The sequence below is a fragment of the Zootoca vivipara genome, chromosome 1 (assembly GCF_963506605.1).
Source record: "Zootoca vivipara chromosome 1, rZooViv1.1, whole genome shotgun sequence".
In the NCBI taxonomy this organism is placed as follows: Eukaryota; Metazoa; Chordata; class Lepidosauria; order Squamata; family Lacertidae; genus Zootoca; species Zootoca vivipara.
This window is the reverse complement of record NC_083276.1, coordinates 41,652,810-41,789,365: the sequence shown is the minus strand read 5'-3', so window position 1 is coordinate 41,789,365 and position 136,556 is coordinate 41,652,810. Positions and strand designations below refer to the sequence as shown.

Genomic DNA, 136,556 nt, shown 5'->3' with positions numbered 1-136,556 from the left:
GGGGTTTTTGTGGGGCATAGGAATTCATTCATATTCTTTTTCAAAATATAGTCCGGCCCCCCACAAGGTCTGAGGGACAGTGGACCGGCCCCCTGCTGAAAAAGTTTGCTGACCCCTGCCTTGTGTATTCTACTTGCTTGGGCTTGGGCTGTGGTTCAGTAGCGGAGCACATGGTTGGCATGCAGAATGCCCTAGGTTCAATCCCTGGCACCTCCTGCCAGCCAGTGTAGATAATAGTGAGGTAGATGGACCAGTGGTTTGGCTCCGTATAAGTCAGCTTCCTAGGTTCCGTCTCAGCCCTGAACAAAAATGTGCACACATATCAATAGGGCTGTAAAATCAATCAGAGTGCAAAGGAGCAGCCAATATAATCCTTCTCCCATATGTCTTCTTAGAAATAAGCCATTATTTGCATTTTACAAAAAGGGAACTGAGCCTGGGAGAGAGACCTCTGCTAGTGAATCTATGGCTGAGTGGACATTGGTCTCCAAGTTGCCTAAACACAAATCCACTGGGCAAACCATTGAGCCACCCTGATGCATACCAATATTTGCAGAACCCTTCCATAGAATTGCAGAGTTGGAAGGGACCCTGAGGGTCATCCAGTCCAGTCCCCTACAATTACAGAACAGATAGGTTCACTAAAATAATGATGAGTTGCGTGTCCTTTTGTGCCAAAATTATACACAGGGAGGGCATAAGAAAGGACACAAACCCAAAGCAAGAGGTTAATGTACATTGGACTGGTCTCTAAGCAGCAAAGGGAGGTTGAACTTCTAGTTATCAGGGGCTGTCGGTGGCGTGCCACTTAGAGATCACCTTGATAGAGCTGTGCAGCCTCAGAGTGTCAGAGAATGTGCTTAATGGGGTAGCTGTGAGTAATCATAGCTGTTGGCAGAGCATGTTGAAGAGGGAGCATCCGCAGGTCATGTTTTAGTGGAGCAGAGAAGCTGCCGCTCCGGAGAGCCTGATTGGAGCCAAACTTTTTGCAAACTTTCTGTTGTAAAATAAGATTAAGCTTTATTGTTGCTGTCTGAGATGATGCGATATCATTTTAAGTCCTTTGCGACTTCAAACGTTTTCCGGTGTATCCCCCTAACATTCCTGGGGAGGAAGGAAATACTGTCGCATTATAAATTGACAGCTTGCGCTATCAACATGTCACTCACAGCCAAATTGAGCCCGTCTGTTGCTCAAGGGTCTCTGCTTAGGGACGTTTCCAATACAGAATAATTGTGACCACATGAAGTATTTGCGTGGATTTCTGAAGAGTATGCGTTTTGGTTGTTTTTTAGACCAGCTTATAGCCAAAAGGGGAAGATGGTAGCAAACTGGAGATGGGATAACTCATTTCACTAGACTTTCTGGGAGTGCAATTTTTAAAATTTGAAGCGTTTCTTTTAGCAAGCTTGTTTTCTCCTGCTCTGGAGGCTAGGACCCGAGCCAGTGGCTTCAAGTTACAAGAAAGGAGATTCTGACTAAGTATCAGGAAAAACCTTCTGATGGAAAGAGCTATTCAACAGTGGAACAGACTCCCTCAGAAGGTGGTGGGCTTGGAGGTTTTTAAGCAGAGGTTGGGGGCCATCAGTCATGGATGCTTTAGTTAAGATTTCTGCATTGCAGAACTAGGTGACCCTTGGGGTCATTTCCAACTCCACGGTTCCATGGTTCAATGATTCTAAATAAGCTGGCATGAAATTCCAGAAAAACACATTTCAGAAATGTATGAGACGAATGTTAACAAGATTCTACTGAGGACCTTCTCAGAAACTGGTTTTTTTACTACACAGGTGAAAGAGACACTGTGCTAAACATGTGTACTACTATGTAATTGCGTCAAGGCCGGCTCTAGGGGTAGGCTGGGTGGCGCCGGGCCGGCAGGGGGGCGCTGCGCCCGCCCACCCACCAGGGCGGGGGCGCCAGAGCGATCTCCGCACCACAGCGCCAGGGCGCCCGTCATGCTTGAGACGGCCCTGAATTGCGTGTGCCCGGAAGGCGCTGTGTAGCTTACTAATTAGTTGCATTTGAGACTGAAACAATTGCCTAATGCCCCCCCCCAACAGCTTTGAGCAGTAGCACAAAAGTGGTAGTAGCCTATAGGGCAAGTCTCCGCTTCCTCCCTTGAAACGGCAACATGATTTCAGCAGATGATTGTTGTAGCTGATGAATAATTCCTGGCTGTTCCCATGCAGTGGTGTGGACTGTCCAGAACAGCGGGCAACCTGTGCAGGATCAAGTTTGGAAAAGTATCAAAGACACCTGCAAGTTTTAAAGCCTCCATTCATATTAGTGCAGTCTCCTCTGACCAAGGAAAACAGAACCCTGGTTAAGAGCTGGAACTTCTGGAGTCTCTTACTACTTGGAGACTAGGACGTGCACAACAATATAGTTGCAGAACTTCAGGAAAACATTTTAAGCATTAATCTGACCATGTCTGCATGAATGAGAAACAATAGCTGCTGGATTAAAATGTGTGTTTTGTTCTATGAATTCAAAGTCAGCTTTCTTTTTAATGAAAGTTGTTCAGCAATGGTTTTTGGTATTTGTTTTAATTAAAGCCATTCAATCTGCCAACATTTGAAAACTGCCTTTTGCACGTATGCTGTAATTTTCAAGGGAAATCATTTAAGTGTCCGTGTTTACCTTACCACATTGTAGATGATTCAGTACCAAACAATGTGGTAACAGAAGCTATTTTACTTACTAGGGCAGCGGTTCCCAACAGGTGGTCCGGGGACCCCCAGGGGTCTGCGAGCTATGCCAGAGGGGGCCGCAAGATGCTATTAGAATAAAAAAATATATTAAATATATTTCGTATGATAACAGATTTTTTGTTTTGGCCGCTTCCTGCATGAGCAGAGTCTAGCGCAAAACTAGAATTAGATAGAGGCAGTAGTTCTGCTGTATGCCGTTAGGTGGCGCTTTACAAACACTACTGTTTTGCAAAGAGGCAGCGCGCGCATTCTACTAATGCTCACCTCCCCAAGATGCTTTGCGCGCGTTGGCTTCATTTGTGCGCTACTGTGCAGGTACCCTGTCTTCTCCATTCTCCTCCCTCCTCCCTGGACTCTTATAAAAATACTCTTAATTTGGCTCTCACTTTTTAATTTTAGGATTAGTTAATGGGGGTCCTTGTCACAATAGCGGCTCGATGAGGGGTCCTCGAGAAAATTTTGTTGGGAACACCTGTACTAGGGAACCGTTTTCATACCTTGCACTGATGGATGGGACTTGGTGGTTGAATCCTGCCCCGAATTGCCTACTGTCAAAAGATACTATCCTGCTCTTCAGCATGAGTCTGTCTTCTGATCTAGAAGGAAGGAGGCCCAGAAGAGTAGCTTGCATTTTACATCCCCATCCCACCTAATAATGGGAAGAGGTATAAACACACTGAAAGAAACAAGGGTGAACGCAGGGTAAGTGTTCCATGACACACACACCACCACACGCAAATGCTCATTAAATATTAGCTATAATCTAACCTCTGCGCAAGCTTTGTGCAAGCAAATCTGGATGATTGCTCAACAGACTGGTTCCTTGGAGGGGCTCAAGTTAGGATGGCTGAGCTTGGCTTGCGCCCCTAAGCTGTGAGTAGCTGCTCTCTTTTCTTTCTCAAGCCTCCTTGCTTTCAGCGACTGGAGGACAGTAGTGTTAGGTTTGTTTATGCAAAGGCTTCTTGAGAACAAGTTGATGATTGAGGGAACTTATTAAAAGACTGCTCACTTGGCAACAGAGGGAAGCAACAGACTTGGCAACAGACTGAAGGACTTTGGAGCCTTGAGCCGGACAGCTTGCTTATATGCTATCTTTATCCCTCTCCATCCTTCACTTTCACTCTTCTGGACTCAGACAGTGCACCACAAGTGATCCAGCAGGAATGTCCTCCACTCCTGCGTTGATTCAGGGCTTTGGGTCGGCTCAGCATGAATTCGGTCTTGTAGCTGCTCTTAGAGCAGCAGTTTCCATTTGAGTTGCCAACTGAGGGTTGCCACCCGTTGTTCATCTTTGTGTTGGAGGACCAAACTGGATGAGTGGGGCACTGGGGAGGAGAGCAAAACCCTTGAAAACCAGCCATTTAGTGAAGTCCTCAAGGACCAAGAGAAACCTATTTTGCTGCTTGCTTGGAGCTACAAAAGCAGCAGGGTGCGTTGGTATGTAATCCAGCTGCCAGCAGGTAACAGTACATGGTTGATGGACTGAATCTAGTATCAGAAGTTGCACAGGTCCTTATTCACAGAGCATTCATTAATTTACTCCCCCCTCCAAGCTGTTTGCTGAATATTTGTCCTGCTTTGTTTGCAGGAAAGCTGAACTCTAATAAGGCAAGCAAGCATTATCTCACACTTTCCAGTGCCTTTTCCTGTCACTTCCTTTATTGCAGAAAGTGTGATTTGGGGTGCAGGGGTAGGGTAAGCGGGTTTGTTGTGCAAAACCTCCAGATCATCTTCAATGGCGCAACCTGAATTTGCTAGTATGCAATTGAATCCCACTTGAAAATAGCAAGAATCTGAAAGCCACCCCAGCAGCATTACTCCCACTTTTCAAGAGTAGCCTTTAAATCCTCGAACATGGGGAGGATTAAAGGATCAGAACAGCTGATGGGCCAGTGGAACTTGGGTTAAGTGGACTGTCTTGATGAAGAGAGGAATCAAGGACTGAGTGAGAAAGGGATGGAACTTTTATTGTAGATTGCCAGCTTATAAATTGCACTGGTTTGAAAATATCCAATGCTTTGTGTTCATATGTATAAGAGTTGCTGGGTTTCTAATTTGGACCCTTTACTTGATAAGCAGCCAGTAGCAGTGGCAGGCTAGAAAGTGCCCTCCTCCCTGCTCTCATAACTAGCGACAAGCAACATTTCTACAGAATCCTAGCCAGCAACACTATTATGGAATTAAATATAAGGTGTGGAACAATCTTGCTGTACTTAACGGCAATTGCACAAATGCACAATGAGATGAGTTGGAAATTTAGGGTAGGAGACAGGAAGGGTTGATGAAGCTGAGACCACCAGAATGAGTGGCATGCTTTGGTATGCAGACCCAAAACTAAGGAGTGGGGAAGAGTTTCTGAGGGTTTTGCACCAAGAGAGAGCAACCCTGGAAGTAGAGAGAGCTGCATTTGAGACTTTACATTCTTGTTGGAGAAGTTAATGTAGCTGCTTTCCTGAAGTGAAATTTCACTTAATCACGACTGGAATACTGTGTTCCCTTCTGCCTGCCACACCTCAAAAAGGATGTTGTGGAGCTGGAACACAGTCAGAAAAGGGCAACAGAAAGGTTAGAACATTGGGGGCTCTTTCCTTTTTAAAGAAAAAAGACGAGCAAGGGGAAACATGATAGAAATGTACAAAATTATGCGAGAAATTTTGTTTTTCTCCCCTGTTGTGATACGATAACCCAGGATAACCCAATTAAGCTGAATGTTGGGGGATTCGGGGCCACACAGAAGAAAATACTTCTTCAAACATTGCATAGCCAAAAGATGAAATCCACTATAGCTAGCTGTAGTAATGGGCATGGGCACCAACTTGGATGACTTAAAAAAAAAATGGGTTAGGCAAATTTATGAAGGATCAGGCTATCAGTGTCTTCTAGCCAAAACAGCTGTGTACTTACCACCTTCAGGGTTGGAAGCAGTATGGCTTGGAATACCCATAGCTGGGGAGCAGAAATGGGGAGACTACTGTTGTGGCTTCATATTCTGTGTGTAGATTCCCCACAGGGATGTGGTTGACCGCTGGAAGAACAAAATGCTGAAGCAGATGGACCTTTGGTTTGCCCCAGGAGGGCTGCTCTCATGTTCTTATATTCACTTTGTAAAACAATGGCAGTGGGTTTTGTTTCATTTTTAAATGCAATGTAGTGAAATGAATTCAAGGGGGGAAACTGTGAATAGCGCTTAACTTGTTCTTAATTAAGCAAATGCTTTTTATAAATTGTAAGGATGAAAAATGCATTTAAAAGTATCCACCCAGTGCAAAATTCTCAGAGAATTTCAGCCCAGAGATCTTAGGGTCTTCACAAGGGCTTTTTCCCCCAGCCGGGGCTCACTGGATCTCTGTCCCGGCAAGGGAGAAGTTCATGGTGAGCTCTGACACCTATTTATTTTTTTAGAAAAATAGCACTGGTCCACCCCACCAGATATCCATTCAATTGTGCATTCATGATCATTTGTGTGGCTATACATGAACCCAGCCCAGAACCCATGTTCAACACTGTTTAACCCTGCTAAAGTTTTGTGGGTGGACAGACTGCTTTGCTTCCAATTAGTGCATGTCTCATAATTTCTGGCTGAAATGTCAGTGGGGGTAGGGGATCCAACCTTTGTTGCACTACAACACAAGAGTGCCCCTCCAGACAGCAGTAATGTAGTAGCACTGGGGAAATATTGCAGAACAGTTATTAAAGTGAAATGGCATTTGGTCAGCCTTGTATAAATCCACTATGAATGCACTATTATTATGTCAACGACATGTTGCAGAATATACCTGCAAAAAAAAAAAACAAGTGTGGAGGAGGTAGATCTCCTCACGTTCCAAGATGAGGCAGACACCTTAATTTCCATTCAAGATAATTCAGTTCTTCCTCTGAAAATCACAGAGAGTAGGTCTTGGGTTTTGTATTAGAAGCCTCTCAAGCGGTAGCAGGTTTCTTTGAATAAACGAACAGCTATTAACTTGGAACAGCCCATTATAAAAGGTCCCCAGAGGACATTTTCAAGACAGCTGTTTAATTTAAACCTGACTGGTTCAATATGTGTTCTTTCATCTCACTGGCTGTATGTAAAAATAAAATAAGGGAGGACAACAAAGATGGAAACCAACTGTCTTGCAATTCCTCAGTGGTTCACATGGCTGTGTGATGACAAAAGTAGGATAAATGCTTATGCAGCCTGTGTGTGTCTGTGTGTCTGTGTGTGTGGTAAAAATGTTCTTAATGTTGCATTTTAAATTGTTGTAACCCACCCTAGGACCTTAAGGTGAAGAAGAAGAAGAAGAAGAAGAAGAAGAAGAAGAAGAAGAAGAAGAAGAAGAAGAAGAAGAAGAAGAAGAAGAAGAAGAAGAAGAAGAAGAAGAAGAAGAAATAGCAGCAGCAGCAGCCTGGTTTAGCAGCTGATAAATCCCTATGGAGTAGCAAAACATTGCTAAAACAATAAATATGGCAATTGTATCCCCCCTCCCCTTTGAAAGTTAGTGGTTTGAGCGGGCCATGCTCTTCTGAGAACTGAAGGCAAAGCTTGGAGTCCTCCAATGAGATACAGTTCTAGAAAGCTGAGGCTAGAGGAGCTTAAAAGATTTCATGGTGGGAATGCAATAAGGTTTCCAAATACTGGGTTCTAATTTACTGGGAGATCTCAAAGAAGCACCCACCCCCAAAATAAACAAACTTCATTGAAGCCCTCAGAAATGACATTGAGCTGGGAGAGCTACCATAATCAGATATGGCCTCCCTATTAAAGTTAGTGAAGGGGGTGTCTAATGAACTGGCGTTCACCGTGTTTGGATGCCATTAAGCACTGGCCAATTATCAGTTATTTAACATATTTTATTGTAAAGGGAGGCAAAATATTCTGACCATAAGGGCAATCCTGCACTCCCTCCAATTCAAGGCAACAGTGTCTTGAGTCGCAATCCACTGAGCGAAATTAGAGAAATGGGAGACGCCAGCCAACACATCTCTTTCCCAAGCCCTGCTACCTTCAGGCCTGTGAGTATTGGCAGAACTAGGAAGACAAGGAGACAAACAGGATCTCACCCGCTGATTTTCAGCCCAGAGGCTGAAGCCTCTTCTTTTAAGGGCAAGGACTACAGTTTGTCTTGGCTGGCAAGGTGCACTCAGATGGGAGAGCTCAGCAAACCCTTCCCTAGCAGCCTTACTGACTTTAAGTCTTGTCAGAACCGGGAAGAAGAAGAAGAAGAGAAAGATACTAGCTGTGGCTTATTGACTTTCAGCCGAGAGCTTTTGCTCTGTTGCTGTGGCGAAAGACGGCGAGAGGTTTCTGCTGTAGATGCTTGTGGGCAACAATTTATGCCACTCAGGGCGAGAGCCTGCGTGGTTTGAGGTGGAGGGATGGAAGCTGCTGAGGGAGGAATTGTTGGAACAGAGCAGGGCTCTCTTTGTGAGAGGTGGGTGTGGGGGGAGAGTGAGCAGCCCTGAGGGAGAGATGGGAGGGAACTATTAATGAAGCCATTTGGCAGTTTCATCTGGTTGGATATAGTATCTTCTTTACCCATATATTTGGTTAAACCGGAAAGTCTAAAGGTTGTCATTATTGGAATTTAGTTTTGTTTGTCTTATGATAGAGCTCTTGTTACGTATTCTTTAATTTTTTTATAAATTATCTCTCCCTCCTGTGTCTTTTTATTTTATGTTATTGTTCCCCAGTCTGGTGCTTAAATTAAGGTTACCAGATTTTTTTCAATGAATCCAGGGTCACTTTTCAACTTCAATGGATTTTGTATGGGGACTGATTTGCAAATCTGGGGACTGTCCCTGGGAAATGGGAACGTCTGGTAACCTTAGCTTAAATGCTCGATGAAGAGCAGTTATAAATGCACAGAGATAAAATTAAATTGGGTAGCTTTTGCTTAAATAAAGGCCCTAGTGCAAAGATCAACACTAGCACAAGGGGAGTCCCCCGCTGTAATCCCAACGGCATATATGCCCCATATCCCCAAATCTCCTCTGGGCAACCTGCATTGCATGGGGGGTGGGGGGGCGTGGGAGAGGAGAACATCCTATTGCATGCCATGGAATATTCTCCTTAGCACTATGCTGAACACAACCTATTGAATTCATTAGTTTGGAACCAGACATGCCATTTTGTGAAGGGAAAAGGCCGAAGATCCAGAAGAAGCCCCCACTTTAGTGGGGGGGGGGTTAAAGAGACAATTACCACCAATTTCCCCACCCCCTAGCAATCCCCAGTGCCATTTTGAATCCTGTTCTGGGGAGGGTCCCTGCTTGCAAAAGTACTGAAAACGAGTCATTATTTTTTTTTAAAACTGCAGCCTCTGAAAACATTATATATTTATTCAAGACACATTAGGAATATTTTCCTGGACAAATAGCCCTGCTGTCAGGCTAAAAGAGGCAAAGGCAGTTTTCTTGGCATAAACAAAAAAATTCCTTTCGGGCCAAGCTACTTCATTCATTCCCATGTCAGCTGTGTGTGCACTGCAAAATCCCTTAATAAGTGCTATTGAGTTCTTCAGGCTCATGCCAGGTCAGAATGCCAGACCCTTGAGACCAAATGTTGGAGCAGATCTCAGGTTCGTGCTCGATTAAATTGGATCCTGGCTCCACCCTGCTGTTCTCACAGCATGTCCCTACTGGCCATTCCACAAAACTACTTCCAATGTCTGAATAAGTTGACAATGCTTCAAGGTTTTGCAAATAGACTTCCAGTACTTTTTAGAAAGCCACAAACAATTTTTTGGAATAATAAAACTCTTCAAATTAAAAAGAACTCAATGGTCTTATCCCTATATGTTTTTTTATCAGTTTTCATAACTTTATGTATTCTTTTAACTGATAACAACCACATTTTGGAACCAGTCAGCAATCCTGTTGCATGGTGATCATGTGATGCATTGCACTGATTCAGAGCTTTTTTTTAGTAGCAAACAACTCGGCTTCAGAGGGTGCAAGGCTCTCTACCACTACCACCCTGCCTCCCTTTTCAGGGACCTGGCTGTAACTGGGAGGAGCTTTTCGACCCTTGTATGGTGCTTGAAGTGGCTGGGCTTAAAGCAGTCACAAAACTACCTAATGACTAGTAGTGGGAAAGCACCAATACTAGTTTTGCAACTACTCCAAGGTATTTGGAGTGCTTGTATTCAGCTGCCTGTGTACAGCTGTGGGGACGAGCGCCCCAGAGCAAGTTGCTGAGAATAAGGAAAGGGTCATAGCTCTGTCAGAAAGCATGTGCATATACATACAGAAGGTCCCAGATTCAATGCTCAGCAAGTGGCGTAGCATGGGTTGCCAGCAGCTAGGGCTGCATGGAGGGAGGGAAATGGATGTAGTACACAGGTGCGTTCATCTGCCTAATGGTGCCCACGTCACCCAGGAGATTGCAGCCACAGAGATAAGAAAAGAGTCATTCCATTATCTGGAGAGGACACTTCTTGGTTCGCATGGAGAAGCTGTTTTCAATGGAGCCCAGCAATGGAAGCACACAGCTGTATTGAGGCAATGCTGAGGTTAGATGGACCAGCGGCCCTGCTTGGTTTTAGTAAGGCCACATCCCGTGAGAAGTTCTGTCCTTAAAAGCCATCAGCTTGAGGAAAGTGCATATGTGTATTCCCATTTATTATTATTATTTATTAAATTTGTATACCACCCTCCCTCCGTACATCTCAGGGTGGTTTCTGAGGGGAAGTAGAGTGTTTTGGGACAAAGCTAGGAGGTTTCTACAACTGTAAAGATCCTATCCATGCAGCCTAACTTGTGCCATCTTCGATATCCACACACAGACTTGGGAGGTGAGAGATACACAAGTTTTTCTATCATATTTTCCATCTTCTGCCTTTGGAATGTCAATCTGTTCTTTGATTAAGACTCATTTAAATTAAAAGAAAGTGAATGTCTTTGTATTGCTGTGTCAGGCACCCTAGGAATCATTATAGGGCTTTTTTAATATGAAGATTTTATCACTGCTCTTCTAGATTTGAGATGAGAATGAGCAGCAAGCTTAGGCATGTTGGTGCATGTTGGTGCCTAGACATAGCTTCAAAATAGTGACTGGAGTCATGCCATTATTGACATGCACTGTCTGCGGACCACTCCACATATGAATAAGTTCCTACATGAAAGGGACTGCAAGCATTTCACATTTAATTGACCCAACTGTATGCCTGTGTGCGTGTGCATGCACATGCGTGTACGAGGTGCAATCACATCTATGCATGCCATCATGTGTGACAATTGAATGCATGTATGTCTTATTGTGTGTACAAACATTGGGAAGCCGTAACTGAAGAAGAAGAGTTTGGATTTGATATCCCACTTTATCCCGCTTTATCCTTTGAGACTCCTAAGGAGTCTCAAAGCAGCTAACATTCTCCTTTCCCTTCCTCCCCCACAACAAACACTCTGTGGTGAGTGTGACTAGCCCAAGGTCACCCAGCAGCTGCATGTGGAGGAGCGGGGACGCGAACCTGGTTCACCAGATTATGAGCCCATTGTTAAGTACAGTGTGGTGTACTTAACCACTACACCACACTGGCTTCCATTGGAATTCTCAAGCTGTATGGACCCAGTGAAATAGATGCTATGCCAGATCTCCCATATGTTTTACACAGATTTCAGCCTCCCACCCCCACCCACTTCATTTGTAACTCCTTGTGCTGGCTGAAAACTTTTTAAAAGAAGAAAAAAGGGAAGTTGGATTTGTCTGGGAAGCATCCACATGGGAGTCAGCATCCCAGTTTTGCAATAAGAGTTCCGTTTGCAAACCGCCTGTCAGTCTGCATGTCATGTAATTCAATCCAATCCAGGCTACAAAGCATTGTTAGTTATAATCATTGCCAGCTCAGCTGGTGAGCAAAGGAAGGGAGGGCTAAGAAAAAGAGTGTCCTTGTGTGTGTGTGTGTGTGTGTGTGTGTGTGTGTGTGTGTGTGCACGTGTGTTGGAGTTCAGCTTCCTGCCTCCCTGCACCTATTCAGAGGGTGTAGGCCTTTGCAGGAGCTCTTCCTCCCTCCAAGCATTAGATGCAGCGGCATAGCTAGCCACTTGGGTGCCTGATGCGACGCACGCATCCTGCAGCCGGGGGCAGGGTGAGCTGCCCATGGGGGCGGAGCGAGCCTCCGTAGCCTCCCTCTCAGCTGTAGGACAGCTGAGGCGGTGGGCAGACGCAAGCCCTGCATCGCTTGAAAAAGCAGTGCGGAGCTTGCAGGCAGTCCGCCCGCCGCCTCCCCCTCAGGAGAGACGTGTGGCTCAGGCACGCTGCAGGCACCGCCCAGTGCCCCCCACCTCACCTAGCTACCAGTGGTGTAGGAAGGGGGTGCAGGAGTTTGTTTGTTTTTCAAAAAAAGTGTTGCGAGCCCATTTTTATTTATTTATTTTAAAAACACATATTTTTGCCATTTTGTCACCCCCCTCCATGATGTCAACCGGTGCAGCCCGCACCCACCACACTCCCCTTCCTACGCCACTGGTTAGATGTAGGTTTTGTTGCATGTCACCCCAATCTCCAAGAGGTGCTAGATTCCAGGGGTTCCAGGCACTTACCGAGGCTTCATGTTTCCATTGGGAAATGAGACACAGCAGAGACTGTGGTGTCTTTGCGAGACAGTATATGATTTACACATATATGCCTGTGATGGAGGGCTTCACAGCATCAACGCCCCAAAAGGGTCTTGTTTCTCCTGTAGCCACAGCCTTGGATTCAAACAGAACTCAAACATCTCTCTAGCTTGCTGCTTTTCTCTCCAGCTTGCTGCATGTTTTCCTGTTGCATTCTTCTTATGCTTGGGAAAGAGCATCATAGGTTGGGTGGGGAAATCAGGGACCTTATGAAGGGAGAGGGGCAGGGCTTGTCAGTTCATCCCCTGCACAGTCTCATCAAGGATGGCCTTAAGCCAATTGGAGCAATTGGGCCAAATTGGGCCCTGCAGGCCACTCCTAAGGGGGCCCCCGCACCAGGGCAATCTAGATGGATTTTATTCATATCTCTGAGATTCTGCAGACTTTGGCTGTGAACTGGGGCCCCACAAAAAAAGTTCAAGTTGGGCCCCAGTCTTTCAAATTGGGCCCCACTGGCTGGCTCTGAGTCTCATAGTTGTTGGGACTGAGTTGTCCTGCCCTTGCTTGAAGTCTTGGGTTTGCAATTTTGGGAGAGGGTTTTTATCTGTAGCCAAGCTGCAAGACCCTCCTGATTTGGAGTGGGGAGAATGCTCTTGGTGGTGGTGGGGCTTACACTGGAACTACATGCCATCTTGGTAAACAGGCATTTGCTGAGCAACACTTATGTAGAGGGGGGGGGGAGTTGGCAGAGGACAAAATCCACTGTTTTCCCTCTGCTTTCGCTCTCCAGAGCATTCTCCCCACTCCAAATCAGGAGGGTCTTGCAGCTTGGCTACAGATAAAAACCTTTTGAAAGTGGAATGCTAGGGAAGGGGCTGTGTGTGCTGTGGGGGGAGCAATGGGTAGGAAAAGGGCATTCCTCAGCTACTCCTGCAAATGCCTCTCTCCGCCCCCCCCCCCTATACCCACATTAGCGTTACCAGTTTATGGCAACCTCGTGGTTGTTTTCTTCACATAGTCCCAGTCTTAGAGACAAAATACTTCATTTGCTCTCATCTTCAGTTTTGTTCTGGCGCTTTTGTAATAAAAGGCAGCAAAGAATTCAGAATGGGATTCAGGTACAATTCACTTGCCTCCAGAGTCAGTGCTAGAAGCAGGACCGAGGCTTGTGTGGCTGTTTATCCTGCAAACACCTGAGAATAGATATCTCCAGGGTTGTAAACCTGACTGCTTCTCCAATGCTGAGCTTTAAAGCACAGTAATAATTATTCTCAACTAAATCAAAGCTAAATTTCTAAGCACTGGGTCATGACCAGGGCCTGGAAGGAGGTATTCAAGATGCACTCTTTTCCAGCACAGATGGCTTTAATTTACTCGTGTAAGGCCTGCATTGTCTCACAAAAACCCCAGACAAGAGCCAGTTTCAAGAGAGCTAAAATGTTTTATAATGGCAGCAAAATTCTGGCCTGCGTTTAACTTCCCCCAAAGAAAGTCTCACAGCTATTTCCTCAGAGACCTGCACAAATTCGGTTGCTTAGTGCATGTAAAAGGAAAAAGTCAGTTTGAGGTAATGCGTGACTGTGAGGGCAAGTGAGGGACTTGAAGTTCATGCTTCAAGAGACACCTGGCTCCTTACGGGGTCCTGGCCGCGGGATCACATTCATCCAGTGCTTTACCAGCTGCACTGGCTCCCGGTGGAGTACAGGATCAGGTTTAAGGTGCTGGTTTTGACCTTTAAAGCCCTATGCGGCTTGGAACCCTCGTACCTATGGGACCGCCTCTCCTGGTATGCCCCGCGGAGGACCTTAAGGTCCACAAATAATAATATTCTGGAGATCCCGAGCCATAAGGTGGCTAGATTGGCTTCTACTAGGGCCAGGGCCTTTTCAGTATTGGCCCCAACTTGGTGGAACGCTCTTTCACAGGAGACCAGGGCCCTGCGGGATTTGTCATCTTTCCGCAGGGCCTGCAAGACAGAGCTGTTCCGCCTGGCCTTTGGGTTGGACTTACTCTGACCCCTGTGTTTTCCTCCCTCATGGCTTGGATTTATGGACTACTTAAAATCAGGCTGCATTTTAAATTTTAATACTGTATTTTAATTAATTGCTTTTTATGTTTTATTGTAATTTTATTGGTGTGAGCTGCCCTGAGCCCGGTTTTTTCCCCAGCAAAGTTCTGCTCACAAAGGACTTGTGGAAAGTAATGGGCCTAAGTTAGTCATGCTGATTAATTTTAGTGGGTCTATTCTGTGTATGTTTAACACTGAATACAATTAACCCATATTATTTATTCTAAATGGGAACCTGCGTAATCGTGAACAATGTTACCACAGCAGCATTAAACTCATTTGCCTCAGATCTGCAAGGATTCAGAAGTAGAAAATTCATATGAACACAGCTAGCATGATGAATGGAAAAGAAACACAGATTTGCTATAAGCAATAAGACACATAAACAGACACATTCTTCTTCAAGGTGGTGGTGGGGAATACTTTTAGACATGTTCCCGTGTGTGCAAGTAATAAAACAATGTGGTTATAACTGGCTATGAATCTACATGTTGAATCAGCCAGGAACAAGCATATGGTGAATAAACTGAAAGTATGCCGGACAGCTTTTTCTCAGTTCTGAACGTATGGCTCCTATAATGCTCAATTATTAGAAGTCTTTTACAATAGCTCATGCCATGTGTAATATTAAATACGCAACATGTGAGTTCAACACAGAAAGAACATACCATCCAGTACAAGTTATTGTGGCCAAATGGCGTCAGGTTGACATTCTCCACCGTCCTGGTAAACTAAAGTTTGGGACTGAGTAATTTGGGACAATAAGGAATTTTCTGCTGTGGTTCAAATATGGGTTGTTTCATTACATGTGTATAACTTAATCCAGTAAGCGGAATGCTGGTGGGGGCTGTATCGAGAGCCCCAGCTTCCAAAATCCTGTTCAGGGATAAGCAACATGTTGCACAGCAACTGTTAACCCAAGAACTCTTTCTCCATTGTGAAGTGTGCACATGAAGGGTGTGTGGCATCAGAAAAGGGCTTCCTGTCAACCCCACATATGGTTGCACCTCATCGACCCATGTTTGTGAGGTAAACATTGGTCCGTAACACTTGAGGGTTGAGGAGAAGCCCCTGGGTGATGGTAGGAGCAGTGTTTTGGGGGAAGGACTTTCCACCACACACACACACACAGCAGAATGAGGAGGGGGCTCCCAAATGCAGCAAGGGCCAGCTCACCACATTTTGAAATGAGTGAAGTAAAACACAAAGACGGTTCTCTCTCTTCCCCTCCCCTCCATAATACCATTAAGTCCAGAGTCTAAGCTTGGCTAACTGCACCATCCAGTGGGAGGGAGCTTGGGGGGGGGGCAGAAGAAGGGTTAAGCACTCCATCCTCTTTTCTGCCTCAGTTTCACCATGAAGGCCCATTTTACATGTAAATGTGTGTAGTCCAAGGGATGCTTTTATGTTTTAAAGTAGGTCTGAGGGAGGAACTGTTTGACCCTTTTGCTGTCTAACTGTCCTCCCTCCTCGAAGCTGCTATTTGTCAAACTGAGGGTGAGGGAATATATAGATGCACTATGCCAGGGGACTCCAACTCCCATCAGCCTCAGCCAGCATTGTCAATGGTCAGGGACGATGCGTATTGTAGTCTGACAATATCTGGAGGATATTCCACCTTGGCTACCTCTGGACTACGAAGTGCCTGTGCTTTTCCTCAGCAAGAACTAGTAGCATTAACAGCTTTAAGGAGGACTGGTTTAGAGCACAGAAACAAATCCTTCTGTGCAACTACTTCCATCAAAATCAGAGGCCCTGCAGCACATCTGTTTTAAAGGTTTTTGTTTATAGAGGGTTGGGTAATCCAGCCATAGAACTCCCACATCACATCTATTTTGTTACATATAAATCACTCCAGAGTTAGGAGGATTGTCGCCTTTCTTCCATACACTGTGTAGAAGACACACAGAAATACTTCATCCTTTTGCAAGTGCTGAGTGATTTGGGAATCTGTGACTGAATCAGGACAGATGAAAACAAAACCATTTCAACAAGACTAGAAGGAAAAAACAAAGTTAGCTGACAGTGTAAATATGTATTTGTGTCTGTTATATAAACTTAAGAGGCAATATTCAGTGCTTCCAGCACACAGGGGGAAATGGAAGCTATATTTCACGCTTTCCAAATTTTCTTTAGACCTTGCCCAAACTGCAAGCAAGAACCCATTAAAACTTTGGTGAAATTAATGTCATATGAGCCCTGCAGCAGAAACGAAAGCAGACAGAGGGTGTGATCCAGATCCAAGTTTGCTGTGAAATGCCTCTCAATACCAGTTGCTGGGAATCGCAGGTGGACAGAGCGCTCTCGTGCTCATGCCCAACTTGCAGGCTTCCCACAGGCATGTGGCCGGCCACTGTGAAAAACAGGATGCTGGACTAGATGGGCCATTGGCCTGATCCAGCAGCCTCTTCTTATGTCCTTATGTAAACGTGACTCTTTAAAGAGGAGCTAATTTGATGTGGTAAAATTCAGAAACTGGAAATGCAAAGAAAGCAGACATAGAAACGGCCTTATATTGAGAGTCGGGCCTTTTGTCAATTGAGCCCAAGACTGGCTAATCCCACCAGCAGCAGCTCTTTAGAGCACCAGGGAGAAGTATTTTCCTCTTCAGCCGGCTGTGATTCTTTTAAGTGGAAATAGCACTCCAGTGGGCAAAGCACAGAGGATCACATTGTATAACTTTCATCCCATGGTCCTTTTTACACCTACAGCCAGTTCAGCTGAGAGTGACTATAAACAGAGAAGGAACAGTGTGTGTGTGTGCATGCGCACAGCACGCACACACTTAACCCTTTCCCACCTGCTATTCGCTGCATCCAATCCCCTCCCCAAGCTATTTCCTGCAACTCAGAAGTTTGTCTAATTAACAAACATCCCAAATGTTCTTTGTTCCATATTGCTTCCAACCAGGCCATCTTTCATGTTTCTATGGAGCCGGACCACTGACAGAGGTGCTCACCCAAATTTTGGCCAAAGTGCTCTTTGACATGATGTCACTGCATCTAAAAAGAGTTCTCTTCCTCTGCCCTCTTGACACAGGGCCCCTGGAAGCCACGGCACCAGCTTTGAGCTGCAGGTTGTTGAGCACTGAAAACAGCTGGATTTCCCTCTACAAAACTGAAGCCAAGAAGCTTCAGGAATCAGGACTTTGATGTTGGCCACCCTGTAGAGTATGTTTCCTGGGGTTTTAGAGAGAAGGACAGGAAGAGGGAATACGGCTGGGAGGGTTTCCTTGTTGAGAACAGGCAGTTTTAAATGAATTCCTTTAAATAGGCCATTGTAGGGGACCCACTGAGAATTCTTATTTATGCTCCTTTGCTGCCATAGCTTAGCACACACACAGTGGGATCCTTTGGTAGTTAGGGACAGGATAATACGGTAAATAAATACTCAAGCAGCCTTACTTCTGCAGTGATCCTAAGAAGACTTAAGATGTTTTGTTAAGTATGCTTGACTCAAACTGTTATAAAAACTCTCTCTGTGTGTATGTGCATATGTATATTTACTTACATTTACTAACTACTATTTATGCTAAAGCGTCAAGCTCCTTTTCAGCAGGAATAGCTGAGTGTGTGTTTCACTCTCAGCTTCTTGTTCTCTGTCCCAAACATGTCCCCTGTTGCACGCAGTTCTGTCATACAGCCAGGAACATAAATGAACTGTGTAATTGGATGGATACAATTTCATGATTATTTCATCCCCATCATGTACAGATTTTCCACTCCATCAACAACCCAAAGAGCAGCTGACATTTAACAACTAAAGAACACTCTAGGTTCAGGTAACATTTGGAGGAATTTCTTGACCTTTTTTACTGTCAATGCAGCAGGGTGAATGAGGCCGCAGTTCTCCTGGGTAAACTCCAGCTAGTGAGGAGATATTCCTCTCTGCAGATGCTTCCAGTTATAATTTTTCCATTCTTGGTAGTTATATAGTGTCTTCCATGCCTTATGGGAGTATCTAGGTTTTAGCCATAACTTACGTCAACTTTACTTTTCGTATTTTCAAAATAAACTGAGCCAAAGTAATCTCTTATTGCTAAAACTTTTCATATTGTTTAAAGTCCAGGTGACCTCAGTGGCTAGGAGTGCCTTCTACCTGCTTCTCTGGTAAAATTGCCACAACAGTTTCTGGACTGGAACAGCTTGAACACTGTTGTTCATCCTCTGGTGACTTCCAGGCTGGACTACTGCAATGTACTCTATGTAGGACTGCCCTCGAGGTTGACCTGGGAGCTGCAGCTAATGCAAAATGCAATGGTTTGACTGCTCAGTAGGGCAGAAAATTGCTACCATGTTATACCACTGCTGAAATAATTGCACTGGCTGCTAATTTACTGTTGGGTGAAGTTCAAGGTCTTGGTTCTAGTATACAAAGCTTTATACCAGGGGTTCCCAAACTAAGGCCCGGGGGCCGGATGCAGCCCAATTGCCTTCTAAATCTGGCCCACGGACGGTCCGGCAATCAGCATGTTTTTACATGAGAAGAATGTGTCCTTTTATTTAAAATGCATCTCTGGGTTATTTGTGGGGCATAGGAATTTGTTCATTTTTTTTAAAAAAAAAATATAGCCCGGCCCCCCACAAGGTTTGAGGGCAATGTACCAGGCCCCTGCTGAAAAAGTTTGCTGACCCCTGTTTATACAGCCAAGGACCACAATGCTTAAAATATAATTTTGTGTTTTGTATACTGAATTGAAAGTCTTTTCTATTTAATGTTTAAGTATGGCAGCACCTATGTTTTGGAACTCCCTTACATTACATATCTGAATTAAGTCCTGTTAATTTGTTATTGTCCTGTCTGGCACTTCAGCCAGGCATTTAGTGCAAAATAAAGTCCCACTGAGTTCAGTGAAACTTAATTCCACACAAAATTGCCATGATTCGGTGACAATGGTTTCATTGTCTCCTGGTGTTTTCAGCAGAGTGAAAGGAGCAATTGGTGAGTAGGTGTGAGTAGAATGGGTTGCATAGCAAGTTATGGTATGATTTGTGCAGGTGTAACTGCAGATGGTGACAGCAGTCATGAAATTAAAAGATGGCTGCTTCTTGGGAGAAAAGCAATGACAAACCTAGACAGCATCTTAAAAAGCAGAGACATCACCTTGCCGACAAAGGTCCGTATAGTTAAAGCTATGGTTTTCCCATTCAGTTGGCACCAACAAACACCTTAACCTGTTTTGAAGTCACTCTGCTGGTGATCTGGGAAGGTAGGTTTTCATTGCAATGTAGCCGAAGCAAAATTCCAAGTATGTTGGAACTTGGCCAATATATTATTATTCTATTATTATTATTAAGTGGGAGATGGACCATCGCCACTTAATAATATCATCGCTGATCGCCAAAGAATTGATGCTTTTGAGTTATGGTGCTGGAGGAGACTCTTGAGAGTCCCATGGACTGCAAGAAGATCAAACCTATCCATTCTGAAGGAAATCAGCCAGGAGTGCTCACTGGAAGGACAGATTGTGAAGCTGAGGTTCCAATACTTTGGCCACCTCATGAGAAGAAAATACTTCCTGGAAAAGACCCTTATGTTGGGAAAGATGGAGGGCACAAGGAGAAGGGGACGACAGAGGACGAGATGGTTGGACTGTGTTCTCGAAGCTACGAACATGAGTCTGACCAAACTGCGGGAGGCAGAGGAAGACAGGAGTGCCTGGTGTGCTCTGGTCCATGGGGTCATGAATAATAATAATAATAATAATAATAATAATAATAATAATAATAAATTATTATTTATACCCCGCCCATCTGGCTGGGTTTCTCCATCTGAAGGCGGCTTCCAACAGAAGAATAAAATAATCGATTAAAGACTAAAAGCCTACCTAAACAGGGCTGCCTTCAGATGTCTTCTAAAAATCTGGTAGCTGCTTTTCTCTTTGACATCTGATGGGAGGGCATTCCACAGGGCGGGCGCCACTACCGAGAAGGCCCTCTGCCTGGTTCCCTGCAACTTGGCTTCTTGTAACAAGGGAACTGCCAGAAGGCCCTCGGCACTGGACCTCAGTGTCCAGGCAGAACGATGGGGGGTGGAGACGCTCCTTTAGGTATAGTGGACCGAGGCCATTTAGGGCTTTAAAGGTCAGACTTAGAATTGTGGTCAACTTTAAAGGTCAACACTTTGAATTGTGCTCAGAAACGTACTGGGAGCCAATGTAGATCTTTCAAGGCCGGTGTTATGTGGTCTCGGTGGCCACTCCCAGTCACCTATCTAGCTGCCGCATTCTGGATAAATTGTAGTTTCTGGGTCACCTTCAAAGGTAGCCCCACGTAGAGCGCATTGCAGTAGTCCAAGTGGGAGATAACTAGAGCATGCACCGCTCTGGCGAGACAGTCAGCAGGCAGGTAGGGTCTCAGCCTGCGTATCAGATGGAGCTGATAGACAGCTGCCCTGGACATCGAAATTGACCTGCGCCTTCATGGACAGCTGTGAGTCCAAAATGACTCCCAGGCTGTGCACCTCGTCCTTCAGGGGCACAGTTACCCCATTCAGGACCAGGGAGTCCTCCACACCTGCCCGCCTCCTGTCCCCCACAAACAGTACTTCTGTCTTGTCAGGATTCAACCTCAATCTGTTAGCCGCCATCCATCCTCTAACTGCCTCCAGACACTCACACAGGACCTTCACCACCTTCACTGGTTCTGATTTGAAAGAGAGGTAGAGCTGGGTATCATCCGCATACTGATGAACACCCAGCCCAAACCCCCTGATGATCTCTCCCAGCGGCTGCATGTAGACGTTAAAAAGCATGGGGGAGAGGACAGAACCCTGAGGCACCCCACAAGTGGGAGCCTAGGGGTCTGAACACTCATCCCCCACCACCACTTTCTGAACACGACCCAGGAGGAAGGAGCGGAACCACTGCATGACAGTGCCCCCAGCTCCCAAGCCCTCTAGACGGTCCAGAAGGATGTTATGGTCAATGGTGTCAAAAGCCGCTGAGAGATCCAGCAGAACTAGGAAACAGCTCTCACCTTTGTCCCTAGCCCGCCGGAGATCATCAACCAGTGCGACCAAGACAGTTTCAGTCCCATGATGAGGCCTGAATCCTGACTGGAAGGGATTCAAATGGTCCGCTTCTTCCAATTCTTATAAATTTAGTAAAGGACCACAGGGAGGGAAACCTGAGGGGGTCCCTATAGACAATGTAAAGGGATTAAGGAACAAGCAACTTGATTTTGTGTTTTTATCCTTTTTTGAAGTGTTATTATTGTTGTGTTTTCTCTTTTTTTTCTTTGTGTGTGCTTTTTTCCTTTTGTATTCTGGAAAACCTTAATAAAAAATATTTTTTAAAAAAAGAGTTGTTCAGCAACCACTCGCTCAATCACCTTGCCCAAGAATGGAAGATTTGAGACTGGGCGATATTTGGCCATATTGGCCGCATCTAAAAATGTTTTTTTAAGAAGCAGTTTAATAACCGCCTCTTTCAGCGGGTCTGGGAAGGCTCCCTCACAGAGAGAAGCATTCACCAACCCATGAAGCCCATCACCTAGCCCTTCCCGGCTAGCTTTTATAAGCCAGGATGGGCAAGAGTCAAGGAGACAGGTGGTTGGTTTCACATGTCCAAGCAGCCTGTCCACATCCTCGGAGGTAACAGATTGAAATTGATCCCATGCAACTTGACTAGACAGACCTCTAGCATGACTAAACGACAACAACAAAAGACAGATTTTGGGTGTGAGAAGTATGTATTGGGATGTGCGTGTTGCATATTGTGAGTCAGGATGTGCCTTGACTAGATTTGTTGTGGGGATTAAATGAGGAGGAACTTGGCTACCATGAGTGCCATGGAAGAAAAGGGGAGGTATAAATGTAAAATGCAAGCAGCTACCATTTTACAAGTCAGAAGGGAATTGAATGAATAACGGTACTCTGTGTTACCTTGCATTTTCCTGTAGCTGATTCAGTGCCTTTTCCCTTCTCTAGTTTTTCCTCTGGTGAACTGCTTCTGCTCTACTAACTAAACCTGAACTCCTTACCTGTCCTCCCCTACTCCCCATCCTCACCACTGAACTTTTTCTTACCCATGACCTCAGCAGCTCGTAAAAGATCCATTAGCATGATGTGTATGGCTTTCTTGTTGCTTGGCACAGTGTGGGGCTCATCTCAAATTATGAAAGAGAAAACATAGATTTTTGCCCATCACAAACCTCTTCGTGCTCAAGGTTGTAGCGAGTGCAATAATAAAGGATTAGGAATGCACCATGTGAGAAGCTGGCAAGAAGAGAATTTCTTTTGGGGGGGGGAATCAAAACAATCCAACTTTTTGAAATGTAAGATATCGTCATTATCAACAAAAATCTGAATGGTTACCTGCCCCTCACCCGTGTCCCAGGGTGGGTCACAAAAATTGAAAGCATAACATTAATAACAGTTTAAAACAAATCAGTCACAAAGGGAGTCCTGAAAATACACATCTCAGGTCAAATGGAAGGGTAAAGAGGTGTATCTTTAGTATTGACCAAAAACTGTACAGTGCAAGTGTTTGAGATACTTCTGTGGGGAGGGAGTTCCACAACTTACTGGCCACCACAGAGTGCCCTCACCTGGGACCTCCCCCCCCCAAAAAAAACTTATGAGGGGGTCAGAAGTATCAAGAGGACCCAACTGCTGAGAGGATCTGTAGGGAAGGAGGCAGGTTTTTGGAGCCTAAGTCATTTAGGGTTTTAAACACTAATATGAGCCCAGAATGTGGGCCCGGAAATAAACTTGGCAACCAATGCAGCTGTTTTAAATCAGAGCTTACATGAGATCTAAATGGAACCCCAGCCAGTGATCTGGACACTGCATTTTGGACCGATTTAAGTTTCCAAGTCGTCCTCCAGGGCAGCCCCACATAGTACGTGCTGGAATAATCCAATCTGGAAGTACAAGTCATTTCTGTCCAAAAGAGACTGTGGTTGGCGAAGTAGACAGAGCTGGGAAAAGGGACTCCTAGCCACCGAGCCTCTAGTGACAATGTTGAATGCAGGAATACTGCCAAGTTGTGGATCTGCTGCTTCAAGGGGAGTGCAGCCCCATCCAAGGCAGACTGTCTCCCCGCCTCCCAGACTTGAGAACTCAGGACACATAATGCCTCGGTTATTTCAGAGTTCAGTTTATTGTCCCACATCCAGCCCTTCACTGCCTCTGAGCACCGGTCTAATTAAATTTAACCTCAATTTAAATGTAAAATATCAAATACCAATGCTATCAGCAGTAACTTACTGTTGGTTTTCTGCCAATAGTTGTCCAATAGCAAATACCACCATACAGCATAATTCTTACAACATAAGCAATATGAAACCTCAAATATTGTTAGATGCCAAATATTAATGTAATATGATTTTGAAAATGACATTCATGCCTGCAAGGGAATAAGCAACCAGGGCAATCCTTCTTAAAGTGAATGTCGTCTTTGCACCGGGGTTCCCTTGTAGTGTTTGCAGAGCCATACTCCAAGGAGATTTTCCAAATCCACATCCAGTGTGGGAGACCTAGTAACATTTTGCAGCAAACCTACTTCAGCCAAGATTCAAGAAGAGTTCCTTCTGCCCTGTTACTTTCTGTCAAATATTACAGAAGCACATAAGTGCCTCTGTATACATTCCAGGTTAAACCAACAGGCAAAGGTCATCCAAGTGCTTTGCTCAAACACTGTTCTCCCCCCATTCCAGCTTACATTTAAAGTCCAAAGAATGGCAGTGAGTAGTTTTTTTGGGTGTGTGTGTTTCTGTCTGACCCTGAGCACCTGCACCTAAGTCTGATGGAAGACGGCGACTGCCTGGAATATAATAATGGGCCTTCCATTCCTCTAATGAATTCCCTTCGGTATGTTTGTGTGCTTAGTGGAGTGAGGGGGGGCGGTGAGAGGGAGGGAGGGCTAGCTGTCAGGATATCTTGCCAATGAAAAGGAGGAACTGAAATGAAAAAGTTCCTTCTGGCGTGCAAAATCGAGACATAATCACCGTTCTCTCTAACTAGCTGTTATTTCAGGACGGGTGCGAGCCAGAGGAGTGGAGGCTTCTTGGCCGAAGAACAGACTCTCTCTCAACTCGGCCCCCCTCCCCGTCTCACCCTTGGGAGGGAAGTGTGTGTGAGGGGAAGATTAATCCACTGTCGGGGTGGATTAATGCTGACAGGAGGGCCTGGACCGTGACAAGATAGATGACAGGGTTACACGGCAATGCGTGAGAACCCTGCCCCCTTTGAGAAAGCGCTGTTTTCATTGCGTGACTGCCTCCCTTCTCTCTTCCAGCCGCTTTCACCTTGTGACAGGCTCCCCTTAACTCTTCATTTCCCATCCACAAGATTGTGGAGGGAGGGCGGAGGGCTGAAGGGAAAAGCTGCCTGCCACCAGCCCCAGAAAGCCCAACAGGCCTCCCCTGATCATGTGCATGGAGCGACTCTCCTAGGAGGAAAGGTTGCAGCGTTTGGGATTTTTCAGTTTAGAGGAAAGGCAAGTAAGACATGATGGGAGTTTGTAAAATGAGGCACGGCATAGGGAAAGCGGATCGAGAAAAGTGCTTCTCTCTCATAGACATCCAATTAAGCTGAACGTTGGGAGATTCAGGGCAGATAAAAGCAAAAGTACTTCTTCACCTGAAGGTCCAGTTGTGACCGACTCTGGGGTTGTGGCGCTCATCTCGTGTTATTGGCCAAGGGAACCAGCATACAGCTTCCAGGTCATGTGGCCAGCATAACAAAGCCACTTCTGGCGAACCAGAGCAGCATATGGAAACACCATTTACCTTCCCACCGGAGCGGTACCTATTTATCTACTTGCACTTTGACATGCTTTCGAACTGTTGGGTTGGCAAGAGCTGGGACCGAGCAACGGGAGCTCACCCCGTCGCAGGGATTCGAACTGCCGACCTTCTGATCAGCAGGCCCTAGGCTCTGTGGTTTAACCCACAACACCACCCACGTCCCTTCTTCACCTAGCATATAGTTAAACTCGCTCCCACAAGAGGCAGAGACAGCCATCAACCTGGATGGCTTTAAAAGAGGTTTAGACAAATTCATGGATGATGAGGCTACCAAAGGCCACAATAGCCATGTTCCACTTCCATCGCCAGAGGCCACATACCTCTGAATGCATTTCTGGGAATGGCAGGTGGGCAGAGGGCCATTGCAATCAGGTCCTGCTTGTCTGCTTCCCACAAGCAGCTGGCTGGCCACTGTGAGAATAGGATGCTGGATAAAATGGGCCATTGGCCTAATCCAGCATACTCTCTGTATGTTCTTATATCATATGGAACCTCCAAGGACCACAAACTCTTGAGAGAATGGGTGATAGTCAACTGAGTTGTACTCAGAGTAGATCCACTGAAATGGGTCATGTTTGTTGAATTCAACAAGTTTAATCTGAGTAAAACTTAGCTGAATACTGCTCTAAGTATTTGCACTGTAGAGCTCTCTCAGAGCATAACTCTCACCCTATGCTAGGAGCAGATCATAAGCTGTGCAAATAAAATGTGCATGCATGGATTCCTTCGTACAGGTATGATATCTATATGCACATTTATAGATACTGACTATATTGGAAGACTACAGTTAACTTTACAATGTGAAACCAACTCACTTTTCCTGAGACACAAGATAGGTGCTACATAACACTTGTTCAGCATTTGTAAGATGTCAACTCCCTACCTAATAACATCCGGCAGGCACCTTCACTACTCATTTTGGTACCTGCCAAAAACATTTTTGTTTAGGCAAACCTAACCAGACATGTAGAATGTTAACATGTGTTTCAATCTGGTTTTTAGCTTATTGCTGATTTTTAACTTGTTTTTATTGATAATTTTGTAGTTTTATTCTTTTTAGAAACCACTTTGAAGTTTTCTTACAATCATAGAATCATAGAGTTGGAAGAGGCCACAAGGGCCATCCAGTCCAACCCCCTGCCAAGCAGGAAACACCATCAAAGCATTCTTGACATATGCCTGTCAAGCCTCTGCTTAAAGACCTCCAAAGAAGGAGACTCCACCACACTCCTCCTTGGCAGCAAATTCCACTGTCGAACAGCTCTTACTGTCAGGAAGTTCTTCCTAATGTTTAGGTGGAATCTTCTTTCTTGAAGTTTGAATCCATTGCTCCGTGTCCGCTTCTCTGGAGCAGCAGAAAACAATCTTTCTCCCTCCTCTATATGACATCCTTTTATATATTTGAACATGGCTATCATATCACCCCATAACCTTCTCTTCTCCAGGCTAAACATACCCAGCTCCCTAAGCCGTTCCTCATAAGGCATCGTTTCCAGGCCTTTGACCATTTTGGTTGCCCTCCTCTGGACACGTTCCAGCTTGTTAGTATCCTTCTTGAACTGTGGTGCCCAGAACTGGACACAGTACTCCAGGTGAGGTCTGTGGTATATAAATCAAGTGGTGTATAAATCTTGTGAAATAAAGAAAGACACATTTCCATTAAAAAGTGAATGAAATCTATAGTTCTTGGACAATAATCCTTCCAGAGCAACTGTTGTATTTTATTTAGTACTACAAAGCAGGTGCGGGGGCATGGGGTGTTAGGGGAGGGGTAGTACCTTTGCTGGGGGACACGTCATGCTCCTTCTGGGTAGTTTGTCCACCTCCCCACCCCCCGTACTCAGCTCTCACCTGTGGCCCCCAGAAGCTGTCAGCATCCAACGGCAGCGACACCCCTGGAAACAGCTTCGGCTGGCCAGCTAAACCAGGTGAGGGCAGCCGATGGGTCTCAATCCTCAGTGAGTTAAGGACTTCTCCTGCATGTGAATACAGGCAGATTGAGTGGATAAGACCAATAGTGAGTCCAATGGTCAAGGAGGCAACTTCTGCATGTGCTGTAGAAGGAAGTGAGGGGCAGGTGGGGCTTGTCAAGCTGAGATGGTAGCCCATCTAGGATAAGGAAAACTGATCCTAAACCTCTGCTGCCTTGTGGGATATCTTTGGGAGAAGAAAAGGCTAAGGAGTAAACTCTACACAAATCCGGAGTGGAGTCCATAAGATGGTTGGATGGCGCCTTCTAAGCCTCCTTCCAGCAACTCCTGCAGCCAAGCTAGTGCCAAATGTATTGATTTGCTTCCCTTTGGACCACATCAGTGAGGCTGAGAGTGGGAGTCTTGTCGACTGGGTAGCCCAGGACCTCCATAAACACTGCCCAGGCTTGCGTCCTGGGAGGTCACTTTGGAGCTGCACTCCATTGTCTCTCGAGACAGACGGATGCCAACAACAACAAAGCAGGCGCAGTTATGACAAGGAAGACAATAGAGAAAGGATTGTCCTGTTAGTGACAGCTGAACCCAACAGCACAATATTAAAGTTCTCAGTTTGTCCACACAGGAAAGAAAAGTTTCGTGAACTATCATAATATAGACTACTGCACAAAGCTATTTCATTTAGCAGGACACCTGCCAACATCAAGTTGTATAAACTCTTACCAACCTTCTCCGTGTTATAACATGCCAGAGGCTGTTCACCTTGGAGACCTGCTGTGGCTATGGGTATGAGATTTGGACCCTCTCCCTCAGATTTTCAAGGGCCACTGAGATCTGGCCGGACACTGCTGCAACCATAATGCTTTCCAAGGCTCAGGCCTCTCTCTCAGGGCGAACCCATTCCAGACACCCCTGACCTTCACAAAGAAAACTCTCTCAGGGGCTCCTGCTGGCTTCTCTGGGATTGTCGTGTTACTGAAATGGAACCTCTTAGCACCCATCTCCATCACTTCAGACACTGAGATCTGAACCCAACTCCCAGTCAATCAAGGGTCATGGAAAGTGTTGCTTCAGGTAAGCACCAATTGTACTTTCACTGGGAGAAACATGTGCACAGAGTATGGAAGGAAAGGATGCAGGATCATCCCCTTCAGGTGACATTGTTTAACACAACAGCCTGCATTTCCCCCCCAGGTAGATTAACAGAAGGTGCCACCACTTCCCTTGTGTTATTTAACTGGATACCTCTATCACCCACACTACATTTCAAAGATACATCTGTGCCCTGGAAATCAATTTTCATAGTGGGTGTAGCATGCAACTACTGTATAATGCATGGGTGATATCTCACATGGTAAGTCACACTCAAGACTAGACCAATTGGAAAAAACTTCCGGTTTGCCGCCATTGTCGCTCGGCGGGGTTCGTCTCGAGCGCCGAGACACCCACCGCCACCAAGGGAGGGGTGAGTCACGCGAGCGCCGCGACCACCCGTAGAACCCCAGATTGTGCGTTCTGGGGGCTTGGATTTCCCAGCTGTGCCCCATTAAGTCGCGATTCGCTGCCCGGAAAGCCTCTATTCGGGGGCACCGTGAGCAGAGAAAACGCGACGGAGCCTTGGGTCCAGTGCTACTTGGATGGCGGAAAGCTCCGATCCGACGACAGGAGAGCGGCAGATACCTCCAAAAATAGAATTTGACCGTGAGTAAAAAGAAAGAAGAATTGGCTTTGAGAGACTTGAATTTGGACACGGGAGGGGAGTTTAAATTACAAGGGAACGGAGGTCGCTCCCCCCCTTACCGATATTCCAACCAGCAGCTAACTAGCCTGCAGCCGTGTTTATGAAAGGATACGAACTCTTCTAAGAAAGTTAACTTGAACCCTTCCCTTAGGGCAGAGCCGAGGGAAGAGAGTATTTTATTTTAGATCTCTGCAAAGGACGTTGTGAGATTAAACGATTCCCCCCCGGGACCCTGGGAGCAGGACTCTGGAAGCCATTACCAGAGAAACTAGTGAGGAGACGAGGGGAAAGAATGTATCAGCAATGGAGAACTTTGGAAGTATAGTTACAATATAGCGTGATTTTGTGTTACTTTGAGACTCTGAGACTTAAGAAATCTTGGCCGTGGGGTGTAAAAGAGACTTTTTTTATTGCAAACATAACAAACAAAGGACAATAGCACCACCCTGGGAACCACACTATATGCTTCCTGCTGTAACACGAGAAGACAAAGGACTCAGCCAGACAAAACAACCGACATGCAGGGGGAAGAGATCACCGTACAACAGATTTTGGATTTTATCCAAGAAATGACTGAAGAACTGTGCTATCCAAAAAGGACTTTACAACCCCAAGTGGAAGCTTTCCTACCACAAGAACAGGAAGAACAGCAAGAAGAAGATGATCACGGAGAAAATTTACAAGAAGAAGAAGAAAAAAAGGAGCAGTCGGATGAAGAGCAGCCAGTGAGAGTGGCCGAGAAAGAACTCTATTGGATGCAAGACTCTCCAGACTGGGACAAAGTCTGGGGTTCTGGTCTGCCAGTGAGAGAGGGAGACCAGGCCCCAGTCAGAGACAATCAAGATGTGGTAGAAAAGGACGATTGGGACTGGTTCTGTGTCTTCCTAGTGAGAGAAGGGGGACACAATCCAGTCAGAAGTTTGATGATATTGGGGGACAAAGGAAAAGAAGATGTGGGAGGGAAACAGATTGAGTATAAGAAACAACAAAAAGGGAAAAGGGGAGAGCGGTTTGGGAAGGAGAGGTCCAGGGAGGGTGTGGGGTAAAAATGTATTATTATTTTTTATGAAGTATTAATCAAAGGACGGTCAATGAGGTTTAAGAAATGGAAAGGTTTAAGGATCAAGGTTTAAGGAATACGGATCTGGGGATGGCTTTGAGGGAATTGCTACCCAGGAGAGGTAGGGGAAAAAATCAAGAAGAATGACAAATATTTAAAAAGAGGGAAGATTGGGAATACGATATATTTCCTAGAGAGTAATTAGAGGCTAAAGGATATAATTAGAAGAAGTCAGGAGGGTGTTTAAAGTTGGAAAGGAAACAGTAATGATGGAAGAATAAGAATTGTAAATGTTTAATTATGTATAAGTATTACGAAAGCTGCATAAAAGATTTGGAAAACAAGAATCGGGAAGGGAGGGGCGGGGAGGTCAATGATAAGATGTTAACAAGAATGTGTTATTATCAATTTTTTTTTACTTCCTTTTTGCTATTTTTTTATTTCTATTTTTATATCTTTTTTATTTTTATATTGTCTTTTTAATTCTTTTCTTTTATGAATTCTTTATAAAATCAATAAAAATATTATTAAAAAAAAAGACTAGACCAATTGAAGTCAATGGGCTTAAGTAACTAAGCCCATTGATTTCATTGGGTCTTCTCTGAGTATGCCTAATACTGGGTACTGCTTATATAAAAATATTCGCAAAAATTAAGAGATTTCTAATTCATGCCATCAATCTCCCTATTTTTGGGCCAATTAAGCCAACATATGGAAAAAATTATCATATGCTTCTGAAAAGCTGGGCAAAGAACTAGACTTCTCTGACCACACACAGTGTCAAATTCAGCCAGCTCTCTGCCCGCAAACTTGTTACAAGATGTGGATTTTCTTTCCAGAAATTATAGAACAGATTTCTCAACGCTAACTCCCTATTTCTTCATCCAACTGAGATGCTGGCTCAGTTCCTCTAGCTCTGTGGTTCCTCCACATCTCACATGTATTAGGCAGCAGTTTAATTTGTGTACAACATGCTAATTGTATACCCCATGGTGTTGCCAGTTTTCTTGGATATGTAGAGCAGATGTGTTAGACCTCCAAAGAGTGGCAGCAGGATGTTCGTGACTGGTAAATAAACCAGTGTACTCAAACAGTTTGGGTCAGTTTAGGCAGCAGGATGCCTAGCCTCTCCTCCAGCTGTCAAACCATCCTCGGGAGAAAAACACAAAAACAGAAACTCATGTTCAACACATGGAGTTTTGATTAGTCAAATTTCTTTAAAACCCGTGCAGTCCTTAAGAACTGGTACAATACATTTAGGATCTCAGACTATTTGTATAACGGCTAATTTCTGATTTTTAAAGTAAGTTACATCTAAACATCCGTTTAGGTTTTAGTGAAATATTTGAGTTGCCATTAAAAAGCACTACCTGCACATTGTGTAGCCTTTGCCCATAATCAGGCAGCTGCGCATGGGGCAGAAAAATAGTGAGCAATTCAACTGCTGATCACCTTGCCATGTGATAGGAGACTCAGCACTAAACTGGAAGCATAGGAAATAAGTTTTCCAAAAGACAAAAACAATGTGGTACAGAGAAACATAATGTAAGAAGAGGATAAGACCAAAAATCCCTCTAGTCTAGCTTCCGGTTCTCATTGAATAACGAACCGGATGCCTCTAGGAGGCACACAAGAGAAGCTTCTGTTGTCTCTGTGATTGCCTTCAACTACAGTGCAGGCACTTGGCTGTACAACCCTGTGATAAGCAGAGATAAAATGCACATTATGTAGTATTTAGTTAGTTGGTATCAGATGAACTGCAAACATATTTGACCCCTGAAAACATGCCCCACTGAAATATATGAAACTTGAATGTAACTTACAACTTAAATATTCAAAACAGGCCCACTGGCATACAACAAAGAATTTGCTTAACACCATTTTAGGAAATAAAAAATATGTCATTCCCTTTCCATTCTACATGCTTTCTGTACCTGAAAATTCCAGCAAAGCTTTAATTTACTGCTGCATTTATCATTTGTTTACCATTTGTTTGCCACAGTACTTCAGCTAGACCTTATAATTAACTCAAATGAAAGACTGCAGATAGTGTTGTATGAATTGGGTAAACCTTTGAATTTAAAAGAAAGCCAGTTGTTTCAACAAACTCTTTACTGCTGCAATTAGTTATAATAGGGTTGGTGTTCACTAAGTGTAGTAATGGATAGGTAGCCGTGTTGGTCTGAGTCGAAGCAAAATAAAAAAATTCCTTCAGTAGCACCTTAAAGACCAACTAAGTTTATATTTTGGTATGAGCTTTCGTGTGCATGCACACTTCTTCAGATACACTAGACACTTCTGTTTCTAGTGTATCTGAAGAAGTGTGCATGCACACGAAAGCTCATACCAAAATATAAACTTAGTTGGTCTTTAAGGTGCTACTGAAGGAATTTTTTTATTTTGTAGTAATGGAGTTCACATGAGATTCTAAAAGTAAGTGTTATTAATAAGTCATAGTCTCTCTTTTACACTACTCTGTGAATGCCTGCATCCTTAAAACAGGTGTAGGGTATTGGCTGGAACAATTACCGGTAGATGTGTAGTTGTTATTGCACAGATAGTAGAGAAGCTCAGGAAGAACTTTGTGTGCTGTTTTACTAAGGCTCTCATTAAGACCTGTGGTTGTTTTCCTGTGTTTTTAAGATGAAAGTAAGGGGGGGGGGAAACCAATGTGAGAAGCAAGCACAAAAATGCAAGTCTTATGTGCATATGTATGCACATATGAGAGGAAATCCCAGCAGACTTTAGAGATGCAAAAATTATCAATCTCTTAAAAAAAGGTGACAGAACTGATTGTGGAAACTATTGAGGCATCTCTCTATTAGCTGCGGCTGGCAAAATTCTTGCAAGGATCTTAGCAAACCGTCTGGTAACAATATCCGAGGTGACTCTTCCTGAATCCCAAAATGGTTTTCGGCCTTCTAGGGAGATAGTCGACCTGATTTTCACCGCTCGACAGCTTCAAGAAAAATGCGGAGCGCAAAACCAACCCCTGTATATGGTGTTTATTGACCTGACTAAGGCTTTCGACACTGTGAATCGTAATGCTCTGTGGACTGTCCTTCTGAAGGTTGTCTGCCCAGATAAATTTGTAAACATCATTCGGCTCCTCCATGATAATATGACAGCAACAATCGCAGATAACAATGGCTCTCAAAGTGAACCATTCACAGTGGGATCAAGTGTTAAACAGGGTTGTGTTATTGTCCCAACTCTATTCATTATTTTCATTACCATGATCCTACACTTTGTCGACAGGAAACTCCCCACCGGAGTAGAAATCATATATTGAACAGATGGAAAGCTCTTCAATCTGAACAGGCTGAAAGCAAAAAGTAAAGTTACCGTAACTTCCGTCATAGAGCTTCAGTATGCTGATGACAATGTAGTGTGTGTACGCTCAGAGGACGGCCTCCAAACCATCCTAAATATCTTTGCAGAAGCTTACAAAAAGCTTGGCCTATCACTCAACATCCAAAAAACCAAAGTGCTGCACCAACAAGTACAAAATAACCCCTCTGCAGCGCCACAAATCCAACTCAGTGGTGTAACATTGGAAAATGTTGATCACATCTCCTACCTACCATAGGCAGTACCTTTCCATAAGGGCCACCATTGATGCCGAAATCCAGCATCGCCTGAGCTCTGCGAGCGTGGCTTTCTCCCGATTGAAATGCAGAGTGTTTGAGGACCGGGACATTCGCAGGGAAACCAAAGTGCTTGTTTACAAAGCTATTGTACTACCAACCTTACTATATGCTTGTGAAACATGGACCACTTATAAACGCCATCTCCAACTCCTCGAAAGATTCCATCAACGGTGTCTCTGAAAATTTTTACACATCACTTGGGAAGACAGGTGAACTAATATCAGTGTACTGGAAGAAGCAAAGATCACCAGTGTTGAAGCAATGATTCTTCAACATCAACTTTGTTGGACTGGTCATGTTGTGCGGATGCCTGATGATCATCTTCCAAAGCAACTACTCTATTCCGAACTTAAAATGGAAAGTGTAATGCTGGTGGTCAACAAAAGAGGTTTAAAGACTGTCTCAAGGCAAATCTTTAAAAATGTAGTATAAACAGTGACAACTGGGAAAACACTGGCCAGCGAGCGCTCCAGTTGGAGAACGGGCTTTGAAGAAACTCTCAGGATGCAAGGGAGAAACGTGCTAAGAGGAAGGCATGCTTGGCAAATCCACACTGTGATAAACTCCCGCCTGGAAACCAATGTCCCCACTGTGGAAGGACGTGTGGATGCAGAATTGGCCTCCAGTCACTTACGGACCCATTGTTAAAATCGTGTTTATGGAAGGCAATCTTACTCGGCTACGAGTGATCGCCAAAGATGTGCTATGCATATTGCAGTATTGACATTTTGCTTACCCATTATGTAACAAGCATTTTTACTGATACAAACACCTCAGCAAAAGTGTCATTCTTGCAGGGAGGAGGTCTGAATCTTAAGTGCTTGTTTAAAGCTCCGGCAAGTAATGCTAAATGGGCTTTTGTTTGTCCTTTGGGAAGCTCATGTCTTCCCTTTCTACCTTGCTTGCTTTTCACCCACTAGACCAGGGGTCAGCAAACTTTTTCAGCAGGGGGCCGGTCCACTGTCCCTCAGACCTTGTGGGGGGCCGGACTATATTTTGGGGAAAAAATATGTACGAATTCCTATGCCCCACAAATAACCCAGAGATGCATTTTAAATAAAAGGACACATTCTACTCATGTAAAAACACCAGGCAGGCCCCACAAATAACCTAGAGATGCATTTCAAATAAAAGGACACATTCTACTCATGTAAAAACATGCTGATTCCCGGACCGTCCGTGGGCCAGATTGAGAAGGCGATTGGGTCACATCCGGCCCCCGGGCCTTAGTTTGGGGACCCCTGCACTAGACCTTTGCAAAAATCCACTGAATTTGTAGAAGTTAAAACAATGCAACTCAGTGCTCCAGGGAAAGATGAGAGCTCTGGAGCAGAGCATTTGCTTTGCATGCAGACGCGCCCGGGTTCAACCCCTGGCATCTAAGAGAGACTCTTATGTCCAAAGCTTTAGCTCAGTATTGTGTAGACAATACTGAGCTAGAGGGACCAATGGTTTGACTCAGTATAAAGTAGCTTCCAACATTTCTAATCCAAAGCATACAAATGAAATGTCTGCATTAGAATCATTCGGATTTTTCTGTTGGAAAGCATAACAAACTCTGCCTATCTGAAGTGTATCTGAAGAAGTGTGCATGCACACGAAAGCTCATACCAAAATATAAACTTAGTTGGTCTTTAAGGTGCTACTGAAGGAATTTTTTTATTTTGCTTTGACTCAGACCAACACGGCTACCTACCTGTAACTAAAACTCTGCCTACATTATTCTTTCATTGGGATCCACATGTAATCTATGTCAGAGGTTGCCAACATGGTGCTTTCCAGATACTGTTTAACTACACTTCCCATCTTTCCTGATTGTTAGGCTATGTTAGCCGGGGCTTACAGGAGTTTAAATATGCTTTCCTGTATGTTTGTGTTTGCCACAGAGCTATGAATAAGAGTAAAAACACAACAGGCACCCATTGCCAAAGCCCAACTGCTAGATGTGTATGATTAACTTTAATTAAATCAAATTGTCTAGAAAGTATTTACAGGCAGAAGATAAAGATGCAGAGCACATCTCAGCAACACTGTTACACAGAAAGATGCCAAGCTTTTCTGGGTTGATGCAAATAACAACTCAATTTAAAGCAGTGCAAACAAAGTAATAAAAATTAATTTCAGTTCCTGTTCTAAAGATGTAGAGCTATCAGTTCAAACAAGTTCTCTGCTAATGCCTTTTTTAAAAAGCCTCTAATCTGAACTGGCAGCTGCCTGAATTTTAGGATAAGCAAATCTCCTTTACTGAACGTACTTGCTCCATTCTGCTTTGGCTTCAGTCACTAAAACCAGGAAATGTTCAGTGTTTCATACTTTCTGTATCCTTAAGCTTTGCACACATTTTGTAAATGTTTAAGTTGTTTCTCACCACATTACTGTATTAAACAAGGGAGGGATCCATCACGCCGACAAACATCAGATCTGGGTCAGCAGGACAAACAGTGCTTGAGGTTTGTTTTGGAACTAGTTGCAGCAACACCAACAGGAGAAGTCAGTCCAAGTATAGTGTATGGAAGCTTTCTCTGGCAGTCTGAAGCCTAAAGCTATGGTGGAAGAATCATCTTGAAGGATCATATGGAAAGGAGAGCCTTTTTGACCACTTTCTTCTTGCAAATTGAAATATGGTGTTCTTCAGTCTTTAGCATCTCCTATTCCATCAGGATTAATAGCAAACATGGCTTCTGCTTCAGGAAGGCAAGGCGAATCATAGATTTTGCATATTCTAGTTTCACCCCGACCTTTTCTCAAGTACAGCCTGACAGGAAGAAATTAATGCATTTATTCAATTGCGACTGTTATCTATTTAAAAAATACTTAGCAGCCATGCGACTCCAGATCAATTATCTACAAGTTAATTCTCCCCACCTGTGATAAACTATTGTGAATTAAGGGGGTGAGAATGGCTAAATGAAGCAAAGAGCTTATTCTCATAGCAGGTTGAAAATGGTTGCAGCATTCCTTTCTGAGTGGGAAGGCAAGCAGGCAGGCAAACAAACAGGTCCAACTATTAATATAACAACTCGCCTGCTGAGCTGTGAGGATTCCCTTTTCTCTACTTCCTTCCTCTTCTCCCTTCCCCCGCACCCCCCCAACTGAGGAGTACTCTCTCACACAGAGGAACAACAGGACTTGAGGTCTATAGACTCAGGTCTATTTCTTTCCCCTTTGAGGGGGAGAAGCAACCTGATGTACAGTCTTCTAGAACTTAAAGGCTAGAAAAGAGAATGGGGGACAATTCTTTCTTTCCACAGGCAGTTAGGTGAGGGGCAATTTGCAGGCATGTACAAACGCTGAGTTACATTCAACATGCAAATTTTATCTTTCAAGTACAGATTCATATATGATGCAAATCCAACTGTGCAGGTTTATTATATTCAATAATCTACAGCGGTTTGTGTCTCACTGCTCCCTGGTCAGCTCCCTGGGGATTCACAGTAGAATGTTACAGTGCATCTCCACCCACTTACAGGAGAACTCCTTCAGCCTGGAACAGGAACCTCATAGCGCTTTAGGGTGGCGGGTTGGGGACTTTCATGATGTGTAAAAGGGAAAAGGACACTTTTTTTCTCCTCTACTTTTCTGAAACCTTCTCTTGTTGCGCTAATGTGCTGAAGAACTCTGGTTCAAGGCTAGCAGCCAGCATGAAAGCAGATTTTATTGCTGAGGGGTTCTGGGGAATGAGATTGGTGTGGTGTGGTGTAGATGTTCTTTTGCCTTGCTTCCCTTTTTAGTGCAAGAATGACATGGCATATATTCTCCTCCTGCAGTCCTAAGGGTTGAAGCAGACCAATTCCCCCCCCCCTCAGTTTTTCTTTTACTTATATCTATTTCAATGGTCACTTTCAGAATTCAATTGCTCTCAACATTCTATAGGCCCTGAAAACTGTTCATTGGTTTATGTTTACAAATATTTCTTTTAATTGGCAAACTAATATACTTCTGCATAACTAGGGAGTTGCCCCAAGGATGCAAAAACCACTACCTTCATTTTGGGTGGCCCTGTTTGCTTCCAAATCATAGGACCACCCTAGCTTGCGTCAGATGGCATGGTGGAGCAACTTCCTAGTGATAATTGCATTTATGTTTATATTAATTTCTCATAAATGCCTTCACCAACACCACCTGCCAAGTCAACTGTGAGGTCTTTCTATCACATTCACCCTCTGCAACTGCTTTTCTGTCTTCATAACCTTGAGGCTATATCTGAAAGCTGTTTTAGAGACATAGTGAGAAAAGACTAACACAGGCCACCTACTGATGAGAAAGGGTTACTGGAAGCACATGACTGCCAGTGCTTCTAGTTTGCACTGCATCTGTCTACTACTGTTCACAATCCCTACCATCACGTTTCACCATAAATCAATTTAACAGACCCAACACTGTTTGAAGAGTGAGCCCCTCCCTTTCCTATCATAATTGTCCACCAACCAGTTCTCAGCTGATGTCCTCTATAAACCTATTGAGATGGCTGGCTGGCACAAAGCCACTCAATTCTGGCTATCCTTGAAGTCGGGAACTTGTTTTTTGTTGTTGTTTTAAGGTACACTTGATACAAATCTGGCCATTTTTAGGAATTAGTTTGTGGCCATCATGTTTCAAGGTATCTTACATTCTGTTAAAGGTGTCAGCTGCTTTGAGCTAGGGAACAAAAGGAAAAGCTCCACATATAGACCTCCAACCATATAAAGATTTCACACTTGGTCAAAGGATGACCTGAAAAAGTAATGCAGACAAGAGACTAAGAATTTGACATTTTACCTAGTTGTTGAAGCATGTGCAATGATATTTCCTCCAATAGGTTTCTTGGGATCTGCAGCAAACATTGCAGCTCCATCTACTTGTGCTACCACCTGGTTCGTGATTACTACCGCCACACCAAACTGTCATAGAAAAAAAAAGGTGATCATTTTTAATTTATTTGATGTAAAAATATTTTCAGTTGTCTGTTCCTATTCACCAGTACAAGCGTGTCCAGAAACACTCGCCCTGAACTTTGCAACCAGAACAAAAATGACAGGTAGGTCAGATTATTAATTTACCTCATCTGCAATTCGAAGCAACATACGTAGAAATCTGGCCAAATGCATCTGTCTGGCTGACAGTTCACCACGGCCAGAGTAATCTGTCCGGTAAAGGGCTGTAGCACTGTCCACTATCAGTAAAGCATACCTGAAAGAATGCAACAGGTGGGCATTACTATGCATAGATTTCCACTCCTGGAGTGAAGAGATTAATCTTACTTTTGTGTGCAGTTTGGCCTGTCCTAAGCAAATTCAACGGAACAACAAATTATCTGTCAGAGGAAAAAATGTATCTGTAACTGCACAATCTTTACCTAAAATCATATTTGGTTGAAACAAACTCAAGCTCAAATGCCATCTCCTTTTCTCTCTTTGTATTCACTAAATTCTAAAACCTTACTGTTTGGCAGAAATTCTTCCTGATGACAATCCATCATCTTCCCTCACGATAATACTACTTTAAAACTATAAAAGATGGAACAAGTTATTGTATTTGGCTAAGCAATATCAGGATCAATACCTGTAGTTTTCTTTCTGTTCCATGGGAAAGGGAGAAGGAAACGGCCAACTTGGAATTCATCTTGTCAGTGGTAGTAAGGGGTGTTATCTATTTTGCTGGTTAGAATGTGGCTTACTGACAAATCAGCTGGCAATGTTCTAAAGAACTATTTTAACTAAATACTGCACGTTCTGTGAGATCCAGTGCCATACTAATGGATGTGTTAGGACTTCCTCTTCCTCCCCCAGCAATTTGCTCGAGTTCCCCAACCCTCTGGAAAATGTGAGGTGGTGATGCGGGGTGGGGGGAGAGGAAGGGGAATCGCATTTGCATGAGAAGAGGCTTTTTGCACAAGTGAGCCACTTAGTTAAAATAGTTATTTAGAAAGCAAATATAAGTGTTATTAAGTATTCCCACCAATAAAAACAGCTTTCTAACTTTATATTTACCCTTACTTAATGCAGACTCTATTTACCCTGTATTTACCCTTATTTAATGCAGACTAAAGCATCTTACAACAAAAATACAATAGAACCAGAGTAAAAACCATTTAATTAAAAATGGAAACAATAATAAATCAGACCAATAAAAAATAGAACAAATAACTAGTTTTAAGAAGAACTGCAGATCAGATCTTAGAAGCCAGCTTAAAAAATAGATGCAGTTACATATGTCAAAGGAAAATGGGGCAGAGGAGGAGAACACTGGTGAAATTCCATTTTAGGGAGAGGGAGTTCAATAACCGTGTGTCTCCACCAAGGTATGCCTTCAATAATCTTATTTACTAGAAACTGCTTTGGTTCTTAGTTATTCTAAAAGTTTTGTTTGCCAGTTAACCTTGTTATTGGATAATACACAACTTCTTTCATTTGTGAAGAAAATTGGTTCTCCAACTGGATCTTGCCAATTCTCCCCCTTTCCTCATGCAGCCCTCAGTACTACTTCCTATGCTGTTCCAGAGGGTCCTCAACTGATTACTTACTGTTTTCTGTTTACTTACTGATTACTTACTGATTACTGTTTTCAACCAGTGTGCCATTGCACCTTGGGGTGCCTTGAAAGATGAGCAGGGGTGCCATGGGTAACAATGGCCCCAGTCCCTCTTTCCTTCCCTCTGATGCTCTATCACGTCTCTGCCTCCCAAAGGCTTGCACAGCTGTTTGTTGCAGCAGCCCTGGCTACAAGCTCCCTAGGTGAGTGATGCCTCTGGGGCTGGTCAGGGTGCTGGTTGCCAGGAGCTGAGGTGGCCTCGGAATAAGCAAGCAAGCAGACAAGGGAGCCCAGCCAGCCCTTGCTGTTGGGAATCGACAGACAAGTCTCAGGTCTCTGTGGGGCAATGTGAGGAAACACCTCTCTTTGGGGTGGGGGGGGGGGGAGGCTGAGGCAACACTCCACAAGAGAGGGTGTTTGAAAAGCGGTGAGGGTCTGCTAGCTCTGCAGGCAAGGGTTGATATAAGTGGGCTCCTGAGCCCTACAGGGGCACCACAGAACAAATGTAATTGTTTTAAAATAGAAACACAACCTTGAGTCCCTCTGGTACAAGACTATGGTCTGCCTCTGGTTGGTGAGAGTGCAATTCTATTAGTTCTACTCAACACTATTAGTTCAACCCCGATCAGCAGCTTCTGATACTTCAGGCAATGGTGAATTTGCACGGGGGTTACATTCCTGAGCCCTGTGTGTGTTGGCAGAGGACACATAAGCCCACCCTACCCCCTTTTCTGGCCACATCCAGAAAATCGTTGCTGCGATGTGTGCAGTTTCAAGTAATTGGTCATTGCCTTTACCATGGTATTCTTCTGCTCTGTCAGTTGGGAGTTGGGCTTAGCAGATACACTTTCTTAAAGAATAAACCCCCCTCTACGGAGGTTACCTCGATTCAGTCATCATAGCAGATGCTTGGTAAAGAAGCTGGGTCTGATGGTCTGTGTTAAATCCTCGTGCATATGCCACATTATCAAGCACATCACTGCCAGATAAGCCATATCTAGGAAATAAACCGAACAAAAGAGAATGTGATTCTGTCTAACAAAGTGGCAGACATTATAAGACACCTTTTAAATAAATCTAATCAAAGCTTGCTTGACAAAGAGTATCTACTGCTACTTCTCCCCCCCCCCCAGTTTTCACCATATTGTACTTTGGATAAAAGGAACTCTTAATAATTTGCTTTAAAAAATTAGGACGCACCTGACCATAGGACGCACCTAGGTTTTTTTAGAGGAGGAAAACAAGAAAGAAAAAATAGCTTTCTTTAATTGTCTTAGGCGCGGCTCTGGCTCTACACGGGCTTTGGCTCTCGCATTCGCTCCATAGGATGCACAGACTTCCCCCCTTCCTTTTTGGGAGGGGAAAAGTGTTTCTTATGGAACGAAAAACACGGTACTTCCATTGTTATATGTTCCATGTACCATTTATATTGAATAGCTTTTCTTTACTACCCTTCTTGCTGCTCTCTGCAAGTGATGTACCAGAGATAACTCTGTCAGATTTCTCTGCTTTGTTGCATTCAAGCTTACAATGTGCACTTTCATTCAATTCCCTTTAAAGAAAACTCAAGCTTTTCAAGTTTGCCCAGAGAGCAATGTAACTACCATGTTAATTAATGTAACTATCACTTCTCCAAGTCCAGTTTTGTAGAAGCATGTAGCTAAATCTGATGCCCTGCGTGACTTTTCAAATACTTTTCTTTTCAAATAGCATATTCTCACATTTAATCTAATTAATTCTGTTTATATGACTGTGCTGGGTAGCCTGTGGCTTTAATGTGGCTATTTGTAATGTTCTGAGGTGTTTTGAAAGTTTTAAATTGTGCTTTTATATTGTTAGTGTTATGCTTGTCCCTTTGTGAGGAGATTCTTCTGAAAAATGGAATAAAAATCTATTAAACAGGTTTGATCCGAGCAAATGATATGTCACTTTCAGTGGGAAATGTTTAACAATAAATCAAGTTCACTATGGACTTGTTACCAAGTACCATGCATTTCTTTCATCAACTGTCAGTAGATGGCAGTACTGTTATACAATCTTCTACAGAACTCTGGATGCAACACTAATTATTCCAATTACAGACCTCTCAGCCACAGCAAGCAATCGCTCTGGACGAAATGTGCCCTCTGTGTCAATGTACATGGCCTTCCCTTCAGCACCACCTCGATCAACAGGGAGCTAACAAGAAAAGGGTGGGGATCCAGTTAGTCCCAACGTTTTGATCTCTGGGAATCTTAAACCTAAGAGCATTTTTCTATAATGTGCATACAGCTTAATATGTTTAATTAAAGTATTATCTCAGGATTATGCAGGAACATAGAAAAAACATGTCTGCAATTCTAGAACATCTGGGAGACGATAGTAAAGATTGGTGATTTTGCCAGCAATGCTTAGATGATTTTTTATTTTTTACAAGGACAGTGAGAAAGATACTGAGGAAAAAGGTATGTTAGAATACGAACGCATGAGAGGCAAGTCTAAGGGAAACATTAGAGGACAACGACAAAGCTGCAAATAAAAAAAAACCCAATATATGAACAGTCAATTTTCAACCTTAAGTAAGTTATTTAACAAATCTTATGGGACTTAGAAAGGTTAACTCACACCTTGATTAAAATTGGTTAAGAAGCCCTGCTCCACAACCCTTATTTGAGAGGTATCATCTCCAGGGGATAAGGATAGTGTTAGTGTTAGTGTGTGCTTATCCTGGAAGTTGAAAGCTGAACAATCCATTTGAAGAAAGATCAAGACCTGGAAGTTTCTGTGATTAGGAAACTCTGCAAGGAAGTGAGGGAAGGGTGTGATTTGCACCCTGGAAATGGAAAGAGGGAGACACTGCTTAATCCTTTCCACAGTTGTCATTCCCCCCCCCCAAAAAAATCCTCATTTCTATCAGCTGCTTTATCTAAAAGTGTGCTGGATGCATTTGCCACATCACAGTGAACAGAAGTTTTAAGACGACTTAATCAAGCATTCTCTTTCTGCAGACTGCACTTCCCTCCCATCTCTGGGCAGTTGTTCAGGGGTGCCTAAAGTTTCAAATCTAGGTCTGCTAAATGTCTAGCTCAGCCTTCAGTATCACAAGATCTCAAGCATTGTCTTTCTAATCATGCAAATTATACCTCAATTCATTTAAAATGCATGAAACAGAGGAAAAAAGTTTAATTTTTTTGTCCAGTATACTTATGTAAGCTACTTACCTGGCAGGTTACTGCCAGTGTGAGACACAACTGAGTCTTTCCCGTGCGGAATTCCCCAAACATCTCCGTAATAGACCCAGTTTCTATTCCTCCTTTACAAGAAAGAAATGCAACATACTTCAGATTCTTATCAATAATCATATAAACAGCAGATATCAGAGTATCTTCAGAAATCCTGAGGACAAAATTTAGATTAAAGATATTAAATGACAAGTGAATTATATAACAGCCACTTTTTAAGGCAGTCTTACCTCTAGTTACGTATGCTTCAGGTTGCATATGACACAGGATATGTACGTGCCGAACCTGGAAGTAACTGAACGGGTTACTTCCGGGTTTGGCGATTAGCACGTGCGCAGAAGCACCGAATGACATCATGACCGTGTGCAGAAGTGCCGAATTGCATGGGGAGCATGCGCAGATTCGGCGCTTCAGGGTAAGTACTGCTCTGGATGCGTACGGGGCTCCGGAATGGATCCCATTCGTATCCAGAGGTACCATTGTAATAAAATGGGAAGAAAAAGTATTTAGTACTATTCAACAACTAGATGAACAATTCTTTGTGAAGTTACTGTTGAAATTATTTTTGAACTGGTTTCCCAGCTATGGAATGTGATGTATGATGAACAAATTATAAATGTTTTGTGAAGCAGGGATACAGATCGCCCTAGTCTTTAAGGAGGCATGTTTACTCAGAAGCTCAATTGATTTCAACAGGACGTACTCTCAGGTGAAGTGTCTATAAGGATCCAGCCTACATAGCACTTTGAAGCTATATAAGTGAGCTATGTGCATATCTTTATAAGCTGCTGCCTGAGTGTTTGTTATGATCTTTATAATGTATCTTTATATATACTATTAGCTAGCTCTCTACACCAACTTATGAAGGCTATGCCCTGAAAGGCAACCCATAAACACTTAAATATGCATTTTATATGTATGCCTATATCAACTATTCCATATTTGGTTTTGTATTTATAATGTGATAAAATTACGTTAAAAATAACAGGGTTACACCAAGATATATACCTTGAAGCAGCTTATCAAGTTCTTTGGACCCAGTTGTGATTTGAATGATCTCTGACCTCTGCTGATGAAACTCTGTTGCTGTGGTGAATCCCATTGGTACCAATTTTGCTGCTTCTGCCTGAGAAACATGGTAAGATCAAAAGACTGAATAATAAACTAACACCTGCATCCCTATATTAAAACTCCCACTCTTTTTATTGCTAGGATTGTTTATTCCAAACTATACTATAAGAAGACTTAGAAAAAGTATGCATTCATCTCTTACTTGAGCATTGTATTTCCATAGCCTCTTGAAAATAATATATATATTATAACAGTGTTAAGTATAATTACCAGGATTTTATCTGCTTTAGCTTCACTTATGCCTTTAATATTGAGCAATTCCTTCTTTGGTGCATAGGCAACAGCTTCAACTGTGTGAAATCCAGCTTCTTCTAACTTCTTCACATCATTTGCATTAATACCACATTGCTATACAAGACAATATATATTATTCAGTAAGAAACATTAGATTCTTGAATAAATCACTTCAGTTGCAGCTTATCACATTTTAACATAATTTTGTACTTCTCTGGCAGTAAGTAGCATTGAACTCAACAGGTGCAGTAGACACACATGCTTTAAATGTTAACTACCTCATTTCATGCAAAATATTTTTTCTAAAAACATTACATTTTAGAGTTGGATACAATTGATTTTAAAATTGATATATTTTCATTCCTTCATAGACTGATCAGATAAACAACTTTTAGTAAAGTTTTAATAAAGCTGTCATTGGCAAAAAGCAGGTCTCTGATGTGTATATCTGTGCCTGTGTATATTTTATTTAAAATATTATGAGCAATTGCAATGAATTTTGTACTTTAACATTTTAAAGATTCAGTTACAGAAAGTTTGGGCCACTTTAGACATTTAATCACAAGTGTGCATTTTATAACGTTAAGTTCCCCATTGGTCACATACCTCTAACCGTGAAATGGGCTGAGGACCAAAGCGTCCCTCCTCTGTTGATGTTTCCAGACTTTCATCTTCCTCACGTTGCAACTGCATGGCCATGGCGCACATCAGTCAACGCTCCTATCAAAACAGGAAGTACCTAATGCATGAATGCAGGTGTTATGCAATTTCAGTGATGTAATTTCATCTTACTGCTACAACCTTATGGTCACACAGAACGCTACCACCACTACTGTGACAACAGAGGTTCGCTCACTCGCTTTGGAGTAGGCTTGCGCTTAACCCACTTCCACACATTTTGTTTTAACCTTTTATTGGCGAACTGCCACGTAACAGTTTTTCAACTGTAACTGCTTCCACGTGTTTGTTTGTTTTTAACCTTGCCTCTGTTTTTAGAGTGCCTAAATCGTTTCAGGCTGTTTTTGCTTTGTTAACTGCGCCTTTCCCTGGGCTCCTCGGGGAAGAAAGGCGGTGTATAAACCGCAATAAGCAAACAAGGTAGCGCAGCAGAGGCAAAAGCATACGGAGGCCGCAAGAACAGAAGGCCTCGCGAGCAGCTCCTTATTCCTTAGTCTCTCCCTCTCTCTCAGGTAGGCCGGGATGCCCGAGCCAAACTCTCGACTCGCTCCCTGGGCCTTTCAGTAACCCAACAACGGCGGACGCCATTCGGAGGGGGGTGGGGGTGGCGGAGAAAGGCCGCTTCTACGTCCCGCGAGGGCGAAGGGGAGGAGGACGAGAGGAGCGGCCCATGGACTCACCTCCGCTCACACACTCCGATCCCTCCGTCCCCGTTCCGGATTCAGAGGAGCCCGCCACTGTGTGACGTAACTGACGCGCACGCGCGTAGCGACCTCTCGTAAGGGCGGAGGTATCCAGCGCGCATGCGCCCCTTCTCGGGTTTGGCGCTCGACCGTCGGCTGGGGCTGGTACGCGGAGGGAGGCGGGGCGGGGGCTACGCGTTCCCTCCTTATAAGCCCCGTTCCCTTCAGAAGTTCCGAGGCGTTGGTAGATTTCGAGGGAGGGGGCGGTCAGTGTAGTAGTCTCTAGACCAGGCATAGGCAAAGCCCGGCCCTCCATTTTGGGACTACACTTCCCACCATCCTTTCCCACTGGTCCTGTTAGCTACGGTCCCTAGCTAACAGGACCAGTGGTAAAGGATGATGGGAATTGTAGTCCCAAACATATGGAGGGCCGGGCTCCGCCTATGGCTGCTCTAAGCTTTATATTCACAGCAGTCTGAAGAGGTCTGGACTCGGTAGCCGCGTCTGCGGAACTCATATTGGGAAGAGAGGAACTTGAAACCCAAACGTTTCCCCACGTGTTTATTCTCACACATTTCACTCTTGGCATGTTGACACACAGGTGCACACACGTGGCTTTAAAATATATGGGGTGTTAGGTAGTACGATGGGGGACACATCGTGCTCCTTCTGGGGTAGTTTGTCCAGGAGTGCCAACTTGAACAAAATGGGATGGTGTGGTGTATGTAGGTAAGCCCTGCCCTGCATAATCAATCCCACGATGCTGTACATGCACACCATTTGAATGGCAATGCCCGTCAACGTTGGGAGGCCCAGCTCCCTCAGATATTTCATTTGGGGGGGAGACCCCTCGGCCTCTAGGAGTTGGCTCCTATGAGTTGTCCACCTTTGGTCCCCACCCTGCATTCATGATGCAGATGTGTGGCCTGGATGCTGTCATTTGGGATAGATAGCACCCACACCTCAGAATGGCTTCGACTGGCCAGCTAAACCAGGTGAGAGTAGCCAATGGGTATCAAAGCCTCAGTTAGACTTCCCTGCATGTGATGACAGGCTGAGAATGGGGGTCGTGTATGAGCAGCTCAGGACCTCCATACACACTGCCCAGGCTAAGTCATTTTGGTGCTAATACAGCAGCTTGGCTTCACCCCCAGAGGCACATTCCATTGTCTTTCCAGACAGATGGATGCCAACATTCATCCTGATTGTTTCTTGCAAGGTGACAATGGTGGTGCAATTGCTGTGAGATCCAAATTTTGCTGTGAGGGTATATAGAGAGATATTAATGGGAAACTTGATTTACATTCCTTCAGTAGCACCTTAAAGACCAACTAAGTTTTTATTTTGGTATGAGCTTTTGTGTGCATGCACATCTTCAGATACACTGAAACAGAAGTAACCAGACCCTTATGTATATTCAGAGGGTGGGGTGATGGGAATGGGTGATGAATGTTAACGACGGTAATTGGTCTTGCGGGGGGGGGGGCGGAGAGCAAGGGCTGAGGTGCTAAGGAAAGCTTGATCATGTATAATGAGATAAGAATCCTACGTCTCTGTTCATACCAGGTGGCTCCATGGTTTTAAGCTTGCTAATGAGTTGCAATTCAGCAACTTCTGTTTCCAGTCTGTTTCTGAAAATTTTCTGTAATAAAACAGCTGTTTTGAGCTTGTATAGAATGTCCTGGGAGATTGAAGTGTTCTCCTACTGGTTTCTCTGTCTTGTGATTTCTGATGTCAGATTTATGTCCATTTATCCTTTGGCGTAGGGTTTGGCCTGTTTGTCCAATATAGAGAGTTGAAGGGCACTGTTGGCATTTGATGGCATACACAATGTTAGAAGATGAGCAATTAAATAGTCCTGAGATGGTATGTTGGATGTTGTTGGGGCCAGTAATGGTGTTGTCCGGGTGTATGTGGCAGCAAAGTTGGCATCTGGGTTTATTGCAGGCTCTGGTACCAGTGTCCATGTTAAGTCTGGTGGTTGTATTATTGTGGGTGATGTAATGGTGTTGTCCGGGTGTATGTGGCAGCAAAGTTGGCATCTGGGTTTATTGCAGGCTCTGGTACCAGTGTCCATGTTAAGTCTGGTGGTTGTATTATTGTGGGTGAGGAGTTGTTTAAGGTTGGGTGGCTGTCTGTAGGCAATGAAAGGTCTTCCTCCCAGAGCTTGAGAAAGAGAGCTGTCATTGTCCAGGAGAGGTTGTATATCTCTGATGATGCGTTGTACTGTTTTAACTTGGGAGCTGTATGTGATAACTAGTGGTGTTCTGTTATTTTCTTTTTGGGGTCTGTCTTGCAGCAGGTTCTCTCTAGGTATCAGTCTGGCTCTGTTGATCTGTTGTTTAACTTCATCAGGTGGATATTTTAGTTCTAAAAAGGTTTGCTGTAGATCTCTTAGGTGAGATTCTCTGTCTGTAGAGTTGGAACAGTTGCGGTTGTAACACGGCTACCTACCTGTAACTTGATTTACATTGGATTTTTTTTAACTGCCAATTTAAAACCAATCCATCCTGCTATCAACTGGAACAGATAGCCAAGCAGATGCAATGGGCTACTCTAATAAACAAATATACACTACAGTTCCAACCAGCAACTTTCCATTTTTTAAATTAGCCAGTAAAACACATGGGAATTTGAAAGCTGTCAAAAACTTGCAGCAGGAGTGCCCTCTGACGGTGAAGCACAGCCATAACATCTCTACCTTCTGAGTAGAGGGATGATCCATGGGAGTGACACAAGAAGGAACCAGAGGAGGTGGTACCAAGAGCACTCACTCAGAAATCCCAGTGAGCCCAAGGGCCTAAGAAGGTTGGTGTTTGCTTTATTTGATTCTACATGGCTCTACTACCAATAGTAATTGTTTCGTCAGAAAATGCTATCTATGTAGAACAGCCACTACAGCACTGATTGTCAGCTGGAATAATGCCTTTGTGCTAGTAGAGGTGTACAGAGCAACAACAGGGCGACTTTCAGTTGCTGAGGACCAAATATGTGGACAACGTGCTTGGCAAACACCAGCTGACCACCTGTCAAAAACCAGTCCTTTGAAGCTTATTTCATCTAATAAGAAGGGGGTGTCTGGGCAAGTAAGAGTTGTAAGCATCTCCTTCAGAGAAGTGGTGTTAACCTCCTTAAACAAAATGATAATTAAGCACTCCTAAAAAACCTAAGCTGGACCCAGAAAATATAAATGATAGCTGGTTGCTAACATCTTTCTGAGTGAGGAACTTGAGTAAGTGGTTGCTAGCCTGGTTTATGGTGCTCAGATACGGTACCTAATTGTTAATGGGCACTATAAAATGGTGTATGCTGTTCTTTTAAGCATACACTTTGGCTCATCTTGTCTGTGAAATAACATTTATTTATCTTCTTACTTTGTGAGGTTATTAAATTGAAAGGAAGAGTAGAAAGAATCCTTTCATCCAATATATTCAGAATTTTTCTCAAACAGTTACAGAAATTTAAACAAGGAATAGGTTGTCAAAACAAGTTATTTTACCACAACCACCGCATTATAGAAAGGAAAAGCTGGGAGAAATGAGCACAATACCATGATTAATATAACTTACAATCTTCTTAGAACTGAATGTGTAATATTTTGCATTTATTCCATTTATGTTTTCTAATGAGTAATTTGTTTTTTCAGTCTTTTGATATGAAACCATTTTTGGAGGAGAGGAAAGAAACCCTAGACAAACAGCAAAAACAAAATCATCCAAACAGTTTAAAGGATTAAAAAACAAACACACACAGAAAAGAGCATTAAAAACAAAGTAAACATTGGATTTAGAGGAAGTGTTGGCAGCATTACTTAAACTTAAAAGTCACCACTAAGACAATTTTTTTAGTGTAAGTTGGTTTATTATACTTCCCTCATTAACCAAAAGTAACAAAATTTTTAAAAAACTAAACAATTCAAAAAGCATTAAAAATGCTATACTTTACACATATACATACATCATCCAGCAAATAGAGATCACAGTGGAGAAAATATGGGTGCCTTATTATAATAATATAAGCTTTGTAGATATGAGGTGCAACCACATCTATCTGAATAATTTAAAAATCTTAACAATCAGACTGGACTAGTGACAATGGCAGACACTCTAAAGCCAAATAACTCAGTCAACAGAAGCATGGATGCACCAATACTCACCTCATTACAAGTCTGAAACATTGGATGACACACCTACTTTTCTACATGCAATGTTTTAATTTTTGTAGTTGTAATTAATTAACCTTGGGGCAACTTTCTAACAACAGAACTTCTTTATTTTTGTAGGGGTCAAAAACTACTGCTAGCTATTAATACACATGTAGGCCTTGGAAGATACACATCATTGCAGTACTTGACCTGTGAAATTGCACTAACTACTGCAGTAGAATTGCAACATCAGTTTTGCAGTAAAATTAATTTATCAGAAATTAAGAGTAGCCTTAAAAAGTGCTAGAAAACAACAACAGAACTATGCAACATCCCTTAGCTATACACTTTTCAGTAGGCAAAAAGCACTAAGTGGTGATCCTTAGTAAGAAAATAAGCAAAGGTTTGACTACTGAATAATTGCTCATTCCACACACCCACACCCTGCTCTGCTATCTTTGGATTGAAGGACCCTGGAGCAGATTATGATGAATCTGATTGACCATTCTCTTTAAGTAGTTGGGTCCCACTGGAACACTGGATAAAACAACAGAAATTTCCTCTTGACTGTGAAGAGAAAATGCATACATATGAGAATCAAATAAATGAAAACCTTCCCACAAAACTATAGTAAAACTTATTGCTCTCACACCTTCTGTTTTATTTTACTCACTTAAGATTGCCGATGCATTTTCGAATGGTGAAAGCTATTGGGGACGCAGGATAGCTGGCAGATAAAGACAGTTCAACTTCAAACTTTGCAAATGCTACAGAACTGGAGAACAAGAGCTTCACTCTACGTATAAAACAAAATAGATAGTCATACGTTATGTTGCATCCGCTTCAGGTTACATGTTTTCATGTTGCGTCCTGCAGCAACCCGGAAGTACTGGAATGGGTTACTTCCAGGTTTCACCGCTCATGCATGCACAGAAGCGCTAAATCACGCTGCGCATGTGCGCAGAGGCGGCACTTCAGCTTGCATCAGTTCCGTGTTACGGACAGGCCTCCAGAACGGATCCCGTCTGTAACACGAGGTTCCACTGTACAAAGAATTATTTGTGTTGTGCCTCAGTAACTGTTGAATGTTAAAATAAATAAATAAATTGTCCAGTAGCACCTTAGAGACCAACTAAGTTTGTTCTGGGTATAAGCTTTTGTGTGCATGCACACTTAAGTATTCTATGTGAAAACAGTTGGGAGAGGTAATCAGTTTGCCGATATTCATGTTCTATTTCTCCATTTCATCAAATCTAGGTGATGCACTGATATTTTAACAGTTATCTAAAGGGCACAGTGAGAGCTAATGAACTGATGCCAAACGCAAACAGGGTTGAAGTACTGTGGGTAGATGGAATGGATCATGGTGGAGGCATTCAGTTTGTACTGGATGAATTCAATCCCCCTTAAAGATCAGGATGGTAACTCAGGGATATATTTGAATCCAGCTTTGCTGTTGGGATCCCAATGTGATAGTTTTGCCTTTGACTTCCTTTTTCCAATTCCAGGTTTTGCCTGTGCCTCCTCCTGTAATAAAACGACCTTACTATCTACCTATGCTTCAATAAAAATTCAGGCTTGATTAGTAACAATTCAGGCTGACTTTGAAAAGTCTTCAGAACTTTAAGTGGTCCAGAATACAGCGGCTAGATTGTTAACAGGGACCTTCCATTTCAAACATTACATCAGCTCTTAAAGACCTTCATAGAGCCCCTGCTTGCTGCCAAGGCCAATTGACGCAGCTGGGTTTTGACTTATAAAGGCCTAAAACACCTAGTCCAAGCCACCTGGAGGACTGTTTGCTCCCTCAGTGAATCTACATTCATTAAAGGCCATTTTCTGGGTACCCCTGCCCTCTGAGATTAGGTGGCTAGCTACTAGAGAGGACCCTTTTTATGATTGCACCCAGCCGACAGGATCCTGTCAGGGAGATCCACACAATGCTCTTTCTTGTTATCTTTTAGGTACCAGGCAGCCCATCTTGTTTTGACAAGGCTCTTTTTTGTTTAGAAGTCGCTTTAACTTGGTTTTGTTTCATCTTTCGCTCTGGAAGTACAATGTTTTAATTTGGTTCTGCTCTTTTATCCATCATGCTTTAGCTTAGCTGCTGTTCATGCAATGCATTTTTAATACTGTATACTGTATTTTAAGATACTTCATTCCTTGTTTGCTAGCTTGGGTACTATATAGGGGGAACTGGCTTTTTAAAATCCTGCTGAGGTGAAACACACCAGAATTTTGTGCTATAAAGATTAAATTCTTGCCAGAAAGATTTTGGAAGGATTGTAACACACCCTCTACCAATCCTAAATTTTACACCAATCCTAACTTGTACACCAAAGAAAAACATTTAGAGGATTAGAATAGACTTTGTTAAGCATTTACTTTGTATCGTTCACATCTGTCTTCAGCAGATTGAATTTTCCACCCCATCTCTTTAGATACTCGATCTCTTCTCCTAGAAGTTCACAACGACTCACCACAAGAGAAATGTCATGCAGCACCTGATTGGACAATCAGAGCAAGTAATGATGACAACTTAGGCCCCAGATTTCCTGAGATAGGATGGGAAGAAAGGTACACCACTCCTCTTCTACATTTTCTTCACAGCAAGGAGGAGGATGTGTGCAAACCTTCTCCGGACACAAAACAACATTAACTAGACCATTGAATTTTACCTATTCTATAATTTTGTCATTTATATGCATTCCTATATTTTAAAAGTCACACTCAATGTAATCACTTTATAAATTGCTTTTCTACCTTAGAAAAGTGCCACCAAATACAGAAAAACAATAAAGCAAAATCACAACACAAATTCTTTGGGCAGGATTCACCTAATCAGCCTTATCAGTGGAAACTCTGTGCAAGGACTTCTGCTTACACAACAAGGCTCCCTCCTTCTTCCTCCGCAATTGGCTTGTGGGGAGGGGTTGGGAGAACTCCCAGAACTGTGCACAGGGGGAGGAGGGGGGAATTGTTCCATCTGGCAAGCTGCAATGATTGGATGAGTGTGATGCTGAATTCCATTCATTAGTCATAGCCTCCATTAAGTGTCACTACAGTGTCACTAAAGCAGGTGAAAAAGTTCTGCTGGGAAGTTACTCCCACCTAGAATTGCTCCAAAATGTATACTTTCCTGTACTTCTGGATTTTCTTTGTTGACTCTTCAAAGCTCCAATAAAAGCAGCATAGAACAAATTATATCGACATTAAAAAAAACACGTTTTGCTTTTCATTGTTAAGTTACCTGAGAAAGATGATGCACTGTTGAGCATTTTTCCTGCAATGAACTCTGACTGTTTATAAACTGGAAGATGAGCCTATGTACTAGTTTTGAAGATGGCAAAGCCTTTGCTTCTGTATGGGACAACAAAGAAACAACAAACACTGTTTTAGGTTTAAGTTATATTCAAGTCATTTCATTCTATTCAACTCATGGATGATTTTGAATGAGTCTTGAAGGCATTTGATATTTAGTTTGATTTAATTGCTTTGCTTTTTGCTTCACACTGAGAATTTCATTGCTAGCTGAAAATTTTATCTGAGAAAAAAGGAAGGTTCTTCACATAAAGACTGCTTTTCATGTTTTATTGATGTTTAGCAATACTTTTCACAAGAGAAGCTGGAAAATGCAGATCTCCTTCCAGAAAAAAATATCACAGAAGCAAAATGCTTCAAAGCCTTACCATTCAACAGTGATTCAAGGTTCACACCAACAATATTTATGCAGGACCTGTTGCTGAAAACAGCACCATCTGTGAGAAAGGAGACATACTATAAGTTCTATGATTCTATTTCAGAATGAGGTCTAGTTTTCACTGAGATGGTCAACCTGTGTCTGGGTTGTCCCTCTTCAGACAGGTCAGAATTCAAATAAATAAATCATTCTACACAAAAAGCCTTCATGTCAGGGTCCAGCCTTTGCTGTGATGTGCAGGATTCACAGTGTAGAAATATTTTTTTTATTTTTTATTTTGTATAGTGGAATATTCAACCATGCAAGCCCCTCCCTGCTGCTTACAATACCACTGTACCAAAGACGCAATTCTGCAGACTTTCGTGCAAAGATCCACGCTCCATTTCTCACTGATCTGCTTGATAATCTGATTTTGCAGAGACCAAGAGTGGAAACTGCTAGGATGAGACCTAGCTATCTCCCTGGTCATCTGTATGAGGTCCTACTCCCAGCTCTACCCCTGCAAACTCCTGAAGCATTGAGGAAAGTTTCCTGCACAGTGACATGGCAAAGAGTTACTGACCCAATTTTGGAGCAGTGAATGGTATCACAATTTTGGAAGGTGATTAGAGCCATATACTACCAACAGCTCTGGATGGAGGATTTCAGACAAGGGACAGAAGCTAGCAAAGAGATCACTGTCTGTTCCTTCTACAGTGTGCTTCACATGGTCATCTACCACCAACTGTGGGAAGGAATCAGATTTATTTTAATATTTTAATTTTGTTATGTTACTTGTAAACTGGCTTGGAAGAATTTGGATCCTGAATAGTTGTAGGAATAATTGTAATAAATATTAAATACCTGTAATCTAGATAGCCCAAACACTGGTTTACCACTTTAGAGAGAGCTAAATTTATGTCCCTCAATAAAATTGAAGACCAAATGCCTTTTCAGTCTGCATCAGTTGCATGCATTTTTTTACAGCTCAGTTTTTATCAAACTAATCAGTTTTGCCTGATTTGCTTTAGTGTTTTTCTAGCTTTTTTTTTTTTTAAAAAAAAATCATGTTGTGATGTTTGTGAGCAGACCTGAGAGTTCTCTTGGGACCTTTTGGCAGGAGTAAAATATCAAAAAACACATCTAGAGTAGATAGTGGTGCTTTTATACTGCTGCATATAGCAGATAGAGTTTTTGTATTTTTGCAACTCACCTACAGGGCACCCAAAGCTGAGAGTGAGCTTCACAGAATCATAAAGGAAGGTGAGAACAGCCTGGTGATCATTCCACTCTTTTATTGCCCACTCAGAGAAGCTACAAACAGAAAAAGTTATCAAAAATGAATTCACCAAAAGACAATGGGAAGGATAGTGCATGTTCAGATATTGGGCACTTGGTAAGAATACTACCTTACTTTTTTAAAAAAAATTGGGGTTCATTAGTCATGAACTTCTTTATCTAAAACCTCTGTCCCCTTTGCAATATTTCTCCCTCACACACTAAGTTGACTTGAGCAGTTACCTTCAACCTTTTCAGACCTAGGACCCACGTTTAAACATAACATGTATTTAGGGACCCATTTCTTAATCTTTTTGAGCCACATGGAACATACGCAACAAAGCATTAAATAAGGAAAGATAAAAACTATGCTTGTGTGTGCCCACTTGTTCTTTTTAATTAGTAGATGTTAAATGTCATTACTTGTAAATGTTTTCCCCAAGCAGTAAATGCCATTCCTATAAGGACCATGCCATCCTCTGTTTGAAGGTGAAGAGGAATGTTGAAACAATTTGGTTATACTCTAGACAGGGGTCAGCAAACTTTTTCAGCAGGGGGCTGGTCCACTGTCCCTCAGACCTTGTGGGGGGCCGGACTATATTTTGAAAAAATATACAAACAAATTCCTATGCCCCACAAATAACCCAGAGACGCATTTTAAACAAAAGGACACATTCTACTCATGTAAGAACATGCTGATTCCCGGACCATCCGCGGGCCGGATTGAGAAGGCAATTGGGCCGCATCCGGCCCCCGGGCCTTAGTTTGGGGACCCTGCTCTAGACCAGGGATAGGAAACCTGTGGCCTTCCAGATTTTCTGGGACTACAACTCTCATCAGCCCCAACCGACATGGCCAGCATCTGGAAACCATGGTTTTCCCACCTCTACTCTGATTGCCAGCTCATGGGGACAAAATTAGAAGATACCACTGATGTCACGTAAACATAGACAATATATTACTTGAATTGGATTCCCTTCACAGCAATATATTAATTGACTGAATTTACTTACTTGTATTTCTTCGTAAGTTCCTGACATCTGTTTGCCTGCTCCTTCAGATGGCTTATTTCAGAAGCTCTCTGTTTCTTTTTATCTCTGATATTTGATTGCTCTCTGAAGGAGTACAACAAAAGCACAACACATTTGCCAAATACCCTGAATAGTTTTAAAACCAAGCATTTTTCACAACACATAAATACATGTCAAAAACTAATAATTCTACCTTTGAAGCGCCTCCTCCTTGGCTTTGTAGTTTTCCAGTTCTAAGAAATGAAAAAATACACACTAAGAGTCAAAATGTTGATAAAAAGCATTAACTGTTTATTCTGTCTGATTAAGCAGGTCTAGTCCTCAACACACTATTAGGTTTATTCTCCAAGGCCAAATGGTGTTCAATTCCTACATGGATGTAATTTGTGTAGGATTGAGTGAATCCTACATACAGGATATTGTATATGAAGAACCTATAGGTGTTCCGTTCACAGCATGTACAGTATGTGTACTGAAAAGATGCAGCCAATCAAAGCTTTCAAGAGCTCATACTCAAATATTACATATGTAGTAACCTCCATGTAGATCAGTCAAAGCAGCCCAAGTACAGGAAAATATCTGTCAGCAATGGCAGAACAGAAAGACGCATTCTACAACTCAGGTTAGTAAGAAGATCTGGAGACTATATAATAAACACAGCCACAACAATTTCAGTGTCCTAACAGCCTTCTGTATCATACAGCTCAAAACAGCTCCAGTACCTCTCTCAGTGTCTCTTATCTTAGACTTGTATTCTGCCATGGCATCATTGACATCTGGCTCAGACTCTTCCAATGCAGAAGTTTCTAAAATTAAGCAGTGTTTTATAAGAACATTCACTTCAAAAATGTTATACATCTACTCCGGTCAACTTAGCAGGAAATACAACCTTTGAAATTATGCTCCCAACGTTTTACTTCCTGTGAGGCTCCATTTTCTAAAAAAGCAGTTCATCCATTTACATATAGACTAATAATATGCAGACTGTATCCACAAAAGCGTCAGAAGCCAAATGATTTTCATTGTCTAAGAGGACTTATTCTACGTAGCCTGTTTCTCTGCATGGCTCTTAGCTTATTAGTCCTGTGATCTTAATGTGTATAAGAATGTTGATTTATTTTTGAGACAAAAGTATGCCCAGTTTGGCTTAATTCTAAACCAAACAAACAAATTATGTCATAGGGCTACAGGGTTTGTTTGTTTGTTTTTTGCTTTCTTTAGTCTGCAAAGGTATTAAGTAATTTAAATTGGCTTTACTGGAAAGTAATTTTTGAGACTGTACCTGTTTCCAGAGCAAGAATACAGCTGTCCATTTCCTTTATAAGTTCTTCTACTTTAGCCAGTCTTGACTGTAGTTTTTCCCACTGAAGCTTAAATGTAAAAATTTGATTTATTATTATTAATAATAATATAATTTGTAAAATATGGCTAGATTCTATCTTTAGCAAGCAAATTTTATTAAAGGGCATTTCTGGCTACTAAATAAAACCAGTTTTTTAAAAAACATTTATCTATTACATATATGTCCTAATGGTCTTCCCACCAAAGGATGGGCTCTGGCCCACACAGAAGCTGTTTCAGCAACATGACAACAGTAGGTATCCCAGACTTTTTATTGGTCCCCAAATGAAATCAGTTTACAGTATCAGATTAAAACATGCAGGAGAGAACACCAGAATGACTATGCCTTTTTACTGATTGTAGGGAAGAAGGACTAGAATAGAGACAGTTTAGTACACTAGCTGAACTGCTATATTTTGATGCAGGGTCTTGTTCAAGTAAGGAATCCGCTCACTATGTACCCTTTATCTCAAAGTCTAAACCTACATCACATGTTAGTAAACAAAAATAAGAATTATAAAGAATACTACAAACAAGCAGAGCCACAGAACAGGATTATATGTTTTAGCCATAGAGCTAAACGTTACATTGAAACTATCTTTTCCCACTGCCCCACTTTCCAAACTGAGATACACAACTCCTCTAGCACCCATGCTATTTCCCCATTTTATTCCATAATATAAATGTGAAGCTAAATCCAGGAACCAAACTGTGTTTAAGGACATGAGGAAATAAGACAACCTCTCTCATATGCAACAGTTACAGTGTTGGACTTTTAACCAGAGACACTTTGGTTCAAATCCTTGTTTAGGCATGAAGCTCACATTGGGCGAGCCCTCATCTCTCAGCCTAACATATCTCATAGTTCAGGCACATCCAACAGGTAGATCGTGATCTACCACTAGATCACTGGACGTCTGTGGTAGATCACTGGCTCCCCACAACAAAGCTCAACATTTTTGCCCCCCAAAAACGGGGCCTCCTTCCTCTTCCCTAAAAAAACAACTTTGACCTGAACCCCCCAAAAGGGGGTCAGTCTTTAACTCTGTGAGTAGATGTCAGTTTCTTGGGAGTTGGCCACCCCTGTCATAGCTGTTGTGAGGAAAAAAATCAGGACAGTCCTTTGTAGAATGCCCAGAACTCATTGGAAGGAGGGCAGGATGCAAAAAGGAAGACACCTCTATACATGGAAAGGCAGCCAAGTATTACCTCACTGGTTACCTCAAAAATTTACCTGTCCATTTTGCACCAGCTTTCCATATAATGTTGCTTTTCCTTTGTGAGCAAGAACTTTACTCTTCTTGAGGAAAACAGATTTCATTTTTCTTAGCCCTTCTCTAAAGCGTTCCAGCTGCAGTGAAATGGAATACATTAGCAGAATAAGGGAACTGGAAGTGAATACGAAAGTTTTATTTTATTTTTTAATGACAGAACCTCTCAAGTGCACCTTGACTGGCAATGGGAAGCACCTCAAAGGCAAGCTGTCCCAGAAAACACTTTCTTTCCCCACCCCATGTGTTACTGGTCTGCTCACCGGCTGCAAATTTAAGTTCTTTATGGAGGTGTCCCTAGAAGTTGCTTCATGCTTCATTTGCAATGTGTAGTTTGGCCCTTGATGCATGTCTGCAACAGATCCCTCTCTGTGTGTACTCATTATTTGTATAAGAATATACCACAAAACTAGTTTATGCAGGCTACACCCCATTTGAATAAAACTACTCTTCAATGCTACAGATCTAGATTTTATTGCATTATTCCTCCCTCCACCAACTAAACAGCTATTATTGCAGTGTTTTATTATGCTGATTTAGAAACATCACTGAGAAACCATCTCCTCTTACATTAGCCTGACCACTTTGTACAATATATTGCAGAGGCCTATACTAACTGTGTCCCACTTGTGACCACGGTATCGTTGATGAGACAAAAGAGGAACTTCCAATGCCCAAATTGTGGTATACCCTTGCTGTGAGATCCAATTGGCTCCTTCTCTACTAACTGACTGAAAGTTTACTTTTCTGGCAACCATTGGTCTTTCATTTTGTAATGTTTTGATCTGCCAAGCCTGCTTCTGCCTTTCTATTACAGTGGTACCTCGGTTTTCGAGCGTCTCAGAAGCTGAACATTTCAGTTTTCGAACACCAAAAACCCGGAAGTAATTGCTTCTTTTTTCGAATGCACCTTGGATGTTGAACGGCCTCCGCTGCGTGTTTTCCAATTTTTCCAACTGAACTTGCAGCCAGCCCTTTGTGCCTCAGTTTTTGAACATTTCGGAAGTTGAATGGACTTCCGGAACATATTATGTTTGAGAACCGAGGTACCACTGTATGGGATTGTTGTTTTTAATTGTTGCAAACTGCCATGAGAGATGCATTAGAAGCCTGTTGTTTTCTAAACAAACAAACAAACAAAGTTACTCAGAATGAGTCAGGTGCCCATACCTCCTCATCCGAACAGGTTCTCATTACTCCCCATAGACTTTTGTTCACATTCACCAGAGGTTTATGCTGGTATTCTTCATATTTTAATCTGAAATATTAATTATAAATAATGATTGTGATAATTATATTGTGGAATTTGTCTAGAAAAAGAGATGCCGGAACTCACCATGAATGTCTCCCTTGTTCTCTTAGAATGGCAATGGTGCCCACCTAAGAGGTGCCAGAACTGAGTTCCAGTGAGCTCCGGCTTGAAAAAAAGCCCTGGTTATATTTAACATTTTAATATATTATAATATTAGCTTTCTGATGTGCTTCTATCTTAAAGAGAATAAGCAGCGCCTTCAAATGACCTGTGATTCTGGCCTGGAATATATTCTGCTCTTCATATACCAGTATTTTAATGTCGAAACTATTCTAAGCTAGCATTTCTGAGAACATAATTTCATTGGGCAAGCACTTGTGACCAACCCCTAGGCACCGTAGGAACAGAATGCTGGACTAGATAGCCCTTTGGTCTCATCCAGCAGGATTTGTCCTATTTAGAGATTATGTGTACTGGACTACAGTATGCTGTTGACAGCATCCAATCCAATCCAGAACTTTAAACTATGCAGGGATACATTGGCTAGGATCCAAAATGCCCCATCTGCGTCACTTAGATATCCTGTTTCTTCTTCTGACTCCAGCTAATTCTGCTGTGTCAGAGGTCACTGCAGCGTTTTCAGGTCTCTCTGAAAAAGGGGCCTGAGGTGCCCTAATGCAGATGTAGCAGCACCTTTCGTTCTCACTGCTTAAGGGTTTTTGAGCTATCTGTATGAAGCCTCCCAAGCTTTTACAGGAAAATATACCTCAATGAGGTTTAGCTGCTGTAGAACATGATGATCTACTACCTAGCCACATATTTCACCTACAGGTAATTCAGCTCACTTTGACCTCCAATCATATTTAACTGCTGGGCTCCCTTCAACATGATCAAAGGCACCTTATATCTAGAGACGGAAGTAATGTACTTTATCACAACTGTTTCTGTTCTGCACATGTTCACCATTAAGTCCAATTTCTGTGTGAATTTAAAACAACCTAATTTTTTTTCATAACTAAAAACATTTTAGTAAATAAATAAATGTTAAGTTTTTAATAAGGTGAACTGAGGGATGCCTCTTAGTTCTTTTTTTATTCAGTTTTATTCTAATTAGAACAGCTACCGTGTTTCTCATATTATAAGACACATCTTATATTTGTTTTTTCCTCAAAAAAAACACACTATGGCTTATTTTCAAGGGATGTCTTCTACACAGGTTGAAAATATTTGTGAAAATGCTCCAGGAAGCAGCCATATATTATTATGTGTATTTCTTTTCCTAGATAACTGTAGTGGGGTGTGTGTGTGTGTGTGTGTGTGTGTGTAAAACAGTGGTGGCAATGTTGTCAGCCTCCTTTTTTCTGTACAATTACCCTGGAAGAGGCAACATAATGAATGGCATTCAGTTGCTTCTTACGGTAGAACATTTCTTGAAGTATAGTGAATCAGCCAAGTTTGTTCTAAAAGGTAGAGTAAATTAAATCCTCCAGCATCTAGATCACCTAGATCACATCTCTCTTCATTCATTTCTCATACGTAAACAATAAAACAATTGTGGAAGTGTTTCTACTGGGGGGTGGGGTGGGGAGATAACCATTTATAGTTGCCTGATCAATTTCAATCTCTTCTAGTTAATAAGAGGGTTCAGATAACGGATATGGTCACTGTATTCCAGAAAATTGGGAGCAAAGGGCGGGACAGAGGAAAAGCTAAATGTGGAAGAGATCAGAAGTGCCTGCATTCTCCAGCATACTTGTAAGGCGCACAGAAAACTTCAATAACTTGCGAAATTCCCAGCAAGTATGTCATGCAAACCCTATTAAAGAGATCAACTTATATCAATGATAACACACATCTGACAGAAGTTGCAGTAATCAAAAATATACTCTATGAACAAAATTTCCATGCATCTTACTCTTCTATTATCTTGTAGAGAGCTTGGCAATCTTCTTTGTAAATTTGGAACTTGGGACAGTAAACGTACTCGTTCAAAAACTCATCTTCAGGGGTAAGAGCTGTGTTAACTGGATGCTATAGAGAGGAAAATAAAAGTCAACAGGGTTTCATATAGTTAAGAGTCCAAAAGACATGATGTATGTGCAAATAGAAGAATTACAGCCGGATGTTAAGTGTGTCTTTATTGCTGCAGCAGTAAGAGACCAGAGGCTTTTAAAATTGCCCAAGAGCAAGAAAGACAAAAGCAAACTTTGGCCAAGCTCATGGTTAACGAAGCTGTAGCCGACTGTAATGGCTGCATGAAGAGTTACAAACACACATACAAGTACTAATGGATCTCAGTTAACATATGGTACAAGTCATAACCAAGCTCATTCTGAAACTGAAGCCGAAAGCCAAAAAGAGTTGATTAGTATATGTAGTGTGGGGTCTTGTAACAATTTCCAAACACATATTTTACATATGTTATTATATGTAGATCTGTATGTTTGTATGCTTACTTTGGGTGAGAGCAAACTCTGGTAATGATGTATCGCATCAACGTGGAGGAGTGTGAAAAATTCACCGACTGTGATAGTACCATCCTGCAGTTTCTGAAAATGAAGTTTTCACACATAGCTACTTCAAAAACAAACGCAAATCATAATACCAATATTAAAATGATAAATTAATAAAAAGCAGCCTCAGCAGAAACAACACAAACACAACAAATCAACGCAGCAGTAACATTCAGATGCCTTTGGTAAAGGAGAGGACTATCTGAACAGGTCTTAAATTACCTACACATCTAAAATGGAAGCCTGCTGGATCTCACTACAAGTGTTATTCTATAACTGCAACAATAAATAGACTGTTCATAGAAAAGAGAATTAAAGGGCTTTAAGCTTCTTACACACCTCCTTCAAATTTTGTTCACAAATAATGTTCGTGAGAAGTGGAATCTCCATTTCATTATTTTGTTGAACTAGGGGAAAAACAGACGTGTTAAACAAGAAATTGTTTCCCAATTTCTAATACAGAATACCCAGTAATACAGAATACCCACAACATATTAATGTTAAGTAAAGGCCACTTCAGTCTAGACTAGTGGTCTGAAGTGATTTTTATTATATTTGATTTAGGATTGTGATCTTTGTTAGATCAAGTCCTGGTGATCTTTGAGATCTTAACAATGAAGTGTCTGTAAGCGAGTAGATCTGCACCCCCAATTCATAATACGGAGGTGATTATACACACACACACACACACACACCCCCCACACCCCTATACAAATAGTGTAGTTAATAACAAAATGCTACTCTCAAAATACTAGAAGCATAAAAAATGTTATGTTAAATCTTTATACGATTCAAATGCTATTCAAGGCAGATTACACACAGCAGCTCCTGATGCTCTGACCAATGCAGAGAACAGGGTGCCTTTTCCTTTGCTTCCAAATCTCAGGGCAATTGGCAGTTGGAAGTTTTCTTCGGGGGAGGGGAGAGAAGAGCAGCTCTCTGCAGTTGCTCATTTCTAACCAATGTCTGGGACCAGGCTAGTTTTTCCCTTGCCTTTATGTTCATCCTGGCAGAGAGGAGGTACCATCCAATAGCCTTTGGTAGAGTTTAATACAAGCAAAATGACTTATTATTTCTTACATGGGTATCTTCTAGAATTTACCACAATATGCAACAGCATCGGATAAGTTTGGGGTGGATCAACCATCAATAGCTATTAAGGATCAATCTATCAATAGTGATTAACCCTAACAGCTAAGAACATAAGCTTCTTATTAGTGTCAATATACTTCCATAAATACTGGGGCAAATAGCCTGTCTATATTCATCATACCCTGTGTGTGAGCTTGCTGGCTCTTTTTGAAAACAGAACATTGAAGGAGATGGACTTCTAGTCTTAGCCAGCAAGGCAACTGCGTTCTTAGCAGTGCCAAAGGAAGAAAGGGTGAATTGTTGTAAGAGCATGACTGAAAACTGTATGAGAGCAGAGGACCTAGCACTTTTTTCAATTATAGCTTCCCACCTTGAAGAAGCATCTCAGAGGAGACTCTAATCAGAGGTGATGGTTAGGATTCAAAGTAGGTTAAGTAAGTTTACAAAAGGTTATTTTTTTACTGGCTTAACTCACCACTACAGTGGTACCTCGGGGTTGCAGACCTGATCCGTTCCGGAGTGCCATTCGCACCCCAAAAAGTCCGCAACCCAAGTGGCACTTTTGCGCAAGCGTGAAAGCACAATAGAGCGTTTTGCGCATGCGCGGCAAAACCCAAAAGTAAACACTTCCGGGTCCGCCGCGTTTGTAACCTGGAAAAACGCAACCCACAACGGACGCAACATGATGTTTGACTGTATAGCTATCTGCACCTACTCAAAAGTTTCACCAGAGGGTTGGAGTGGGTGGTGCAGGGATACAGGGCTGCTGAGAAAGGAAAATTGCCCCAAACTAAGTAGACCTCAATTCGCTGTCCTCTCCTCCAGCAGCTTCTTGCTCTAAGATATTGTTGAAATGCAAAGGGCGGGGGGAGTCTACTTGGACTTGCAAAAGTAGAACGGTAACCTGAAGAAGCAAGACTATGCATATGGGCACAGATCAGGTATAATCTTTTGACAAGTTATTTTGAGAAATTCCATTGGAACCCTTAGATCAGGCATCCCCAAACTGCGGACCTCCAGATGTTTTGGCCTACAACTCCCATGATCCCTAGCTAACAGGACCAGTGGTCGGGGAAGATGGGAACTGTAATCCAAAACATCTGGAGGGCCAAAGTTTGGGGATGCCTGCCTTAGATGATACTAAATACAAAAGAGAGTGTCTCATTTAGAAGTTTGTCTATCCTATTTGCATAGGTGTGGTTGTGAAGCCATTCATTCCTGAATACCTCTATCACATACAAGATACTGTAGTGTTCTTTACTGATTGAATTAGTTGAAATCAATATAACCAGGTAAGAAGGAATTCTTACTAGAGAAGTCTGTATCAGCCTTAATCGAATCCAAAGAGCTGCTGTTGCTGCTTTGCTTCATTTCCATATCTGTAGCCAATAGGTCGGTAACATTTTTACCTTCCTGTGTTTCATGAGCCAACATTGTGCCAGAGAGGGGCTAAAATAAAAATTATTATTATTCAATAAAAGTTAAATCAGCAAGATTATTTTGTAGATACGGCAACTCAACTATTTCTTAGTTTGTTGTGGATCACCAAATATTGGAAAGACCATCTGATTTTAAATGTTTTTTCTTACCCACCCTTCAGAAGCACAGCACTACAACTGAAAGAATAATCAGTTGCCCCAAACCACCTAATGAATTTATAGCTACTATACCATTTCAGCTTCCTTTAGGATAAAACCCACTGTTAAATATGTACTTTGTTCATTAATTCATAGGTGATTTTACAGACTCAAGAAAATGTGACCAAGTGCCAAACAATTATCTTAAACCCACCTGCTCTAACTCTACTGCATCATTCCAGCCCTCATCTGTCTTGAGCTTCTTTTCCTGCTGAAGTTTCTCATCATCTTGATTCCAAGCTCTTTTCTTCATGTTACTTGTTTTAAACACTTCATGCAGACAGCCTTCCGTATCAGCAAGCTCCTTTTCCTTCATAAGCTTTTCTGGCACTTCACAACCAAGAGACTCATCAAAATCCATTTCACCTACACATGCAGGAAGCAGTTCTTCATCTATATAATGAGATGGACTCAAGTTGGAGGTAACTTTGTCCAGGGACCTCCTAAGAAACTGAGTGATTTTTGAACCTTGAGTTTCTACCTTCTCCTCTGATCTGGCACCAATATATTCAACATTAGGAATAGTAGGCTTCCTTTTATTTGGCAGTTTAGGTGGGAAGATACCCAGGGCTGATTTTTTCATCTTGCAGCTATCATTCCACAAGGCATTTAAGGGCACAGAGAGAGGAGCAACATCTGTAAAATCATTGTTTGTCCACTCATTAGAAGCAATAGGAATATTAGATACATTTTTTACATCTTCTCTCAACTCCAAATGATCAGCTGGCTTCACTGCCATTTGTGGCAATTCTTTCTCAATGTCTTGAGAGGGTAGGAAAAGTTCAGACTTCTTCCCATTATCGTTAAGCTTTGAACAATCACTGACAACATCAGATAGTTTAGACAAAAGGATCGGTTTCTCCTCTGAAGTAACGTTATTGATGGGAGGAGGGTCCAAGTTATTATCTTTTGCAGTGCTACTCCAATCACACAGCACAGTATCAAATTTCTTAGATATTTTATCAATTGGAAAAGCCTCTGTTTCTCCAGCAAAGCTACCAACCTGTCTTGGATCATCTTTCAGGCTCTTGCATTCAGCAGTTGATATGCACATTCTCTCTGTGTTTGATTCAACTGCAGTTTCCTCATGTAACTTTGTATATGGCGCACACATTTTAACTGGAAACATCAAATCATTTTTTTCACAATATCCATCATTCAGTGTAGATTCTTTTGCAAAATTAGCTTTAAATGTGCAGGATTCCAGCCGTTTCTCTTGGATTTTCAAAAAGTTCTGTTGTTCTGGGACAATTTCCAGAGCTATAGGTAGCGTCACACTGGCAGGTGAATTGCATTTTTGAGAGATATCATTGTCAATTTGGGCATCGTGTTTCCCCCCAAAACTGACATTGGGAAATTCAGAGCTAGATTTTGTCTGGGAATGAAAACGTTGAATTTTAACACCATTCACTTCCATGTTCTCACCGCCTAAAAATCCAAAAGCCTTTTCTTCTGACCTTGTGGAGGACTTTGGTCTTTGTTTCTCAGCATCACATGGACAGTTAGGGTCGTAAGTGATAACTGCTTGATATCTAGTAGCTTCTATATTTTCCAATGTCCCCCTACATGTAGGGAAAGGTACACCACCTAAATTCTGTTTTAAGTTTTTAGTTAGCATTTCTTGTTTCTCAGGTGCCTGCAGGCTCCCATTAACAACAGCACTAGGTGGCAGGATTGTGACTTCTCTGCCATCCTGGCTAGCTGGCTGGGAATACAGAGATGTTCTGCTGTCAAATGGCATTGTCTGCCTTTTAACCATTTCTGTGCCAGCTGTAGATAATGTTGCAATTTGATCTGACGAGGGTTCCCATCCAGCATCCATTTCCAGCTTCATCACATTCCAAGGCAAGTTTCCCTTAGGGTTTTTAGTTCCTGCAATGTTCATATTATCCTGATGAAATTGTATATGGGGCGAGTTTTCTGACTGGGAGATGTTATCAACATTAACAGTTACTGTATGGCACTTTGTCATCTCCATTTCATTATCATGTGGGGCAAGAACAGTATTATCTGTAACTGAGCCTAGTATTCTGGTATTGCTCATCTCTTGCTGCGGCAAAGACTTGAAACATCTGTTTAAAAATGTACTTGATATGGGATTTGTTATTTCTATTGAGTTATTACACATTATCGTTTTATTTGCAGGAACAAAAGTAGTGGATTTAGTTATTGTTGCATCACTGCTGTGTGTGAATATACTGTTTTTATCTACTGGAGCTGAGGAGAGTACTTGAGTAGCTACCTTGGCCCATGGGATAATAACATCACTGTTGACTGACAGTGTATGGCTCCTCGTAAACATCATCTCATTGTCTTCATCCAAGCAACACATAGTTTCTGCCTTGGCTGAACTTGATTGAATCACATTGTCCATCTCTTTTTTCTTCAGTTGCAAAGGCTTGAAACCAGTATCTTCTTGAGATGTATTCATTATGTGACTTATAGGCTTAGTTACTTCCATGTCGTCATTGTGCATATACACAATCATTTTACCTTCTGGAAAAGCTGTGGACTTGCTTATTGCCATGTTACTGCTAAATGCAGACATGTTGGTACTCCCTGCAGGTATCTGTGATTCTGCTAGAGAAGCTCCCTCTACTACCATTGTAAGGCTCTTGGTGAACTCCATTTCATTGTCTTTACTCTGGGGAAATACAAGAGTTTTGTCACAAGCTGGTTCGGTTACATTAGTTGATCCCAACTCACTTTGTTTTTGCATAGCTTGGACACCAGCAGCTTTTACAGGTTGATCTATTATGGTTGTTATGGCTTTAGTCTCGTCCATTTTGGTATGATAAACAGTTTTATCCAAAGGTTGTAAAGAGAGCACTTGAGATGTTCTTTCACACTGCTGTATAGCATACTTCGCTGCTACTGTACAGCTCTTGGTAAACTCCATTTCATTGTCTTCACCCAGGGAAAAGAAAACTGTCTTATCTAATAGAGTTCTATCTTTCTTACCAATTCCCATTTCTTGAGATGGCATACCTTGGAATCCAGCAGCATTTATAGGATTAGCTATTAAGTGTGTGGGTTTAGTTATTTCCATGTCCTCACCGAATCCAAATATAGAAGTTTTATCTGCAGAATTTAAGCATGCTGCATTGTTTAAAACCCCACTTTTTCTATTAGTGTTACCATGCAGAACAGGCATAGAAGTAACAGATCCAAAGGGCATAGAAAATGGATTAGTTCCCTGATAACAAGACACTGAGGCATCACTACTAGCAATTTTTATATTAACACCTCCTTCATTAATGTTTGCATAGTTTTGCCTGTTAGCGGGTCTTCCAATATCTGTGTTCTTGCCATTTCCCCCTTCTAAGTAGGTATATACATTCTCTTTTGAAGGACACACAGTTTTTTCTGAAGCAATGGGTGAAGGAAATAGTTTAGTGGACTTCAAGCTTTTCAAGAAGTCATCAAATTTTATTTTCGTTGTGTTTTCAGTGTTTGTCTTCTGTTGAGACAAACAGGACTCATTCGCCTTTGTAGGGCAGCTAATAAAACTGAGATCATTCATTTGTGTAACTTCTTGTTTCAATTCCAATGCAGATGAAGATGCTTTAAGAGCTATTCTCTTGGGCCTCTCAGTGTCTTGACAGATTTCAGTGGCATGGTTAATTATTATAGTGTGACCAGACGTCATATCCATTTCATTTTCATCTGAGAAGAGGAGTGTCCTATCCATTTTGCTCCTCTCTTGCCTAGTGTTTACATTATCCTATTAAAAAAAGAAAAAGAAAAATGTTTACTGAGACTTATGTACAGGCTGCGACCACTTTAGGCACGTCCAACTGACACGCGACTGCCAACACGCGGGTCCTTTTGGAGGGGAGGAATGGGGGTGGAACGGGCTTATGCACGTTCCACTGACGCGTGTAGGGGCCAGGAATGGAGCCCCTGCGCAAAATGGCTGGCGCCTATACTTCATTGCTAAGCACATTTAACCTAACTTTCACAGATACCAAAATGGTAAGGCCAGCTTACACCACTGACTAGTTAAACAAACAATGCAGAGATTGGGGGCAGGGAGGAACCAGGTCTTCTAAAGTAAATTAGGAAAGTATTCTTAAGTATGTTGCTCTTTATTTTGTTGACAGCAGTCTTTGCCAATCTGGTGTCCTCCAGATGTTAGACCAGAAGACCCATCAACCTCAGCCACCATGACATCATTGAAGTTGTAGTTGAACAACTTGGGGGATGGGCAGGCCCAAGAGAACAGAATTTTACACTGTAAGCACAACCTTACCAGTTAAATCTTCAGTGCAAGTCATTACAATGTTAGGAACTACACCAGGACCCCCAACCACCTTAAACTGGTCTTGATTAGAATGGAAGATACATGGATTAGAAACTCCTTACTGTGTACATAGCACATTTAAATAGGATCCTGTGACATTACTACTAAGCCAATGAGCAACCCAGGTGGCAACCTGCCTTCAAGCTGACAGGTGTGTGTGTGTGTGTGTGTGTGTGTGTGTGTGTGTGTGTGTGTGTATGGGGGAGATGTAATAACTTCCAATTTAGAGCTTGTTCTGATAGTTGTATCTTTTAACTATTAGATTATATTGTACACAAATAGACACCCTAGATTTAAAGCATTATGTTAGAGAAACAAATGCATATTTTTTTTACCTCCAATTGTTGCAAAGGTATCCTGATGGGAGCATGAAGTAAGGTGTTCATCCCTTTTGAGAAGGAAAAAAAATCAAAAAAATATTTATTTACACAACAGACAAAGTATTGGCTGGTTAGTTCAAATTAATGCATGAATTTCAGACCTACCATGCTTCCTGGCTTTTCTTGCCACCTGGGGGTTGCTAGGTCATAGGAGCCATAACTGCCACAATTATTCTATCAGACTCCAAACTGGGGTGGCCGACCAAGAGATCTTGTGTGTGCCTCCATCAAGGTTTGTCCATTTTCAAAAAGAACAATTTTTTCCCATGCTGCAAATCCAAACTTTTTTTGGCCTAACTCTCAGAGCCCCCTAAATCCTTTTTTTAAAAAAGTAATTTATTTTACTGATGAAAAAGATCACAGAAACTTAGGGCAATGTAAAAATTGGCCCTTTTCACTCTGGCCCTTGGAGGATTGACCATGGTCTGGAAAAGGTTAGCCCTAGTAGCCCTAAGCCTCCCCCTCCAGCTACTTCATGTCTGCCTAGGCCTGGGAGATGTAGCGATTCATCAAGCAGGACAGGTATGAGGGGCAGACTGCGATGGCGGCTTTACCCAACAGTATATTGCAGGTGACACCGACACCACTCCTGAGTCCCTCTGCTACCAGCGCCGCTTTCAACATTCGGCTACAGGAAGCAGAGGGACTCAGAAGCAGTGGCAGTTTCACCTGCGATACACTGCTGGGTGAAGCTGCCATTGCTCTGCCCCTCATACCACAGAGAGAGGAGTATTACTGGGCCAATACCGCTTGTTCCTCTCTTGGGTTCTTTGGGCTGCTATGCCCCCCCCCCCCGCTGAGTGAACACCAGTGCTTCATGCATGAGCTGGAGAGGCATGGGGCTCACTCAGCTGGAGGGCCCTGCTGCCCCCCAGCTGAGCTTCGCAAAGAAGCCCTGAGGTCCCTCCTGCTCACAAGCAGCAGGGACATTGGGACTTGCTCAGCTATGGGGCGGGAGCAGAACAGGGGAACCCCCACTTATGTGTTTAGGTGATGTGCACGGTGATCCGGAATGGAACCCCCACATAAATGAGGACTCCCTTGTATCACACAGGAGAGCTGCAGAAAGAAGGTGGTCAAGGGAGCTGTAGACTCTTAAAAGGTTGAAAACCACTGCTTTAGGGTATAATCTAACTTCCCACTGGTGTGGTTTTACAGAGAAGTAGAGGCACTGTTGCATCCACACCCACCCAGTCTGCCCTCAGTGGCCATGGTGGAAGGTAGGGCAGGTTCAGGTCTGATCCCTGTGTCAGCTCCAGGCTTGTGCATCAATCAGGTCTGATCAGGCCCAATGCCATCACATGATGGCAGCAAAACCAGCTCAGGACTCACTGGAACCTGGGCCAGCTGAGCCCTGCCTTCTCTCTCAGAATACCCGGTTTTGAGACTTTCTGCTGGCCTCCACCAACAGGGATACTGCCAGTAGCAAAGGTACACTTCCACCCAATCCAAATCTTTCTGTGTCTAGTGTAAGGAGCACTGGCATTGGATTGCTGTTCTAATAAAAAATCGACAATTTCTTCATCCTTCACAGCAGCTGGACTGTTTAGTTCTCCAAGCAATCAAACTTTCTATGTCACCACATGGGATATGAGGCTTTATTGCCACAAATTAAGTACAATCTTCCTAGTAGCAAATATATTTACAAAACCATATCATACAAAATTTTAACACATTATCAAAAAGCAATGGGTATTTAAAGGTAATTGCTGCTTTCATACATACCAGTGATATCACACAGGTCAGCCTCTAGTTCTGCATTCCTTAAAAAGGCAGTAACAATAAATCATAACTTGATTTAATTTATATCAAAGATGATCTCAACAGGAAAACTAGCAATCTCAACAGGAAAACTAGCAATTATAACTGCTGGAATTATACCACTACTTCTATTATACTATGACCCTGTTACATGCACTTTAATTTAAATCCAACCCACCATTAAGATCAATTACAAATGTATTTATCAGTGAAATCACTCTTCTAGCTCTAAAGGCATGTAATAAAGTTTCATATGCAGTAGATCCCTTCATCAAGTCAATCATTCCCACATTGTCTATTGGAATATACCAGCATGCCATAAGAAAGCAATAGACTGAATAGCCCAATCACTCCAGAGGTAGAATTTATGCCCTCAGAGGAGGCTGACTATTGCCATCTTGCACACTCTAGGAACAAACCCTATCGGGTGGAATTTCAGTTCATGAAAAATGATTTCCCATTTACCAGAAGTTTAGGAAACACTGCATTAAGCAGTCAACACTGGTAGGTATTATATGACTGGAAATCAGGTCTCCGATGACAGTGGTACCTTGGTTTACGAACTTAATCCGTTCTGGAAGTCCGTTCTTAAACCAAAGTGTTCTTAAACCAAGGCGTGCTTTCCCATGCCAGCAGGGGACTCAATTTACAAATGGAACACACTTAACAGGAAGCGAAACATGTTCTTATTCCAAGGCAAAGTTCACAAACCAAAACACCTACTTCTAGGTCTGCAGCGTTCTTAATACAAGTTGTTCATAAAGTAAGCTGTTCTTAAACCAAGGTACCACTATACTTTAAAACTGAGAAATGTGTTCAATTAGGCAATTCATTTCAAGCTTACTGATTTAATGTGTCTTGGTCCTTCGCTGTTGCTGTTCCTAAAATTAAACAAAAAACATCAGGAAAGAAACATCAGCATTGATGTTGGTGAATGCAATAAGGCTCTCTTTATCATCCCAAAACATAAAAATGAAAAAGAGTTCTCACCAGTATGGTCTGATACCTCGGTGGTTGGAGGATCTGATGGGAAGATGCTAAAACACACACAAAAGGAATTACAATTTTACTAACTTATAAATATTTGCTGTAAAGAAAATAAACATCCATATTATTTATTTATTTTATTTCTATACCGCCCTATACCCGAAGGTCTCAGGGCGGTTCACATAAAGGATCACAGACATAAAATCAAAATACAACAATAACCCAATTTAAAAAAACCCTAAATAAAACCCTATATGTGCACTGACTTGATTTTGTCACAGCTCAGGATACAAGGAGTCCCTTGCATTCATGCAAAGGATGCTATTGGGAGAGTGCACAAGTTAATTGTGGATAGGGCAGTTAGCCTTTATAACATAAAAGTTTTAAAACTTGATTTAACTTTTTATAATTGACAGGCTGAGTTTTTGGCCCTTTCTTAAAACTTATCCATTCATTTGCTTTTAATTCCTAGCTTGGTTGTACTGTATTGTTGGATACAGTTATTTGTATCTTGGTGTGTTTTCTTACACTACAATCTACTTATTAAAATGCATTATATTCATATGCTCCCTGGAAGGACAGATCGTGAAGCTGAGGCTCCAATACTTTGGCCACCTCATGAGAAGAGAAGAATCCTTGGGAAAGACCCTGATGTTGGGAAAGATTGAGGGCACTAGGAGAAGGGGACGACAGAGGACAAGATGGTTGGACAGTGTTCTCGAAGCTACAAACATGAGTTTGACCAAACTGCGGGAGGCAGTGCAAGACAGGAGTGCCTGGTGTGCTATGGTCCATGGGGTCACGAAGAGTCGGACACGACTAAACGACTAAACAACAACAACAACAACATATTCATATATTGTGAACTGGTCTGTTATGATTTAGATGAAGAGCAGTACATAAATGTTTTAAATAATTAAAAATAGTTCTCTCCCCTTGCTTCTCACAACCCTGGGAGATGGGTCATGCTAAAAACGAGAATGAATGGCACAAGGTCAATTGGGGGATATGAACCCGGGTCTCCTAGTCTTAGGCTGACCCTAATCAGTAAGCCATGCTAGCATAAAGTAATAAAAATATGTTTCTATTGTTTGTGCTTAGAAACTGTCTCCATTCCACAAATGGCACTATTTAGAATATTCTGAAACAAGCAAAAAAATCTGCAATGCAATGAAACCAAATGGGATGTCAGTACACACCACAAGCAATGATCCATCTTCCAAACTGTTTCCAAATGTGTTAAAATGGTAATGCCAGTCTGTAGCATAACAGTGCATACTGTTTAGGACCGTCAGAACAGTATGCTGGGATTGTTAAATACCCCATACCCCATTTTCATTAAGTAAAGAGCAGCTAAATTGATATTTTTAAATCTTGCCTTAACAAGCATTTCACTCATCAATCTAAGAGAGAATGTAGACAGCTGATAACGATTTATGGCTTTTTAAAGTGGAGTATGGGGCTGCTTGCATTCAAAACCAATTTTATAGATTTGCTACCTTAAGAATAAGCTTACCTGATAGTAGCTGCAAAACTGACACGCCTGGAGTTTCTCTGACGTTTTTCAACATTGCAGTCCTGAATATGCAACACAGAAATTAAATGCATAGGCAGCAACTTTTATATCATAGAATCATTGAGTTGGAAGAGACCACAATGGCCATCCAGTCCAACCCCTGCCAAGCAGGAAACACCATCAAAGCTTTCAACCAGGATACCTGATATTAAGTGTTATTATTGAAAATGAACCTTTAGGAACAGACTTACGTATCTATGGTACCTGTACACATTTAAATTGCAAACATGCTAAATATCCAATGTATTTCATAGCCAACTCATGGAGCTGGTTTTTCAGGTCACCCAGTGGCAGAAGCAGCTCCGCAAGTATTTGTTCAACCCAGTCCAGCAGCATAGACAGTTTGGATTGCACCCATACATGCAAATTAACCCCTGTTGGGTGAAATCCAATGCTTTTGATCCAACAGAGCAATCTGCTAATGTAAAATGAAGGGAGGCAATTTTCTGATTCCTTGGTCCCATTGCAACACACCCACACATTTTTCATGCTGCTTTGAAAGGTTCCCCCAAGCAGATTTAAGGAGCTGTAGCAGGAATGGGGAAGTGGAAGAAACCTCCTCCAACCCGAGAGGCATTTTGATTCAATCACATGCCACTTTCTTTTGCCCACTGGAAATGAAATCAAACTGTATGGGCAAAAAAACAGGGCTTCTTAATTGAAGCCAATCAACTGATAGACAGCTCTTGCACAGGCGTAATAATAATAATAATTTTTATTGGCTGGAAATCTGGCTGGATTTCTCCAGCCACTCTGGGCGGATTCCAACAAAGATTAAAAATACATTAAAATGTCACACATTAAAAACTTCCCTGAACAGGGCTGCCTTCAGATGTCTTCTAAATGTCAGGTAGTTGTTTATCTTTTTGACATCAGATGGGAGGGTATTCCACAGGGCGGGCGCCACTACCGAGAAGGTAGTATATGATGTCAGATGTAGCACCGGCAGGCTGGGCTTGGAGAAAACAGCCTTACGGGACAAATTAGAACCCCTACCAGGCTTAATTAGGCATGCAGACCAGAGGTTCTCCAACATTACATTACCGGGCTACTCCACTGTATTGAAAGCTGCTCTGCAAGTGGGATGGCAGCAGTGAATTTCACCCACTAACTTGAGACAAGGCTACTTCAAAACAAATATGTCAAGAAGTTATACACTTTTAAAAATATAGACATCTTTAAAAAAAATTAACCAGTGGTAGGTTACAGACACTGACTCACATTTGAAGATGGTCTCACTTGTATGTAATGTAATGCCTACCTGAGTTAATTCATTTCCACTCCCTAAGTCACGGACAGGGGACTGGGGAGCTTTTAAAATCTACAAAGGAAATAGGCATCATTGAGAAAACAATTTCTGAAGCAGCTACAAAACTATTTCTTAAAGCAACATTGCATATTACACAGTAAACAGATTTCTGGATTGAACTTCTGCTGTTCAAAATAGTAGAATCACAGAATCATAGAGTTGGAAGAGACCACAAGGGCCATCCAACCCAACCCCCTGCCAAGCAGGAAACAGCATCAAAGCATTCTTGACATATGTCTGTCAAGCCTTTGCTTAAAGACCTACAAAGGAGACTCCACCACACTTCTTGGCAGCAAATTCCACTGCCGAACAGCTCTTACTGTCAGGAAGTTCTTCCTAATGTTTAGGTGGAATCTTCTTTCTTGTAGTTTGAATCCATTGCTCCGTGTCCGCTTCTTTGGAGCAGCAGAAAACAACCTTTCTCCCTCCTCTATATGACATCCTTTTATATATTTGAACATGGCTATCATATAACCCCTTAACCTTCTCTTCTCCAGGCTAAACATACCCAGCTCCCTAAGCCGTTCCTCATAAGGCATTGTTTCCAGGCCTTTGACCATTTTGGTTGCCCTCTTCTGGACACGTTCCAGCTTGTCAGTATCCTTCTTGAACTGTGGTGCCCAGAACTGGACACAGTATTCCAGGTGAGGTCTGACCAGAGCAGAATACAGTGGTACTATTACTTCCCTTGATCTAGATGCTATACAGTGGTACCTCGGTTTATGAACCCAATTGGTTCCGGAAGTCTGTTCATAAACTGAAGCGAACTTTCCCATTGAAAGTAATGGAAAGTGGATTAATCTGTTCCAGACGGTCCGCGGAGTACTTAAACTGAAGCGTTCATAAACTGAAGCGAACTTTCCCATTGAAAGTAATGTAAAGTGGATTAATCCGTTCCAGATGGGTCCGCGGCGTTCGTAAACCGAAAATTCGTAAACCGAGGTTCCACTGTACTCCTATTGATGCAGCCCAGAACTGCATTGGCTTTTTTTTTATAACATCTTTATGTTGGATGTTATTATTTATGCAGAAATTGTTTCAATTTGGTTGTATACCTTTTGATGTTTTATTATGACTACTTTTGTTATATTTGTAATTATATATTTTTCATGTTGTAAGCCACCTTGAGCATGGTTTTAACTGCGGAAAGGTGGCATACAAAATTATGTAGCTGCAGGTCAGGAATAAAGTTATCCCTAGGACAGGAATAAAGTGGATAATATAGATAAATGCAAAGGTTTTGCATTGCATTTATTTTCATTTTATTTATTTTATGCATTTATTTTCCACTGTTCATCAGGTGGGTTACACAATAAAATGACAAAATGTAGGACGTAATCAGGCCAAGGATAATTATTAGCACAACAAATACAAAATCACTAATAGGAGGATAAGACCAATGAACTAATTTCTCTCTGTACAAGCGAGTGAAGTCAGGATTACTACGATCTACTTCTAAAAGAAAATCTATATATATAGGTCTTATTCAAAGTTACACTTACTGAGGAAATCCTTCTTTTCTTTCTGCCCTCTGTGAAGTCACTAAAAAAGAAAAAGGAAAACTCTGTGAAAGCCAAAACCTCAATCCTCCTCAACACACCTTATGCAAAATTGTTTACAGTGAAAAGCAAGAAACTTTTGGAAAAGTAAAATATAAAGGTTTAAAATTTCAGAACTTTTATGAAAGTAAACAGTCATTTAGCACATGCACATGCATTCAGTAATCTCACAGGCCACCAGCTGATAGAGACGTAACAATCAGCAAATAAAAAACAACAAATTGTCATCATAGAAAAGGCATGCACTGAAAGCACAACTTACTTTTCATCACTCATTTCGGAATAAATCTTGTCCATTTTGGAAGACTGGTTTCCTACAACAAGTGCAAAATTAGTCTTAAAACTGTGTGAAAGCACAGTACAACAAGCTGCCACAAGTGTTCTTTGAGACAAAATTAAATGAAAAATGATGGACAATACAGTATTTGGCTACCATCAATAAAACTCTCTAGACAGCTTATGAAGCAAAACCATACATTATAAAATATTAAACCTAAAAAATACAGTAAATTAAAAAAAGAACCCAATAAAAACAATAAGATGTTCCTTCTACGAAAGAATAACACAATTTGCATGCCAGAATAAATATCATAATGAAAGAGCAAAAGTGTATTGTTTAGTTAAAATCACATTTAAATACTTTAAGACATTTGAAAGCAGCTGTTTAGGGAAGTTTTTAATATTTGATGCTTTATTGTATTTTTAATAGTTTGTTGGAAGCCGCCCAGAGTGGCTGGGGAAAGCCAGCCAGATGGGTGGGGTATAAATAATAAAGTAATAATAATAATAATAATAATAATAATAATAATTATTATTATTATTATTATTATTATTATTATTACTACATACTGCCTATACCCGGTAGTACTATACCATGGTTCACAACACAAAATCTTAAGCCAGCAGTCACCTCTCTGGTAAACTTCCGCAGTTTCTGCTGTCATTTAGTTTTTCCTCACCCCCCACCAACCCAGAGATGGAAAGAAGACACAGTCCCCTTCCAGAGAGGAGAGTGGCAGATTAAATTGATGGATTATGCAGAAATAGCAAAAATGACTGGAAGAATTAGAAACCAGGAAGACCAAACATTTTAATAAGGAATAGGGAAAATATGTAATCTTCCTTTAAAATAATTGCTAACAATTAAAAGTATTAGTAGGATTGAAATGAGACTTGTAGTTTAACGGTTGTCATGGAGATTTAATAGATTTGGATTAATAGAGAAGATGCAGGAGGAAAACAAGTTAACATACACAAAGGGGAGGAGAGAAAGTCCAGGGGAATCCATGGAATTCTCTTTTTATTTTGGTTGTTTGTAAATTTCAAAATATGAAAATTAAATAATTTTTAAAAAGAAAAAGAAACCAGGGTTAAAGCAACTCGGCGGTGGTGGAGAGGGAGGGAGCAGTGCTCCCGGCTGGAGCCAGTTTACCACCGCGAGGAAGGAGATTTGGGGAGGCCACGAAGCGCCCACCGTACCACTTGCCGGACTAGGCCTCGCTCCCTTCCCCTCACGCCGAAGCTTCTGGCGCGACGCCCTCGCTCCCTGCTCACCTTCCCGGGTCCGGTCTCCGGTCTTCAGCCACACACCTGCCTCCTCTGTGGCCTTCCCGGCGACTGAAGGAAGCGCCTGAGCGGCCCGACTTCTACTGCTGCCGCCGCCTCCCTGTTAGGCTCCGCGGGATTCAAAAGAACCGCCAGACTGCGCGCATGCGCCTCCACCGCCAACCCCGCTTCAAGGCCTAAATGGCGGTTTAGGATAGGCGTCGCGGCAGCGCCCTCGTTCCGTACAACATGGCGGCCTCCGTGCGATGAGGCCTACGGAGTCACCGCCGAGAAAGTGATGGCAGGAACCCACGGAACGTTCTGTGGCTTCTCGGGAGTGGTGTTGTCATTCTTCAGGATATGCGTTGTACCGCACACGGCTTGGCGATTGCTCAGGGGCGACGGTATATTCATCTAAGCTAGCGGGTAGAGGGAGAAAGGTTTGCGGTTGGAACAGTTCCTTATAGGCTTGGAGAGAGTGGAGGCTTCTGTGACGAGGTGGCCGAGTGGTTAAGGCGATGGACTGCTAATCCATTGTGCTCTGCACGCGTGGGTTCGAATCCCATCCTCGTCGGAAGTTTTTTGTTTCGCGTAAAACAATTCGGCGTGGCTGCTTCCGATCTTTATTTACTAAGCGGGCAAATTCTTTAATATGTGCTGAACACGTAGAAATGCAAAGCCAGGTGTGTCGGGGCTGAGAATCTGAATTCCGACTTATTCATCCACTAGTGAGGTTTACTTGATGAAACTTCATTTTGGGGAAAACTTTTCCCGATAAACTTCAGTTCAGAAGCAAAATAGCAACAATAAGTAATACAATTATTATCATTATCATTGTCCTGTGCATGGGAGGATGGCCACTGCTTTCCCCGGAACTTCTGAATGCGAATGAAGGCAATTTTCTCTCTTCTTAGGAAGCTTTACCCCGAAATCGTAAAGGTCACGATGACAACTGTCCTGACCGTAAGAGCTGTTCGGCAGTGGAATTTGCTACCAAGGTGTGGGGTGGAGTCTCCTTCTTTGGAGGTCTTTAAGCAGAGGCTTGACAGGCATATGTCAAGAATGCTTTGATGGCGTTTCCTGCTTGGCAGGGGGTTGGACTGGATGACCCTTGTGGTCTCTTCCAACTCTATCATTCTATGATTCTATGAATGAGCTTCATTCTAGCCCCCCCCCGAGCTCTCGCCCCCCCTCCAAAGGAGACAAGGTGACATCCAATGTTAGTCCCATATTGAACTCAAGTGATTTCAATAGATTGGTGCTGCATATGACCAGCGTTGGATAAGTCACCCTTAAGTATTTAGGTGGCACAAATCTCTTAGCTCTAGTTACAGGTAGGTAGCCGTGTTGGTCTGCAAAAATTCCTTCCAGTAGCACCTTAGAGACCAACTAAGTTTGTCATTGGTATGAGCTTTCGTGTGCATGCACACTTCTCTTAGCTGTTTATGTTGCAACAGGCTAACTACCCTTGCAGGGAAAGGATAGCAACTGCTGCTTTTTATTTTAATATTTTCATTTATTTACTGTATTTTTTAAATTTTCTATACCGCTTTATGTTTTTAAGATAAATCTCAAAGCGATTTACAGCATATTAAATCAATAAAACAATCTGAAGAAAGTCAAATATAGAGTATATAGCCAAAGCAACGTAACACAAAACTAAAATATTATCTTAAAGATTATATTTAAAGATTATCTTAAGGATTTAATATTTTATCAAGTAGCTAAGGGGCACTTTGGATGCCTTATTTAAGTCTGATGCCTCATTGTGAGTCTGCAGCTCTCCTCATGGGAGCTCTAATCCCACCATAGGAACCAACCAGGGGCTGAGGTTCCCTTCGGCCCCACAATAAAATACTGTATTTGAGGGGGCCAGACCCCGCCCCCAAGTTGAGGGAAATTCCCATTCAAATGGTGGGCGGAGCTTACCCCCCCCAACATTTTATTCAAGTTGGCACCCTTGAATCCCAGCAAACCTGGACAACACTGTGTTGGATGTCCCAGATTTAATCACCCAGCAGTGTTCCCTAATATACAGTGCCTGTCCCTGCTGTGCCCATAAACTTTTTCTCAAGCCTTGTAAAGGGGTGATGGTGGGTTTTCTCCAATAGGTAGGTAGTCCAGTCTACTCTAACTTCCTCCTCACCATGCACCGATGACCACACTGTGCACTTTGATGGATGTGTGTGTCTTGCACAGAATTCAGGAAAATACAGAAGGTAGGGTTAGGGGCAGTGGAAATTGTAGAAGCACATCCAAGCAGAACGCTTCTGTAGTCCTATAATCGGAATTCAGGGGCAGAGCACATGCTTTATTTGCAAAAGGTCTCAAGGTTCAGCCCCTGGCATTTCAATTAGGGCTGGGAAAGACTTCTCTGGAAGTGCAGTGTCACCCACAGTCAGAGAGTTATAAATCTAAAAAATCAAGATAGTTCCTTTACCTTTTACCTACCTAGTTCTAAAATACATGGGCCAATGTTTGCCTCGAATAAAGGCAGATTCCTAGGTTCCTGCTGTAGAATGCTTAAACATGTCATGCAATCACCTTGGGCCAAATCCTCCTGAGGAAAGATTCCCGTTGTAGAAATGTGTGCTCATTTTTCTTCAGCCACGTTTGTCCTCGTGTTCACATCATTGTGTTTGCTTTCACTCTTAAACTAGGGTTTTGGGACTGTGTCTAGACCCTTGAACTCCCTCCTAAGGAAGGCATAATTCAACCTCTCTTGTTAATGGTCTTCCATAAATTAAACTTTCCTGCTTTTAATATTTCTACATTGTAGTCTGTAGTTTTACTGCATTTATTTTGATTTGCCATATTGCTGGTGTGGGTGAACTAGTGCTTTTTAAAAAGTGTTGGAATATTTCTGCAACAATTGTTGTTTAGTCGTTTCCGACTCTTCGTGACCCCATGGACCGTAGCACGCCTAATAATAGGTCTATTAAATTGCTAAATTCTGTTACCCGTTGAGCCTTTTCTATTTTTAAGGTGGGGCAAAATAAAGGTTTTAAATAAATAAAACACAGCTCCCTAACAATATAGCCTGTGACCTTTGATAGTACCATAGGACTCAGCTCCTAGGGCCTGATGTCTCTTCACCCCCCCCCCCATAAAATATTTGAGTGCTTCCCCCAACTTGATGGGCATTGCCATTCAAATGGTGTGTGTGCTACATCTTGTGATTATGTGGCTTACCTGCTCCCCCAAAATACTTTTTTCAAGTTGGCACCCCTGGTTTCTTCAGGTAAGAAAATCCAAATTCAACAAGCATAGGCAGGGGCTATAATGCAGGCACTTTCAAGCATACTGACCTTGCCCCAAAAATTACAAAGAGAAGTTTAATGTGTGTATTTTATTAGAAATGGTTTGGTTCCTCCTGATTTTATAACCACAGATGAATGCTTTGAAGAGGGCCAGAATGAGCTCAATTCAATAGAGAGATTTTTTTAAAGCAATGAAGTAGGTGGTGAAGGGCTCCCTCCAGGCAATTCTGCTCCTCAGGTTAACTATCTTTGTAACTGTTTAATGAGCCTCCTTGTACAGTTAATTTAATGGAATGGTTACACAGAACCATTCAGAAACAGATTAGCTGAATGGCAGCCAGCCACATTAAAACTGGGCATGGAGTATAGAAACATGCATCATGGAAAAACCTGCCAAACTGTGACAGCCAGACCTTACAATCTGTACTTAACCTCAATGGTGCAAGTCCACTGCATGCTTGAATAAATCAATTTTAAAGCCTACCATGGGCACATAAAATGTGACTTATTATTACAGTGGCCGCCTGAAGTACAGGGTTGGGCTCCTCAATATTTAAATGAGTTGCTCCGCAGTAACAGCAATTTTAAACTTTTTTTTTTTAAAAAAAGGATAAGCAATATTTACAAAGAATTGTGTTTACGGTACTTGCAGTCACTGCACTCCCAGTGAACTCCAAATTATAACATCTTTTTATAGTGTTTCACATTCTAGACCCCACAGGATGTTAACAGGGCTGACACCTGGACCTTAGCAGGTGAAACCATAGCAGGTGAAAAACACCTGCTCAACCCAGCAGTAAGCTAGAAAAACTGGTGACAGGATCACCAAAGGGAAAGGGATGGGTGGGCAGAGTTGTGAGTGCACTGGAAGCTGTGACTGTACACATGCAGCTCAACAGTATAACTATTTTCTTGTAATCTCTACAATTTTACAATTAAGCTTTGTATAGGAAAGAAATCGCCTAGATAGGACCCTCCTTTATTTTTGTCATATTGGTTGCTCCGAAATCTTAAAATAGGCCCTCTAGATATTAAAATATATTACTACTGTCTTAGGTAGATAATCATGACTGCAGTTCATGAGCAAGAACCAGACAGTGTTTAGGAAAATGCGAGTAAAAGCCCTCTATTCTCAGAGAGGGAGGGGAACATTCGGTCCTAGACAAGGTGAAGCATTCCCACCTCCCACACAATGAAGACATTTCCATTGCCTCTCAAGCCCAAGGGGAAGAAGGCTCAAAAGTTTCGTAGACAGGAATATAATAAATTGTTCTCTCATATAAACACCCTGCTTCAACCCTACACAGATGTACATTTGATTAGTAGTTGACAGTTGTAACTATCTGAAAGGCTCTGTCATCACATTCCTTCTTATAAAACAGAGCTGAACCTTTTTTTTCTGCAGAAGGATGCATTCCAACAGGGGCAACATTTACAGAGCTGTTTGCCAGGGGCTACTGTTGCTCAATTCATTCCATTCACACACACCTCTCCGCTGCATCCATTTACAAACCCAAAACCAAGCTGCTGCTTCAAAGCACTCTCTCTGCAACTTTCCCCAGCCCTAATGATGCTTCATAAAGTTTCAGCAATTATAAGGTCCAGCTGTGTCTGGAAGAAAGTTGAAGTGCTAGTTGCTGATGCAAACCTAAGCACTACACAGCCCAGCTGACTACACACAGAGAGATAAGACACTCTGAGCTATTCCTCCTTAGACAACCTGCTTGGCTTCTGTGCTGGGCAAGGAGAACATGCAAATGTGGCAGAGGCAGCCATGGACTGAATACACTATGGGCCAGATTTGGCCCAGCGTCCATTCATTACCCACCTCTTGATATAAAGGCAGTTGGTTCAAGCACTGCAGTGTACCCTCGTACAAACCCATTGGCCCATCTTTGGAGTGCTCATTCATGGAAAAGGAACCAGGATTAGCAATGAAGTCACCGGCCACAGAGAAGAGATCTTAAAAAGGAAGCCTATTTAAAGGCATCTTCACACATTTCCCACTCCTAACTGTATACTTAGGACAGAATGGATCAACATAGACACAGCTTTTTCTTTTTTAAGTGACACTGTTCTCTCCTCTTCCAATACTGTTTGGCACTTTGAGCATGGTTTCTTACAGTAGCCTGTTATAGCTGAAGCAGAAAACATGTTCAAGGTTGGTTTACTAACCATGATTTCAGGTCCTGGGTAGTAAACCCACAGTTCCTTACTTCAGCTGTAATGGGAAACTGTGGTTTAAAGAAACCACAGTGGAACAGGGAGCATACAAGTCTGACCCTTGTTTCCAGCTTAATAAATCATCTACTAAGCCAGGATCATTACATATGAACTAGTGTGCATCTAAACATGTAAAATGTGAATGCAAGTTTCCATTTCTTTCTCACACACACTAACACACAGTCTTTACAGAGTATTTTAAAAGTCTCAGGTCTCTTCCCAGTCATCCTGTGCCCAGGCTGGCATCTTAGAGCAATATTCAAATTCTGCTCCCTTGTAGCGCAAAGCATGGAGATACATCACTAGATCTTTGGGTGATGGGTCCGGCCTCACTATCTTGCATTCTCCACAAAGGGAGTCCTTTTTGTCCCAGGACTCAGTTGAGCAAGTTTCTCCACTTTCCATCTTGTGCAGCTCTGCCTGAGGGATAGCATTCTGAGAACATGCCGATATCCTGCCCTTTTCTCCATCTGCAGATTCCTCACGAGTGCCAGAACTGAAATTTACTGGGGTGTCCAGCACAGCCTCAGAACAATTCCCCAGAGCCTCCTTCACTCTGTCTCCTACAAGGGGTTTCAAATCTTCCTCAGCAACGTCCAGGATACCCAGGCTCTGTTTCGAAAGATGCTCCTCCACCAAAGCCCGAAGCAGCTCATCATCCGTCTTATTAATATGGCCACCTTTGCCCTTTTTGGGACCCCAGGCATCGGTGTTGTAGATGGGGTCATTAACAATAGGGTGTCCCAAAAACTGGAGATGGACACGGATCTGATGGGTGCGGCCAGTGTAAGGAAAACACTTTACCACACTAGTCTTGCCATTGTAGCTGAGCCTCCGGAAGACCGTTTTACAGACTTTACCCTTGGGGTCCACTCGACACACCCCAACTTTGTAAGAGACAACCAGGATGGGTTCTTCACACGTCACCTCATTTTCTGGGAACTCTCCAAGTACACGGCACACATACTCCTTCTCCAGCTATTGGGGGGTATGGGGAAGTGGGGTGGAGGAAACAAAAATAAGAATCTGTTTAAGTTCTAGAATGCAGAAGCCCCAAAAAGACTACTGCATAGTATCTGGCAAGGGTCTGAACCAGTACCTATGCCTATCTGAGTGCTTTATGCAAGGGTAATGTCCACCAAATCCATTCATTTCACTGGGATTTTTTCTATAAACAACAATAATGTGTTTTAGTGGTTGGAGTGTTGGGCCTGTCTGAATACCTGCTTCTGCCATGAAGCCAGTGTTAGAAACTCAAATATATAAGCTAGGCGCCAAATGACTCCTTAAACCAGGGTTACAGTCGCCAAAATAGAATGCTTAGTTGTCATTTTGAGGCCAGACGGCTTGAAAGTCAATATGACTTTTGGGTTCCTGAAATTCATTCTGATTGTGCTGATAAAATATAACAGATATAATTCTACAGGATGTGTTGCTAGTGTGTGAAAACAGTCAAAATCCAAGGATCCCCAAGCATGCACCTCCAGGTGGAGAGACATCAGGTGCCACCCTGGCGCCCGGGCATCTTCATTTGGTCGCAAGTGGCTGATAGCCAGGTGCAAAATGCACCTGGTGAATTTTGAACGCTGCATGAAACTCAATGGGTGTCACTCTAGCCTACTTTACAGGGTTGCTGTGAGGACAATAGGAGAGTATAACTCCACTTTTGTATGTCTCCCTGAGTTATTTGGAGGAAGGGTGGGTTATAAATGTGAACAAAAACCTTTGGGGCTTCACCTGTCGCTGTCGAACTTGCTCATCGATCCTCTTGGACACTTCTGCAGACTTCGCGAACATGAGGACACCTGACGTCAGGCGATCCAACCTATGAATAGTGTGCAACTCCTTCAGGTTGTGCTCTTTACCCAAAATAAAAATGACAGTGTTGTGCCGAAATCTGCCACATGGATGGACAGGCAAGGATGAAGGTTTGTCTACAACCACAACCTCATCATTTTCTTCCAGGAACTCAATAGCCTGCGCTGTGACCGGAGGTTCATGGCGGTGTACAGTGTTCTGGATGAAGTCATTATTCTGAAAGCAAAACAATTACTGTACATTAGCAGGAGCAGGAAACTTCCTAGAATGGCCTGTTTGTGAAAAATTATGGTTATTAGCTCCATTTACTAAAAAAACAAACCTGGAAAAATAATAAAAGGGAATTTTATTATCTGTTGGTTATATCTCCCCCAAGGTGGGTAACATTATATAATATATAATAATTAAGATGGCAGCCATAAAACTCTAGCACTTAGCTAAGACTGCAATCCTAACCTCGATTCCTGGGAAAAGCAACAATGAATGCAATATTATTTACTTCTGAGTAGAGATGGTTAGGATTGCATCCTAACTAAAACATTGAAAATATTTTGTTGTATCCAAAATACATTATCCTATGTCAGGTAAAGGCCTTCATATTATGTCAATTTCTATGTCTTGTTCCAACAACCACAGAGGGAGCAAAGTGAACTCTAATTTACATCTTTACAAACTAAAACAAAAATGCTTTCTGCCATTAATGTACATAATGACATGCTCCCATGAAATAGTAAGAATATTAGCAAAAACAATGAAGAGTCTTAGGGCACCTTACAGACTAACACATTTATTATGGTATAAGCTTTTTCATGTAGACTACAATCCACTTTGTCAGATGCATGAAATGATGGATCAGAGTTGCAGGCAAATATATTCATGACTTTGAAGTGTGTGTGTTGGAGGGACGGACGGACTGAATATAGTGAGATCAGATGGAAATGATAAGCAGGTAAGCACAGAGAGTGGTAATTAGCTTATTAACAGTGACGATTCACAGATATGTTTTCATCACTTTAAATAGGAAATTTTTCACTGTTTACCTGCATGCCATTTTCTTCTGACCACACTATTTATTAACTCCCCTCCCTCCTGGCATCAACCATGTATGTAGGTTTCTGCAACTTGTTCTACAGGCAAGGTGGCAAACTGTTCCTGAATGGTGAAACCCAGCCAGATGGGCGGGATATAAATAATAAAATTTTTATTAGTATTATTACCACTTCAGTGTGCAAGTCAACTCCAAAACAGAAAGCAAGGTAACTGATCCACATATACTACTTTCCTGTGGGTGGTTCCCCACTTCCCCATCGCCTGTTTGGGGAGCATACGAACGTGCCACATCAACCCCCGCAAACTGAGCAGGTACCAAGCAGGAGGGTCGCGCCGCCGTTTCCCCAAACCACCCGTCACTCGGACCCCGACGCCACATCCTCCCTCCGCCTCACCTTGAGGATGACGCCGAGGTCCCGCACGGGCTGCTCGTTAAGCCGGAGGCGGCCCGCTTCGGCCGCGGCCCGGTAGTACTCGAGGGGCTGGGCGCGGAACTCGGTGCCGAAGACGTGCAGGAGGCTCTCGCCCACCCAGCGGCCCTTGCAGTAGGTCTGGAAGTCGAAGTAGTAGGGACGCACTTTGCGGAGGCCGCCCTCGAAGTAGTAGCTGGTCTCGGCGAAGTGGCTCTCGCTGAAGCTGACACCGGGGTTGCGCTTCTTCGGAGGCGGCACGTAGCGCTTCTCGCCTTCTTCGGCCAGCCCGGGCCGCTTCCCTTTCGCCTTCCCCTTCCCGGTCCACAGCCGGAGCCTCTTCATGGGCGGAGGAGAGTTCCCCTGCTGCTCGCCGCCCGCCTTGCTCTCCTCCATGCTTTGGCCGGGTAAGAGCGGGGCCGCGGCGGCTGCCAACCCGTATTGGGCGCCTGGCTTGGCCAAGAGCGACCGCGAGCACCGCTCCGAGCGCAGCAGAGTCAGCCGCATGATCCGCGCGTCGCGACGACACTGCTCTTCGGCACTGCCCGGTGACGCCTCGCGACTTAAACCAATCGCCCTCGCTCGCTCTCGGTGACGGGTAAGTCGCGCGACAAGACAGCCCTGATAAGCGACTGCTCAGGCAAGCCCTTCAGGGAAAACGGCTCCGATAAGCTTACGCGGACATTCTAGCCAGCTAGCTCCATTTTATTTTGCGCATCCACACCGGGATATTCGCAGGGAAACCAAAATGCTTGTTTGCAAAAGTATTGTACTACCAACTTTATTGTACGCATGTGAAACGTGGACCAGTTATAAACGCCATCTGCAGCTCCTCGAAAGATTCAATCACCGGTCACCGGTGACTACAAATATTTTTACACATCACGTGGGAAGACAGGCAAACTAACGCCAGTGTACTGGAAGAAGCAAAGGTCACCAGTAATAATAATAATTTATTATTTATACCCCACCCATCTGGCTGGGTTTCCCCAGCCACTCTGGGCGGCTTCCAACCAAATATTAAAAACAATACAGCATCAAACATTAAAAACTTCCCTAAACAGGGCTGCCTTCAGTTGTCTTTTAAAAGTAAAATACTGTAGTTGCTTATTGCCATGACATCTGCTGGGAGGGCGTTCCACAGGGTGGGCACCACTACTGAGAAGGCCCTCTGTCTGTTTCCCTGTAACCCCACTTCCCGCAGCGAGGGAACCGCCAGAAGGCCCTCGGCGCTGGATCTCAGTATCAAAGCATTGATTTTTAAACATCAACTTTGTTGGACTGGTCATGTTGTGCAGATGCCTGATTATCTTTTTCCAAAGCAACTACTCGATTGCAAACTTAAAAATGGAAAGCGTAATGCTGGTGGTCAACAAAAGAAGCTTAAAGACTCAAGGGAAATATAAAATGATGTACCGTAGTATAAACACCGACAACTGGGAAACACTTGCCTGCAAGCGCTCCAATTGGAGAACAGCCTTTATCAAACTCAGGATGAAAGGGAGTAACGTGCTAAGAGGAAGACATGTTTGGCAAACCCTCACCGTGATCAACTCTTGCCTGGAAACCTATGTCTGACACTGTGGAAGGACTTGTGGATCCAGAATTGGTCTCCAAAGTCATTTATGGACTCACTGTTAAGCCCGTGTTCATGGAAGACAATCTTACGGTACTCGGCTATGAGTGATTGCCAAAGAAGAAGAAATACACACACACCATTCTGTATTGAGTCATACATTTCTGGCACAGCACAAGATGTCAAAACGCTGCCCACTGCTATTCAGTATTAAATAGCAAGAAGATCCAACCTTACAGATGACAATATGTACAAGCTGCGGGGTGATGGTATTAGCTTGGTGGGTAGCAGTATTCCCTCCTCCATGAGCAGAGACAATACACCTTCAAATACCAAATGGTAAGAACAAACAGGTATCCTGACTTACATGTGAGATTTTAAACAGATGGGTGGCCACTGATGAAAACAGATGCTTGAGGACAAGCCTCATCCAGCAGGACAAATTGTATTATGAGTGTAATAGTAAAAACAAAGAAGGAAAGCAAGATCCAAGTTCATTAGTTTATTAGATTGAGATGTTACAATTGCGGGCTATTTTCAGTTATGCCCTTTTTCAGAAGTAGAAGACCAATTAAATTATTCTCCCAACAGCAGACAGCCACATAAGGATTGCTTCCTTGCATAATAAAAAGGCATATTTTGCATAAACACCCACCTCAACTTTTTCTTTTGCTTCTGCATGCAGGATTTTTATTGTATCCTATGAAACAGCTGGACTGATGCTAGTTCTCAGTCTTGAACCTATCACTCTGCTTTGCTTTCCAATTCCAAGAGTTCTTAGAGTTAACAGGAAATGAATCTATTAGTCTGGTGGAAAGGACTGATCCTAGCTTCCCTCACATTACAAGAGTTGTTATCTTTAATAGTATTAAAGAAGTCGATTTAAGAAGCAGAGCCTTATGCATTCATCTACGCGGCATAAGAATGCCTATTCTTTCCAAACATAGTTCACAGGTTTTCCAAAGATCCTTTAAAAGTGATTTAAGATCTTTAAAGTTCACCCCTAAAGAAAGAGAGACAATTGACAATTAATATAAACATACATGAATATATTTTTGCAAAAATCAAGTGTTCGCACTTAGCTAGAGAGATGAAAATATTGCCCAAATTGAAATGGTATTCCTTGCCTTGAGCTTTCTCAAAGTTAATATATACAGCTGTGGTAGAGACCATAATATAAGCAGTTAATGAAATCACAGATAAAAAGGGAAATGCCATTAGGTTAACATGCAGATATCTATGATGACTTGATCACACCAAGAAAATGATGGCTCTGCAATTAATTTGATTCAGGAGTTTTACTCTTCATTTAGAAAAATAAGACCTTAATGTTGGGAAGTGACATAAATATTGGGAAAGGGCAATGTAGATTTTCTAAACTTCAGATATAAAAACATTGTTTTAATATAGAAGTGGGAATAAATAGCCATTTGTGGGTGTTGTCTCTGCATGTCAGCAAAGCATCCACACAGGGAAGGATCATGCCAATAGCATCATTTGTATTAAATGCCCTTAACAGATGCTGGATCTTCTTGGGCCAAATATTATGGACCTGTTTCAGGGTTTTGACCTTCAAAATTGATGTTTGTGGGCCTTTTAAATATATATTCTGACTGATTTTTTAACATAGATTCTACGAATTCATCTGTGTTTACAAGAGGCAATACTGTACAGTTTTCCTTATCCCATGTATCACGAGGCACAGTACAATCACTACTTGGTCTTATATTTTCCCTGTGAACAAGGGCTAATGGAAACACTGGCTTTCTCTTGCCCAATAACAGTTTAGCTATAATAACCCGGTTTGGAAACTCAGCTCTTGGCTTGCCATAGTTCAGTGTCCCGTCATCCCCACTTCCTTGGCATTTACATCCTGGTTTAATTAAACCACAATTAGCCATTATGTCTGACTGCAGTTGAATATCATTTTTTAAACACCCAGTCTCACAGGGTTGTTATGGAGATTAAATTGGGGGGACGGGACACTATGTACACCACCTTGAGCTCCTTGAAGAAAAAGGTGGGTGGTAAATGCAATAAATAAATAAACAAACAAATCCACATAAAAAGAGCCTCTTGGATCAGGTCAGTGTCCCATCTAGTCTAGAATCATGTTCTCACAACCAGATGCCTGTGAGAAGACCACAAACTTACTGAAAAATAAGCTTAAAGGTAAAGGACCATTAGGTCCAGTCGTGACCGACTCTGGGGTTGCAGCGCTCATCTCATATTATTGGCTGAGGGAGCCGGCGTACAGCTTCCAGGTCATGCGGCCAGCATGACAAAGCCACTTTTGGCGAACCAGAGCAGCACACAGAAACGCCGTTTACCTTCCCGCTGTAGCGGTTCCTATTTATCTACTTGCACTTTGACATGCTTTCGAACTGCTAGGTTGGCAGGAGCTAGGACCGAGCAACGGGAGCTCACCCCGTCGCGGGGATTCGAACCGCTGACCTTCTGATCGGCAAGCCCTAGGCTCAGTGGTTTAACCCACAGCGCCACCTGCGTCCACAAACTTACTGAAAAATAAGCTTTGTTCAATTGAGCTTTCTTGAAAAAGTGCCTGGAATCACAGTGTTACTTAGCCTAAAAAAGAACACTGTTACCGACTTTATGGAACTGGCTGAGCTGACCAGGAGACTGCATGACCAGGGAGAAGAGTCGGTGGAAGAAGATTGGAAGAAATCTAAAATATACTTCAAAAATATACTTCAAAAATATTGCAATATTTGATATTTTGGATCATATTTGGAAGTTGTTATAGGCTGTAGGTGTAGTAGTAGTGGTTAGTAAGTAAAAAATTTATAGAAATGAATTGAATAGATGATGTAAGAAATTATGTTTAGATAAAATATACAATGTAAAAAAATATGATTTAGATGACTTACAATGAAGCACAGAAAGGGGGGGACATGAGGAAGTCACCCTAAAATATTAAGAAAAGAGATGTACAATTAAGAAATTCTAGTATTGTTTTTGTTGTATTGTTTGCTTGTTTATTTGTTAGTGTTGTGTTGTATAATGTTTTTATTTGTTTATGTTGTGTTATTACAAAATGAATAAAAAAATTTTGGGGGGGAAAAAGAACACTGTTACCTCTGTATTGGGGTGGGGAAACTTTTTGGTCTGACCAGTGGGTGTGATCTGAAAAAAATGGACTCATGGGACAAACATGACCACATTTGGTCCATGGGACAAAGGTTCCTACTCCCTGTATGTTTCCCAAGACATTTACTCTCTGTTTTAAGAGAATAAAAAGGTAAAGGGACCCCTAACCATTAGGTCTAGTCGTGTCCAACTCTGGGGTTGCAGCGCTCATCTCGCTTTATTGGCCGAGGGAGCCGGCGTACAGCTTCCAGGTCATGTGGCCAGCATGACAAAGCCGCTCCTGGCGAACCAGAGCAGCGCACGGAAACGCCGTTTACCTTCCCACTGTAGCGATACCTATTTATCTACTTGCACTTTGACGTGCTTTCGAACTGCAGTTTTTAATTGTTATAAACACTAACAATTAATACACAGTTTTTAAAAATATGGTTTCACTACAAAGTTGCTCACAGCATATTAGTATCTTTGACTAATAAACATACCCTGTGATAGGGATTCTCTTTTTAGTAGTGTTGTAACTGTGGGGAAAGTGAGCTTTTATCCAGCAATGCCTTGGAACACAAGAGGATAGGAGCTTATTTACCGAGGCCACTGTTTCTCTTTGTCTGTCAGAGGGACATATATCACACCCATCAGCTGCTTTTCCACAATCTGCCCGTCTTTGGTTTTGTCATACTGCATCAAAACCTGGTTTCCACCCTCTGGCCCTACGGGCAGAATTAGTCGTCCTCCTGGTTTCAGCTCATTCAGCAACTAGTAGTAAGAATCAATAAGAGCAATAAGGCAAAACAGAAAGAAAACGTTTCCACATACACACAAAAGGGAAGAAAGACAAACTGAACACTGTTCTCTGGCCCTTGAACTAGTCCATGAAAAGCGGTCATTTCCAAAATAAAATAAAATAAAAATGGCAACACATTTGCTACTCACTTATACCTAAACACTCTCTGTGTGATGTTTTGCCTGCTGAGAAGTGCCAAGAGTGAACCATTTTTCTAACCCCTCATGTCAATAGAAACACGGTCAAATCTCCAGGCCATCAGAGATTTCAGTATGTAAAACATTGTCTCTGTTCTATTCAGTTTTAGTCCTCTTTCCTTATGATAACAGCTGAAACATATTGTTACACTTTTTTCACAACCGTCTTCTAGACTTAGTAAATTAACCGCTTCAAAAAGGTTCCAAGCCAGAGCTGAGAGGAAAGAGACAGGGAACTTTCTCTCTTACCTCCTTTGGCACTGTGGGTGCAGCTGCTCCTACATGGATGGCATCGTAAGGGGCTTCTTCAGGATACCCCTTTCTGCCATCCCCAACTGTGGAGAGAGAAATAGAACGTGCAGTGAAGGTTCTTGTTCAGATGGCAGCTTCTCCTATACACTTCTCCTTTGCCTTTCCTTTCACTTGGCACCTGCGTGCAAGGAAGACTTGTATGCAGATTATGCTGGCACTGGGGGTATCAAAATGAAGTATAATAACCATAGTGAGAGACCTAAAAAAAGAGAACCGTGCTCTTTGATATTACCAAGGTTAGGTAGATTTGGGAAAGCAGAGCTAAAGAGACGTGGGTGGCGCTGTGGTCTAAACCACTGAGTCTCTTGGGCTCGCCAATCAGAAGGTCGGCGGTTCAAATCCGTGTGATGTTGGTGAGGTCCCATTGCTCTGTCCCAGCTTCTGCCAACCTAGCAGTTCAAAAGCACACCAGTACAAGTAGATAAATAGGTACCACTAAGGCGGGAAGGTAAATGGCATTTCCATGCACTCTGGGCACCCGTCACGATTTCCCGTTGTGCCAAAAGCGGTTTAGTCATGCTGATCACATGACCCAGAAAAGTTGGCTGTGGACAAATACTGGCTCCTGCACCACAACCCCATAGTTGCCTTTGACTGGACCTAACCCTCCAGGGGTCTTTCAGACCATAATCCCCATTATCCTTGACCAATGGTCGTGTGACTGGGACCAATAGGAGTTGTAGTCTGGAGGGCTTCAGGCTGGGAAGGCTGCATTACAAAAATATACTTCTACTGTACATTGCAATCCTGTGTGTGGTTACTTGGAAGCATTGCACTCAATAGTGCTTATTCCCAAGTATGCAAGCGTGCTTAAGACTGCAGCCTTGGAAAACTAGCTCTAAATGGGCAATCCTCTGCAGTAGCTTGTTCATTTATTTCCACGAAACAAATCTTAGGGTTATTGCTAGGCCAAAACCATTCCTGCTAAGTAAAGTTTTCACAAGTGTGAAGGGCTTCCAGCTTACCAGCACAGAAATTTGCAACAAGGATACCAATGCTCACCTAGAAGTTTCACTCGGCCAGAACTCAACAAAGAGGGGTCATCTTCGTTGATGTTTTGGATGGACTCATGAACCAGCTGTTCAATGTGTTCGATTCCCACTGCCTTCCCTGTGGGACCCACCTGTCAAGAGATGCCACATGTGCTTCAAATCTATGTTGCTACCGGGTACTCAAACAAAACTATCTGAGAGAACAGAGAGGTTCTCTATTTTTGCAATGCCTGATCATTTTTATCCAATTATTTCACCATTCAGTTTTAGAATGACAGAAGGATAGTTCCAATGACTGGTTACCTTGAAAAGAAACAGTCCCTTTACAGTTATTCTTACAATTTTACCTTTCCTGCATTCCATGTGAACATTAAATGTGCTAATTGGCCAATTCCGATGGAAGAAAATCTGATAGTACAATTATATGCATGCCTGCTCAGAACTAAGTCACGTTGAATTAATGAAACTTACTCCCAAGTAGCTGTGTATAGGACTGCAGCCTCGTTCTATTTCCCCTCTGGTGCTAGGCAATTTACTTGGCAGGGGAGTGGAGGAATAGTTTCAGAATTCTATATGTAAAGAGGCGTTTCTTGTTGCTTTTGTTAAAATTGTGTTAAAACTAAAATTCAATTCAGCGGACCCCTTGCAATTTATCCAAATTCAATAATTTTCAACAGTCAAATGCTTCTCTACAGAGAAGCAACACCAAACATATGCATAAGATCATGTGTTTTTTAAGAAGGTAAACTTTACAAGTAGACATTTTTAGCCAAAAAGGGAAAAAAAGGATTTCCTCTCAATTTCCATTCTGCTTACCATCCTTGCAAAGCAAGCTGTGAGGTATCCACTTCCTGATCCGACATCCAACGCCTTTGCTCCTTCCACTAGCTGGTCCTTCAGTAACTCAAGGGCATGGGCATGCTGTGGGAGAAAGCAACCATATTTCACTCTTCCCACACCAGCACCTTTCACGATCCCCTTGCCAAAAGGCAACAAGAAGCAGGATGGTTAAGATATACAGTCCGACTAAAGATTTAGAGGCTGCTTCTGCCAAGGTGACGCCTACAGATATTTCAGCTGAGGAATCTCTCCAGTGCATTTCTAGGCATGTTAAAGTTTGCAATAGAGGCACACAGAGAGTGGAGAAGAAACGGCTAGGCCGCTTGCTCCCAAGGAGCGTAGATGATATGCAAAGGGTGGGGTGAGACTGAGAGGGCCTGCAAGTTTTCCAGCTCCTGGTGGCTTCAAAGCCTCAGCAGCAGTCATGGAAAGGGAGGAGAAGGGCCTGAGACTTCTGCCCCATGATGAGTAGGACATCTCTGACCTGATAGCCAGCCAGCAGTGAGTGCAACCTGTATTCCTGAATGAAGCAAGGAACAGCTGTCCTAAGCTCTGAGGGGTTTGGGGCCACCAAAAAACCAGTGGGCTTGTTTACACACAACTATGCAGCACACAGGATTGTTCAGCCAATGCCTAGCAGAAAGAATTCGCCATCGTCACCAATTCAGGGGATCACAGGCACCAGGACCACAGAAGATTGCCTAAAGCCAGTACCATCGCTAACCAGAGAAAACAGCGCTCGGGCAGATGAACCAATGAATTGACTCGGCACTGCGGGAGGCAGTGGAAGACAGGAGTGCCTGGCGTGCTATGGTCCATGGGGTCACGAAGAGTCGGACACGACTAAACGACTAAACAACAACAACAAAGGCAGCTGCAATGGTTCATGACCTTTGTGCTTTCTCAACCACTGAACGCTATCAAGGCATATCTATATATATATATAAATGTAAAAATCTTGAAATTGACGGCCGCTATGTTCTCCGTAACCGCTTGACCGATCGTCCTGAAATTTTGACACAGCGATCCAGGCCACTCCCCAAGGGTTGTAGGGGACATGAAAAACCTCAAATCACACACCTTGGCAGGATTTGACCCGCTCTTCCACCAAGTCAAACAGCGCCCTCAAGTGGAATTCTTCCCACAGTACACCCCCTCCCTTCCTGTGAAATCTAAGCCACACCCACAAATAAAAGGACATCATCAACCAAGCAACTGAAAGTCGGCCATTATTAGGCCCTGCCAGGCTGATAGGCCTCCACTAGGCCCGGGGGGGGGGTAAGATAACCCACAAACCCCGCCTCCGCCACGAGATCCTGTAAAACAGGAGGCCTTGGCTCCATTTTACAGACTAGGCCTCAGCTCTACAGCCCTTTAAATACTATCCCGAATGGAGCCCTGGGTGGGAGGAGAAGCCCAAATAGGAAATGGGCTGACGTAGGGTAGGGGGAGCAACTGTCCAACAACCACCGAAACAGCCATTCCACCCCAAGCCCAAAGCCTCTCCCGGCGGCTGCATTAATAAACGCCTGGCAGCATTAGGCAGCCGTTCATCATTTCTCCTAACACACACTTGGGGGCACAGCGAGGGGTTTTCGCTTTATAATTTAGTGGGTGTTGTGTAATGCTTAGAAATCCTGCTATAACTTATTTTATGGGTATGTCTTATTTTAGGAGAAACAACTGATTGTAAGCCTCTGTGTCTTTTTTTTATTATTAAAAACAACAACCATGTACTTTCTCTCCCCAGTTTAAGTCCTCAGATATTTGCAGTGGCCACCCCCCACCCCATTTACAATATCTCCCCTCGGCTTTGCAGACTAGGCCGCTTTCCAGACTAGGCCAAGTGGAGGTGGGGGGGGGGCAATAGAGGGCAGGGATACGTAATGGGTCAGAACGGGGGGGGGGGGGGAGAGACACAGGGATGAAACCTGCCCTCTCCACAGTATCTCACCTCAACTCAGGGGGACTCTGAGGCTCAGGGGGATCTGAAGGGGGACTATTACCCTCCATTTCACAGACTAACGCACAGCAACGCGTGCAGGGCCAGCTAGTACTGTATATTATTGGATGTAAAAGTATGTCTTACCATGTGGGGGGCACTGATGGTTGCCTTGTACCCTGAAAGAAAGCTGTGGATAAGTTTGCTTTTCACATTATAACTACAACAATTGGAGCATTTTCTAGTGATTTGTACGTTTCTCACCACAAATCCACCCTTTCGGTTTTCCTAGACAGCTCAAAGACTTAAGGATTTCCAGCTTTCAGTTTGAAATACTATCTGTAGAATATTTTGTCCACTTTGCTGGTTTTCAGAGCTTACTTTTGCAGCCCAAGCACAAAGGACAACTCTTAGTCTTACCGAATTAAGACTTCAAACGTCCTTGGGCTGCTAGAACGCTGGGCTGAAACTAACACGATGGAATTTGACAGAGATAAAGGCGAAGTCCTGCATTTAGGTACAAAACACACAAATGGAGGTGCAAGGATAGAGCGGAGGAGACCTGGCTTGGCACAAGCTGAATGAGTTAGTAGTATGATGCAGCTGCTAAAAAGCCAATGCCTGAACAGAAGCCATCGTGTCCTGATGAGAAGAAATAATGGTTTCACTTGCTTTCTGCACTGGCCAGGCTGCATCTGAGGTAGAGTCCTGTTCTGGGTGCCACATTTTAAGGAAGACATTGAGAAACTAGGAGGGGGTGTCCAGAGCAGGGTGACCAGGATCATTAAGAGATCTGGAAACTATGCCCTGTGAAGAATGCTTGAAAGAGCTGAGTATGCTTAGCCCAGAAAAGAGTAAGTGGAGACCTGACAGCCACCTTCAAATATCTGAAGGGCCGTCATGTAGAAGGAGGAGTAGATTTGTTCACAGGGATTTGCTCTAGAGAACAGGACTAGAATCAGCAAGTGGAATTGGCAGGGAAACAGATGCTGGGAAAGGGTTAGGAAGGCCTCTTATTAACTCAAGGGTGAAACATTCTGCCTTGGGAGGTGGCGAGCTGGAGATATCTAAGCAGAAGCCGGGCTAGATGACTTCTGAGATCCCTCCCGACTTTAGATTCTAGGATTTGGCAAGTTCCCAAAAGACAATGCTATGGACAATATGGTCTCTAAAATATGCAGTATTTCCTTTAACCGACATTGCAATCTACAGGAACATTTCTTACCAATTGACTGAGGAGAGTCCATATATGGAAAATACTTGGTATAGTGGGATCTGTCTGTTGCCAACAGCACTTTAAGGACTTGCTGAGACTTAATCACACCATTTTCTACAGAAATACATGAGAGAGGAAAATAAGGCTGACAGCAGCATACTTTTTATTACTATTTATATTTAGTATCACTTTTATGTTCAATACTGAATTTTACTGCACTGTGACCCAAAGACAGATACTCATTTACACTGTTTTTTAATTTATTATTTATTTATTTATTTATTGCATTTCTATCCCACTTTTTCCTCCAGGGAGCTCAAGGTGGCATACATGGGTCTCGCCCTCCTCATTTAATCCCCACAACAGCCCTGCGAGGTAGGTTAGGCTGAGAAAGACAGTGACTGGCCTAAGGTCACCTAGTGAGCTTCATGGCCAAGTGGGGCTTTGAACCCTGGTCTCCCAGGTCCTACCAGTGGGTCTCCTGCCAGAGGCAGCCAGTAGAACCCCCCCCCCAAAATAAGGGCATTATAGGAGTAAGGCAACAGAGGTTTTAGACCCAAAGCCCACAAATTCCCCAAGGGGCCCAATGAACTGGCACAGCACAAATGGACCACCTTCTCTACCTTCCACTCTAACCAAGCAATAGCAAGCAGGGATTTGGATGCAGGGGAGGCCCTGCTTGTTCTTGGCCCCGATTATAATTGGTCCCTCTGTTTCCATGAGCCGCAGAATAGAAATCAGCTCATTTAAACAATTTGGGAACAGGCTCACATTCAGGTCTCTGGCTACACCTCATGTAAAATAAGAGGAAAAAGCAATTGCTCTCGATAGCTTTGTATAAAAATAAACCCTGATCAGTCCTGTTCCTTACAGAAAAACACCAAACACAAAGAGATCTGTTCTCAGGGACAGGGCTTTAAGCTGGGTTTGACATTCAATAAAGCAGCTTGGGAAAGTGTGACTGGGGAAATGAACTTGACTTAAGATTTCACTTCTAGGACTGGACAGATTATGCTGTGCTCTCTTAGGGTGTCATTTACACATTATCATCCATTCCACAGAAAAGACCCCCACAATTGGCCTAAACATTGCAGCTCTGTCCTGGGTGAGCCCAAGGAAAAGCAGGTCCAATGGCAGGACTGCAACTTGCAAAATGCACTCATTTTCTTAAAATTTTTTGGATGGACAAATACAGAAAGGTTCCCAGTTAATTGTTTTGCTTTTATTTATGGCCACCATAGCCCCTGGCAGATTGACTCTCCTGGTTTCTATACTGTCTGAGTAAGCGCCCATCTAAGACAAGCAGCCCGAGGAGGATGGCAATTATGGATTATTGCATTCCCAAAGAAACTCATTAGAAGAAATGGCTACCTGCCTCAGCTGTAGGGGAGCTGAGCCCTCTGCATGCTCAGAATAACCTTTCTTAGATTAGATGCTTAGAATGGATTCTCTCTTGCATCATTTGCGGCTGCTTGCACAGCTGAACACATAGGCAGAGCAGACAGACACGAGCCCAGAATCTTAAAGCTCGTCTCCAGCTAGAATTTTAAAACAGGTTTCCACACTGACATCCACTCCATGAAATAGACTGTCAAGTCAACAATGCTAAAAATAAGTGAGGATTAATTATGTACAGTATCCCAACATTTCATCAGCTGTTTTAGAGGTGAGCCCTGAACGTCAGGCTGCTGTCGGTCCTTGGTTCTGTTTGCTCTGTATACTCTTGTACTTACTGTAAAGGTTGTTGATCAGTTCCGCATGTGTCTTCCCAGTCGAGGTCCAGGCCATGGTTCTTGTCAGCAGGAGTCCCATGAGCAAGGTAGCGCAAGGCAGCGTACAGCTCATCCCATAAAAATGTGCAGGGGATTCCCAAGCCTGACCAGCCAGTCACAATGAACCTAAGAGAGAAAGGTTCCTTTTATATTTAGAGCAAGATCATGTAACGCCTCATAGAAACCAAATCCTCCACACGCACAAGGAGCCAAGATTAAGAATAGATGCACAGATGCAATACAGGGAAATCTGGAATACACATTTGCCGTCTAAGTCAAACACTAACAGGCGGTTTGATGTCAATAAAAGTACTGCTTGTGCCATATGATTTAGTTCCACAAAATGTCCACAGCAACCAATGCTAATAAGTTTTTTTTTTAAAAAAAAAAACCACCAGTCCAAGAAGTTAGAAGAGAGATTAGAGTATTAGACTAGCTTCTGGAAAACTCAGGTTCAAATCCCCACTCAGTTATAAAACTCACTGAGTATGCAGATAAAGAAGGGTCTACACCACCTTGAGCTCCTTGGAAGGAAAGGTGGAATACACATGTATTAATAAATAAGTAAAATTTGTTGTCACAGTGACAAAAATAAATACAAACTAAGGACACTGATAAATGTAAGGAGTTGACCAAGATATTTTACTGCCTCAGGCCAAGCGGCACATAGCAGTGCACAGCATGTCCTCCTCGCTACAATCAGAGCGTATTGCAGCCAATGGCAATCAAATCTATTTTGGCACGTGAAGCAGAAAATCCTACAAACCCCTCCTTCCTGGCAGCAAGACTGCAATAATAATTGTAACATTATAAAATAAAATTATAAAATATAACAGCCACTTTGCTGCCCATTAATGGGACTCAAGATGTGTTGTCCAAGGCAGCCGCCTCACATGGCCAGGGAGTAAAACACGGCAGGGAGGGCCAGTAAAGGGGAGCAGGCAGGTTAAGCTAACAAGTGAAATAATTTGCAATAGTGCTCATCTATTCATTTTTTTTGTAGAGACTGGGCTGTGTCTGTAAGCAAGTACAGGCACACCATCCCAAAACCCGTGAAAGTGTAATTGTCTGCAGAGTTATATCACTGACTTACAATACATCAACTTGTAGAACAAATGGGAAAATGGATTTTTAAAATACTATGTGTATAAAATATTACATGCATTACCAATCCGTTTGTATGGGTTGCCAACTTTCTTGTGTGTGTTCACATAAATAACAATTATCTCACTTGGCCTTTTTTTTTCATTGCATTTCCTTCTAACCACACTGATTGCAATTTCCACCAACATAAATATCTACCTGTAACTTACGACACATCATACATCTGAGGGAAATGGACTGCTGCCCACAAAACCCAATGCCATAATATATGGGCTAGCCTTTAATGGTACCACAATGTTATGACAATAGTCAAACATAAATATTTGTTCCTCAAAGCATGTGTCTAAAAGCAAAAACAAGGCATTGGATGAAGGGCAGTACTGATAAATAATAAAAGGAAGAAATTTAAGATTTAAAAATATTGTAATATTTGAATTTTGGAATATATTTGGAAGTTGTTATAGGCTGTAGGTGTAGAAGTAGAGATTAGTATGTATGAAAATTAGTGGTAATGGAATTAAGAAAATAATGAGAAAAGGTTAAGGTTAGGATAAAATATAAATTATGGTTAAAGCTGAGTTTTTGAAAACTGCTAAAGATGAGGTATAATAAAACTCAGCTAGGAGGGATTAGAGGAAGTCACCATAACATGTTTAGGAAATTAATTTGAAAATGAGAATTTATATTTTTGTTTGATTGTTATTGTTATTGGTATGTTGTGTTTGTATGTGTTTGTTTTGTGTTACTATAAAATGAATATATATATATATTTAAAAATAATAATAAAAGGAAAGGTCCACCCCACTAAAAATGAGCATAAAAAGAGGCACTTCAACACAAGAGCCAACCCGCCTCCCTTGGTGTCTTATGATGGGGAAGGTGGGGGAAGGGAAGAGCCCATATGCAAGGCTCCTTTCCGCTAAGAGGAGGTTGGCTGGGCTGGGCTCCTCTTCTCTTCTGATGGTCCCCTCTGATCCTCCCAAGCGCCAGGAGGAGAGAGAGCAGAATGCAGTCTCCTAAAAGGCAGCTCAGGCTCGAGTACCACTCCCGCTTCCCAGACTGAACCAAAGCGTCGGAACACGCAACCACCCTCCCCGGCACACCTTCTGCAGGACTCAGGACCCCGTCCCCAGGATCCCACCCCTCCCACTAAAAGGCGGACTCACCTGCGCAGTCGCACTAAGTCCTCCGAACTCGCATTCTCGCCCTCCTAGCTCCTCCTCTTTCAGCAGCAGCTGCTTATTACAGCATTTGAGAGTACAGTACTGTACTGTAATTGAGGTAATTGGGGTAATTGGGGTAATTGAGGCCTGCTGTTGTTTACGTTGTTACGTAAGCGGGAGAGAAGCCGCCGATCAGTAACTTCCGCCCGGAGGAAGCGACGGTTCCTAAAGAGATCGGATAAAATGAAGATATCCTCACTTCCGGTTCTGGGTAGGCAGGGGTCTGAGGGGTGGGGGCATGTCCGTGCAAAATTGTCAATGGCGTAGCGATAAAGCCGACAGGTCCTTCTGGTTCCTCTGCTCTGAAATAGTCACGCCCGCAGCGCCCTGCCTCCAGAGGTTATTTCCCTGAACTCCACGGGCATGCTTTAGGAACACCACCCGGGGTTGTTTGTTTTCCCCGTTAGCAGCCTGCTTCGAGTTTTCTCCACCGTTCTTACCCCGCACCTACTGAGTTTGTCAAGGGAACCGGAAGTCTTGTTTGCGAACCATTCAGCCTTCTTCTTTGCTACCTGCCAAGCTTCGGTGGTGATTGGTATCTCTCCGCAGCCTATGGTACCGGGAAAGCTGTGCTCTGTTCACTGATTGGCCAGTTTGGGACAACAGTCGGTTCCTCGCTCGCTCGCTCGCTCACCGCCCCGCCCTTCCTGGCTCCCGAGACTTCTGCCCTTTGTGGACTCTGAAAGCGACGGAGGAGGCAGAGCAGCCTCAGCCTGTCCAGGTAGGCGAGCAGGAGGGGCGCAGGAGGGGACACCGGCACGGGGTGGGGGGATGCGGGTGCATCGGATCCCATAGGCCCCAGGGGAGGCAGGGGACCACCTGGAAAAGCCACCATGAGAGGCCTCTCCCGCCAGGCGCGTTTGGTCTCCTGACCTTAATACAAAGAGCTGCTCTCAGGATTCCTCAGAATGTCATCGCCGCCGCAAACACACACACAGCAGGTGTGTCCTGGCTCCAAATTTATTATTGCAAAAGCGCCCACTTTTTCTTGGTGGTGGTGATGATGAAATATGATTTTATTCCCTTGCCCTATTGTCCCAGGTGTGCTATTGGTTTTATCTCGTGCGCAGCCGGATCCCAGGTCTGTGCACTTGGACGTTCTTGTGCCCCAAGTACAGTGGCAGACGCCTGGCCTGCTCACAGCGACCCGGGGAAGTAGATGTGGCTGTGGCTCCCCCCCCCCGCCTTACTCCCAACCTGCTGCTTCACATCAACGAAAATAGCAGATCGCTTAGCACTTTACTATTTTGACTATAGCTGTAACATGTACATGCGAAACGCGGGTAATGAAAACATACACACGACACATCACATGTAGACAGGCGCGATCGTCCTTTAGAAATACCGGTAGCAGATGTCCTGTTCTGCGTTTAATTCTGGTTTCCCGGTATACGCTGCGATACAAGAGCAAAACTCTTAACACTGCAGCAGTGTGTGGAATACCGATCAGGGTGCTTGTCACCCCCCCCCCCCCCAAATCAGGATAATCCATTCTGCTAGTTTTTTATGTGTCCTTCCCACTCCTATCAGTTGGTATTAAGTGTGCCTACTGAGCATGATCAGTCTTTGTTGGGCTTTCTTTGGTTTCCCTGTCACAAGAAGTACAAGCAGCCACATAAAGACATTTCTGCTTTGCACATACACCTAGTTTGCCCCTTCTGCGTATGTGTAGACTTCTCATTCTGCTAACTCTGCCCAGAATGCGGCAGTTACACTTGCTGAGGTCTATGCTGAATAAAGCCTCTCCTGTTATTCCTACCGTTTAGATTTTTTCCCTAAATGTTTTTCGTATGGCTGCACACCTTGAAGTTTCCTCCAAGCCTGCTGATACCTTCCTCCTTTTGCCTACCTAAAGATTCATATTTGGAGAGTGATTTCTCTATTGGTATGTAGGATGGTTTGCCAAATCTGATGGTCTGCCTATGGAATATCCCTATTTCCTAGACATGCTTATGTGAACTGGCCCTGAACCTTGTGGTTGGTTGGTTGGCCAGACATTTAAAGTTGTTAATTTAGAACGGTCCCGAGTTTTCTGTGCTCCCTTGTTGTAGTCCTTTTTCTAGCAATCAGGGGCTCCTGATTGTCCTGGGTATTTTTTACATGTCAGTGTCCGTTTTATGTTTCTATATAGTGAAACAGACACTGGCAATTTTCTCAGTGACTTTCCACCTTGCTGAGGTAGGGCACTTCACTGACACCCCCACCCCAATCCTGTGCATTCACCACCATCACTCTCACTGTAACTTCCTACATTAAAGAACAAACAGCTTCCTGTCATCTACCACAGCAACACATGAACCATGGGATTCAAACACATATAAATACATGGTGAAATACATGTACTTTTCTCTTTCCAAAATATTCCTCTGTCTAAATGTTGGGAGAGTTTGAATGATCGTATCTTGGCTTGATAAACCAATATATGAACAAGCCTTGTGCCCTTTCACTCAGCTCTTCCATTCCTTCCTTTGTTCCTTTGTTAGTTTAATAACCTGGCTTGACAACCATCTGGGCTGTTACATTAAGTGTTCTTTAGCATAAACCCCATTCTTTTCCTATACCCCAGCTTTAATCTTGTTTTTTACTTGTTATTTCTTTCAGCACTCCTCCCTCCCCTACAAACTGATGCTTCTAAACTGATTCCCAAACCCACCCCAATTCTCTAAATACTTTTATTTATTTATTTATTTATTTTAGCCATTTATATGCCTCTTAAGTCATTTCCAACACTGTGTGCCAGACTGTTATGGTGCTTTTGAGATTCAGGTGAAAGATTCTAAGTTATTTCCCAATCACTTAGCTTACAGTCTTAACTGAGAGAATTAGAATCATAGAACTGTTGAATTGGAAGGGACCCCAAGGGTCATCTAGTCCAACCCCCTGCAGTGCGTTAGAATATTCATTATATCTCAACAATTTAAGCAACCACAGCAGTTAATTAATACATATTTTAAACCATCCCACAGTTTATTTTGTTTCAGTCTGTGACATATACCAGATCAGCTATGTCTGCTCAGATCCACCCTCCATATGCATGACATTTTCCCTAGACATGCTACTGTATATTGGAACCGATGAAGATTGCACCTGAAGAGACTATTCAGGCTATTACCTGGGACACAGATCTTGTTTTAGATTTTTAAAAGTTTTAAAGATTTTAAAAGGGAAGATGAACAGGGACAACCTCTGTGCATGACATTGCGGCCTGGCATCAGTAATTTTACTAAACCGAGGCAAGTTCACTTATACTGTAGTGCAATCCTACACATGTCTACCCATATCTATGTACCATTGACTTTCTTGGGCCTAACTCCCAAGTAAGTGGGTATGGGATTGCAGCTTCAGAAAAGCACTTCAAGCTGTAACTTTCAGCTTGAGATCCAAAACATAAGCACGATGCCTTAACTCTTCCAAAACAAAAACCACTCTGTACCTACAGCCTAATCCTTTGCATGGAAACAGGAATATGTAAAATTTGCAAAAATTTAGGCACCAGCTGGGCATTCTAGGAGATAGAAAGATGAAGCTGATCTCTGTAGAGGGTGCCACTTGTTAGGCCAAAATGTTTAGGTGCCTGGATTTTTACAAGCACTCAGTAGTCTTTGAGCAGTTTGAGTTCTGGTTTTTGTGTTTGTTTTTGTTTGTTTGTTTTGTTTTAAATGAGAACTGAAAATCCCTAGGCTTCTCATCTTTATAGGATAGAAGAGGGAGGAAATGTATAGATGTATGCATTGTATCATAAACTACATATTTCCCCACCCCAGGATTTCTCCATCATGATAATGATTGAAAGTATCGACTCCATAGTCACGATTTCCAGCCAGGACCTCTGGGCTGAAATCTGTTCATCCCTGCCACATCCAGACAAGAATGATGAGTCAAGCAATGCATTTGCAGATTCGTTCACAGATGCTTACGTTCATGCAGAAAGTCAGAATGAAGTCATGAGCACCACTTTCCAAGAAAGCATGAAGCCCTGGGCACCACTGAAGGATTCTGATGCCTATTTGGCATCTTTAGGTCAGTATATTGGGAGCTGCTGAGTTGGAGAATTTGTTGCAGTCAATACCTAACCTTTGAGAGTAGTAATTATAATTATTAATACTGCAACATGACAGGAGGGGGGGGGTTGTTCCATTTGTATGCATTTAATCCCAAACAGCAAGTATTAGTGTTTTGATCAGCTGAAAATCAAGGCTTTTGGACTAAAAATCCATTCAGTCCAGAATTGTATGTTAAAGACCAGGCATAGGCAAACTTGGCCCTCCAGATGTTTTGGGACTACAACTCCCATGATCCCTAGCTAACAGGACAGTGGTCAGGGATTATGGGAATTGTAGTCCCAAAACATCTGGAGGGCCGAGTTTGCCTATGCCTGTTAAAGACGATGGATCTGTTCCACAGTAGGTGGACATGGCCTGAAAATCTGTGACCATTGTTACTTTTTGTGTAAATCATTGATCTCAGTCTCTCCTGTACATTTTTGGATCTTCTCAAGACTTCAGAAAGGTTCTACAATTTATTTTTAAGAGCACTGGAATGATAAGGCAATTACTTTCTTGATACTTAACAGAAGCAGGCAATGTATGAGAGAAAACCTTTGCCCAATTTCGTCTAATTTATTCCTGCATAAAACTCTGAAGAGTATATTAGATTGTTCTTTCCAATAACTTGTGCAGCGAGAGAGGAATATAATCCATCTAGTGTTCTGCTGGGAGAAGAAAAGAATTTGCTGCAGCTAAATTTCCAGAACAAGAACGTGAAGACTTCCATTAAACTTCTTGCTTGTGTGCTCTGCACCCAATAATTTCAGTTGAGTCTCTCCTTTCAAATATTTGTAGGCAGATGGGTGAGCGGTGATCCTTAACCTAGAACGAAATGTACTTCTATTGTTTATTTTAGTGTAGATACAGATTTAATGCAGAACCATTTCTGATTTCCATTTTTATTGTGGGTTTGGGAATGAGAACATGAGTGGGCAGTGGAGGAAAAAGTAGTTTAGTGAGGCGTTGCATGATAGTTCTTTCTTTTTTTTTTTTACCAATTCTCTGACAAAATTAAAATGAGCAAAAGTCAGGACATGGAAGAGAAATCTCTAATATAACACTGTGGTAAAATGGAGACTTTCAGTCAGAGGTGCCCAACCTAGGGCTGGGCAATACCTGGTTTTCAACATCGTGCTATATCACCAGCTAAACATCGCAATATACTAATATATCACGATGCCTGAAATAAAGATGGAACTATGTAGAGGCATTGGCTGGCTTCTTCCCTCATCGTGCTTTTTGCATAGCACCCACCCACACACGCACACCATGATTTGCGATATATATTGCCCGGTCCAAAATTATGAAACCAACAATAGGGTTGACATATCTTGAAGAGCAAGAAAGAGGATAGCCCGAGCCAAGGCCAGCCTGAGCCGAGGAAAAAGTGCCACCCTCTTGTGCCCGAGCCTGGGTTGCCCAAGCTGAAGCCCAGAAAAACCAAAAAACCCTGGATATTTCCTTTAAAATGCAAAAATCTGCCCAGATGGGCATGTTGGCCCCCGAAAGAAGACATGTCCAGGTTTTCCTGGACATATGGCAACCCTAGATATCACGATATGGACTTCAAACCAGTTTTGGACGGTATATCGCCCAGCCCTAGCCCAAGCTGTGCTCATCCACCCCAGATCTTGTTGGGTTCCAACTCCCATTAGGCCCACACAACGCAGCCCATAGTCAGGGATGATGGGAACTGGTGGTCCAGCAACAATGGACAGCCACAGGTTAGTCACCCCACCTTAAATGGTGATTTGCAATTCATACGAAAAGCCATGAAATGGTTTGGATTGAAAATTCCTGATTATACCTTGGCCACACTTGTGTGATTCTCCCCCCCCCCCTCTAGAGAGAAGATTGATGAGAATAAAGGGTTTGTCGCAGGAGGTGACCTCCAAAGACATGCTGCATACTCTTTCTCAGGCGAAGAAAGAATGCTGGGACAGGTTTCTTCAGGAGAAGTCCGAGTCTGACTTTTACACGGAGGGAACTGAATCTGATGAGAGGTAATTCAATGAGGCTTTTATTCATGCAGCGGCTTTTGAAGTGTACGTCTTATAGAAGTGCGCACCCCTTATGGAATAAGGGCTGTTCTTAATTCAAGCCACAGTTTGCCCTCAGCACTGTTTTCAGTGCCAGGGCTCAGGTCAAAACACACTAGGCTGTTTTTCTGATCATGCACAGACTGGAAAAACCCCTTTGTGCTGTGGGGAAGCAGGGTTGGATTAGACACCCTCTGCTACACCACCCCCATAAAGTGATACCAGCATCACTCTGCTGGCGTGGAACTCCATTCCACTTGCCAAATGTGCAGGTGTGGTGCATTTACTGCCTGGGGCTACTGCAGGCAGTAGATGGGCTGATCTGAACTGAGACCCACTGGATCCTGAGCCAGCCCCATTGCCAACACTTGTTGGCCAATGGCCCGGTGCAGCAATTTGCCTGCCCCCCGCACTGCCTTCTGCCTCAATTGATGTGAGTGACAAGATCTAGTGGTGTCTCTACCACTCCCTGTTACTGCCTGGTCTGGGTTTGGATTGCCCTGCTAGTCTGATCCTAGAGGAGACTTTCCCCTAATTCCTACGGTCTGTGTATTCTTCTGTTTCTGCTCTAGGTCGAAAACTCCCGTCATGTAGAAAACTAGTCCACTGGAGAACTGTTCTAGCTGAGCCATTTCTCTCTGTGCTAGTTTTCTGTGTGTTTCTTCATAGGGGAACAAGGGACTCTCCTATCTGCAGTCTGCCCTCTCTGGAGAGGACCTACGCTGAACCAATAGATGTCCCTCAATAGCTGCTTGTCACAGAATTCCCTAAACCTTTGGAGTTTAGCCCAAACCCGAACCTTTCCTAAGGCTATCGTAAGATGTAGGGTAGCTTGGACTGAGAGAGTGAGTGGCGCAGGGTCACCCAGTGCACTTCAGGGCTGAGTGGGATTTGAATTTGGTCCTCTCTAATCTGACGGTCAAAAGTTCCTTCCATTACATTTAGGTAGAAAAGAGTCAAACTGATTAGTGGGGATGGGGTGGGGGCTGATCCTCCTCTTTTGCCTTCTTTCTTTATTGTTCCCTGTCCTTTCTGCTTTCTCTCAGCACCCTGGAACACTTGAAGCGTTGGCTACAGCCCGAGAAAGTGGCCGTCAGCACCGAGGAAGTGCAGTATTTGATTCCGCTCGAGGCTCGTATAGAGAAGCAAGAGACAGAAGAAGAACTGATGATGGCTGCAGAACAGTGAAATGTTGACCTTTGCCTCCAGTCCGGGGACTGGTGGAGTTTCTTTTAAAGCAGCAAGAGGAGGGAAGTGCCACTGCTTGGTGACGGTAGACTACACTTCCCTGCCCCACACCCACTGTACTTCTTAAGTTTCAGTGGCTTTGAAGTTGCAGGTTTAAATCTAGTCGTATGCAAGAATCTACTAAGATGACTGAACATAAAAGGCAGCGGATATAATCTTTGGATAATGAGATGGACTGGAGTCAGGCATGGGAGGGAAGAGTTCATCCATTTGCTTCGCTCTTCTCCTTTATGGTCTCTTTTCTTTGGGTCTGCATCATCCCCAGAGGTTTTTGTTGTATTCTTTTTGGAGGACTTGCATGTACACAGATCTCGTAAACTGCATTATTTTAGACAATTCGTCACCTCGCACTGCAGTGGACTGTGCAGAAAATTGTACTCTCAAATTTCAGTACGTGGAAACATTCCTTTCCTTACAGCATTTAATCCCCAAATGTATGACTTCTAAGACTGAAACTCGTGTGTATCTCTTTTCCCAACTTTTTTTTTAAAGCCCAAGCGTGCCTGTATCTTTTCCTCTGTGAAGTGAAAAGCAACCGTGGGTGCAGTTTTGAGTGATCTTGGCAACCTTTGCTTTTGGTTTTAGGAAGAAGAAAAAAATTGGGGGATAAAATACACACCACTACATTTTACATGCAGTTTCAGTCTTAAAGAGATGAAGCGTCTTCTACTGGGGAAAAAACAAAAAACCACAGCCCTCTTTTTGTTAAAATTGATGTCTTTGTCCTTGCAAGCAATCAGGTCTTGAATTGAAAAGTGTAGTAGTTCATGTAGTTATTTTCTTAAAACTGAATTTAAAACTCTTCTGGAATGGAGCTACTTTGCTTTGCCATTCATGAGATCTGATTTCCCCAAGAATTTTTTCCAGCTAATAGAATATCCATGCTTTCTTCTTTATTCTCAGTTTCCCTTGCTGCAAGAAGAAAAGAAAAATGTATTCCGAAACAATATGGAATTAAAACTGTAGGAATTTAATTGGCATAAATAAGACCAAGTATGAAATCAGTGGTGAGCTGGAAAAGGAGGGTGTATTTCATTAAGCTTTTTACTCCCTATTCACTTGTGTGTGTTTTGTGTGTGTCAGTGCATGCAAAAGGAGGTGAAAATGTTTGCACTGCAGCCACATGTCATGCCCTGACTTCATTTTCATTACGTTCCCTTACTCCGTGGCCATCCATAGCCCTTCACTGCTCCCTTCCCTGATACCTTTCAACATATGTAGCAGCCCAGGCCAGTTGCTGCTTTTGTGCCATTTTCCCCTCATTGACTTTTTGCTTCTTGCAAACAGTGGAGTTGCAATAATGCAAACAATCGGATATGATTGCACGGCGATATCATCGAGGGCAAACTCGGTTTGAATATTTTTGTTTGCCATTGGTGATGTTGTTATGTATGAATGGCCATATAGTGACTTCACTGGTCTCAGAGTGCTTTTAAAAAAAAAGGTAACAAAGCAATAGCTGAATTGGGTTTGGCAATGCTGGCAAGCCAACATGGCAAAATAGGAAATACCGAACCTGAAAAAAATTCGCATAGCACAGTTAAAGTATGCAAGTAGGTATGTGTGTTTCTGAAGTATTTGGAAATGTGTGCTGTGGTTGCCTCCTCTCCAAAATTGCAGTTTTGCTGAAATAATCCGGAAATCTGTTAGACAAAACATCTCAAAATTGGGGAAGTTTGCATTTTATTATTTCCCATCATTATATGCTTCGCTTCCCTCTGAGTTTTTCTGCTCTGATAATATGTTATGGATGGTGAACTGCATATATTGCTGTCACATTGGTGGGATAGTCTCTAGGTTGTCTATTTGGGTAGTTAATATGCCTTTTAAAAATTGAGTTTCACTGACTTCTGTCTTGATCCATCAAAACATGTTTGCCTGTTGTATAAGTGATGTACCTCTGTGGCTCTTCACATTGTTTTGTGTTGTGATAGAAGAACATGTGATTTCAGAACTGAGGCTTTTAAAGTTTGCTGTCTTTATTTAGTGTCGTCAGTGCAATGGGCTCTATACAGAGCGTAGAGGAGTTAGGAACACACACACACACCCTTTCCCAGTGAATTAAAAGGATAGGGCTCTCCTTCCTTGGAGGTTGGATGGCCATCTGTCATGGATGCTTTAGTTGAGATTCCTGCATTGCAAAGAGTCAGACTAGATAATCCTCAGGGTCCCTTGTAACTCTACAGTCCTATAATCCTATGAAAAGGAGGCATCGGGACCTGAGAAAGAAGTAGAAAGAGGGAACGATTAAGTGGAAAGGATTAGGAACAGGCAAATTTAAACTAAGGAACAGCAAGAACTAGCGGAGGCGGATCCATTAGGGAAAATGTGGTGCTGCCCCACCAACCTCAGATTCCTCCAAGTCCACCTGCCTGCCTTCTTATGCTCAGTTATGCTCCTGGTGGGACGTGGGTGGCGCTGTGGTCTAAACCACAGAGCCTAGGGCTTGCCGATCAGAAGGTCGGCAGTTTGAATCCCCATGATGGGGTGAGCTCCCATTGTTCGGTCCTTGCTCCTGCACACCTAGCAGTTCGAAAGAACGTCAAAGTGCAAGTAGATAAATAGGTACCGCTCCAGCGGGAAGGTAAACGGCGTTTCCATGTGCTGCTCTGGTTCACAAGAAGCGGCTTAGTCATGCTGGCCACATGACCCGGAAGCTGTCTGCGGACAAACGTCGGCTTCCTCGGCCAGTAAAGCGAGATGAGCGTCGCAACCCCAGAGTCGTCTGTGACTGGGCCTAACGGTCAGGGGTACCTTAATAATAATAATAATAATAATAATAATAATAATAATAATAATAATAATTTATTATTTATGCCCCGCCCATCTGGCTGGGTTTCCCCAGCCACTCTGGGCGGCTTCCAACAGAAAAATAAAACACAGTAATCTATTAAACATTAAAAGCCTCCCTGAACAGGGCTGCCTTCAGATGTCTTCTAAAAATCTGGTAGTTTTTTCCCTCTTTGACATCTGTTGGGAGGGTGTTCCACAGGGCTGGCGCCACCACCGAGAAGGCCCTCTGCCTAGTTCCCTGCAACTTGGCTTCTCGCAACGAGGGAACTGCCAGAAGGCCCTCGGTGCTGGACCTCAGTGTCCGGGCAGAATGATGGAGGTGGAGACGCTCCTTCAGGTATACTGCACCGAGGCCGTTTAGGGCTTTAAAGGTCAGTACCAACACTTTGAATTGTGCTCGGAAATGTACTGGCAGCCAGTGTAGATCTCTCAGGACCGGTGTTATGTGGTCCCGGCGGCCACTCCCAGTCACCAGTCTAGCTGCCGCATTCTGGATTAATTGCAGTTTCCGGGTCACCTTCAAAGGTAGCCCCACGTAGAGCGCATTGCAGTAGTCCAAGCGGGAGATAACTAGAGCATGCACCACTCTGGCTAGACAGTCTGCAGGCAGGTAGGGTCTCAGCCTTAATGCTCCTGGTTAGAGGAGAGAACTTAACCGGGAGTCCTGCTTAGGATAACATGCTAAGCCAAACTTTAGCTAAGCTCAGTATGGGAGCAAAAAGAATTGGGACAGAGCACCTGCAAGCCCATCTCTGGGAGCCTGGACAATTGTATGGTCTCCAGAAGCCACAATTTGGTTGACCATGTCATGTGAACCAGGCCTGTGTTCCCTGTTTAGTAGGAGACAAGAGAAGCAGAACTATGTCCCTGTGCATGATGCAGTGTATGGGCAAAACCCTAGGTTCATTACACAGTTAATATTATTTCCTGCTAAATGACACATCCATGGAGAAATTGCTATCCTGGCAGGTCAAACAGTACTGAGTGTTTGCATGTGTGTGTGTGTGTGTATGTGTGTGAGAGAGAGACATCATATTGGTTCTATTTTAAAATGTACTGCTAGTGCTAATCACAGCAATTGCCCTAGACTCTGAAGAAGCATTAATTAAGACACTCCCATTTCCTCTGTGGCCCCATGTTGATTTTGCCAATAATTTTTATTGATTTTTCCATAATTTTTAACAAATTGTCACCAAATTAATACAAATTCAATACAAATTTAAAAGCTGACTTCCAACCCACCCCCAGATGTCCCCTCTTTGCTGCTCCCAATAAAATAACTTCCAACTATCATTTCAAAATATGTTCATCCCTTCTCCCTTACACATCGCCTGTTCAATTACCAATTTCTGCTGTGGTTTTTATACATTGTTATAACCTGTCCTCAAAATAGCTGAGCAGAGTAAATCCTCTTTAATCTACCTATAGTAGTACCATTTTTCAAACATTTCCTTCTGATCCCTCTTGAGGAACACTTTGCCTGAGAAAAGCATATTTTGCTTCCTCCCAGACAACATACACATATTCCTCCCTAACATGGCCTTGAACATTGCTGACTGACATCTGGCCCCAGTAATCAACAACTCAGCCTCATTGGTGCAGCGTGCAGAGCGTGAAAATGAAACCCCTAGATTTTTTTTTTTTGCATAAATATAACATATACATGACTTTGTACCTTTTAATGTCACCTGGATTCAGCCAGATGTTTCAAGGAGGGGCAGAAGCGGAACATAAAGGCAGCATGCCTCCTTGTATCTTGTTATGCCTGCCCAATTTCTGTGATCAGCTTAGATATCTTCCACAAGCGATCTATCCGTCCCACAGCAGGCCAGTGGGTAGGGAGGAAGAGATTGGTGGAATATTAAAAGAAAAGTCTGCAGGTAAGAGCTGCTTGACAATGGAACCGGGAGGGTGGGCTCTTTCCCATGCTGGAGGAAGTCTTCAAGCAGAGGCTGGACAGCCACATACTGAGGATGCTCCTCAGTGTGGTGTAGTGGTTAAGAGCGGTAGACTCGTAATCTGGGGAACCGGGTTCGCGTCTCCGCTCCTCCACATGCAGCTGCTGGGGGACCTTGGGCTAGTCACACTTCTTTTAAGTCTCTCAGCCCCACTCACCTCACAGAGTGTTTGTTGTGGGGGAGGAAGGGAAAGGAGAATGTTAGCCGCTTTGAGACTCCTTCGGGTAGTGATAAAGCGGGATATCAAATCCAAACTCCTCCTCCTCCTCCTCCTCTTCCTCCTCCTCTTCTTCTTCTTCTTCTTCTTCTTCTTCTTCTTCTTCTTCTTCTTCTTCTTCCTCTTCCTCTTCCTCTTCCTCTTCCTCTTCCTCTTCCTCTTCTTCTGTGAAATAATGGGATGGTAAATGGAGTACTACCTTATTGTTTATTTTATCTTCTAGGCCTGTGGTTACCAATTAGCTAAGTACTTACTGCAGACCCCCTGTTTTTCAAAAGCCAAGCAATGAACTACTAAAGGGACCCCTGACCATTAGGTCCAGTCATGACTGACTCTGGGGTTGCGGCACTCATCTCGCTTTACTGGCCGAGGGAGCCAGCATACAGTTTCCAGGTCATGTGGCCAGCATGACAAAGCCGCTTCTGGCGAACCAGAGCAGCACACGAAAACGCCGTTTACCTTCCCGCTGTAGCGGCACCTATTTATCTACAGGACTGTAATCTAAAGCCTTTGTCTAAGACCTTTCCTGGTATCAATGTCAAGCTGACCAGTCAGTAGGTATCTGGGTTTTCTCCCACCCCTTTTTTTTTGAAGATCAGGACATTTGCCCGCCTCCAGTCTTCAGGAAGCTCATATTTCTATTTAATACCTATTGTCACCTCCTTGGTGATGATGGAGACATGCTTTGCCTACAAATGAAATCTGCAGAAAAACAGAATCTGTTCTTTTTCTTTTCCATATTCAATGAAATTGTAGCTGCCTTGTTTATCTTTTGCATTTTCTTTCACTACTATAAAAATTGGCATTTCCAAAGCAGCATAGACTATAAAGCCTCAGTTTCCTTCCACAACATTACTGTATGAAGGAAGAGATTTGCAGCGCTGAGTGCTTTTAAGGGATATGGATTGCCATGGTAACCATTGACTTCTAAAGACCACACAAATTACATATTTAATTGAAAGGCATGTTTTGATTTTGACTCTGTTTTATTTTTGTATAGTTTATCTGCCATCTCTTTGTATGTTAATTTGGTGTGGAGGTAGGGAGATGAAAGAACATTGAGAATGTTCCTGGAATAATTTGAGGAATCTATTATATTATTTTTAGAAAAGATTGTTCAACCTCCTCTTCTTGGTTCTGTTTTGGACATTAATGTATTGTACTCAAGGAATACGACTGAAAATAAATAAATTCAAATGCAGATTGGACACTATTAGATTCCACCAAATTCTCTCTCTCTCTCTCTCTCTCTCTCTCTCTCTCTCTCTCTCTCTCCATATACATATATAAATATAATTTTTATTAAATTTTCTATTTTACAATTTAGAATATTAATTCATACAACCTTAAAATATCAATGGCTTCCTTTCTTCTCTTTCAATGGTTCCTTTTGCATAGCATAAATCCCTGCATATTTTATATCAACTAAACCGTTCAGTATTCCATTATTACTTTCATCAAAACTTATTTACACTGTTGAATTTATCTTAATGCTGCCAACATTTCAAGTGTACACAACCCCCCCTATATTCAATAAACATTTCCCAATCTTCTTTAAATGACTGTTCTTCTTGTTCTCTTATTCTATACGTTAGATCCACAAGCTGCGCATACTCCACCAAATTCAACTGGAGAGTTGGGATGCAATTCTATACATACTGTCCTGGGAGTTGGTCCAATTGCACTCAATGTGACTTACTTCTGAGAAAACATGTTATTAAAAAAGTTGGGTGCCATCCCCACTCTCTTCCCAGTGGTAGCAAGATTCCAGGGGTTTCAAGGTGCTCACCCAGGGTTCGTGCTCCTTTAGAGAATTGAAGATGTGACAGTGATCGTTGGAGCTTCAAAAAGAATGCAACATTTTGTTGCAGGACCTACTTGTTTTTTTGCAAAGGCAACAAAGGACGTTAGCACACAAGATATATCTGACAATGAAATCCAGACAGCAAGACTTAGCCCAACACCTGATTCCACCATGAGTAGCCAATTACACGAATATAGAATAATTATGTTGAAGAACACACTCGGGAGTCTCCAGACATAATGGTAATTTAAATTATGGTTTTAGGAGAGACTGTTTTGTGTCGTGCTGTGTATGTCTCAACATAAGCACTCAAAATTAAGCATTGATTGCCTTAGAAGGAAAACACCACACGTAAGGTAAAGGTAAAGGATCCCTGAACTCCAGTCAAAGGCGACTATGGGGTTGAGGTGCTCATCTCGCTTTTCAGGCCAAGGGAGCCGGCATTTGTCCATACACAGCTTTCCGGGTCATGTGACCAGCATGACTAAACCGCTTCTGGTGCAACAGAACACCACGAAGAAGTCAGAGTGCATGGAAACGCCGTTTACCTTCCTACCGCAATGGTACCTATTTATCTGCTTGCACTGGTGTACTTTCAAATTGCTAGGTTGGCAGGAGCTGGGACAGAGCAATGGGAGCTCACCCCATCACGGGGATTCGAACCACCAACCTTCTGATCAGCACGCCCAAGAGGCCAGTTGCGTCTGATTGCCTTACAAAGAAAACACCACATGCGCACCTTAATGTCACAGTACAGTATTAATACAAGTATTCAGTTGCAACTCCCCATGACTCATGTTTATATTATGCCATGAAAAACTGCTTTAGAAATGGAATTTCCACTGGTACATGCAAGAAGCAAAGCAGAAGGGGATTGGTGCTTTGGTTAGAAGGTGCTAATGGATCTGTTGCACCACAGGTATGGAGATAAACCCTAACTCAGGCATAGGCAAACTCAGCCCTCCAGATGTTTCAGGACTACAACTCCCATCTTCCCTGACCACTGGTCCTGTTAGCTAGGGATGAGTTGTAGTCCCAAAACATCTGGAGGGCCAAGTCTGCCTATGCCTGCCCTAACTCTTTGTGCCTTTGAATTGTACAAACATCACAAATAATTACAGAATTTTTTGAATAACAGACTGCAGTTCTAATGGAAGCTATGGACTTGAAATACTAGCTGTGCCTGCAGTCCCCATAGAGAACAACCCAGTTAATAGCTGAAGGGTTGGTATTGTTATAAATTGAGGGACACCCCCTAAACCTAAGAAATTAACAAATGGTAGGATTTTTATTATTTGGGATATGAATGAAAAATACAAGCTGCAGAACTGTTACCAGACAAGGAATCCCTGAGCTGGCTTATGCAAACCAGATTGGCAGGGCTTGTTAACAGCAAAGCCATTAACAGACAAAGGTGCTAATTCAAAGTGCAAGTAGATAAATAGGAACCGCTACAGCAGGAAGGTAAACGGCGTTTCCATGTGCTGCTCTGGTTTGCCAGAAGTGGCTTTGTCATGCTGGCCACATGACCTGGAAGTTATACGCCGGCTCCCTCGGCCAATAATGTGAGATGAGCGCGCAACCCCAGAGTCGGTCACGACTGGACCTAATGGTCAGGGGTCCCTTTACCTTTACCTTTAGCACATCCAATACTTTGGCCACCTCACCAGGAGAGAAGACTCCCTGGAAAAGACCCTGATGTTGGGAAAGATTGAGGGCACAAGGAGAAGGGGACAATAGGGGACGAGATGGTTGGACAGTGTTCTCGAAGCCACCAACATGAGTTTGACCAAACTGCGGGAGGCAGTGGAAGACAGGAGTGCCTGGCGTGCTATGGTCCATGGGGTCACGAAGAGTCGGACACGACTAAATGACTAAACAACAACAACAAAGCACATCTAAACGGGACACGGGTGATGCTGTGGGTTAAACCACAGAGTCTAGGGCTTGCCGATCAGAAGGTCGGCGGTTCGAATCCCTGTGACGGGGTGAGCTCCCGTTGCTCGGTCCCAGCTCCTGCCAATCTAGAGGTTGGAAGCACATCAAAGTGCAAGTAGATAAATAGGTACTGCTCTGGCGGGAAGGTAAACAGCGTTTCCGTGCACTGCTCTGGTTCTCCAGAAGCAGCTTTGTCATGCTGGCCACATGACCTGGAAGCTCCCTCGGCCAGTAAAGTGAGATGAGCGCCACAACCCCAGAGTCGCCTGCGACTGGACCTAATGGTCAGAGGTCCCTTTACCTTTACCTTTTAAGGTGCTACTGGAAGGATTTTTATTATTATTATTTTTCGACTCAGGAAATAATTAAAACATCTCAGCATGGTACATTGAAAGCATATTGATCTTTCTGGGAAAATTTGTTCCTCTGAGAGCTTCAGGCTGCCTTGATTATTATTATTTTTTAAGAGAGCCCCCCCCCTTAAGAATTGAACAGTTGCATTTCCCCACATTTGGCTCTGGGAATTTCCTGAAGCCAGTCAAAGTAAGTCTGTACTCCTTAGCAATGTGTTGCTCAGGAAATAATCATCAAATCACCTGAAGGAGAGGAAAATGGAAGTGGCACAAAGCACCAGGTATTGTCAGACACTGACATTATTTCTGATTTTTTTAAAAAAATAACAGAAAGTTGAGATAACATATATTCTGACTGGGGAATCCATCTGAAGTGATGGTGCCATACACCTCTGTGGTCGGAAACACTCTAGTGTGAGCAGATGTGTTTAGCATTGTGGCAACAGTTCTCTGGAATTCTCTTCCCTTTGAAGCAAGCCCCATATCTATCAACAGGGCCATCCAACAGTTGCCCTTTGTTTCCACTGCTCGAACCGGCTTCGATTCCCCGCTCCTCCACATGCAGCTGCTGGGTGACCTTGGGCTAGTCACACTTCTCTGAAGTCTCTCAGCCTCACACCATAGCTGCCAAGTATCCCGTATCCGCCGGGAAAACCCCTTTTTTCTTACCGTTTCCCGGCGGTCTCCCGTTTAGCGGAAAATCCCGGTATTGTCCCTTAAATCGGGATACTTGGCAGCTATGACTGTGGAGGAGAAAGCAATTGTTACCCGGCCATTTTTCTGGTGCCGCTTGCCCTTCTATGGGCACCAGAAAATGGCGGCGCCGGCGCCGGAAGTCGCTTCCGCGCATGACCGGAAGTTGTGTCACGCGACTTCCGGTGGCACTTTGCCCTTCTATGGGCATCAGAAAATGGCGGCGCCAGCACCGGAAGTCGCTTTACGTGTTTCTGGTCATGCACGGAAGCGACTTCCGGCGCTGGCGCCGCCATTTTCTGGTGCCCATAGAAGGGCGAAGCGCCACCGGAAGTTGCGTCACACAACTTCCGGTCATGCGCGCGCTGCCGATCCCGGATATTTACGACCCGGACTTGGCAGGTATGCTCACACACCTCACAGAGTGTTTCTTGTGGGGGAGGAAGGGAAAGGAGATTGTTGGCCGCTTTGAGACTCCTTAGGGTAGTGATAAAGCGGGATATCAAATCCAAACTCTTCTTCTCTCCCTGGAGCCATTAGCTATCACTTTGCGTTCTAACCCCAATATAAAGGAGTATTGGAGAGAGGAGGAATAGCATCTTTTAAACTTTTAGCCTCACGACTGGACCTAATGGTCAGGGGTCCCCTTTACCTTTTTATCTGCATGGTAAGCAACCCACAAGAGGCCCTGCCTAGTTCAAGGGAGCTAGTTCAAGCTGAACAGATGGCAGGTCTTCCTATTAGCCTTCACAAATCCCGAATCATGTATTTTAATGTAGCCCCAGGTATGCAATCAAAGCTGAGAGAAGCAGCCAATATTCCAAATGGCAATAAATTTTACATACCTACAAGTTCAAATTCCACAAAATATAAACAAGCTGTTGTATACTGCAAATTATATTCCCAATGGATGTTCTTGTTGTGGTTGTTTTAAATGATACCGGTCGATGGAACAGTCCCCAATTGTCTTTGTTTTGCCAAATTGTAATAATACAATTTTTTTTCTATTTCGTCCAGATGCTCCCCATACCCCTCCATCCTGGCATTCTTAAAAATTGACAAAATCTAATTTATAATTTTGTATTCCAAAAAGAACCCTGGATTAGCATTGAAAAACTATTGTTATAGGCCAGATGGAAGGCGGTGGAGCTTTCATATCTGTTGTGATATTCAGGCACATTTCAAATATGACAGCTTTGTTTTATTATTAGGAAGGTTAATAAGAAATGAATTTCATTAGAACAGGGTAGGTTACAAGAAAAAGATGCATGGGTCTTGCCATTTCTTAATCTAACTCCTTCTGCATTACAATCTATACACTGAGGATATTGGGGGGATGGGGGTGGAATGGCAGCACCATCTTTCTCCAGTTTGTTCACCACTCGTGCCACAAACTACCACCCACAGATCGGGGATCTGAGCTTGCAGTGTATCATTTTATCTTGAGAGAATTTATTCAGGTCGTGAAACTTTTATGACAATGATGCTTCGATGTCTACTGAACAAGTCAGACTAGTTGTAGGAGACCCAGGGCTTAATTGGCTACATATTTGTCGGTTTCAACATTTATTGGCTAATTCTGTCTTTAAGGCATACACTGCTAGACCCCTTACTAAATTTGAAGGTTTTTTTTTAAAAAAAAATTAAATCTGGGTCATTGGGGCAGAGTATTAGTATATGTGCTTTATTTTTTTAAACAACATCAACAACTTTTTGTTATGTTTCATTAGAAGGTCTTAAACTTACCTGGAAGAAGAACTCACAAGTGAAAATAGATGAATATAAGTGGAAAGACTTTTGGGGGGTCTAAGCCCTATAAGTCAACCTAATTTTATGGAATGGAATATTCCTTAAAAGTTATGTACAGTACAGGTAGTACCACACAGCTTTGCAGCTTTCTGATAAGCTATCAAATACCCCATACTATAGGATTGTTAGCATAGTTGTGGTAGCAGGGGGGAATTTTCCCACTTAATGGTAGGAATGCTCTTTGGCATCTACATTTTGGGCTGATGATTCTGAAATTATTATTATTTTATTATTATTTAAGTCTCCCTACAACTTGGTCTTTTGAACTTGTGGGGTGATCAAAAAAAATGTTTTCCACTGTAAGAAACATCTTACATGGATGCAGACTGCAGCAAGAACTTATTTGGCTCAGAAGTCAGATGCTTCAAGACTCTCGTTGTGGTATAAGAATATGTGGACTCTGACTATTGATGAGAAAATAACTCACATATTACATGTTTCTAAGAGTAGGGAAGACCCAGAACGTTCCTATACCATTTGGTGAGATTGCATTTCTTACATGTCAAATTCAGATATACAAAGCTCTCTTCCCCCACCAAATTGCAAAATTTGGCTTTTACCGTGTGTTTTGCAGCTTGCATCTTTCAACAATATATGCTTTCTACTTATTTGGTGGAAAACATGGCTTCTGCACTGCTCTGCTCCTACGTTTTGCAATTTTGGTTGTGCTTTGGTTGTTTTTCATAAATGCAAACTTTTTTTTAAAGAAAGAAACCAGTGAGGTTTAAAATCTCAATGCTTTAGGCGTGAATGTGCTTTCAGGCTTCGTTTGGAATTCCTGCATAGATGGAAACCCACCGAGGTCATTTAAAGTGAATGCTGGTGGATCATGAGGAAGAGGTCGCCGCAAGCACCCTTCTTCTCCGGTAAGTGCGGAATAAAATTTGATGCAAGGGGATGAAGTGGGAGGAGAAGAGTAGCTCGCTGATTTGAATAAAAGACGGCGGTTGGAGGGGGGCGAGGGTCTGCTTCTGCGGCTCACTTTGCAAGGCAGAGCCAGTGAGCGCGTTGTTTCAGCACCACCAGGCGAGGACAGCTCCCCATGGGGCTTCCTTGATCCAGCCTGGACGATGCTGCGGGGCAAAGGCACGAGACTAGAGCCCAGAAAGGCTATTGAATCTTCTCTGAAACATCTAGCGGAAAGACAAGGGGAGCAGAGAGAGGAGCAGCCAACACACTATTAAGAACTCGCGTCTTCGTAGCAGCTCCACTCCAGACTGATCTACAGAAGACACTTAACCGCCTGCTGAAAAGCCACTTGTAGCTCTCCTTCTACTTCAAGGGGATTTAAAAGTGTTCCTTCGCGGAGAAGCAAGAGCCAGAACCCTAAAGGCAGGAGGAAAAGGTTTGGGAAATTTACTTTTTTATTTTTATAACTTATTTCCCCCTAGCGTGACTCTGTGCGATACTCCGGGAGCTGCCCTGGCAAAAATCTCAGCCCTGAGCTTAGACTAAGGATCGAGATAAGTATCCGGGATTCATTAAAGCGGCAAGTGAGTGGTGAGCAACGCGGCAGGTCTGGGTATGTGTGACTATTGCTGAAGACCATAGAAGTTCAGAGAGCAAACAAATGTGAGTGCCCTGAATTCTCCCGGGGCTCTCTGGGGCATTTAGCTATTCTCTTAATTCTTTCAAGTCGCCTGTTTCAAGTTCCTTCAAGTCACCTATTTGGGGGCAGGGCAGAAGGGTTCAAACGCTGAAAGATCACACATATCTCTCTCCCAAAATCCCTCAATAGTAACAATAACAATAATAGATGATAATTATTAATTGTGCTTACGTCACACCCCTTATCTAGTTGTAATCCCCTATAGGGTAGGTCAGTATTCTCCATATTGCGGGCTGAGACGTTTCTCGGTTAAAGAGTAGCTTGCCTAAGGCCACCTAATAAGTTCATGGCAGAGGTGAGATCTGAATCATGGACTGTCAGATCTGTAGTGAAATAATGGATTGTGTGGGTGGGAATTGTTAAGCATCTTATTAGAACAGAAGCAAACTGTCCTGTTCTCACCACTGGTTTGTCAATATTATTATTCCCCATACTGTAGTTGTTTTTGTGGGGGGTTGATGAGGCTGGTGGGTGTGTGGCTTGACTACAGCCACCTAGTGAGTTCACGGGAAGAGGAAAATTAGAGTCTGGCACCTCTTGAATGTAGCTATAGACACATACCAGCCTTTTAAAACATGTTCAAAGTGCACTTCCCCAGCCCCCAAATAATCCTGGGAACTGCAGTTTGTTTAGGATGGTGGGAATTGTATCTCAGGGCTGGGGGCAGTAAACTACAGTTCCTAGGATTCTTTTGGGCAGTGCTATTTTTCTAGACGAAGAGGTGCCAGAATTCACCATAAACACCTTCCTTGTTCTCTTAGAGTGGCAATGGAAGCCACCTGAGAGGTGCCAGAACTGAGTTCCAGTGAGTTCTGGCTGCATATATGTGTGCTTTGAGTGTGCTTTGAAGGTATGGCGTGCCTATGCAGCCTCAGCCTCTGAGCCACTGCACCACTTCTTTTTGTACAAGCTACTATGCTACACCAGCATGAAGTTTTTTTAATCCTCCCAGCAGTGGCATAGTGGGGGGAGGCAGGGGGGGCATTGCCCCAGGCGCACAGAACCAGACGCCCCTTGTGGATATCCCCATTGCATGCCCTCTGCGCCTGTTGGTGGCGAGGGCTGGGGAGTGGAGGGTGAAGAGACGTACCACACCTTACGCTTTTCCTCCACAGAAAACACTACCATGCAGGAGGAAAGTGTCTATTGTCATGTTATGTCTTGCTAAGCAGCTGGCACTGGCCACTCTTCCTGTGGGCTACCTGCTTTCTCTTATAGCTGAAGTGCTTTCTCTATAGAAAAAGCGCACTGGGAAAAGTCATGATGTTAATTAACATTCTACAGATCCTGGTAGGTTTTGTGCCCTCGTTTGTCATGCTGCTGGCACACTGCCTTTGGAAATGAGTCGGGCAATTACTGAGCAGCTTTCTATCGTCTGGTGACAAGGAGTGTGTGTGAATGACATGAGGCTGCCTTGGGTCTCCCTAGCAGTGAGTCAGAAGGGAAAGAGATATGCTCCAATCCAGCATCTATTAACAGACAGCACAATCTTTATTGCAAGTGCCCTTGAAATGGTCATGCAACGTGGTAAGAATACAAAGTTGGTTTTACTGATGGAAGGCTGAGTGCCTTGGTCATATGTAAGTAAAATGTTTGCAGGCTGCTGTGCCCACCACCTGGAAGAGAATCCCAATGAACCAGGCTGGGAAGCAGAAACAAGGTGCTCCATCTTCTTGTTGGCAAATCATCATTTTTTTCTTTTCTGCAATCACACCCACCTGCAATCTGAGGGGGCTTAAAATCAGGGCAAAACACTATTTTATCACATTTATGTTTATTTTGTCTATTACATTTATACCCCGCCTTTCCTGCCAAAGGAGCCCAAGGCAACACTGGTATCATGTCTGAAGCATTCATCTTAGTCAGTACCTTAAGAGGTATGTGTGTAGTTTGGTTGGATTCCTGCAGACGCAAGAGTAATTCCTGCATTTATGTCCATGCAAGCAACTTCAAGTGTGAGCAAATAATTCATGGATCTCAGGGCCACTTTGATAGTCACAAAATTCGTGCACAGAAAGTACTGCCAAGTAGGAATAACTATGAAACATATTTGTAGATATTAGCATGTGATAGTCCTATCTTGGTATATAGATATAGATTGTTTGTCTGCTAAGCAGCTATGACTTCCAATACATACACATTTTTAAAGCCCTCACATGTCGGATTATAGTGCATGTGCAGTTTGGGTGTTAGTTCCTATGTACAGTATCTTCCATACAGTGCCAGATTTATGTATAAGCTTAACAACCTATAACTTAGGGCCCCACACGCTTGGGGCCCCCCAAAAAAAATTTAAAGGAAAAAAAAGATAAAAAACAAATAAAATAAAACCTACATACAGCAATAGTGTTTTGTGTTGTGTAGGCTCCTATGATGTAAGTAATGGGCCCCGTCTGCTAGCCTGCTCCCTAAAATATCACTGGTTTGGTAATTTCTATATATATGGTGCCTACATAAAATAAGTATTTTATGATAAAATATATATTTTGTTATGTGCAAATGGCTTTAGATACCTATTAAGTCCATAAATTACCATATATATGTAAATTACCATATATATTCAACACAAAAAACAGTGACAATTTGTTGTTGACAAAGGAAAGCTGGACATCTAAAGGGCCGTCCCCATTACCTTAAGTAGCTTAGGGCCTCATCAAACCTAAATTTGGCCCTGCTTCCATGCATGGGTTGAATATAACCCATGAAGCAAATCTGCTTTGGCAGCTTCTTTGATTCCTTGTGCATTTTGCAGCACACAGGACAACAGAAGTAATAGCAACACACATTTTATTGATCCTACGTAAGCAGACACCAGGACAACTCCCTGCCAAAACCCTTTCCCATTCAAACACAGGAGCTAACACACTCATGTTTCTGCTTGACTGAGGGAAGGAAAAGAAATGAACTAAACTGCTTACAAGAGGAGGCATGCTCCTTATAGTGTTTCCACACCAGATATCCAAAAGCATCGCACATTGATGTACTGATTGTTGCTGATGCAGGATGTGAGAACATCACTGGTGCCAGATGGAACATGGTAGTAAAACTGCACATTTAAGCCAGTCGAGATGTTTGATTAGGTTTTGCTTACATTAGCATGTTGTCAACACAAATGTAGGGCTTATCCATGGAAAATACAGTCCCAAGCGTTCTTTCTAGAAAGTAAGTCCCATTGAACTCAGCAGGAGCTACTTCTGAGTGAACATGCTTAGGATTGCACGGTAAACTCTTGTCATCCTCATTCAGTCAGTCTGTTCAGAATTCACTACTGAACAGGACCAGTCTGGATGTTGTTGTTGTTGTTTAGTCGTTTAGTCGTTTTAGAGCACATTAGTTTCTTTGCTCCCTTCCCTTACGATGCCTGCAAGTTTATTGAAATACCAGAAATCCAGAAGCACAGCTCACTTATATTACAGTTTGCCCAGAGGCTTCCTTGCCTTGAACCATGCAGGCAACTTCATTGTTGTTGTTTAGTCGTTTAGTCGTGTCCGACTCTTCGTGACCCCATGGACCATAGCACGCCATGCACTCCTGTCTTGCACTGCCTCCCGCAGTTTGGTCAAACTCATGTCCGTAGCTTCGAGAACACTGTCCAACCATCTCATCCTCTGTCGTCCCCTTCTCCTTGTGCCCTCAATCTTTCCCAACATCAGGGTCTTTTCCAGGGAGTCTTCTCTTCTCATGAGGTGGCCAAAGTATTGGAGCCTCAGCTTCATGATCTGTCCTTCCAGTGAGCACTCAGGGCTGATTTCCTGAAGAATGTTGATCTTCTTGCAGTCCATGGGACTCTCAAGAGTCTCCTCCAGCACCATAATTCAAAAGCATCAATTCTTCGGCGATCAGCCTTCTTTATGGTTCAGCTCTCACTTCCATACATCACTACTGGGAAAACCATAGGATGTAGGAAACAGCAAAGAATGTTAAGAAAATGTATTGCAGTGAAGAAAACAAAGGTTTGATGCTCACATGCATGGAAAATCTCTCCCTCCCACAACGTATGTGCTTATTGGCCATGCTCATGCTCTTCCCTCATAGAAGTCTTCCCCACATTTCACCAATCCCTCACCCTTTATTGGAACTGTTTCCAGGTGAAATTCCTTCCATAAACCCCTCTTGCACTCAGCCCCTCTTCTGCTTCACTTTGCAGACTTGGTCTGATCCCCTTCCAGAGTTGCACTCACCACCTCCAGGAGCAGAGTGCTGACATCAGGAGTGGGATGGGGAGAAGATTTGGAAGGAGCTGGCAAGCAGATCTATTATGGGATTCATGCTATACCTGGCTATGTAAAGAAGCCACTGCTTATTAGAGTGCCTATTAAAAACCACTCACACATTTCCAATTTCCCCCCAGATGGAAAATATCAGCATAATGCATAATTCATTGGCATACACTTTTTCCTCTGCAAAGCTTTGGATAGTGAATACAACTCAATATTCCCTGCGGAAAGAATCAGTTCCCCAATGCTTTTCTTTCAGTGGACATTTTGCTCCTCCTTGTGGCAAGGTATGGAATACTCCAAATTATCCATTGGCAGATCTTCAGCTTTGTTTCATATTGTACCTTCTTGGCAGAGAGCTACTAATCCGAGTCCTAGTCAATCCCTGGAGTCCAGTCACACCCAGAGAAATGATGCAAATGGATTTAGGATGACAACCTCACTGCTGTTTTCTCCAGGCAATTTGTTTTTTCCTGTTTTGCTTACACCTTGTTGTTGTTTAGTCATTTAGTCGTGTCCGACTCTTTGTGACCCCATGGACCACAGCACGCCAGGCACTCCTGTCTTCCACTGCCTCCCACAGCTTGGTCAAACTCTACCCACCAAAAAAAGCATTCTGGCATTTATCATGTGGAATCTAAAACCTGAATTTTACAAGCTATTATTCAAAGAGTAACTATAGGGATGGAGGTGTGTGTGCTTGCTTTATTGATGGCTTTATTTAATTCTCTCCCCCACCCCCATGGTGGTTCTTCATTTGTGGTGCTAGATCCTTATTTCGGCTCTATAGGGGCTTCTGCTGTGAGGATTCTCATTCGGTTCATAGTATTTTGTAGGTGGGAAATGTTATTCTTGAATTAACTGCTGTTGGGATTGCTGTGTCCCCTCCCCCCTTTAATTCATTGGTTATACTGAAGGCTGTGCTTTCCAGATTCTCAGTGTGACACAGTAGCCTCCCAGATGGCTTGGAAGACAGTTATGCTCAAGAAGAGCAAAAATGCCGCTGTCTGTGAGGAAAAGAACAAGATACCTTCCACCCATCCCCATTCCTCACACAGGAGCCAACCACAGCGGCTGTCAGATCTTTCTTCAAAACTGGTACTGTAATGGGATAGTGTCCTCCACCAAACTTGAAGGCAGTAGAGTAGTTTAGGGGTGTTGGGAAATAACTGATGAATACCAATAAATCCTGAAGTCCTTTGTGTGTGAGAAACTACTAAACAAAATAGCAGACTGCCTGAAATACATGCAGCATTTGCAAAGCATGGGAAATATAGGTTGCTAGACATTTAAATATCCCAGTGTTAAGCACTCACAGTGCGTTCCCCCACCTTTACCCCTCTGGTATTGAATAGACCATGCATTGTTCAATCTGGATAACCCTCTTGTCTTGACGGAGCTTGACAGGCTTGGAAATTATGCTCATCATCTGACTATGCCCTAATGAAAAGCAAATGCTGGGATTGGCCCCTGGTAGTGAGTGGGACAATTGCAGAATGCTACCAGCCTTTGGGTGCCACCACAGATTCTTTTTTTAAATATTTTAAGCTTGTGACCATGTCTTTGATGAAGAGAAAAAAAACGGACCACTTATATATTTATTTATTTATTTATTTTAAATGTATTTATTGAAATTTTTATAACGAACAACAAAAACATACAGACTACGAAAAACCACTGCAAAAACTACAAAATACAAAAATAGAAAATACAAAAAACATACAAAACAAAAACTACAACTTATAAACCTTGTTTCTAATCTAGTGACTTTCTCATTCCTCCTCTTTCTGCACTCCATTATAAAGCGTCCTTAAATTTTACTTAATACTAAGTTATTTCTATACCTTTTATATCTTAATATTTAACATTCCAACTATTTCCTTTCTTTTTACTCAATTATAACTACCTCTATCAATACTTATTTCTCACCATTGTATTATCTACAACCTCTTTGTATCTCCCTTACTTCCATAAATTCTAATCTTTAATATGCTTATTCTTCAAATAAACTTTAAATTTCTTCCAATCGTCCTTCCACTGCTTCTTCACTTCGATCTCGAAGTCTCCCGGTCAACTCAGACAATTCCATATATTCTATCAACTTCTTCTGCCATTCATCCACTATTGGTATACTTCACATTACTTAATCATTAACTCATTATTTATTTCTACTTAGCCTCTAATTTTTCAACATGGACCACTTATAAACGCCATCTCCAACCCCTTGATAGATTCCATCAACGGTGTCTCTGAAAAAAGTTACGCATCACTCGGGGAGACAGGCAAACTAATGCCAGTGTACTGGAAGAAGCAAAGATCACCAGGGTCAAAGCAATGATTCTTCAACATCAACTTCGTTGGACTGCTCATGTTGCTCAGATGCCTGATTATTGTCTTCCAAAGCAACTACTCTATTCCGAACTTAAAAATGAAAAGTGTAATGCTGGTGGTCAACAAAAGAGGTTTAAAGACTCTCTCAAGTATAAAGACTGACAACTGGGAAACACTGGCTTGCATGTGCTCCAATTGGAGATCAGCCTTTACCAAAGGTGTCCCGGACTTTGAAGATGCTCAGACTCAGGATGAAAGGGAGAAACATGCTAAGAGGAAGCCATATTTGGCAAACCCTCACCAGGATCAACTCCTGCCTGGAAACCTATGTCTTCACTGTGGAAGGATGTGTGGATCCAGAATTGGCCTCCACAGTCACTTAGACCATGTTCATGGAAGAGAATCTTACTCAGCTATGAGTGATCATCAAGGAGGAGGAAGCAATCCATATTCCTGGTTGCTGTTATTGTTGTTGTTTTACTGTACATAGAAACTGGATCTAAACTTACTTTCCATACAACAGCCATTCTATAAGTATAGGTTTACTCTCAAACCTACCAACAGCTTGCAGATAAATCTTCAATTTCAGCAGCTCATCTTAAGAGTATGGGCCTTTTGCCAATTTCATAGGGATGATAACTGCAAATTTTCTTGCAACCTCCATTGAATGGAAGACAAAGAACACAATTTTTCATAGAAATGAAAAATGCTAGAAGATTTGCAGTGTCAAAACAACAACTTCCTTTTTTCCAGAGAAGGGAAATAAAATCTAAACCAATCACTCCAAAAAAACACCAAGAGGTTTGAGAGAGAAAGAGAAGAGAGGAGTTGCCATCAATCAGAGTGTAATTGGATATGAGGTTCAGCATAAGCCGTTTTCAATGTAACTGCTGTAAAATGAGGCAATTATAAAGCTGGCAATTATAAAGTGGAGGATCTTACCTACACTATATGCTCATGTCTGGTCTCCGGTACATAAATGAAGCCGGCAGGGGGACATTGTAAAACCAGAGGGAGCTAGACCATGTGCACAGCTGGGTAACTTCACTGAATGAAGGGCCCAGGTGTCATTGGAGGTAGGAGTGTCTACCTTTTCCAAGGATATTCCATCAGAAATGTTGTAGAAGTAGGAGATGAAATATCCATGTTATATCCGAAAGCAACTGCCAGCTATAGAATGCAGCAGTGATGATACAGCTGCACAGGGCTTCTGTATCACTTACCTTGTAGTGGTCTCAGAAGTTCAATGGCTGGTATCCCCTCTTTCCTAGGCAAAGGGGACATTTTGTTGTTTAGTCGTTTAGTCGTTCCCGACTCTTCGTGACCCCATGGACCATAGCACGCCAGGCACTTCTGTCTTCCACTGCCTCCCGCAGTTTGGTCAATCACAGATGCTACTGGGGTCAGTGGTGTAGCATGGTTTCCTGGTGCCGGGGGGGGGGCATGTGCATGCACCAGGGGGGGTGGGGCATGGAAGGTGAAAGGAGCCTGCCGTGTCAGCTCAGCCCTTGCCGCTGATGCCTCCAGAATGGCACCATCCCCAAGCTGCTTTGCAAGGTTGGGATCTGATCTGAACGATTCGCCGGGAGAATGGTTCAGATCAGATCTCAGCCTCGCAAAGCGACACAGGGGTGACAGGGCAGCATGAGCAGCTCTCCCCAGAAAAATGTGCCTGGGGCCATCACCCCACAGCCCCACCCCCATGCTATACCCCTGACTGGGTTAATTTGTCATTCATGCAGGGTTGGGTCTTGGAGGACACTTCCAATCTGGCCAACAATGCCAGTGCTAAGAATCAGCACCCTGCTTTCACCACCACTCCAAAACACACTATTTGGGTATCCCCTGTCCTGCCCCTGGACCTTAACAATGAATGCTGTCACCCTAATTTCTATGTTACTGGTTGTGAATCTTGGAGTGGTACAATGTGCTATGTGTGGAGAGACGGAGGGAGGGCAGGTTTATTTGTCCATGTGTGATTGTTTCTCAGACAAGATGTAAATGGAAATTACAACGCAATCTCAAAATGCACTGAATGATTTTTATTTGCAGTTTAAAATTGAATACAGTGAAAGGGAAAGAGACCTTTAAAGCTGGTTGTGAATATTGTCCCCTTATTGAAATATCTTCCCTCCCAAGTTGAAAACTGAAATGATGCCCCCTTGAACATTGCTATGGTTATGCCAACTACTGATCTGGTTTGTTTTGAACCAAGAGCTGCTCCTAACTAGAAGGTATTAGACAGTCCTTCTGCAGAATAAAACTCTGTCAGGATAAGCTGGTTTATATTTCCTCCTGGTTTTTGACCTCAAGCCTTTGTACAATTCATATCCTGCTAACTGCCAAATCTAATTAACACCACACTAAAAAGGTGCCAGAGCTCCAAAGGCGAGGCCATGCAATCTGTCACCCATTTCTACACAGCAGGCTACCCTGGATCATTATGGATGGAGCCCCTATTGTGTAAATACATACATAAAAGCATGTATTGAATAATGTTATAAAAGCTGAAATCTTATTGAAGATAGAAGTGGCCAACTGAGTGAATGATAGATCTCTTGATGTACTTTGCAGAGCTTCAGAAGAACTTTGCAGAACTTTGGTTTCCATCCCTGGCAACTCCAGGCAGAACTAGGAAATACTCTTGCTTGAGACACCGGAAGGTCTTGGTAAACAATGCTGGAGTAGAGGAACCAATGGGCTGACTCAGTGGAAGGCGGGTGAAAGCCTTAGGTTCCCAACTTATAGTAATATTTTAGAAGTGTAGCAAAAGGAACATATTATTCATCAGGTGTGGGAAACTGTGGATATATAACCCCCTTCCCTTATAGTTCTGGTATATTGGTGTCCCAACTCCTAAACCACTCAAGGGAATGGTTTTGCCTGGTGCAAGGATCACCCGTAAACAAAATATAGAAACTCTCCCAATGCTACTCTCTGGATTTGGTCCAGAAAATAGGATTGGAAGCACTGCAATACAGTGTCCCTGAGCCCTGTTCCCCAGAGCTGGTCCAAGAGGAAACCACAAGCAATGGCTATCAAATGTCAAGGAGAGATCAAGAAGGAGGAGCAAGGTCATACATACACACACCCGTCCTACTATTTGCAAAGGTCATTCATCAAGGCAACCAAGGTTGACTCAGCTCCATGGCCAGGCCTGGCCCCAGATTGGAATGGATCTAAATAATCTGTGTCCTCCAAGAATGCTTGCAGCTGCCCCACCATGGCCCTCTTCACGACCTTCCCCCCAAAGCAACTGCCTGGCAGTTGTCCCAATCCAAAGTGTTCCATGCAGTGCTTGGCCCACACTTCTATAGCCTGGCTGGCAGCATTGTGCTCCCCTGCCCCAGGGCTTCCTTTGGGGTCAGCCCCTTTAGGGGTCAGCACTCGGCCTGTTGTTATAGTAAGGTGGGCAGTGGACCACACCTCAACCCTAGTGGCAGAAATTAAACCAGGGGTCAGCAAACTTTTTCAGCAGAGGGCCAGTCCACTGTCCCTCAGACCTTGTGGGGGGCTGGACTATATTTTGAAAAAAAATTGAATGAATTCCTATGCCCCACAAATAACCCAGAGATGCATTTTAAATAAAAGGACACATTCTACTCATGTAAAAACACCAGGCAGGCCCCACAAATAACCCAGAGATGCATTTTAAATAAAAGGATACATTCTACTCATGTAAAAACATGCTGATTCCCGGACCGTCTGCGGGCCGGAATTAGAAAGTGATTGGGCCGTATCCGGCCCCCGGGCCTTAGTTTTAGTTTGGGGACCCTGAATTAAACACTAACTTCCGTTACAAATAGCACAAACAACCTTACCCGTAACCAGGTCAAGCAACAGTTGCAGTGTGTGTTTGTGTGTGTGTGTGTGTGTGTGTGTGTGTGTGTGTGTGTGTGACTTGCTGACTTGGGAGAGCAGACCAGGCAAGGACTAGGATGGTGCAAAGGCAGCCCCTACTTATTTCTCTGTGATATGCTCTGTACCCTTAAAGGTGTACTGATTGCAGCTGAAACAGAGGGGGGGGGAGGATAAGCAATACAGTTAAATGGGATGAGGATGATGTGTGTGCATTTATTTTACATATTGCAAAGTTCATTTTATTTTGGATGGCAGTAGAGTAGTTGTAACACTTACTGGAAATGGAAGGTTGTCATTGGGGAGAAGCAGCCTTTGTAAATTCAATCTAATTCTTGTTAAATCCATAGAAGTGACACTATTGACATTGCTGGTGTCATTTGTTTATGTGCACACAGGCCATCATGTATGAATGCACACTCAATGAAGACCAAGGGGTTAAGCCAAAGGCTTCATAAAAAAGGTGAGTATTAAGTAAGGGTTTGACTTAATGGGGAGGGGGAGAGGGAACAAGGGAGGTGTTATGCTGAGAAGGGGATTTCAGGCACATGCATCAGCAAGTGGAAATGGACAGGGTTTTTTTTGTTTTTGTTTTTTTGGAGAGCAAGAGACTTTCAGGATATGGGAGAAGGAGGAGGAATGGAATTGGCCAAAGAGAGCTTTTAAAAGCTAGACAGGGGGGTTGTGCTGAAGCAACATGATGACCAATTACAGAGCATCTGAACGTGGTACAGGAGACATGGAGAAATTGGGAGCACAGGTCAGGCAGCTCTTCAGCAGTGTTGGAAACTCCCATTGTTCTAGGCGCATTTTGCAACAAGGAATTCCATTAGCGTGAGCAGTTTCTGAGCTCTGGGCATGGTACTGCGCCTAAGATTTCAGATTAAAACTGCAGAGTGGAAGGAAACGAGGACCTTTTTCTGCCTCCCCACTTCCAGCTACTCTCTGAAGACTGGAGAAGAGACCCTCTTAAGAATATAAGGGGAGTGGGCAGGGGAAGGACCGGACCATGTGAAAAACGAACACAATATTTTTGCTGCAGTTCATTCATTTTCTGCTTTGTATTATTGTTATATAAAAAAGTGTGCCTAGACATTCCGCTGTTGCACCCATAACCTAAGTTTAAGGTGCCATTTTAGTTCCTAGCTTGCATATCTCAGTTTCTAACACTGCTCTTCAGCAATATCTTGAAACCAGTACTTATTGAATTTAATACATTTGTATCCTGCACCTTCAACTCCCAAGGGTTCCTAAGGTGACAAATAATATGAATATGTAAGTATTACACACACACACACACACACACACACACACACACACACACACACACACACACACCTAGCACCCACAAAATGCATCAAGCGCAGCAACAACAGCTCAGTTCAACTGTTTAAAAAGGGAGAAGTTCAAGTGGAATAGAAGCCTGGGGAAACTTAAAATACCCTTGACTGGTGGCTAAATTGATTCACAGTAGGCACCATGTGAACTTCCTTTAAGGAAGGCACACTGTATCAAGGGCAGCAGGGGGGGTGGGACTGATGAAGAAAGCTCTTTCCAGCCAACGCTTTTCCTGCCTCAAGAGATTCTATGTCATCAGTGGACATCAGCAACTGCCAAATGAAAATGCTCTCTGAATTAGCCGGTGTTCATTTCTTTTTATTCTCCCAGTTGTAAAATATGCACGACCATGACATAGCCAAAGAGCATGGCAAATAAAAGACCAGGGTCATGTTCTGAATAGCAGAAAGGAGATTAAAGTCCTGAGAGTGGATGAACTGGAGAGGATACAATGGCAATGCTGTGAATGTTCAGATAAGGAAGGACACGGTATAAGCGCTCTTAAGGAACTACTGGAGCTGACAGGCAGTATGTGCAAGCTGCTGCAAAGATAAAATGACATAAGGCTTTACAAATAAGACATGAAAGGGTGCCACTTTCAAATTTGCCATCATGGGAGGAATCCTGCAATTTAGTGTTTATTTTTAAAAGACCAGCTGTGATGCCTATCACTGTTCAAACGTAAAATACAAAACAAGTCTCAACCCGAAAGTGATTTGCAATACAGGATTAGCCATTGGAGATAGTAGGCAAGAGAAAGATGAGGAGAGACAGAAGTTAAGGACACTTTTACAGTTGCAAATAAGAACTCCTGAAGGACTCCATAGCTTTGGGAGAAAAAGTGCTTAAGGTGAAGATGTCTGGGGAGCAGGGAATAAACTTAGAAGAGGCGCAATGAAATGTGATCTGCTCAGGACTTCTAAGGGATGTATTACAAAGAGTGGGAGGTGCTAAGGGTGATAGAAGAAGAAGGCTGAGATGGGCAGGAATTTTAAAGATAGGGACTGGAAGTTTAGGCATGGCATTCACATCCCCTTGCCACATGCTGCTACAGTCTTCCCAAACTGGGTGTTATACAGATATTTTGCGTGCTCTGATGGGAGTTTTACTCCAGAATGCCTGGGGGGCACCAGACTGAGGAAGGCTGCTCTACCTATACCTTTACCTACAACTTATCCCCATCTCCCAGTGATATTTAACATACAGTACTGGGAACTGTGGGGAGAAGAATTCTGTGTGCAGATTGGCCCTGAATCTAACAGCCCCCCACATCTCAGAAATTCATTCCCCCTCCCACCTAACTTTCCTTTCTATCTTATTGCATAAGCATCATCACAAGGGGCAACCAACATGGCAGCGGACAACCAACTCCTCAACGACTCCTGCTTCAATAGCTCAGCTCCCGTTTTCACAGGCCTGGACCTTCTCTTTGAACTGAAGCCACTCTTCATTCCTCTCTATGCCATCCTGGTGACGGTGGCCTGCACGGGGAACTTTCTCCTCCTCCTCCTCATTGGTACCACCAAAAAGTTGCACTGCACCACCAATTTCCTCATTGGGAACTTGGCAGCCGCCGATCTGATCATGTGCATTTTCTGTGTCCCGCTGACTGCCTCGTATGCGTTTGAGATTCGCGGGTGGCTTTTTGGCATGTTCATGTGCTACTTTGTCACCCTCATGCAAGCGGCCACTGTGTTTGTGTCCGTCCTCTCCCTCACTGCTATCGCCGTGGACCGGTATATTGTCGTCGCTTACCCCATTCGCAAAAGGGTCAGGTGCAAGTCCTGTGCCTACATTGTGGCCTTCATTTGGTTGCTCTCCATTGTGATCTCAGTCCCCACATCCATGCACACCCATTACCTGGATCTCAACAGCATTGGCCACGACATGATCATCTGCGAAGAATTCTGGAAGCAC

General features: G+C 43.0%; 6 protein-coding genes and 1 non-coding gene across 9 annotated transcripts in view; 3 read left to right on the top strand and 4 right to left on the bottom strand.

Annotated features, from left to right (window-relative positions):
* Positions 1-34,929: 34,929 nt before the first annotated feature.
* RAD51 (RAD51 recombinase) lies at positions 34,930-45,986 on the bottom strand. The gene is made up of 10 exons (XM_035119377.2): positions 45,904-45,986; positions 45,152-45,265; positions 44,522-44,659; positions 44,189-44,306; positions 43,160-43,251; positions 42,043-42,137; positions 40,843-40,956; positions 38,489-38,618; positions 38,208-38,329; positions 34,930-36,204 (listed from the first exon to the last, which is right to left on the bottom strand). Exons 2-10 carry the CDS (start codon positions 45,251-45,253, stop codon positions 36,081-36,083), a joined length of 1,035 nt encoding a protein of 344 aa, XP_034975268.1. The 5' UTR covers positions 45,254-45,265; positions 45,904-45,986; the 3' UTR covers positions 34,930-36,080.
* A 3,714-nt stretch (positions 45,987-49,700) lies between these two features.
* Positions 49,701-78,983, bottom strand: KNL1 (kinetochore scaffold 1). Its single transcript, XM_035111238.2, has 26 exons — positions 78,574-78,983; positions 77,282-77,333; positions 76,963-77,002; positions 75,413-75,472; positions 74,092-74,153; positions 72,579-72,625; positions 72,433-72,469; positions 71,553-71,590; positions 69,783-69,835; positions 65,299-68,868; positions 64,818-64,956; positions 62,755-62,822; positions 62,359-62,451; positions 61,818-61,933; positions 59,821-59,908; positions 58,614-58,730; positions 57,321-57,408; positions 56,761-56,844; positions 56,232-56,271; positions 56,021-56,122; positions 54,943-55,043; positions 53,740-53,808; positions 53,301-53,410; positions 52,436-52,554; positions 50,724-50,846; positions 49,701-50,617 (listed from the first exon to the last, which is right to left on the bottom strand). The coding sequence occupies exons 2-26, from the start codon at positions 77,314-77,316 to the stop codon at positions 50,503-50,505; spliced, it is 5,514 nt and encodes a 1,837-aa protein (XP_034967129.1). The 5' UTR covers positions 77,317-77,333; positions 78,574-78,983; the 3' UTR covers positions 49,701-50,502.
* A 73-nt stretch (positions 78,984-79,056) lies between these two features.
* Positions 79,057-79,138, top strand: TRNAS-GCU (transfer RNA serine (anticodon GCU)). Its single transcript has one exon. It is a non-coding gene; the product is annotated as a tRNA-Ser (tRNA).
* A 2,760-nt stretch (positions 79,139-81,898) lies between these two features.
* Positions 81,899-87,897, bottom strand: RPUSD2 (RNA pseudouridine synthase domain containing 2). Its single transcript, XM_035111224.2, has 3 exons — positions 87,311-87,897; positions 85,785-86,081; positions 81,899-85,025 (listed from the first exon to the last, which is right to left on the bottom strand). The coding sequence occupies exons 1-3, from the start codon at positions 87,830-87,832 to the stop codon at positions 84,255-84,257; spliced, it is 1,590 nt and encodes a 529-aa protein (XP_034967115.2). The 5' UTR covers positions 87,833-87,897; the 3' UTR covers positions 81,899-84,254.
* Positions 87,898-89,385: 1,488 nt separating this feature from the next.
* LOC118083113 (protein-L-isoaspartate(D-aspartate) O-methyltransferase) lies at positions 89,386-102,595 on the bottom strand. Of its 2 annotated transcripts, XM_035111211.2 has the most exons (10): positions 102,332-102,595; positions 100,023-100,187; positions 98,299-98,403; positions 97,221-97,252; positions 95,108-95,212; positions 94,302-94,422; positions 93,237-93,322; positions 92,593-92,762; positions 91,790-91,827; positions 89,386-89,904 (listed from the first exon to the last, which is right to left on the bottom strand). In XM_035111211.2, exons 2-10 carry the CDS (start codon positions 100,132-100,134, stop codon positions 89,807-89,809), a joined length of 867 nt encoding a protein of 288 aa, XP_034967102.2. In that variant the 5' UTR covers positions 100,135-100,187; positions 102,332-102,595; the 3' UTR covers positions 89,386-89,806. The 2 variants fall into 2 exon arrangements, with proteins under 2 accessions (XP_034967102.2, XP_034967109.2); XM_035111218.2 differs by lacking the exon at positions 91,790-91,827 and having other exon boundaries at positions 89,389-89,904; positions 102,332-102,591.
* A 258-nt stretch (positions 102,596-102,853) lies between these two features.
* On the top strand, positions 102,854-112,778 carry CCDC32 (coiled-coil domain containing 32). Of its 2 annotated transcripts, none has more exons than XM_035111190.2 (4): positions 102,854-103,109; positions 106,153-106,408; positions 108,281-108,437; positions 109,520-112,775. In XM_035111190.2, exons 2-4 carry the CDS (start codon positions 106,165-106,167, stop codon positions 109,659-109,661), a joined length of 543 nt encoding a protein of 180 aa, XP_034967081.2. In that variant the 5' UTR covers positions 102,854-103,109; positions 106,153-106,164; the 3' UTR covers positions 109,662-112,775. The 2 variants fall into 2 exon arrangements, with proteins under 2 accessions (XP_034967081.2, XP_060129389.1); XM_060273406.1 differs by lacking the exon at positions 102,854-103,109 and adding an exon at positions 103,863-104,273 and having other exon boundaries at positions 109,520-112,778.
* Positions 112,779-135,989: 23,211 nt separating this feature from the next.
* LOC118075387 (prolactin-releasing peptide receptor-like) overlaps positions 135,990-136,556 on the top strand; it is a 1,122-nt gene continuing 555 nt past the window's right edge. The window contains exon 1 of the mRNA XM_035097337.1: positions 135,990-136,556. This exon is cut by the window's right edge and continues 555 nt beyond it. Coding sequence (XP_034953228.1) covers positions 135,990-136,556 — 567 coding nt within the window.

What these genes read in the sequence shown, in the direction of transcription:
- RPUSD2 (XM_035111224.2), bottom strand. Translation starts at nt 87,832, where the DNA reads ATGCGGCTGACTCTGCTGCGCTCGGAGCGGTGCTCGCGGTCGCTCTTG. An exon ending in ACCTCGGCGTCATCCTCAAG is followed by an intron (nt 86,082 to 87,310) that starts GTGAGGCGGAGG and finishes TTTTGCTTTCAG; the next exon opens with AATAATGACTTCATCCAGAA. An exon ending in AGCAAGTTCGACAGCGACAG is followed by an intron (nt 85,026 to 85,784) that starts GTGAAGCCCCAA and finishes ACCCCCCAATAG; the next exon opens with CTGGAGAAGGAGTATGTGTG.
- CCDC32 (XM_060273406.1), top strand. Translation starts at nt 106,165, where the DNA reads ATGATAATGATTGAAAGTATCGACTCCATAGTCACGATTTCCAGCCAG. An exon ending in TGCCTATTTGGCATCTTTAG is followed by an intron (nt 106,409 to 108,280) that starts GTCAGTATATTG and finishes CCCCCCCTCTAG; the next exon opens with AGAGAAGATTGATGAGAATA. An exon ending in GGAACTGAATCTGATGAGAG is followed by an intron (nt 108,438 to 109,519) that starts GTAATTCAATGA and finishes GCTTTCTCTCAG; the next exon opens with CACCCTGGAACACTTGAAGC.
- LOC118083113 (XM_035111211.2), bottom strand. Translation starts at nt 100,134, where the DNA reads ATGAGCTGTACGCTGCCTTGCGCTACCTTGCTCATGGGACTCCTGCTG. An exon ending in TGGCCGAGTGAAACTTCTAG is followed by an intron (nt 93,323 to 94,301) that starts GTGAGCATTGGT and finishes CTCTCTCCACAG; the next exon opens with TTGGGGATGGCAGAAAGGGG. An exon ending in CACCCACAGTGCCAAAGGAG is followed by an intron (nt 92,763 to 93,236) that starts GTAAGAGAGAAA and finishes TCTTACTACTAG; the next exon opens with TTGCTGAATGAGCTGAAACC.
- RAD51 (XM_035119377.2), bottom strand. Translation starts at nt 45,253, where the DNA reads ATGTGCGCCATGGCCATGCAGTTGCAACGTGAGGAAGATGAAAGTCTG. An exon ending in CTAAAGCAGATAAAATCCTG is followed by an intron (nt 44,307 to 44,521) that starts GTAATTATACTT and finishes CATGTTTCTCAG; the next exon opens with GCAGAAGCAGCAAAATTGGT. An exon ending in CACTGGCAGTAACCTGCCAG is followed by an intron (nt 42,138 to 43,159) that starts GTAAGTAGCTTA and finishes TTTTCTTGTTAG; the next exon opens with CTCCCTGTTGATCGAGGTGG.
- KNL1 (XM_035111238.2), bottom strand. Translation starts at nt 77,316, where the DNA reads ATGGACAAGATTTATTCCGAAATGAGTGATGAAAA. An exon ending in CGAGGTATCAGACCATACTG is followed by an intron (nt 72,470 to 72,578) that starts GTGAGAACTCTT and finishes GTTTAATTTTAG; the next exon opens with GAACAGCAACAGCGAAGGAC. An exon ending in CAGCTTTGGGTGCCCTGTAG is followed by an intron (nt 53,809 to 54,942) that starts GTGAGTTGCAAA and finishes CCTTTCTCACAG; the next exon opens with ATGGTGCTGTTTTCAGCAAC.